The sequence below is a fragment of the Rhipicephalus sanguineus genome, chromosome 7 (genome assembly GCF_013339695.2).
Source record: "Rhipicephalus sanguineus isolate Rsan-2018 chromosome 7, BIME_Rsan_1.4, whole genome shotgun sequence".
Taxonomy (NCBI): Eukaryota; Metazoa; Arthropoda; class Arachnida; order Ixodida; family Ixodidae; genus Rhipicephalus; species Rhipicephalus sanguineus.
The window spans coordinates 100,202,246-100,346,424 of NC_051182.1; the positions used below are offsets into that span (position 1 = coordinate 100,202,246).

At 44.6% G+C, this 144,179-nt stretch overlaps 6 protein-coding genes across 10 annotated transcripts; 2 read left to right on the forward strand and 4 right to left on the reverse strand.

Moving 5' to 3' along the window:
• Window positions 1-2,705: 2,705 nt before the first annotated feature.
• On the reverse strand, window positions 2,706-6,288 carry LOC119400809 (E3 ubiquitin-protein ligase PPP1R11). The gene is made up of 2 exons (XM_037667748.2): window positions 6,158-6,288; window positions 2,706-3,428 (listed from the first exon to the last, which is right to left on the reverse strand). The coding sequence occupies exons 1-2, from the start codon at window positions 6,286-6,288 to the stop codon at window positions 3,158-3,160; spliced, it is 402 nt and encodes a 133-aa protein (XP_037523676.1). The 3' UTR covers window positions 2,706-3,157.
• An 8,025-nt stretch (window positions 6,289-14,313) lies between these two features.
• LOC119399666 (centromere protein X) lies at window positions 14,314-33,319 on the reverse strand. Its single transcript, XM_037666484.2, has 6 exons — window positions 33,134-33,319; window positions 29,482-29,533; window positions 28,132-28,185; window positions 26,282-26,313; window positions 19,730-19,786; window positions 14,314-14,502 (listed from the first exon to the last, which is right to left on the reverse strand). The coding sequence occupies exons 1-6, from the start codon at window positions 33,269-33,271 to the stop codon at window positions 14,485-14,487; spliced, it is 351 nt and encodes a 116-aa protein (XP_037522412.1). The 5' UTR covers window positions 33,272-33,319; the 3' UTR covers window positions 14,314-14,484.
• A 484-nt stretch (window positions 33,320-33,803) lies between these two features.
• On the forward strand, window positions 33,804-70,126 carry LOC119399667 (PRKCA-binding protein). Of its 5 annotated transcripts, none has more exons than XM_037666485.2 (12): window positions 33,805-34,009; window positions 35,533-35,647; window positions 44,219-44,330; window positions 45,508-45,636; window positions 47,462-47,531; window positions 48,863-48,952; window positions 51,381-51,497; window positions 53,601-53,734; window positions 55,422-55,514; window positions 58,074-58,269; window positions 61,920-62,265; window positions 65,848-70,126. In XM_037666485.2, exons 2-11 carry the CDS (start codon window positions 35,556-35,558, stop codon window positions 62,225-62,227), a joined length of 1,341 nt encoding a protein of 446 aa, XP_037522413.1. In that variant the 5' UTR covers window positions 33,805-34,009; window positions 35,533-35,555; the 3' UTR covers window positions 62,228-62,265; window positions 65,848-70,126. The 5 variants fall into 5 exon arrangements, with proteins under 5 accessions (XP_037522416.1, XP_037522417.1, XP_037522413.1 ...); XM_037666486.2 differs by lacking the exon at window positions 33,805-34,009 and adding an exon at window positions 34,221-34,360; XM_049417806.1 differs by lacking the exon at window positions 33,805-34,009 and adding an exon at window positions 34,221-34,360 and having other exon boundaries at window positions 47,465-47,531.
• Window positions 70,127-76,744: 6,618 nt separating this feature from the next.
• On the reverse strand, window positions 76,745-117,269 carry LOC119399668 (rac GTPase-activating protein 1-like). Its single transcript, XM_049417455.1, is given in 14 exon segments — window positions 76,745-76,916; window positions 83,964-84,070; window positions 85,932-86,170; window positions 97,092-97,152; window positions 97,154-97,201; window positions 98,688-98,760; window positions 100,618-100,793; window positions 103,753-103,988; window positions 107,029-107,230; window positions 111,720-111,882; window positions 112,172-112,293; window positions 113,582-113,642; window positions 114,751-114,895; window positions 117,179-117,269. Coding segments are annotated over 13 exon segments (1,677 nt in total). The 3' UTR covers window positions 76,745-76,916; window positions 83,964-84,010.
• Window positions 117,270-123,543: 6,274 nt separating this feature from the next.
• LOC119398872 (sulfotransferase 2B1) lies at window positions 123,544-126,303 on the forward strand. Its single transcript, XM_037665690.1, has 2 exons — window positions 123,544-124,156; window positions 126,272-126,303. Exons 1-2 carry the CDS (start codon window positions 123,544-123,546, stop codon window positions 126,301-126,303), a joined length of 645 nt encoding a protein of 214 aa, XP_037521618.1.
• A 778-nt stretch (window positions 126,304-127,081) lies between these two features.
• On the reverse strand, window positions 127,082-131,512 carry LOC119398873 (sulfotransferase 2B1-like). Its single transcript, XM_037665692.2, has 2 exons — window positions 130,855-131,512; window positions 127,082-127,107 (listed from the first exon to the last, which is right to left on the reverse strand). Exons 1-2 carry the CDS (start codon window positions 131,510-131,512, stop codon window positions 127,082-127,084), a joined length of 684 nt encoding a protein of 227 aa, XP_037521620.2.
• Between the last annotated feature and the right edge of the window lie 12,667 nt (window positions 131,513-144,179).

A 144,179-nucleotide genomic window follows, 5' to 3' on the forward strand; every position in this document is an offset into this window, starting at 1 on the left:
CCAACTTTTTAGGGGCGTCCACGTGCGTATGCCCATTAGTGCTCGCTTCGGAATTAGCGAGTTGGCCCTCAGCGCCAAAGCGTTTAACGAACGTGTGACGCCTGCCACTTGATTACTCGCGCACATCAGGCTTGCACGGCGAGAGGGTGGCAAACTACGAAAATAGGCGTGATCACGCCCACAGTCTAATGAGCCTGTGGATATTCCTTACACTTAAGCCCGATCTTCTGTGGTCATTACAAAACAACTAGTTTATTTATTTATTTATTTATTTATTTATTTATTTATTTATTTATTTATTCATTCATTCATTCATTCATTCATTAAAAATACTTGCAGGGTCCGAAGGCACTACAGAAAGAAGTGGGAAAAGCAATAGTGTAGCGCAAGGATTGGAACAGCGACGCTGGACAATGCTGAAGTCTATAGTCTGGTTGCTTCTAGGTTGTTGTTAGGCTTCAGTTAGGTGATGCTATGTTGTTTCTAGGTTACTTCTCAGAGCAGAGAGGTCCGAGTTAAACCACAAACAGTCACATACATGAACGGATGTCCAAACTCCAGAGACAAGAACTTGCGCTGAAGCCAAGCGTTCGCACTTCCCATATATCTACGGGCGCGTCGTCTTTGGCGTATTCCTTCCATCGCTTCGGGGTCTTCTCGCAGTCGCCGTTGCCTTTCCCGTTCCCTAGTATTCGCTCGTTGTCCGTACCGCTGGAGCATTCCGTGCAGATGCCTCAGCGATGGGAACAGCTGCTGGCCAGCGAGAACCTGGATGATCAGCTGAGTCTAATGACCGGGCCCGAGCGGCTGCTGCGAGCAGAGCCCTGGACTGAGGGCTCCCCCACCGCAAGTCAAGAACCTCCGCATACCCGGAGCTTCTCCGCAGAAATTCTGTTAATAAATGTTTTCACCACCACCACCACCACCACCACGTCAGCGAAGCTGTAAAGCGCGGCCACGATGTTTATGACTGGGTTCATCCCGACGGTTTATTAAAGCTATTCTTAATTACTCCTTACGCCTGTCTAGAAATCTTAATTGGTTTTAGCCGCCCGTCTGTTGCCTGCTTCGTTTTTATTGGACCTGCGGTGAGTATTGGTATTTGCCTAATTTCTGTGGCACATACCCATTCACGATGATGATAGTTTTTTGTACACATTTGTACACACGAAAGTTTTTACGGCCGCCTTAAACAGTGTCAATGTTAAAGAGAAAGTTACAATGCATCTTGTACGGTGATATTGAAAGCTTGCTCATCCGTTATGCTGTCGATGGAAGCGGAAGGTGGTTCCAGGAGGCACTTGCCCAAGGAACAAACGAGTCATTCCACTATCTGATGTGACAAGATGGTAGGCCGATCTTACAGCGATGATCTGTCCTGGCGATATGAACCGACGTGGATGAATTAGGGCGTCCTTCAAATAGCTGTTATAATGATTGATTTTATGAAAAACATTAAGGCGACGTGATTTTCGGCGCAACGAAAGGTCAAGCACGTCTCCGGACAACAGGACTTTCTTCAAAACAACCCACGCGCAGAATCGCTGACGCGCGTATCGCACACTACACGACGAACCACTGTGTCCGAAAATTCGGGAGAAAAATCAAAAGGCTCTACGGGACATCGTTCATCAGCGCCAGCTGTCGGTTGCGGCCGCGGCGCGTTTCCATTCCTCCATGGCGAAACGACCTTTGCTACGATGCAACGCTTCGATGTTTGATCTAATCATTTCATTCGCACAATCTGGAGAGGACGGACGGACTCGTGCTGTGAGCGTCCCTTTTATGACGGGGCTCTGACATGTGGGCCACAAAGCTCAATTTTCGTAACACACATGCGACAGCACAGAAGATTGTGGTATTGCGTAAAAACTAAGCTACAGGATTAACTTTTCTTGCCTTACAAATATAGCTTTTGCGATTTTTGACGACAAACATATTTCACGTTAGTCATTGGGGTCCCTCCGATTTGACATTTCTTCTGTATCGCGCGCTCCGGTAGCTAGCATGAGTTTTGATCATGACGAAAAAGTGTTGCGTCATAAATGCAAGACCGAATAGAGATTGGGATTCTTTATATATCTTGAATTATAAATCACTATTTAGTGTAAGATGATTCACGGTTTCCTACGGCACAATGTTTTGTAAGAGACATAACGACAAGCGGTTCTTTCAAAGCGGACTGTTAGTGAAGCATTTTTACATTTTACAGAAATAGCAGGAACCTTAGCTCATTCGCACATGTCTTTTGTGCTTAGAAAACCTTGTTCACACTTCGTAACCCGATGTATAGTTTTGTAGACAGAAGGTAGTCACTGTAGCTTAACAATCATCGACAGAAGGTAGTCACCGTAGCTTAACAATCATCGACACAATAACATCCTATTATGTTAAACAAATTCTTAAAGAAAGTAAGCCATCGCCTTAAGCTTTACTGGAGTTGCCAGTGTGCGATTTACGATACAAATGTGCAAAACACAATATTAATATTCTAATGTGTGACTTATTCGAGAGCGCGCATTAAGAGTGTTGGCTTAGCTGTTAACTCTGTTCCCAGCTTCAGCCGAAAGTTAAAAAAGATACCCTGGCGAGAAACAAACGTCCGGCGTTTCAAGTGAAAAAAAATATCCTTGCATTAAATCGAGCGTAAAAAGAACTGCAGAAGTATTGCAGACTTGCAAAATGTCATCTAAAACGTGTATTACATCAAAACATTTTCTCGCGCGCGCAGAGAATCAGTCTGCTTCATTGCAGTGGTGCCAGATGCGTGACTGAAGAGCTAACAAGATCGGAAAAATTTTATCGCATCGAATCGCTCTACGTCACGCCACCATTCGTGAACGTCTGTGCGAATCCACGAGACCTCACCGTGCACACAGCGCGCTCGTCTTGTGCCAGTGCAGCTAAAGGCTCGTCTCCACAAATTGCTGCACCCAGAGGGAGCTCCTGATGCTTCTTGGACGTGGCGACCTCTGTGATTCTCGCTGCAGGAGATGCCGCTTCAGTGGCCACTGCGACACAATTTCATTGCCTTCTTTCATAATGAATTTAAAGTCGCAATTCCTTTCCCAATAGAGTCGAGGCAAAGCACCTGGATACCCTTGTGCCATGTGCCGTTAGCTGACTGGGGAGCAAAGCGGTGTTGTTGAGGTGGCCGTTACGGACCCGAACCCGTGGGACGGGGCGCGCTTTGAGGTTTTTCTTCAGAGGGGTCTGCTTTCCCGGCAGGCGGATTGTCTTTGTGGCCATCCTTGCGAAATTTGCGGCCTTTTGGGAAGTGACCGCGGCAGTTTTCGCAATCCCCTTCTTCTTCATTTTCTTCGGAATCCTCCCCGAATTTCGTCGGCTTGACGTAGATGCAGCAACACTTGGAACTCATGCGGTTGAGGTTCTCGTTGTCGATGGTGTCATTCCTCCACGACACAGCCCTGCATGAGAGTGAAGCGGTGCCGCAAGGAACGTCATCAAACAGAAAACAGGCACAATGAGTTCAGTGTCTGAGTGCCGGTCTAAGTAGACAGCAGAAGAGTAAAACTTGTTGTTGGGCTAGTTGGTACATACTTACTGAAATACAAAAAAGACGCGTACCTTCAAGGAAGAATTTAAAACAGGACATACGCCATTTTCTGTCCTGTCTTAAATTGTTCGCCGATGCCACGCGTCTTCGTTGTATTTCAGGAAGACAACTGAAACAGTAAGTTCCGTATCTGACGATAGCGCATCTTTTAATAACGCTTTGTCCATTTTGGCTAGGCATTTTAGAGAATACACAGAGGAAGCGCTTCAACAGCGTCAAGGCAGAAATGCACGTAACAGCGCTGCAGTAAGTCTTATTACTGAAGAAAAGGAAATGAAGATCGGAGTTATATTAAATCTATCTCGCGTTGCAGCCGTACTCGCCTGCACCACGAAGGGACGGAACGAAATTCAAGACATTTATTTCGTACTTGGGCCACTGCGGCCTTTAAAAGACTTCCAATACTTCCACAAGTTCCGTGTTTTGTTCTTTTAGAATCTACCGTACTTATTTAACCATGAAAAATAATATTTCTCGGGAGACGCCATGAAAATTCATGACGTCACTTCAAACTGAGGCGGAAACTTCAAAAAGGCGTTGTCAATCGTTGTTCACGGATATGCCACCGCTGATCTAGCAAGGCCTTTGCTTAGTTGCTCTCTTCTATCGAACCATAACAGCTCGGCCATAACAGCTCTGCCGTGAAACTCGTCTAGCGCGTATCTGCCACAGAAGTTAGGCAAATCCCACTACTCAGCACACTGGTCCATTAAACATTCAGGGAACACACGAGCAGCTAACGCCGATTAGGGGCAGCGCGTTTCAGCGTCTCTTGTTAACCATCTGTGCCGAACTCTTGGGCGGTGACTGAGCGCGTGCCGATTCATGATGATGATAATTTTCTATCTACGACACACACAACAAACCTCGACCATATTTACTTCGCTAAAAGAAGGTGACAGTAGTGGGCTCGTACTTTGTGACATCACACAAGCATTACCACTATGGTAGTCGTTGGTGGTAGACACAAACAAAACTGTACCTAATGTCATAAACAAAGAAAGACGATCAACAGTGGTGAAAACGCGTGTCGCGTTCAGTCTTTTGTGAACTTCATTTATCACGAATTACAATCGCACCCAACGGCCCAGTCTTGTAAGCAGCGAGTTCCTACTTCATAATGAAGGAAAGGAATCGGCCATGAATCGTCATGTCATCCAAAACGGTCCTCCTAAGTATAAGAATGCCGAGTTAAGATTTCTCGAACTACGTTTGACACGAGTTACCAACTTGCGCAACAAAGTGTATTCATGGTGCAGAGAAAACCAACTTCAAACTAATGTTTTGAAAGCAACATTTGAACTGTTTTGTAACCCACACACGGCGTCTGCTACGTTGCATGCTGTCTTCTATCAAAGACGTGCACTTTTCTTACGGAGCTTAAAGAGGTACAGTTACGTTCGAAGTTGCAGAAAATCTGAAATTAGTTTTTAGACAATCAATGCATTGCAGGTTAGATGCGAGAAAAACCAGCGCAAACAAGACAAGGGCGAAGAAAGAGGCACATTCAAGCACACACCGTCGCCGGCGACGGTGTGAGCTTGAATGCTCGAATGTGCCTCTTTCTTCGTCCTTGTCTTATTTTCGCTGGTTTTTCTCGCATATAATCATAAAAAAACCCACCCAGCTTTTCACGTTTCTCAATGCATTGCACTAGTCACTGTGCATTACTTGAAGCACACGAATGCATGAGAATTTGACAATAAATTTGGTTACGCAATAATGCCGTCATCAAATTTTGCTGACGTCATGATAGGGTGCAGAGTTTCCTCATATATGTAATAAGAAGGCACGGTATACGATACTATGTAGTTGCCCCGAAAAAGTAAACAAGACCTCTTTATCTGATATTGTACGCTTTGCATCGCGACAGCTTTATTTGGACGCGTGTCAAAAAAAAGGGGGGAGGACTTCGCGTTTTAAGTATATCGCTAGTTTTCAATGGAAAATTACGCGAAGGATTGTACATCCGGGCGCAACACTGTTCATCTCATGGGGGACGGATTCAGGATTTTTCCGTTGGGGCTTCAGCTCATGGGATGTGGGGGGTCAGCATACGGGAGGACCGGGTAAGTCATCTTCTTGGAAGTATACAAGGAAAAAAAAAGTAAGAGCAGCTTCGCATTTTTGGTGCCAAGTCTGAAGCAACAGCGGAAATGGGGGGGGGGGGGGGCTTTCTTAGCATACCAGCCAAGGCTAGCCTAGAGATAGCCTATTAAGCCTAGATATATATAGCGACATGAGCACAGAGAGAGGCAGTTAAGCCTGGGAAAGCCAAGTTGTGGCTTTCTTCTCCTTCTCCTCCTCGTTTCCTTCCTCAAACGCGTTGCCTAGGCAACGCATGGTGACGTCATCGCTTGACGGAGTTCTGCGAACACCACCGGGCCAAGCTCAACCTTAAACGGCTCCACTGCAAGAAACAAAAAAAAAGGGGGGGGGGGGGGGGAGTGATCGAGACATTCGGACCTCACTTCTGGATCCGCCAGTGGTCTCAACGAACTTCTGCCCGATCGACTGCACGCATTGTCATTGAACTACTCGGTGCTATAATGAGAGACTTTACAAGAATTATTGCCTCACCCCCTGGATCCTTGCTTGGGCTTCTTCTTGGTGATCTTGAGCGGCTTCTCAGCCGGCGGCACCTGGTCAGGATTCAGCTGCTCGGTGGAGCTGCCCGACGAGGAAGCCGGCCTCGTAGTCGCGTCCCCCATGGGTGAAATTTAAACGATGCGCCTCCCCAGTCAGCGTGGGCACGCCGCCGCCGCTAAGCTAGCTGATGATGATGCTCCTGGTATGATTGGCACCTACCCACTCAGGGGGACCGGCCAAGAGTCGGGCGGATCATGTAGTCTGAAATTTTTAAGTGCTAATAGACGTTACAGTACATCAATTAAAATGAAGGTATTTTTATTAATGAATTCCAGTTTCAGGTTACACCGTGTTGCATACCCTCCCAAATGGCCAAAATGATTATTTCATTATGACAATTTAAAAATTATTAGCGGTTGATGTGTCGAATAAGACGATTTGATTCGCATATGAATTTCTCGACAGCATTGCACATATTCCCGTCCGAGTGCCCCAGCACAGAAGCCCCAAATGACAACATTATAGCTGAAGTAACTGGCAGAGCAAGGTGCCGCATTACAATTTCGATGGTTCGTTTTCTGAGAGAGAAAAAACGTCGGCATTCCAGCAAGAAATGTCCGATTGTTTCTACCTCATTGCAAAAGGAACATGTAGGAGAGATCGCCAGACCAGCTCTGTGCATGAATAAATTAAGAGTTGGGATCCTACATCGCAATGTTGTCATTGCTAGTTCTGTCTGCCTTGTCTTACACCATTTTCTGCTCCAAAGTACTGAAGGTGCTGAAAATCTGGTGATGAAGCGAGACTTGGAGTAAGCAATGATAAAGCGTGCTTTCTAAATCTGGCCGCAGCGACGAACGCCGTAACTGGAAGTAGATCACGGACTGGGCCGGCAAGGGCAGCCTTTGCCAAAGTATCCGCAACTTCATTCAATACTATTCCTTTATGCCCCGGAACCCAAATTACCGCAGGTTTCGCAAATGCTGTGGACCAAGTACGCGCAATAATCTCAGAGTATGTGATTCAGCTGGGGTTTTTAAGCAGAACACAATGATAATGAATCTGTTACTATAGCCACTGAAGTTGTGGAGGCGGGAAGTTTACGCAGGGCCAGAATGAGAGCTAAGAATTCAGCCAAAAATATTGGTGTATGATCAGGGAGTCTTACAGAAAAGGACCAGTCTAGTTGTGTGGAAAAAATACCAACACCGGCCTTTTCCTTACACTGCGAAGCATCAGTTGCTATCACAACAGTCGTGCTAATCTGGTTTAAGTGATCTTGAAAAAGTCCATTCAGTCCATTCCAAGGAAGTAACTTCGCGTTGTTAGGGGATATATCGTCATATGATATCGCCAATGAATTCAACCTATTATCATTACCATGATATCATTAAAGGGGCCCTGCAACACCTTTCTTAGTTATATTGGAATAGTTTCATTATTGACGTATGACTCTTCACGAGTCATATGCCGCAAAAATTTTTCGAATCCGTCAAGTCTAAGTGGTGTTACCAAATTATAGAGATCACGTTCCGCAGCTTTCTCCCTCAACTCAACGCAGCGAGCGCGCGGAGAGCTAGGCAGCGACTCGACGGAGGGAGCGCAGACGAGCGAGGCTCCGCCCAAGAGCGCCGGAGGAAATTTTTTCTTCATTTTTTTCTCTCTGACGTCTGGGCTCAACCACGTGGTCTGTGCCGCCACTTCCGGTCGGCTTGCGTCGTTCTCGTCGAGAGGAGCCGATGTGTATCGCGCGTGCTTGAAAACTGCGCGTCGGTTTGGTAATGTTGGGTGTGCACCTCGAACGCCGTAGTGTTTTCATCGCTCTGCCAACCATGGAAGCAAACCTGCGCGCTCGTTTGGAACGAATGACAGCTGAGATCGGTTTCGGCCCATACTCCGATACACCGCCTCGTAAGACGGCACTGGCAGACGACCCCGAAGCGCCGCCATTACCGGACGCCAGCATTGTTATCGGAGACATGCTGCACGGCTGCCTCGGTTGGTCGTGAGAACGTGCCGACGATGCAGTTCCCAGCTGACGAGGCAACACTCGAACGGCTGCCACTCTCAACGGCAACCGGCGATGGTCAAAAGCACAGAAATATTCACGTTTTCGGCACTGCGCATGGCGAAGAAAACGGAACCACGCAACTACGAGCAGACGAGCTGTCGGTGAGACCGGAAGTGCTAATATTAATGTTTGTTCGGTGTTTTTAACGCTATAACAGAATATAAACATACATATTATCTACTTATTGAACTCAAAATCAACAACGAAAGTAATAATGAGGGTGTTATCGTGACTATACATCAGCCAATGGTGGAACTGCCGACAATCGCGTCATATTTTGCGGACTAATACATCATTTGTCGAGAGAAGAGGGAGCGATTTTCAGCTGACTTTGAGAATTTATTGTAAATTCCAGGCCGTGCGCATCGCTATAATATTTGGCTCGCGTGTTCTCGGGAGCCTCGACTACCGATCGGCAGCGCTTTTTGAGCATGCTCGAAAAGTGTTGCAGGGCCCCTTTAAGGTTTATCTTTAATGGGTCCAATAGCCGCTGTGTAAGAATCACCTGTGGGGTGTGGAACCGAGGCCACGAGACATTAAAAAACAGTTCTGGCTGGCTTATAAATACATATTGGTCTCGTCTTATCGGCGATTCATAGAGCCTGAAGAATGTTTGAACTGTTAAATTTTGAATCTAGTGTTCAAATATGGGATTCGGGATTCCTTATATAGAACTGCATTTGCTGCAAATTTTCGTAACCCAAAGCACCAGCGAAGCGCTTGGCGTTCAAGCAAAACTAGCGGATTTAACTTCCATGCTGGTGCGCCGGAGAATAAGGCACATCCAAACTCCAGTATAGGGCGTATACGGTAAATCATTATCAATGTGTCTCTGCGCATGTCCCATTGATGATTGCTAATCCTTCTGAGTATTCCCATCGCACGTGATGCTTTAGTCGCCATATGTTCAATATGCATACGCCAGTTAAGCTTTCCATCATAAATAATTCCGAGGTACTTGACTGTTTGCACTTGGGGAATGTCTGCTTGATGAAATGAAAGGGATATATGTATGTTGTATAGCGTCTAAGCTTCTTCTTCTTCTTCCTCCCATCATAATGCACGGCGCAATGTCATTATATGCAACCAAGGAGAATCCATAGAGCACTTCCCAGAATGCCGCAGATATTAAAACCAAAGGCAACGATTTCTCAAAAGTCTTTTCGAAAACTTGCGCTGCAGCTTGCTGGTTTGGTGTTTCTCTCCATGGTGGCGTCGGCACTGGGTCACAGGGGCATACGTCTTGCCATATATTATTTCATAAAGGAATTGAAGATACTCCCAGCTATAAGTGTCCTTTTTAATTTTTTATTATTTATGTTTTAATTCACCACAGATTAGCCAAAAGAAATTTAACTTTTTTATTTCTAACATCCCATAAAGAAATCAAACTCACCACTTCACTATTTCGGTTTGTTTACAAATTATGTTTTCAGCATTTCTCTTTCCCTTTCTTTCTTCATTTCCTTTTTCGCCCAATTTATACTGCCACACGATTCATGGCCATGCTCCCGAAGTGGATTGAGCCATTTCGCCAGGACCTAAACAAGCAAAAGTACGCACCACCGGACTCATGGTTTGTCCCCCACAGTGGGTCGCATCATTTTGCTAAAAGGCAACAACAATATGCCTAAACAATGAGAACGTTATTACAAGTTGCTTTCTTGGCATAGCGTTAAATGAGAGAAGCAGTGTTGGCGCATAATGCGTTACAAGTAACGGCGTTGCCGGTAATATGCGTCACTTTTTTCCGTAATTTAGTAACGCACTCGTTACCATTTCGAAAATGTAACGCGTAACGTACTTATGTTAATGTTTTTTTCGGTAACGCAAGGTCCCACGTTACTCGTTACTTTCTATTACAATTATCCCGGGTGTTTTTGAGAAAACTTCTTGGCGCCGCTCTTGCAGAGACATTCGCAGAGACTGCTGCCGGCCCGCCAGGCGTTAAGAGTACCATCCAATGAATCCGTCGAGTGCCTACTTAGCGCACTGTGCGGACGTGTTCATTAAGCCAGTCAAGTTGTCGGATGACAGCTTTGAAATGAAGCTGCTGCTTAACTACTACAAGTGGTAGTTATTAGAAAGTTTTCCCTGCAATACTCTAGCGCTGGCTATGAACTTGAATTTTTTTTTTTCCATCGGCAACTGCGGGTATACATTTCTAATCATTCTAAAAAGATAGGGCGAGCAAATACGGACACAAGAAAGAAGTCAGGACACCACAAACGCCGGTTTATTCAGGACACCACAAACGCCGGCGTTTGTGGTGTCCTGACTTCTTTTTTGTGTTCGTGTTTGCACGCCCTGTCTTTTTAGAATGAATACTTACCAACCAGCTCAGCTCTGTTATTCTAAGATACATTTCTACTATTACTCAATTTTTGAGCAAAAGAGGCTGACCTTGAGCACCTTCACATAAACACTTGAACTTTTTGCGCGACTTATACAGGTTAAAAAAGAAAAATGTATATGAGTGCAAATATTTCTTCCCCGGAATAATCTGTTGAAGCATTTCTTTACGTCTAGAATACTTGAGCACCAGTCGTTTTATTAGCTCACCGTCAGATTTATCGTAAATTTGTTGACATTTGATCGACGTTTTCTTAGCGCACAGCGTTCATTATGGAATCTCATCTTGTGTTTAATGTCACACTGAGAAAAATGGCTTTATTATGCGCCCCTGAGTTAGAAGCCATCACGTTTAACTCTACAGGCATCTTCATCGGCGACTATAATATTACCGGGGTCCGGCACATCTGTGCAATGTATTCTCGTTAAATCACTTTTTCAGGTAAAATCGTTGTTTGGGCTAGAAGTATTGTGTGAAATATAACTTATGAGCTTTATCACATTGGTACTGTAGGTTCCTGCAGCGAAGACGCACTGATTCAAGTATCTGACCATGACGTAACGGTACAAGTAATGTGCGTTACTTTTTTAGGGGCGAAGCTCCTTAAGGCGGCACCCGTTCGTCCCTCGTAGTCGTAGTCGTAGTGCGTAACCAGTCTTACGCTTTGACCTCCAAGGTGGTGCCGGTGGGAGATTTTTCCTGCGCGTTGTTGAACAATAAAAAAATCGCAGCGGTAGCTAAAAGCCGACTTCTTCTGTCTCTCATTCCCATTAGCAGCTATTCTTTACCTCCAAGGTAGTGCCTGGTGAGATTTCTCCTGTGCGTGATTAAACAATAAAAATTTTGTTCAAAACGCCGTTGATTGATGAAATAAACCAACGAAAGACGCCAGATGTTTTGTAAAAGCAAAACGGAAGAACGCCAGATGTTTCTAAAGCAAAACGAAAAGACGCCAGCTGCTTAACGAAAGACGTCAGATGTTTTCTAAAGCAATGGTTTTCTAAACAATGAAAATTCACAGCGTACATGTAAAATTAAAGTGAGCTGCAAGTCGTCATAACTCATCGAACCTTTAGTATAAACGCGCCCGATCTCACGTCGGTGATGATGTACTGGGCAGAATTCACGGAAGATTCACGGTTTACCGATGAACCTCCGCAGCTTCGCCCACTCATCATCTTTCACTCCGTGGATATGCTGTGATTTTTTTTTTTTTTTTGGAGCTGACATGCAACGGTGGTCTAGTGGTTATGGTGCTCGACTGCTGACCCGAAGATCGCGGGATCGAATCCCGGCCGCGGCGGCCGCATTTTCGATGGAGGCGAAGTTGCATGCGGCCCGTGTACTTATATTTAGATGCACGTTAAACAACCCCAGGTGGTCGAAATTGCCGGAGCCCGCCACCACGAAGTTCCTCATAATCATATCGTGGTTCTGGGACATTAAACCCCAACAATTATTACAATGTTTTGGAGGTAACGAAGGGCGGTAACGCGTTCCTTTTCTGTTCGCTTAACGAGTAACGTATTTACTTACAGACTCGCGCAAGCATCTCAGGACAACGGAGAACCACATCAACTATATATCGTGAAGATGGCGTCGTCTGACGACGACTTCCTTCACGCTCACCTGTCCACGCGTGATGGAGGAGCTGGCTGTTCCGATTCTCTGGACGACCGTTCGGCTGCCAGTGACAAAACCTTCCATCTAGGCGACCGGTTCACCAGTTTTGCCGAACTCGAAAAGGCCATCGCCGCCTAGAGCTCAACCAACTTTGTGCAGCTATGGAAAAGGAATGCGCGTACCATCAATGCCATGAGGAGCCGGCAACATTGCAAACAAGAAGGGCGGGCATCTAAAATATCAGAGTGTGAAGTACTGCTGCATCGAATGGGGAAGAAGTTTACCTCCACTGCAACCGAACGAACGTCCTCGTAAGTGGCATGATTGTATTTATGTATGTCAACAGTGTACTTGGCGCAAGAACGAATACATCACTGTGAAAAATGAAAGCCTTTAATCGCCAACAAAGTCCATATCATGCAACAAAAGCGCTGTTGGTAGATTTGCAGTGAGCGCTTACAGTGTAGCACGCATGTGTAATGTGTTTCTTCATCTGCTTTCAAGTCCTGCCTGAATTTCAGTCGTCTCCTCAAATGCATCACAAATCTCCAACTGAAGCACAAGAATAAATCAGATATTTTTAGTGCTAACCATTTGCTTGTCTGGCTGTAGCTCGTTAGCAAGGTCTAACACCGTGTCCCAATGTGCCCCAGGACTGTGTCCCAGGCACGGTGAAGCACCACAACCGAGGCACTGTGCCCCAGGCACGGTGAAGCGACCACAACCGAGGCACTGATCATGTCTTGCCTTGTCGCCTACATCTTGGCTCATACCCACAAGGGGGATTGGCCACACTGTACTTTATAATGTAAATGGTTTACACAACGCTTGCTAAAAAATAAAAAAAAGAGAGAAATTAGATAAGAACTATAATAACATTCCTTTAAAAAAAATGAAAAAAAAGTGATAGGGGCAGAAGCTTTCGATAAACCATAATATATAAACAAATTAGCAAAAATAAAGAAGGGGGTCAAAGAATTGGATGTAACTGGTGGTACCACTAGCAGCGTATCCTTCCGGTTGCCTGAATGAATTTATGTAGCGTTGACAGAATAACACTGCGGCCCGCACCCAACTGACTGGCTCCAAACGAAAAAAGGGTGGGTGTATCAACTGCCAATCCGAGCATGCCAATCGGTCTCAATAATTATTCGGCGCAGTGAGGCGAAACGGCGGCATGTGAGAAGAAAGTGATCTATTGTTTCCGGTTCATTACAAACTGCACATAGGTTAGTTAATGAAAATCCTGATTTGTGGAGATAATTATTTAACCGAGGAACTCTACAGCGAAAGCTTGTTAGGGTCACCTCACATTGACGGGAAAGGCAGTTTGCGGTGTTCCATGTGAATTGCAAGTGCCGAAATTCTTCAGATTGTAGGAGCGATGTTTCGTTGATTTTTAAGATTAATAGGCGTCAAGCCGAGTTCCCACAACCGATGACGACGACGAACACCCATGATGATGAACATGTATAAAGAGGGTAGATGTGTCCAATGAACGCCCACACTAAATAAATATTATATATATTATCGGCGTTATATGTGTGTGTGTACATACATATACGGAACATGACGGCGACGGCAAAAACTCGCCGAGTGTGACCATACAATTGCTACCGCAATAAAACACCACACTTGCTGCGAGACGCCTGGTAGGCGAGAAAACGCGCAAAATGAAAGTGCGGGTGGCGACGCCACCCGCACCAGTCCAATGACGTCATAGATTCGAGGGCATGTACTAGCGCCCAAGCAGTTCCTAATGGGTAAAAATGAAATGTCACGTCTCCTGAGGGAGCCGGAGACTTGACATACGAAGTTTCAGAAAATTTTGTTGAGCCAATGTGGCCAAAATACGAAAACAAAAGACATCTTGAACTCCGTGACGTCAACGTCGGAGATTTCGGCGGGAAACTTAAAAGTGACACTTCTGACCACGGTGTAGCAAAATTAGTGTTTTTGCCATTTATTTTCTTATTTATTTATTTTTAAATCGCTGGTGGTTACCTTAGTTCCTAGAGTATAGTTTATCACCCTAAACTAAATCATTGTTTCACTTTAGTGACCCTTTGATGTCCCACATGGTAAAGAAGAAAAAGACCATTGCCAATAAATTGACTTTATTTCAGTAGTTCAGACCATCAACAAAAACTTATATACACTGTTCACTTTTGTACAAAAACAAATGCAGAAACAGCCCTCAAAACCTTAGCTGTATTTTTAACACACAAGGTGGCCATGGTGAATGGAAGCAGACCTGTGTTGGTGGGATCTTCAAGGAAAGTCAAGCACCTACAAGATGAAAAGTAGAAAAAGAAAAAAAAAGTCGAACCTTGCAGTATTTACAAATGTTGATGGCCAGGATTGTATCACACATAAAGCATCAGAAAAGTTAGAGGTCACTAGCTTTCTCGGAATGGAGCTAATGAAGACAATGAAGCTAATGACGATGTGTCTGTCACACGATTCAGCCACCCAGCCAAAGTTTAAGCACTTGCTCAACGCCCAGCCATCTTGAACTGGTAACTGCATTCATACTTGTGAACATTGTCAATCAAAAAGCAAATATTACGCATATCTGAGGCGCAACATCAATACGTAAGTATTAGGTGGCGTGTTCCTTTACTAGAAGATACACTGATACGTAATTCTAAAGACCCTAGTGTTTCTTAGGCTGCACTGAAACGGCGCAGAAACGGCCAGCAAAAAAAAAAAAAAACGGCTGGCAGAAAACTATCGTCTTTCGATGACATTTGCAGCGAAGCACGCAGATACACAGCCAACTTTTTTTCTCTGTATGTAGCCTATCCTTTTATTGCTCTTCCTAATTCTGCTGGCTGAGTTTTGCAGATAACTATGAATAGCAGAAGTAAATTAGTAATTCAGGTTTTTCTAATCAGTTCCCAGCTATTTCACATACAACTAGACACAGTACAAACACGCCATGTCATCTGAGCTGTTTTGCTTTTGCATTATTATTTCACACCTGCTGCTTGTTTCCTAAGAACCATGATTAAATGTCTAGAACCTTCAGTTAATGTAAAAGAAACTAAATTCTAAAATATAATGTCAGTACTCCATAAAATTGGAATACTGAAGCAATGCAGCGAAGCACCACACTTTCACCACCAAAAGTGTCACGTAAATTTAGAGCTATGCACGTCGTTTGTGCTTCCCTTAAAATGTACTGCATTTTCTAGCAGTGTTGCTGAAAACACTGCATGCATTAAAAAAGAATGCCTGAACATGTTTTTGTCATCTAAGATCAGCATGTACCTATAACCTCAAAGAAATCTGTTGATGAGCAGCATGAGTCTGTTGACACATGCAGTGGTGACTAAAGTTAGCAGAAAACTGGTTCACTGAATAGTGGCACATACGCAGTGTGACACAGCCTGACACACAGACTTGGTCTGAAGGTTACTTCAGCTGAGCAGCCTCATGCCTTACCATTAAACACTAGGTCACCTGGTCACTCAAGTTAGTGTGAGTCAGGGGAAAAAAAAGTTAACACAGAGAGAAATCAGTACTGTATTTTCTAGAATATAACCCACACAAAAAATACAGATAATTCAGAGCTAAAGTTGGGGTGTGGGCAATAAGCAAATTTAAATGCAAGGTGCCTTCACGACAGTGCTTCACAGCAATGCAAAGAATGTAGCTTCGTGGCAATATACAGGGATCTTTTTTTTTTAATTTTCCAATATGCACGGGTGGCTTATATGTGAGAAAATATGCTAGATACTGGAAGGTGCATGGAGTATCCCAAGAATGCGAAATGTAATGACACATGAAAAGTTGACAGGTTGGTCTGCACCACAGAAGCAAGTGCCCCTGATACGCGCTGAAGAACGTTTTGAATCTGAGCTAGTTGGTCTGGCAATATCTTTAGGCATGAAATGCAAACCGCAAGACGAACAGAAAGAACAGACACACAGAGCTCTACTGCACAATGTATTACCAACAAGCTTTAGCTGCCACATTTTTGCAAAAAACTTGGAAAATTATTGCTCTCATTACAACAGTGGTAAAGCTTTGAAACTTAGACACTGTTGCAACAAAATAACTTAGTTTGCCAAACACTGAAATCAATTTACTTTTAAAAGTCAGCTAAGCCTAACTTTCCAACTCATTCAACCACCCTTGTCTATTCCATCATTTTCGAGATTTTCTTTGGGCAGTGCTAATCTTGGAGATGGGGCTAAAGTCTCCATAGCCAAAGCCCCACTTCCCAGGAGAGAAAATGTACCACAACTCATTATATGTTTTCAACGACAGCTAGAGTAACAATAAAATGTGCTAACACTGGTCCATCAGTTCACAGACATAAAAATGAAAATGCAAAGAGCTGCAAGAACCAACTTTAAAGGGCCAGTAAACAACCCTGAGGTCCAAAAATTGTTATCAAGATAAATATGCGCACTTTTGCTATGTGAACATGCTGCCGCAAGAATTTTGCGAGCACGTGCTACAATAAGGAAGTTACAGGGGTTAGAACATCCGTTTCAGCCGGTTTCAAATTTTCGTGCGGCCTTGCCACCCTTCTCCGCCACAGGGAGGGGAAGGCGTAGCCCGTCGTTGTGACACCGCCCACTTCACCAACCTGACACGACGTCAACAACTGACGTCATCAGCGAGCTCAATCAGTCGCTATGCGTTTCCGCTTGCTGTGGCTCCTGGTCGTTAATTGTTTACATTGTCGCACGCGCTCCGTAACTCGACGGGCAGTTTTCGGCTCTTCGGTATTTTTAAACCTTTGTGACAGTTCACAATGCAGTGCTCAGGAACGCGTACTTGCTTTCCAAGACGACGAAAGGGCGCGAGAGAAAAGCGTGCAGAACCCCGTCCCGTCCGAGCTATTCCCCCTCTCTCCGCTCGATTTGCAGCCGACAACTGAACAACGCTTCCGCCCCTCCACGTGTTGCTCATGTCGAAGGCCAAGTGCGTGCAGGTGCCATGCAGTGTGAGGAATATACGCACGGCAACTCCGTGGCCGAAACCGTATCACCGCAGGGCCAAGAAACAAGGCGCAGTTTCGTAGCGGTGGGTGGGAACACGAACTGACGTCAACTTGTTGAGACCTGGTGTAGACGAATCGACGAGCTCAGTGGTACGTCAAGTTGCCCGTGGGCAAGTTTGCGTCATTGTGCGTACAAGTGGGATTGGTCAGGCGAAGGAAAGAGGCGCTGCAATTGTTTTTCGAAATGGAGGGTCTGCGCGGCACGCAGCGCTGTAATATTCGGAAAATGTGATCGCCGCGGTCTACTGTACGAATTGGCGAGCTTGTTTGGGGGGGGTGTAAAAAAAATTCGGAGCCTGTTTACTCACCCTTTAACCCCTTAAGTGCTTTATGTTTTTTGAAAATTTCCCAACAAAAAGTGCCTATTTTTTTATTGCTGATTTCGAATCTGATTGTACTAAAGAGCAGCTTGTCGATGTTGAAAAAATATTTGTACCACATACTTAGTCAAATCAAAACACGGAATAACAAAAGGGGGCCTGTTGCAGCTCCTGCACCAAAAGCGAGTTTCCTTTCTCAACTTTTTCCCGTTTTCTCCTCGCTTCCGAGAGCAAATGAAGCACTTTTGAAGAAACTGCTGAATATATTCCATAAGGTCATCTGGTGATGACAAGTTGAAAGTTTTGTCTGTAATGGCCAAGAATGGAAAGCGAGGAGGCTTCACAGGAGGATTGTCCGCATCAAGCAGGATCCACTGGCGAGCACTCGCGATGTTCGCTTCCGAGCTGTTTTCATCATCACCGGAGGAGATGCTCAATTCACCGCCTTCGCTGTCTTCACTTCCGGACACAAGATAAACATCTGTATCCGAATGATCATCACTCGAAGAAGATGACGAAAATGAAAAGCCTTTTTTTCATGTTGACGAGCCAGTTATGCATGGGTGGCCGCCACCGCAAGCCATCTTTTCATACAAAAACCGCGCTGTTTCCGCAGGAGCAAAATAAATTGTCAAGTAAATGCTGCCATCTGGTGGATTACACGCAATCTAAGCTGTAGAAGAGCGCCTCTTGTCCTGAACGGTAGAGGGGAGTACCTGTTCCGCTAGGACGAGCTCTGCTCGTCCAAAGCAGTTAAGGGGTTAAGCTATTAGTGATCCTACTGAATGCAGCACATACTCTTGCCAAAAACAATCTGCTAGCAAATTTTTCTAGTGGTCTCTCTTTCAAAGGATCGAACTGCCACCACTATAAAATGTAGTGCTCCATATCACAACACCTTTCACGTTTCTTTTTTGTGTAAAATGTAGTCATTACTAGAGACTGGATTTTAGGCAAATGCCTATTTTTTTCCTTGCGCTCCTATCGCACCATTTTGATATATGAGCATGAATCAGAGGTTAAGAAGGGCTTTCATTGTGTTTTTACAGTGCCTATAAATGCCTATTTTTGGCATTCGTGCCTAAATGCTTACAAATGCCTATTTTCAAAATTGGCGCTTATATGGCGCTATTTAGCCTCAAGTTTCGCTCCTGGGTGCTGTTTGAGACCGTTATTCATGTTACTGCGTAAGATTGAGTGTTGGGAACCGTGGGGCTCAATCTAGTCCTCTAGTTCAACTAACCAACAACTGCTAGCAGCAGTGAAGCGGGACACGCTGGTGAGCATTCGCCGCTGCGCTGACATTGCCCGAACGGTTGACGAATGCGAAACCGCGGAGAGCCGTCAGCGGAAAAGAGAGTGAAGAGCAAAAAAAAGAAAGAAAAATGTGATGTGCACGCAGCTTTTGTTTTGTTTGTAATTTACGTTTTAAGGTGTTAACTGCAGTAGCGTAGCCAGAAATCTGTTTCAGGGGGCGGGGGCGGTGGCGGGGGGACAACCATACTTTATACATGTTCGTGCATGCGTTTGCAAAACTGAAAAGTTTCGGGGAAGGGGGGGGGAGGTTGAACCCCCTGCCTGGCTACGCCAGTGGTTCACTGCCAGGGGAGAAACTGGCTGTATGCAATTCGACCCGGCCAATAGGAGGAATCCCTCCCTTCTGGTCTTTTAGCAATACGGTTGTCTGCTCCTGCCATGCTCTGCACTTCTCAGTAATGCCGGAAAAACACTCAGGAGTGTGTTGATTCGACAGTGGACACTTGACTCACTCTGCAGAACACGGGAGTGCGAACCGTGTGGGACAAAACACACTAGGTTCAAATGTTGGTGCCTCTGTGCCATCTTAAGCAATAACATTGTTTTCCTGTCGTTGATAGAGGTCGCGCACGTCTCGGTTTGAAATTATTTGCATTTATGTGAAAATTTATTGTGCCTGTATTTATGATTTTGGAAGCCTAAAACATTGTTTTGCCTGCCTATTTTTGGCGCCTAAAATGAGCTTTTTAGTGCTTAAAAATGCGGCCTCTAGTCGTTAAACATATTTACCGGCTGGACAAGTGTTCCGTTCTACAATATAACTTCAAGCCTGCTTTCAAACGGCTTCAAGCTAACTTAATGAATGACCTATGTCATGCGCCCTAATTTTACAAGCTAACTGTATGCAATTAAGAACACTCACCAACTGCGGAAGAATTTTCTCCAGGTGCTCTGTCGTCACAACACTGTCGCACTGGACCTGAAATTATGTCCAATTCACTTATCAGGGTGTCTACTGAGTTGACATTTCTAAATTCCCTGAGTTTTGCAGGTTTTCCCTGAGTGTTTTTGCTGAAATTCCCTGAGTGAAACAGAACTTTGTTTTATGTCAAGATGGGTAGAGACCATATCGCTCGATGATGTCACTCTCTAATACACATTTTAGAAAATGAAAACGACTTAATCCCATTTGAATAGTACATAGAACAGATAAACCTCAATATAGTGAAGTTGGTAAAAGCGGCAACTCACTTCGTTATATCGAAACTTCGTTAAACTGAAATTCGACCTTTCATGCAAGGCATAGTTACTGAAGGATTAATCTTAAACTGAAAAGGCCACAAGAATGCTCGACTAATATGGCAACATGAAAAAACTTTTTTTTATTTCTTGCGTGAAAAAAAATCAATTTTGTTGAGCCTGAGATGCAGCAGTCACAGTTAGATGCCCTGCCAGAGTGTCACATGTAAAGACGAAACAAATGCGGGTTTAATGCACTGTGGAATGGCGCTTGTTCTGCTGCTGCGGGTTGTTGTCAAATCCTCGCGCGTTGCCCAGAGCAATGCAACGCCTTTGCTATCATGTTGTCCAACCGAACTATTTGCTCTCCACGAACGCACAACATCGAAAACCATCCCACGTTAGAAAAAAAGAGTCAGTTTCACCGCGAGAGCAAAATAGTAAGTCCGATAGCAACAAAGAGGAATTTTATATGAATATAGGCTAGCAGCTCGCTCCTTCAGGAAACGCAGCCGCTGCACTAAGAGAAGTGCCCTATCTATGATCTATGGCTCAGGGGCGGAATCAGGTACATAATGGGGGGGGGGGGGTACAAAGGCTGAAGCCAACGCTCAGCAGTGCATTTTGGTGGGTCACGCATATTTACAACAGCCCAGAGGGGATTATGGCAGTGCCTAAGAAGCCTTCGTTGTAAATGTGCATAGGGAAGCAGGAAAGGGTAGAGCAATGAGAGGTAGAGAGGAGGGACAAGATTCTCTTTACCCCTTTTGGACAGTGGCAGGCAAAGCAACCTGACAAAGGGGGCAAACTCGACAAGCAAGCCTGACAAAGGAGGTGGACGACAGGCACTGAAGGGAGGGGGCGGGGGCTGGCTTGATGGGGGGGGGGGCGATCGCCGCTACTGCCCCCCCCCCCGGGATCTGCCACTGCTATGGCTTCAACGGAAGTTTTGCAATTAGAGCACAACACCTACAAAGGTATGAGCCGTATGTTGATCCCCACTAAAGATACCGCGGCGCACGCGACCACGCCCGCTGGTACAAAGTACGCACTTCCTCTCGGACTCACGCAGCCCCCTACCCCCCCTCCCAACCCACCGGCTCCTATCACCATGTGCCCATCGCGCGAACGAGACGGTCGGCTCGTTTCATCTCTGCTTAAGCCCCGTTCGTCGGCAGCGCTCGCGCGCTTTCACTCGCGCATGGATCATACGACGCGCGGGGTGATGTAATCGCGATTTGGACTTGATAGGGAAGATCATGGCGAAGGCAAAAAATTCGCGTCGGAGTGTCCATATAATTGATATCGCAAAAAAAAAAAGCAATACAGCTGCGGGCTAAGATAGCATGAAAGCACGGCAACAGCCTGAATTACGGCACATACGATTATGGTGGAAACGTTACTGCTTTCCGACATCGCGCGCCGAATCGAGCAATGGGACCCGTGCCGGTGTCGCGAATTTCGGTCGCCGCTATGCCATGGCTCTAAAAAGTTTTGTAATTCGGCTTTGTAGCAAACACCCACGTGGTGTGGCTGGTAATTGCCAGCTGCAGCCCCCCAAAATTTCAGTCGACTGCCTAAAACTTGTTTCAGCAGTGCCCTCATCGGGAAAAAAAGAAATAAAAAAGCTTTCACTTGCTGTGAGTTACGCTAGCTCTTGCCTGGAAATTTATTATATTCTTCACGGAGTCCTAAATAGCATCTTTGAAGCTCGGGATCAGAGCGAGTGAGCTCTCCGATAACAGCCAACAAGCGTCTTTTTTCTCGCCGATCGGGATGGCTTGCCAGATACGAGCCTTGTCGAAGACATCCGCTTCCTACGCGATCGCGATCGCTTGCAAGATAACTCAAGCTCGTTACATCTACTGCTACCGCTTCTACAACTAATCATGCTTGTTACTTGACACGCGGCGATAACAAAAACACCATATCGGGCGCTAACGCACAGCACGCGCGAGAAAGATTACAGAACTACACCGCGTACTCCCAGAACATCCTGACAACATTGCGCCATACGATGTGTCGTGGTTCGCGGTTCCCGCATGCCACGCATTAGCCGGATTCTCTCCCACTTCACCGCTCCGAAGGCGATGACAGCATCAAGGTGCGCCACTTCCCCGCAGCCGCAGCGGCCGTCTGATTTGAAAAATGCGTTCACAAAATATCGAGCAAGCACTACCGCGACTTTCGTCGCCTTTCAATAAAGATGCTGTGGATTTTCCCTGATAGGAGCACAATTTTCCTGAGTTTTCCCTGAGAATTTCCAGACTACCCATAATCCCTGAGAATTCCCGGTTTTCCCGGTCGGTAGACACCCTGCTTATTCACCAAAGAATGTCTGGCATATGAACACGCTTCAACCACTATGATGACTAATAGAGGTTTCTAGTTTAGGTTATCGCCCAAGTCTTTGGCGTACGTGGTGCATGTAAACAGCGCTGAACAACTATTGTAAGATCCATCTCGAAATGCAACCATTTCGGCAGGGTAGGGAACCAAAAATGTTATGTTCAGCATTTGAACACCACGAGGCGAGATGCTTTCCTAATGCAAGCTTTTATTCTACACTATTAAGTTTAAAGAAGAATTATGTTTTGCTCATCAAAAAACTTTTCACTGAACACACAATGGAGACAGTATAGTATTCTTCCAGCACATCGCTGATCTCATGAAACGCTGCAATAAAAGAAACTGTTTAGAGCAAAGTACATGCAAGGGCTAATTCATGAGAGAGTATTGTAACGAAAGATGCTGCTATAAATAATGCCATGCAATTGCTGTAGCAGTGCGATACATGGGAACACAACAGCGTAATGATATAGTAATCAACTGTTCAGAAGGCAACAAACGCAATGCAACATAAGGCCGGCAGAGGCAGTGAAGCATACTAAAAGGGTTTATCATTGACAAGCTACAGTGCTGATTAGACAAGGACAGAGGACCACACCCCGAAGGATTTTACTATACATGGAAGATTCTTATAGTTACCAATAATACTAGAGGAGTACAAAATACAAGACAGGATACCTGTGGTACTACAGATAGAATAATTGGCAATCAAAAAGTTCAGACCGATACCCTTAAATTTGTACCCCTAGGACAAGGATGTGTACTCGAAGCCAGCCAGAGCAGAAAAGGCTGCCAGAAAACAAAATAGTATCTGGCTTCAAAGTCATGCAGAAGAGTTATAAATCGCATCTGTTTTGCATAACCAGTGCTGGGCAGTATCGAAGATACATGTATCTTAGATACTATCTTAGATACTCTATGGGTATCTTGTATCTGTATCGCGATACGTCTCGAAAGACGAGTATCTGTATCTGTATTTCCGATACATTCGATAATGTATCGTGTATCTTAAGATACAAGATACTTCTATCGCAACACAACCACGCGAAACAATAATCGCTGGCCAAGCTCCGATTCTCACGCTGGTACTGGTGCCACTAAGCCATCTGAATAAGTCTAAGGGCAGTGACGGTGAGGGTAGAAGATCAGGAAGACAAGCACGCGGACGTCTACGCCCAGCCCACGTACCTTTTGTTCTCTCGATTTCTTTTCTTTTTAGTTGCGCCAATACCGCGACACTTGCTCTTAGCCACTGTCTTGCACCGCGTACTCCAGTGCGTGCGGCGTCTATCACGCAAATTCTGATGTTGTTACAGTGTCGTTATTAGGGAGTTTTAGTGCCGCCGCCCCAAAGCGGCTTGGGTACGTAAGCCCTTGCGTTCCTTTGTATTCTCCGTGGATGCGGCTGGGAGTACAAAGGAACGCAAGAGCGTGCGTAGGCAGGCCGCTTGGGGTCCCTGGCACTAAAACTCTCTATTGAAGATTCTCTTGCGTCTTGCTCCGTAACGAAATGTGATGCGTGCAAGAATGGGGTTGCTTTGCGTCGCGTGCATTTTACATATCAGCGATTTGAAGGATCTCGTGGATGTAAGTTTGACCTGCATGCAATGAATTAACTTATATGCAAATAAGATTCTAACAACTTTAGCACCACTGGTACTGATGCTAGATCTAATAGAGCAAGCGTTTACCTAAGAGAAAATATCTTGGCGTACCGTATTTTTCACTTTCATCTACATTTATTCAAAGAATTTATGAAATCATAATTTGATTATTAGCACAAGTGCTTTCTTAGCTGTCATTTTGAATCGCATACATTACCTAGGTCGCTGCACTGGTTTTCCGGTCTGGTCACTGCAGTATATCTTTTGTAACGCGCTCCCAAAATAAGATTTCTGCTTTATTTTTCTAACTGTCTGCTTTATTTCTACTATTGTTTACAGATTTACACATTGCCAAGGCGATTTTGAAAACAAATATATTATTATGTGGGCGTGCCTGGAATATACAGTACAAAATATTCTGCTTACCGCTCAAGAAAATAGCGAAATTGAGTTTTCGTTATAATAACGGAAATCATTAGGAGCCATCTTAAAGTTGCTAGGAAGGGGATTCGAGAAACGTTGTTTTACTGAATGTTCCGTTTTACTCATGAGCGTCCCAACGAGTCGTTTCAGGCAATTCTCCATAGGCACTGAATTTTCTATTGTCTCAACAGGTAAGTTGACGATACTTCATGCTGATAGCTAATAAGGGCGCCGTCTATATTGTGTTTCTGTACTCATTCAATGTGAATGTTTGATACACAACCACCTCTCTATTTTACTTATATTTGTTTTCTTGTCTTAGGCCTCCTTAAATATTTTTCGTATTACTAATCGCCATGTAATGGAAGCTATAAGCGGCAATAGCGCGAATAGCGGCGGTGTCCTGCGACGCTTTGTGCAACTATACAATACGTCTGAGACATTTCTGTGTTGCACATGTTCTCTCGTTGAAGAAAAATTGCTAAAATATTCTACGTTAGTGAGTATATCAACAAAGAATCCCTTACGCCAGCAGCTAAGTAGAACATGGAAATTCATTGCAGTTTTACGTCATCTACGTATACACTAGGGGTCTCAAACTCAGCTTATAGTCGGCGGGCCGCAGTCGCGAAATTTAGCTCCAAGGGCCGGGACAGTGATGACGGTGGGGTCGGAGAGAGTTTGAACAAAATGGCGTTGCCATTTGAAAGAAAGCCTTTCCAATATCTCATATATAGGTCATTTCTGAAGGGGATTTGGAGTCAGGATTCGAGAAACATCGATACCGATGTACACAACGAGTGAAATCTGGACGCGGATTGAAATATAGTCTTTGTTCCACGATTATGTCTCAGCACATGGTGACCACGTGTTCCTCACGAAAGAAATGCTTGAGACCAGTCATATGTCTGTGTAGCTCACGAACATACTTATTTAGAAAATAAAAACAAATGGGACGGAGACGGTCATGTGAGCCGGCCGGGCCGCTAGCGAACGCTCTCAAACCCCGTATACACCATGCGTCCCCCCCCCCCCCCCCCCCCCCCCCCCCCCCCCCCAAAAAAAAATGTCGCCACCAGCGTTGCTGCTGCTGTACATCTGTCCGGATATATGGTATTGTGCAAACTGTCTTTTACGGACAAGGTAAAAGTCCACACCGGCCGGTATTTGCGAAGGTTACTTGTTGACGGTATTGTGATTATATGGCAACCCGCTAGCTGGTCGGCAAGCTGAGCAGCGACTCCCATCAATTAAAAATGACAAGCAAGAACCGCTGTCAGCGAAGTGTATAAAGAGTTGTCCTGTGAAGAAGCTAAAACAAGCCCCAATAAGTTGTTTTGGAAGGAAACTAATGTACTTTGAGCAAGAAGGGCGAAACTTTTAAGATACTAACAGACATTTCATTCAAGTGAAACAAAATAGGTCAGCCCGGTTAGGAAATTTTCAAGCATACATTCTCGTGTATAGGCATTTGCTGCAACATTGTATGGATGTATATCAACAAATTTGAGAATGTATCGAAGTATCTTAAGATACAATTGCCAAGTATCGTATCGGATACAATTATTGCGGCAGTATCTTGTATCTGTATCTCCAATACTTTTTTCCTCAGTATCTTGTATCGTATCGCGATACAATTTCAAAGTATCTTTGCCCAGCCCTGTGCATAACTGTAGCATTTCTGGTTACAATGCAGAGACTAGTCAAGCACTGCCAAACTTATCCTCAGTTATAGGCAAAAATAACACGCATTATATAGCTTTTATTTATTGAAGCCAAGCGAACACCTGTGCCAAAATAGACATAGCGAGAACAGATTAGTTCATGAGAATGAAAAAGTGTAGACTTGAAGCTCACACCTTTGCTTGACCGGAGGCTCTGTGTACCGCTTCTGCATGGAAAAAAGCAAAGAGCATGTCAGCTATTAAGTGTTTCACACATATGATCATGACTGCATTTGAAATATCCTATAGCATACTCTACAAAGCACTTTGTGTTCATATTTTGGTAGTGAAATACAGTTTTCAATGTCACTCCTCCAATCGTGCATTCTTTGTAATTTAACATCATTCAACACAGAGCAGAAAACACCGACACAGAAAAGGAGCGCGCTACACCCAGCAAGACACCCCTCTGAAGTTTGTAATTTAAAATCCGTAAGAAGCAACAGGCACTATGAAACCTTTGCGTACTCCTAGTAGGAATAAATGGCAACCCTTATAAACAATGTTAGCTTTGAAATGTCGCTTTAAAAATATGTACACATATTGTAACGAATTAAGTTGCAAAGTGGTATTGCGGCTTGGGTGTTCACTTGGCGAGTGTGAGGACAGAAGCAAACGAAGAGGATTAAAGGCAGCTCATCTAGGGAATGGTGCTTCTGTTACAATGGAACAGTCAACAAGATCATGCACGCACACACACACACACACACACACACACAAATAATATATACATGTGTGAATTGCTAACAATGTACGCATGTATATGTAACACACACACAACCCACACACACACATACGAGTGTGTATGTGGATGGATGGGTAGGTAAGTGTAACACGTTTACATTTACATGCGCGCGTTGTTAGAAATGAAATTTTATTAAGAAAGAACACGAAAGAACCTCAATACTATTTTAATAAATAGCTATTCCACAAAAAGCTTCTTAAAGACACCTTAGAGCTCAGTGCCACCATTCAATTTCTTCCTATAATAACCTTAAGCTTAGCTTAAGCCAGATCAAGCCATGTGGGGAATGGCAAGACAAAAGTTTCTGCTTTATGGGCCTTTACAACATTTTTTGCAAAGTGGCATATGGCAACAGATGTAGAACATCTACTCTACCTTTGTAGCCTAATATAGTCAATTCGCACAATTTAGAAGTTGGATTTACATGTTTGCTAATGTTACAATCACATTTAGTGCTGTTAGAAAATCACCTGGTGTTTCTTGAATACTTACGTGCTTTTTTTTTTGTAAAACAAAAAAACATTATGATCTTTTTTATCAATTGTTCTGCTTCAAAAACGTAGTTAAATACACTAGTCTAACTGAAAATAGTGGGAAAAATTAATGAAAAAGCAATGAAGATTGTACACCTAAAAGGATCTTTCATGCAAAGAATATTAAAGCAGCACTTCACGTCCTCTCTATGCAAGAGCATACCCATTCAGGAAGTGGTGAAATATCCATGAAGACGTGGGCATGCCATAAGTGAAACCGTTCAGACTAATCACGAAAAGCTGAGACAGTGGAGGCTACCCAGGAGGTGACAATTAGTTGCCACTACTTTTGGTGTCTCTGTAGAAATGTTCAAGCAATTATTAAACATTTATCAACATTCTGCATGTAGGTATTGAATGAAACAATGCAAATATGCAAAGGTCATGAAAGCGACTAGCCATTTCTTGCAAATAATGAACCGAAATGTGGTTACAATGAGAGGTGAAAGAAGTTAATTGAACAATAGGGTTTTACATGATGAAACCATGAGTGCATGGGGAAATAGATTATTTTGACCTCATTGGTTACTATTTCTGTTTGGGTCTTATCGAAATTTGACTGTCATGGCTAGGATCGAAATGGCGAGCTTAAGCTCGCAAGTGCAAGGTCACTGTCAGTGAGATACAATGGCAGGTGAAATGAAAATGCTTATAGCTGATAACCACTTTAAGTGTGCTTCAAGGTGAGGTTAGAAAGCAATACTCACCCATTGTAAGCACACGGAAGAGCTCTGCAAGTAGCTTGACGGCATCGGCACTGACTGAGAGCATGGAGTGAGAAGAAACATTGTGACAGCAGTGCAAGAGATGGACAACACAGAACTGTGCATAAGGCACTGACTTCCACAGGCATCATAATGAACCTGAATCAATGTGCCCGATATTAAAACCTGCCGAGAAGGAATAATGACGTAATGTGCAAGAGCTTGTTTAGCATTAGAGTTAATAACAATGTTGCGTGAAGGATATTATGATTCTTTAATTAATTGATGCACTGTTTCACTACAGACGTTCAAACAATAGTTAGCCTTTTTTAGGCTTTCGAAGCTTGAAAAAACCCTTCAATGAGGCTACCCAAGGATCTGCAGTGTTTACGGTTGAAAATGTCACTCTTGCTGCTGTATAGTCATACTGCGATGTGGTTTCACAAATTTTACATTCTTTACTTATAAAAAAGAAGAAAGGACCACAAATGTGCTAGATCACTCTGAAGGTTGTTGTTACTGCTCACTCCTTAACATTCTCCAATGCGAAGCACAGATGTGTTCCAATACAGAGAACAGCTGCTCTGAAAAGCGGATAATAATTTAAAGCACGACAGACATGTAGATGCATTCGAAGGAGCTTCAGCTTCAATTAAGTGTGTCTCACTTCCTAATGCGCACAATTATGAGCAACTTATTCAATGAGGGCAATCATAAAAGAGCACAGCACAAAAAAAAATTAAGTGCAGGATCTTCAAAGAAAAGTATGCTGCCAAACTTTGACAAAGTAGATGCCAAAAGATTTAATTCCTAGATATCGAACTGTAAATTATGACGAGACTTGCGTAAGATGGACACTGTCGAAATTTGAAATATCATTCATTGACTGTTCATGGTCTAGCTTTTGATCACATGAGTGGTTTTTCTTTGTTCCAAGATTGCAGTGTCATTATTTGTGCATACATTTAAAAATTACTGCAGCGTGCACTAAGTCACGCAAGGCTGGGTCACAGCAGAGCTGCTGGGCCCGTTTCAGCTTCTCTTGTTACTCATCTGCACAGAACGCTTGGGCGGTAATTAAGCACGTGCCTGTTCATAGTGATGATAACTTTCCATCTACGACACATGGCAAACCTCGACCATAACAGCTCTGCTGTAAGAAGGTTCCGTGTTCAATGTGCGAGTAATTCATGTACCTGAAACTACCGCTTGACAACCGAACTCAGCTAGCAAGGGGTGCATGCAAAAATTTATTGCCAAGCAGAGGAAGGGTGCATTGCTGTCAAACAAAGTAAAGAAATGAGGAAGCAGCAAATATATATTCATGTTTAAGAAAATCAGCATGCGACTCACTTCTTATCTTGTCGTCTTCAAAGTTCAACTTCATCAGCTCCTGGATGGTTTTCTGCATTAGGATTCATAAATAGCCAGAAATTGGGTTAGTTTTAAGACATACTGCGAGGAAATTTAAAGTTCGCTTGAAGCAAAACATCATGCTTTCCTGATAATTGCTCAGCGTTGCATCCATAAATGAGGACTTGATCAATAGTTAAAAAATTTCTAGTAAAAGACCAAATGTTGTAGAATAGAGTTCTTTGGCAACAGAAAGTCATTGTTAACAATGGTGTACTTCCTAGCCTCTGTCCAGTGCCAGATGACCCTATCTTATAGCTGCTAACTTCCCAATTTGATTAATGAAATGAACTTCCAGTTTGATTCATTTCTCCTAGTTATAACTGTACCTCCAGTATAACTTAAATGAAAGCTAACTTATGCTTTCCGTCACTAGCATCTTGTAGGAAAATAGCAAGCTTAACATTGTTTCACAAGTTTTATCACCATCCATCTCTTCAAAACGACTTCATTTCACAGCCACAATACTTATCACACCATATCACTACAAAGTCAGAATTCAAACAGGAAATACCAAGACTTTCAGTCACTCCTTTTTCCCCAGAACATCCCCGTAATGAAACAACCTTCCCAATGACATTGTCGCTATCGATGATAAACACTTTTGCAAGGCTGTAGTTAACATTGTTTAACTAGGAAATTTCAGCATGTTATATTTATCATTTTGCTGTCAAGTCCTTCAGCACAAATTACCTAACATTGTATATACAGGAATTAATATCATGTTACCTTGTTTCTTTATATTAGCACTTACAGTCCTTTGCGCAAAGCATTACCTAACTTTACTGTGCATATAGGTATTACTAATGCATTGTTTTACTACACTACTGTATTACTTTCTTGCTGCGTAGCATTACTACCCAACGGTTGTAAGTCATTTCCCATTCATCACTCCCCTCGTACTGCCCTCAGGCCTTGAGGGTACAATAAATAAATAAAATAAAGAAACATAATATTTGCACCACACCATTTAATTCTGTGCCATGCTCTGTGCCTTCTCTCACATGGGACCCAATGTCTAGCTCTAATTTACTACTGGGGAACTGTCCTAATCATTTCATTGTCTGCCTAGCTCTAGCAACCTGTTAATTTCAACTAGAATCTTGGCTAGGCCTGTTTGCTCTATAAACAAACACTGCCGCCTTCCAGTCTTCCAACACGCACACGTTTCAGTTTGTCTTTCATTGCATGGTCCTTCACTTTTTCTCAACCTTGTTTGTCAACCTTCTAGTTTTTGCCTTGTACATAAGCACCAGCAGAATGTAATGACCGTAGTTTTCTTCGCACATACACTCAAACCTCATTATAACAAAGTCGCATCTGCCACGAAAATAACTTCGTTATATCCGAAAATTCGTTATACATGTTTATTTGTAACACTGTAGCTATTACAAGACTATTCTTCATTTACTTCGTTATAACCGATAATTCGTTATATCCGTGTTCGTTATAACGACGTTTGAGTGTATCCCGGTAAGCTGCCAGTCATGACTTGGTAGTGCATGCTGTGTGTGATTCAACCATTTTTTATGCTGGGGTCCCCGGTTGGTAATGGGCCTGGAGGATTATGTAATGCCCATGATTTGGCTGCACCACGAGAGTGAGCCAGGTGAGTGTGTCGCTGATGTCACCTGGAGCCCTATCTTGCACTTTTTGACAGGCAAGAAATGCCTGAGGACCTAAGTGGACAAAGCAAAATACACTCCACTCGAAAGTTAATGCATAAGTATCGGTGCTATGTGGTGTCAGGCATTCCTTCATTTTTAGCCGTAGCACCTGCCACAATGTTTATTCAAAAAAAGAAATAGAGTATCACCTATTTAGGTCATGCAGGCTTTGATGACTGTGTCACAAACTTGAATCAAAGAGAATGCCATTACTGAGCAGCATAATCATACAAAGCCCTTACATTATCTAAAGAAGTAACACTTTTGTTGGGACGTGAGTACGTGCGGTAAAGAAAAACAACCGTACCGTGTGAATCCCAACCCTCAACTCGCTTCTTTATTATTTTCTCTTCACTCTCCTCGCCCTCCTCTTCCCCGTGTGGTGAGGAAGTTGAGTAGGCGAGGGAAGAACCGGTTAGGAGAGGAGAACTGCTGCTCCTCCTTCGCCTGGCCTGTTCGAGGCCACCAAACCTTCTTAGTCCTGTTCATTAATAACCATACTGCAGTTTTGGCATGTGAAACACCTCAAATTATTCTCTTCCTGGCCCTCTTCCATTATGTGTCTGTGACAGTCCTACACCTCCCAATGCAGTGCATTCAGCCACTGAGCATTCCGTATGCAGTGTACGTCTCAGGCAGTCAGAGACAGTCGAATGCACGCAATTTTAATCCTCTCAGAACTCCTTCATGTCCTCTTGCTGAATATATTCATTAAGTATGGCCATTTCTTTTGGCAATTCATGGTGATATGCATGCTGATAAACAAATACACTATGATGTTCAATGTGTTGCTGATAACCAAATACACTTTGACCCTTTGTGGTTCGAAACCTTTACCAACCTTCCATCCCATCCAGTGTGAAACTAAAGCAAACAAAACACAAGTAAAAGAAGTTTACTCACTCATTTAGAGATGAACGCATAATGGAATGAGGTTGAATTAACCATGAAACAATTTGTTGAGCAGTGCCCGACCACAAGCTGCTGCGGTTGTGTAGCGTTGCTGGTAGTGACCCGATAACGGACCGCAAATGGTTGATGTTCAATGTGCTGATGACAACCAAACACACTTTGACGTTCACTGTGCTGCTTGCCATCAAGTTATTACAGTTATTGATGAACCACGCTGGAGAGAACACCTCACATATATAAAGTACATTATGGCAAAGGAAATTGATGAAAAACGAAGCAATCATCCAAACAGGCAAGTTTCCGTGCATAAGAGTGACCAGGGTATAGTGAAAACGAGTGTACCCTCGCACGCTTTGCGATTCGAGCACGAGGTCAATGGCATCAAATGATCGAAACATATCACAAATATTTCCAGGAAGCACTGCAGAAAGTGACCATGCAAGCATTATCACAGGCTGAACTCCTGTCTCAACAGCGAAGCTGTTTAAGCCGACTGTTAAAACTTTGGCGTCCGCAGAAAACCGCCTCGGTGGGTATGCGCCACAAGAATTGGGCAAGCCCCACTACCGAGTACAGCAGGTGCGTGCGTTAAACGAAAACTCGAAGAGGATGGCAACTTTGGTGCTCGGCAAAGTGGATCACGTGAAATAGAGAGAGAGAAAAGAGAAAGGAAGTGATAGAAAGAAAGAGAAATAGAAAAATAGTGATAAATAAAGGGAATGAAGATATAAAAGATAGAAAGACGGAGGAGGGCACAGAAAGAGTGAGAAAGAGACACAAACAAGATATAGAAAAAACAGTGCAAGGCAAAAAGAGAAAAAAAGATAGAAATAGAGAGCAACAGGAAGAGAAAAGGAAACAGGAGAAAAAGATAGCTTTCGTGTCCTCGTTTGTTTGTGCCTCCAAGTTTTCAAAGAAATGCCTGCGGGCCGCAGACCGATGAAAACAAACTGCGCAGAGTGTTTTTGAACAAATTACACGGGAACACTTGAGGATGAACAAACACCGCCTACCGCTTTGAACGTCGCCGTGCGCGTGATGCTGTCATCGAGTTCCACTTCAGCGTTGTCGTCCAACAGTTCAACGAGTTCGTCGTCCACTTGGTCCTTCGAGGTTTGCTTCGAAGAGCCCGCTTTCGCATTGGCTGCCATGTTTTCGTTCTTCGCCTAATAGTCACGTGACACTAAAGTACATATGAATGATAGAGCTCACGTAAGGAATGAACGGCTGAAGGTAAATACTTACGGCTTCCTCCATGATTATGGTGCTATCATTTAAAAATTACTGCTTTATGACAACCTAAAGGGCGTATAATAAGATAATACTGTTATGGACTGTAATATTCTGTTTCCCATGCAAAAGATCTTCAAGATCATCTTACTATTGCCTCTGAAAAAAAGTGAATGAGAACTAGGAAGTGGTGTAATCGGACGAAAAGACAATTTGCCGCCGGCAGGGACCAAACCTGCAACCTTCGGATAACGCGCTCGAAATCATCGGGCGTTTTATTCGAAGTCCGAAGGTTTTAGGTTCGGTCCCTGCCGGCGGTAAGTTGTCTTTTCGTCAAGAGCTCTCCAAATTCTCTTCCATTCAAGGGTACAAACAATAAGGTTTCGGTTTTGCTTTCACCCTAGAGAGATGAAATGAGCAGTTACGCCCTCCTGTGCCCTCAATACTAACTGCTGCGTGCTGCGCGGGTAGGAGCGTGGCGGTGCCGTTCGTTCCATGCCGCAGGTTGCTGCTGCGCGAATGGTGCGGTACCCGTGAAAACGTCCATCACTCGCGGTTTCTTCTCGTCTCTTAACATCGCCGGCGCCTTCTCGGAGCCCCGAAGTCATCGCAAACATGCTGGATCTCGAAGAGAACTGCTACTTCGAGGAGGACAAAATGTACGTTAACGATCGAGTAGTACGGCGCCGTATGCTTGCGACGCGACCGTTTCCGCTCTGCGGCGTGTCACTTGGCATGCAGCTGCCGCTTTTCTAATCGAGGCAGCTGGCTTCGCGTGTGGCCTGTGGCTGCTCTATCTCGAATGCTCTTTCTTGCTTCTTTATTGCTTTTAGCGCGCCTCGCACGCAAAGTTCAGATGCCAGCGGCGATGCTACGACCGCTGTCAGGCGCGCGTGTTGTTGCATGATGCTGGCGCGCCACACGCGATATATGTGTCGAGTTGGCACCTCGCCTGCTGCGCACAACGTTACTTCCGTGGTTCTTTTAGACCCTGAATCGCCCGCACTCAGGTAGTATATATTTCGTTTCGAAGTCTAGTGGGGTGCCCGTTATCACGCAGTTGATAGTTGTCAAAACCTTGCCGATTGTTGTTGCGCGTTCTGAAGTTTATATGCCCGCGCGTCATGCAGCGCAACTGCGTACTTGTTAAACACCGGCTCTCAGGTAACCCACTTTTCTGCCTGGACGTAGACTAGTGTGTTTGACAATTAATAAAAAAAAAATGCGTTTGGGTGGCTGTAGCTAAAGTCTTCTTTTCGGCACTGCTCACATGCACTGTTGGGAAGCCGACTGTTCAGACTTCCTAGTTTACCTTTTATTATTCACGGCATTTGTCGAAGCTTTCGAGCCTTCAGCACTGCGCAGCTTTTCTTGAAATAGCGTTGTGATTTTGCCATTATTTCGCATGTCACAAACTGTGCCGAATGACCTGTTTCGATTAGGAAAAATGATGCCAAACGAGTGTTTCATAATTGGCCCTATTTGCATCGTCACAGCTAGTCCATGCATATCATACGAAGACAAGGTTCATGAAAATTGTGTTTTGCTTGTCTTGAAACAGTCAGGTATCTCGCATGACAAATCTCGTTACTAGACACTACTGCTCGTGTAGGTCACATCCATCTGCTGCATTTGGCGTAAAATCAGAGCGCTGCTAATTACATGTAACACTAGCTTGTCTGTGATGGCATGCATCGTTTGGCAGCCATTATTGGGTGCTGTAATCAGATCTGATTTTCAATCTGTAATAGATGCATGCTTGTTTCTTTTCTTCAAGAGCGTGCTGTCATGTAAACGATGTCGAACACTGCTCCTGAGGATTACCTCAGGAGCAGTGTTCGACATCGTTTACATGTCCTTAAAGGACATGTCCTCATGTCCTTTAATTGTATAAGACTTTCAACCGGACTGCGCTGCATAGCTTTCTCGCATCTCTATGGTTGATCGACTCCCCCTCCTGCGTTAGTTTTTCATTTAGCTGTAGTGCATGCCCTGTTTTGGATCCATTCTTGCTAATTTCTGATTTGTGTTCCCCGATTGTTTGCTCCAGAGGGTAATGTAAAACGCGCGTGCTTCCTTGTTACGTGCATGGATATGTTTTTGCGTCCTCGCCCTCCACCCATCCCTCCACCCTACCTCTTCTGTTTCGTTATGTTTTTTTCTCTCGTTTTGCGGGCCCTAGTGGCGGCGCGGCGGGCGCATGCTATGTCTGATGTGGCGGGTGGCTACCAGCTTGTGCCCCAAGAGGACCCAGACGACTCGCCGGATACCTTCTACTTCTCAATGGAGGACCGCATGTATGTGTGCTCGTGACACCTTTTACCTTGAGTGTGATAGAAACATCTGTTTTGTTATGCTTGTCTCTTGTCTTTGCTGAGGTTCGCTCTCTGAGGTTGCGGAACTTGCTTTGGGACGCTTGCCTACCGTTTGTTTCTTGCTGCTTGCTTCCCTTGCTTTGCATGGTTCGAAATGTTGCTCACTCTCACATCGTATATTGCTTTGCATGTAATGCTTTGTTTCGGCTGTCAGCACAGTATTATATACACTGGCAATTCAGTTGGCATGATTAAGAAAGCGCTGCTGTATGTTAAACACAGGAATGTACTTGCACTCTTTTCTGCACTGAGAAACTGCAAAGGCATGCCCCACCTTCCGTACATTGGTGTTACCCCAGCCGTGTACGTGTGTCGACATTGAAGCAATGTTTATTACTATATAAGCGATGACAAAATCTATTCCTGCTCTAACATGCATTGTTTCAACATTCTTATCCATTGTTTATATAAAGTTTTGCACACATCACTGTCGAGGCTTGTCTCACAGCCATATGAAAGGACGGGTCCAACTCTTGGAAGTCACTTAGCTTCTTCTTTGGTTCGGTTTGTCTAATGGGGAGTTAGGTTCCGCTTGCGATCACTTCATGGCTCTTCACCGTCCTTTTCTTCTGTCCAATTCCTGAATAACATTCAGTGCATGTCGCTATGTAGATTAGTGTGCTAATAACCTTCAAGCAGACGTCCTTGTAAAAACGCTAGTCTCCAGCTTGTGCCTAATCAGTCATTTCCATCTGCTGATATCGGCTTACCATGGCTTGAACTCATTCCTCTGATTACCCATTTTTGTAAATGCTCGAATGGTTCAGGAGCTGGTTCCAAAGCTTTCGTGCTTCGCTGTTTTCACGACTAACTTTGATGTGGTGCTGCAGCATCACATCGAGCAGAAAAAGTTGTAGTGCTTCTCTGCTTTTTTACTCGGTTCAAAGGTGAGCAGTGGACAAGCTCTGATGTTTGTGGCAAATAATTAAGGTAGAAACATGTGGTGCGCAGTTTTTTTTTTTTTTTTTTCAAAAAAGCACAATGGCTTGTAAACTCTTGACTAAGATTGTACCTAGGTGTTCAAGACTCCATTTGAGCAATTTTCAGGTAAACAAGATGCATCCCAAAAGCATGACACTCCAGAACTGTCTTACGCCGACATCTTTTGCAGTGCTAGCAAACTTTGCCTATGGTGGTGGTTGCACATTTGTTTGATGTATTCATCTGGGAGTCAATTTTTTAAGTATGTGGAGGCCTATATTCACATATTAGAATGTTGTCCTTCTGTAAGGGATGAAGCGGGGTCACTGACAAGAACCAAAACAATGAAATTTCCAGGTTCAGTGTAGAGGTTCTTCGTCCACACTCACAGTATTATAAGAAGATTCTTAGGCTGATATTCAATTATGTATTAATTGTCTATGTAGTTAATGAACTTTTGCCATTTCTAAGGGTGTCTTCACATTGGTAAAGAGTGTTCCAGTGGACTTTCTGCTAAACGGTTCACCTGCTTGTCCGAGATGTGATTTGCACAGCACCTGTGGCGCTTCCTCTTTTCAAGAACACCACTAATATAAAGAACAGAATAATTCTTCTCATTGTGCCAGTGTGCAACAGTTTATTGAGGCACACTGAATTTGTTCAGTGGCCTTGTATATTAAAAAGTCTTACCAGATACATTTGACAGGAAATCAATATGTGGCCTGTATGGTATGTAGAGCTTAATGATAGAGACAAGGGTGAAAGACGACGTCGCTAAAACATTGCAGGCATGTCACTTTGAGCTCTCATTCTGTAAAGAAAATTTACGCGTGAAACGTGCACGAATGGCACAGCAGTTTATATTTCTCATAATAAAACGGAAAGAGGGCATTTTCGTAGAAATATTGGTAGACGTACAGAAAGGGCATTGTTATTGCAGAAACCGAGAAATGCCAGTTATATTAGGCATATAGTTTGTGAAACAGGTCACACGTTGTGATAATGGCTCAGCTTGCATATGACCCACCTCACTTTCTTACATGATGTGTTCCTAAGAGCTGTGTGAATTGATTCGTGTGTCTGATGATAAACTTGGCTCCATAAAACTTAATGTTATTTGCGTGTTCTACTTTCCTGTCCATGTTGTTATGGCACAAAAAAAACTACAGCATGAACGTTGAACAAGGCTGTTTAGTAGCCTTGTTGCTGATGAGGTACCTGTGCCGTAAAACGCACGGTATATGACAAATTTAAATCAAGTAATGAAGATACTGTGTACTGCAATGCATAAAAATATAAACGATAAGAACCATTTCTTGATTTGACGTCGACATGTATGGCCAAAAGCGTGGATGTCATCTGTGACAGGGCCCTTAAAAGATAGGCTACTTACATTGCACCAGACATCTCGCTCCTCAAAAAACTAAATTTGTGACTTATAAAACATGCATTTGATTGATGCTCAAATACAGTTGTGTTGTATGGAGCCCATACAGGCATTGTGACAATAACAAACTAGAATCTGTGCAAAAGAAGACAGTGCATTTTGTTTGTAGGAGATATGAATAGGATTTCTCGCCATCTAATTTTCTTTTCCAGCTCAGTCTCACTACTCTTGTTGCACATTGTCAGCTTTAATGTATATGCGTAATATAATGTACTCATTGTCAATTCACCTCGCTTCAGTTTGATAGACAGTTATCCGACATTTTTCCAAACCTTCGTTTACAAGGAACCCCACCACGCCCTAAACATTGCACATTTTGTGACAGTAACATTAAGCTTGCTCTTGGCTGGTGATGGCCAATGTACAGCACTCACAGATTAAAACAAAACACAATTTAGCGCTAAGTAGTCCACATACTTCTGTTTTCACCGTCTTCAGTTCACGTCATATTGGAATAATTTTGACTTACATTCGCAGCAAAGCTAACATTACTTTTAGCAGGCAGATTTTTAGCACTGTGATATGCTTATCTCGTGCAGTTATGCATACCAGTCATTATACTGAAAGTATTGATGTTATCTTTCGATCGGTGAGGACTGTGCATAAAAGTGTCAACATCAGAAAGAAGCCGAGCACACATTCTGATTTATTATCAGCTCACCGGACTAGGGAAGATATTTGTCATAAGATGCCAGCAGCTGGCATTTCGTGTAGCATGGTCGACTGCACTCGTGAGGCATTCTGTCAAGTGACCCAGGGCAAAAGCGAGAAAATTTTATCGCACTTCAGGGCCTAGGAGAGGTCATTTCTCGCTATTTGAAAAATATCACATTACTTTGGTAATAGCTTCATAACCACTCTAATTAAATAGTATACGAGGTCTGTTAGAAAAGCACCCGTCCTTATTATTTTTTTTTTTTGCGAACACCCAATAGATATGAAACAAGCGCGCTTGCATCAGCTCATCTTGAACCTTCGTGCGCATGCGTGAATTTTTTCCTGCCTGCAATAGCGTCAGTTGCTGGGGTGCAGCGTTTGAGTGAGTTAGTGCACGGTGCTCTCGTCGGTTTTTTTATTGCAAGGAAAATGACGGAGCGACTGGAGCAACGCTACTGCATAAAATTTTGCCAGAAACTGGGGGACAGCCAAGTGGAAACTATTTGGAAGATTCAGACAGCTTTCAGTGATGATGCTATGAGCAGCTCACAGATTAGGGAGTGGTACAACCAGTTTAAAGACGGCTGCACATCGATGGAGAGCGAGCCACACTCCGGTCGGCCATCAACATGCCGAAATGACCAGGTCATTGCTGAAGTGAATGTTGTGGTGATGCGGGACCATCGTGTGACTATCCGAGAAATTGCGAAAGATGTGGGCATCAGCACTTTTTCTGCACATTCCATTATGACTGAAGATTTGGCCATGAAGAGAGTTGCAGCGAAGTTCGTGCCAAAGCTGCTCACGATGGAGCAAGAGCAACTTTGTGTTGAAGTCTCACAGGACATGCTGAATTCTACAAACAGTGATCCCGACTTCGTGAACACCATAATCAATGATGACGAGTCTTGGGTGTACGGGTACGACCCGGAAACCAAATCCCAGTCATCACAGTGGAAGCATTCCACGTCACCAAGACCAAAGAAGGCCTGCTAAGTGCGCAGCAATGTCAAAGTGATGCTGACTGCTTTCTTTGACTCCCTGATCAGTGTGGTACACCACGAGTTCGCACCACAGGGTCAAACAATCACCAAAGAGGGATGTCCTCCATCACCTACGTGATGCTGTGCGCGGTGCAAGAGACCGGAGTTGTGGTCAACAGGATATTAGCGCATCCATCACGGCAATGCTCCTGCACATTCGTCACACTTGATTCAGACTTTTTTTGGCGAAAAACCAGACTCCTGTAGTTCAACAGCCTCCTTACTCTCCTGATATGGCCCCCTGCAAGTTCTGGCTGTTTCCCAAAACCAAGAGGTCATTGAAGGAGCGCGATTTCAGACAAGAGAAGGACATTATGGCTGCAACGACAGCTGAGCCAAACTTCCGACAATTGCAGCACTGCTGAGAGAAGTGTGTGAAGTCCCAAGAAGTTGAAGGTGATTAGGTTTACAACGCTCCAGTTATGCCAGTTCTTTTTTCTGCGGCCAAAAGTATTGCATACTTTTCTAACAGACCTCGTATTTAGTGAATGTAAGAGGGCAAGAGACAAGGACTGACGAAGATAGCACACACAGCGCTTATCTTTGTCACTCATTGTCTGTTGCGCTGTTCTTACATTCATTTTGTGCTACCAACATGCCCAAGTTTCCGCACTTCATAGTATGTTTAGCTTGTTCAACTCATTAGTGCAAGAAATCAAATATAATATTTTTCATAACATCCACTATTTTTAGCAACACGGTTTCTAGAAAATTGCATTCATCTTGGATGCTCTATCCTTAAAAATTGTCAGTACTGTTCGCACAAAAATCTTTTATATATGCATCTTTCATTTCTATCCTCTCTAGTGTGAAAGATCTGTTTTTTGACGACTCATGAAATTATTGATGCAAGCTCTGCTATAACATTATTTTTACTCCTAACTTACTCCTAAGTTTAAACACCTTCACTTCTGAATAGTTATTCAAAATCTTAGCATTATGGCTGAGCATGAGGAAATTGTTGTGATAATTTATTTTTGACTTGTGCACTTTCTCGATTATATCTATGGTCAGTTGTCTCAGTCTATAATTTTTTTGTGTTTTGGTCATGAAAACTCTGGCTAGACACTCATATCCCAGCCTTGATAACGATGTGTAGCAATACTCATGCCTCAAGATTTGGGTGCTCGTTAAAGATACCCAAGTATGGTACTTAAATTTAAAGCCCTCCAATTCAGAGTATTCCCTTAGCCAGGTCTATCTTGGGGATGTATAAGTGCAGAGTTATTGCTTTCATCTAGCTGAAGTGCTCTTTATACATGACTACAACAGCTGTCGATGCAATTTACAGCTGCTTAGAAGAGACTAATGATGTGCGCGTATATGAAAGAGAAAGCTCGAGCATTCAGACCTATCAGCAGATAGAAGCTCCTCAGCTAGAAGGTTGTCTTGGTGAATTGGCTCTCGAAAGCGTTCAAGATGGAGGAGCTAATGGATACGATGACTGCTTGGAAGCTGTGGTAATGCCTGGATTTTGTCTAAGTTGGTTTACATGTAGGGGCTGGTATTACCTAATATTAAAATTAAGTAGTATTGTTGATGCCCAAATGTGCTATTTAATTGCAGATTCTGTTAAACAACATTGTAATTGCATCCAATGCAGAGAATAACAGTTTTTGAGAACGCAGCACTGTATGGTAAGGTGTCTGTACTATCGGCGTCGAATGAAATGCGAACAGTAGCAAGTATTCGCGATTGTATACTGCACGCCATCCAGTCATCACCATGGACAGGCGCGCATATGCGCAGTGCTGCCAAAGTCGATGCGTGCGCCTGTCCATGGGGATGACTGGACGGCATGCACTATACCATTGCGAATGCTTGCCACTGTTAATGTTTAACTTGACGCCGATAGTACCAGAATTAAGAGATCGCGAATTTGCCATCCGAACGTTAAAAAGTGAGGCTTGTGAGGTCGTGCGGGCAAAACGCCCCAACAACTGTGTGGGTGAGTTGGCATTGCCATTAATGAATTTTTCCAATTTATTCACTCCAGTGGCAAGGGCCACCCTTGTGTTGGCTTCTTTTTGAGTCATAGCTTGAAGGATAGGACGAGAGATGTGCGGCATACTTTATCGACAAAGGCAATGTCAACTGCTATTGTGGGCGATCAGGAATGTTTGGGGATGGGCGAATAGTAAATTTGAGGTTCGAAGTGAATAGTGATTTGGCTGAGTAATTTTCACTTGACTAGTACATATCACGTATCAGAAAGAAAACTAAGCATTTTTGTCGTGACCCAACTTACTTGCACGATATTTTTAAGCATTAGAACTAGGCTTGTACGAATGCGGCATTTTTGGTTCAGAAGCAAAGTGGAAGCAACTTTGAATAGTAGTAGCAAGCCTTGAAGAGTAGTATGGTTCAAGTTTTAAGTGGTAAAATATGTTAAGCTTTAAAATTCACTGTACTTGTCACATGTAAGCCTGTGTAATGTGCTTTTGAACAAAAAAAAAAAAAAATTGGGGCACAGTAAAAATATACATTTAATCTTCTAGTGTGGCTGCGAATTTCCCCTGGATAGGTGGTTTGAAAGCATAGCAGCCCCATGCTGCAGTGAAACCACCTTTTCAAAGGGGGTTACATGCGGTAAAATATACATGTATTAATTCGTGTCGAAGCAAATTCGAATGCCGTAATATTCGTTTGAATATTTGAAGCGGTCGAACATTCACTAACACCTAGAAATGTTGTTCGACATAAAGTATGTTGTATCATGAGACGAGTTTGACCTTGTAGAAGCTTGCCACAGCCCGCAGTACGATGAGATTGGTGGTGGCATGCCAACTAGAACATGCAAGTTAATCATTTTTATTGCATTAGCAATGGGAACCTAAGATTATAAAAATTATCCGTTGTGTTGATCTGAAGCCAGCGGCATCCGTGCAGCTGTGAATGGGCAGTAGAACGAAAAAGTGGTGAAAGAAAGGGTGAGGTCTGTACTTGTGAGTAAATAAGCGAAAGCAGAAATATTCAGGTAATGGTATCCGGACTCTGTCACTGCCAGCGAGGCCCTATGCTTTAATCACTACACCACATGTGTGTGTGTGTGTGTCAGGAGGCAGAATAGAGTACCTTAAAGAATACCTTTCCTGTGTGCAAGAAAGCATGTTCAGAGACTTGACACCTTGTCCACAGCACTGTTGCGGTCCTTCATGCATGACATTATGTGGAGACACTTGGTACGTTTTCACAATGCTGACTTCTCGCTGTCGGTTTCGTCTCGTGTGTGCACCATCAAGGCGCTTGCGCCTGCACCACCATTGGGTCGATCTCACACCAGTGTCTCATACCACTTTTGATCGCAATCAGGGCTGATACGGATTGGATTGCTTGATCGTGGATAACAATGGGCACTGCTGCACTGTGAAAACTAATCCAGGTCCAATTTGGTACAGATGCAGTTATCTGGGAGCCAGATCATCTTTGTCCGGATCGGCCCTGATCGGGATAACAGGTGCCCATGTGACACTGGTATTATAGTCTAGAGTTGCTTGACCTGCCATTGCTCTGTGCTTCAACCCCTGACGTTATGCTAATGCGGTTATCTCACATTTATTGCTTAACCAAATCTGAGCATTTTATAAGTGACTTGTCATGTAAGACGTGGCTAATGCACCAAGCATCTCAAAGTGCAGGCTTGCACTTGGAAAATTCCTTGGGGTGTGTTCTAGCACATCTTGAGGCACGTGCTTATGTCCACATAGAGCATTGGACTTCGGTGTCGGGCTGACTGGGTTTTATACCAACCATCGGATATATTTAAGAGTGCATTGTCTATACACGTGTCAAGGTGATCTTACTTGCCAGAAATATGCAAATTTCAAAATGGTGAAAATAGCCAAAGGAGGCTTGTCACTATGATATTCAGCATGCTTTTATTTTCTTTGTTTAATCTACGCATAATAGCTAAAGCTAGTGTGCACCATTGCAATACATTCAGTATATTTTTTTCACATGAAACTGTTGAAGTGGATGCAAATCATCATTGGTGGGCATAAACATGGACTTTTTTGCATGTGCATCATACTGTTATGCCTAGCACAAGGCTGTGGGATTCTGATGGAGGCAGAAGGTTAAAATGATCATGTACAGAGATGTAGGCATTCATCCCAGGTGTCACAACAAATGTGTGAAACCCAAGCTATTCACATAATAATTCTGCTAACTGTGTTTGCATTTGTCTATCCTTTAATGCTGAAGTCCATCCATGTAGGACCAATAAGCCATATAGTTATCTGCTGTGTGCTGCCTTCTATGTGCGGGAGCCGTTGCCAAACCAAAAAAAAAAAAGAGGGATAAAGTACAGGTTTTCTGAGTGTCTAGGTGTATGCCTGAATTGCTTGTCATCTGTGGTTAGAAAGTTATAACCAGCACGTTCTGCATCATTCAGCTGCTTATTTATTTATGTACTGTGCAATCCAGGGGCATGACAGTGACCTCTGGCAGCGTGGTCATCCAGAAGGATGACAGCAACCTCATCGGCATCAGCATCGGAGGAGGTGCCCCCCTCTGCCCCTGCCTATATGTCGTGCAGGTGAGAAGTTGTGTACAGTTGTGACCACCCCATGTGGTTATCATAAAAGTAATGTTTGTTACACTTTTTTCATCCCATGGTCTCCTCACATTACTGCATATAATTGCAAAGTAAAACAGGTATTTGCAGTGTAGGCAGGCCACACACCCAGCATTTTCATGGATATGGCAATCATTTACCGTCTGTAGACCAGCCGCAGCAGAGCATTGGACCCTATGAAAGGCTTAGTTTCAGATGGTGTAGGTAGCGAGGAGCATTCAAGCAAAATTTCACATTTTAACTGTGAGGGTGTTGGGCAGAGTTGGTAAACATAGAGGTTCTTGATACGGACAGAGAAACTGAATTTGTGCAGCTATTACCACTCGCTGCAAGTGACACGTGGCAGGGATGTGATGTAGAATGCATGGCTGGTCAGCATGACCTCAGAGACGATGGGGCACTAAACCATCTCGGAGGCAGCATGCCTGAATTAAGTCATAGTAATAACCACTAGGTGCATGCACCGTTTGCTTAAGTGCTGTACGAAAGCTACCGTCAAAGAAATTATACCATTATCCACCTTGCAGCATTGCCATGTTTGCTTCAGTGTTGCAATGCAATGAATTGCAATTGCAATGAATTTTGCCAAAGTGAAATTTCATCGCAGTTCACATTTAAAATGTCTTAGCGGAGACACATAAGAAACATAAAAGGTAGGTGTTTTGAAGGAGATCCACAATATAACAACATTTACGAAAACACCGGCTTGCCTTTTGTAGCAGGCAGATGGCTGAGAGCATATTGAAATATACGCTGCACTCATGACTTCGTTATGAACCAGAGAAATACACGGGACTTGTGTTGACTCTCAACTGGCTTTTATTCCGAAAACCACAAATTAAAGTATGTAACGAAAAAAACCAGTGTGTGTAGCTTCAGAGTACACTATCAAGAGCAATGTCATGACTGACGGCATTCTTGTATTCACTCTTAAGTACTGCAGATAACTGAAACTTAAGCAGCAGCTACCTTTCCCCTTCTATACTCTCTCATCCTCACCTCTGGCCTGTCACTCATGACTCAGGCCGTTTGTCTCGTGACTCATGATTTGGCTCATGACTCAGGCCGTTTTTTTGCAAGACATTTCATGGGCCAAATAAGGGAAATCAACCCACCTGACATTCCATATTGTGTGCAGGTGTTTGACAACACACCGGCTGCCCGTGATGGCACGCTGCAGTCTGGCGACGAGATTGTGGGCGTCAACGGAACTGCCGTCAAGGGCAAGACCAAGGTCGAGGTTGCCAAGATGATCCAGAGTGTCAAGGCAAGCTCGGGGCAGCACCGTTAGAGTAGATGGGATGCAATTCGCATTGATTTGCGGAGCTCAGTTGAACAATGCGCAGTGCTTCACCTGTATTCATGATTCAGAAACATGAGGTCCAGTAGTATTGTTTCCTGTGACAAATGCTGTACACACGTCCAAGCACACTCGCGCTATCCGCACTTCATGACGTAACAGCTCAGAGATGTGCATGTCTGAGTTTACTGCTAGGTTTCAGGTAACCTCTAGTAAAGCCAACAGCCAATGAAGCCCAGGAAAGCATAAGAAATGTTATTTGTTATCTTTAGCTGTGGAGTAGTAATCAGTAACTATGAAATACTACACTAGTAGTAGGAATTGAAGGTGATGAAAAAACAACTTGACACTGGTGGTCACCGTATCCGCAACCGCCCGATCCATTCCCCTTTTTAAGTTTAAAGCAGGAGGCATCAGCATTAAAATTTCCTGTAGTATAATAGAAAGAGGCTGCACTTAGCTCTTTCTGGATCGTAGGGAGCCATCAGTTTATTCTTTAATGCATAAATTTTGTTTTTAAACTGCACTGCAGCTCTGTGCAGGGTCTCCAAAAGCCATTCTTCTTGCAGTTATCACATTGCATCAGAATCAAAGACTATAACGTGGAATTGTAGTGAATTGCATCCAATACTGCGTCTTACATGGTTATGTATTGAATCCAAACAATTCGGCATTGAAAACACTGTTTTAATGAATATGTCTTGCAGTAATGAATTCTTACATGTAGTTCTGTGGCTACACCTTCTTACACTTCAGCTGCCAGCAATATTTGTAGTAGTATTAAAACGAATCCAACACATTGTAGTGTGTAAATTTGCCAGTGCGTCACCTTCTTCAAACTTAACTGCAAAAGTCCACTGGAGTAAGATTTCTCCAGCCTTTCGAGGTTTCCACGAGGAACTGCTTGATTCACAAGAATACTTTCATTCATTACAATATCTTTTATGTAATATTCATGGTGTTATTGTATTTGTAGAAATTAATTTCATTAACTATTTTTAAGAAAATTCTGTCAGAACCAAGTCGGGTCTTTGTTAATATGCATGCAACCGCATCAGTCGGTTGAGGCTGAAGGCAGTTTTCTTCTTATAACAGTGCTTAACCAATATTAGCCAATGTTATTGTCACTTATTATCATTTAACAAACATTTGCTTACATTTGCAAATGGTAAGTCAGCCCTAAGATTCATTTCGCCATGTCTAGCCAGCACTGACCAATGCATACCATTCATTTGGGGAACACCAGCCATCATTTAGCCAACATCTGGCAGCAGTAGTGATGGTTTTTGCCTGTAGTAATACCATTAGCAATTATTTTTAACCAGCACTGGCCATCACTTGCCCAACGCTAACCAATGTGTGAGTAAAGACACAGCCCAGGACAAAAGCCGTTTACAGATTGTTGGGAGGTTTTCGAAGATGCACTTCCGCATATAAAATGTCACATTTTGAGGAAAAAAAAACCACAGTTGAACACGCTTCAAGACTTCTACGATTCCACTACGTGTACAGCTTTTGCACCTTGCCCACTGAACACGGAACCGAGTACGGTAACTTGATCAGTTGTAATGATGCGAAACAGTACGTGTATTCTGCAGTGATCAAACTGGTCTTGTGCGCTCCCTGCCCATCCTTGCCCTACACTCTTCACTCCTCCCCTTCCTCCATTTGTCTTTTTCTTGCTTTTTTTGTCAACTCCTACGGGTATTGCGGTCACCTCCTTGGGGGTCTTTTTTTTTCTCTCTCCCTTCCTCCTTCCCTCTTTCTTCTCTCCCCCGCACATTTACTGCAGCAGAAAGAAGTGACGATCAACTACAACAAGCTCCACGCGGACCCGAAGCAGGGCAAGACGCTCGACATTGGTGAGTTGACAAAGTGGGTGACAAGTGCGTGAATTAGTGTGATGCATACATTTTGAAATTAAAAGGAGGCTTCACCTAGGGACCAGCTCTCTATTGAACTGTTCGGAATAATATGAAATGCACAAATGCCTTTCACCAGACATTCACCCAAGCAATATACCTTAGTTGAGAGAAGAAACCAAATAGTACCACATGTATATGCACATGTTTGTATTAAAAACGATAGTCTTTTTTACTGAAATATGTAATTGAAAAAAAAATTATGAAGTTTGAAAACACTAAAAGCACTTAGTGTACATATCTGTAACTTTGCCCTAGGAGTGGATGTCACAGTTGTGAAAATTACAGTTCTGAAATGTAACGTGAATTTATAAATTACTTTTGAACAAGTCACATTTGCAGATTAGTGGTATATTATGGAGGGGTATATAACTCATCAATTTTGTTCACTCTAGATAAATTATTAGTTAAGGCTTACACAGTTATCAGACATATGTGTCCAGTCTGGAGGGGATCAAAAAGCAGGTAGTTCACTATAAAGATAATTCTGTGAGAGATCTAGTTTGTAAGCTTCACTGTACCGTGATTATTTCCGTACCTAGTACGCTTTATTACTTGACATAGTTATGCTACAGCGATGGTTACTGCAGCACAACTGTGTCATGTTGCAGTGAGCGGAAAACAACGAGAAAGCCAATTTTTTCTTAGTTCATGTATGCTGTCATTCAACAAAAAGAAAAAAATAGTGTGGTCATGGAGGTGTTGCTATTAACCACCCCTAAAAATTCTACAAGATGTACTCGATGTACATCTTATAGACGTAATATTATGTGAAATTACTTGTTTGGGCACTTTCATTTTCTGGCACCTAACATTGTGTTGCAGTAGCAAGCACGAGCAGTGCAGTATGGCTGCTGGACGCACAGTGTTCATCAGTGTTCATCAATCAATCAATCAATCAATCAATCAATCAATCAATCAATCAATCAATCAATCAATCAATCAATCAATCAATCAATCAATCAGTCAGTCAGTCAATCAATCAATCAATCAATCAGTTTGGTAGCAAATATTGGTAGCAAATAGGCTTGGATGTTTTTAGACATTTCCCAAGTAATAATTAACTTGTGAGACTTAATGTTTGATAAAAAAAACTTCGACATCCTCAATTTTAAAATGTTCATGCTAAAGTCCTTAGATTTTAACTTTGTCTTTTAACTGCAACACGCCTGACCAAAGTCAGCTCTGTATAGCGAAGGGTGGGGGGTATTTACACAAAGGTTTCCAAGATTAGCTTTCCTGCTAAGCAACAATATTCTTGTTGATTGCAGTGCTGAAAAAGGCCAAGCACCGCATTGTGGAGAACATGAGTTCCACCACCGCAGATGCTCTCGGTCTTAGTCGGGCCATCCTATGCAACGGTGAGTAAACAATATAGGAACAGTAATTCGTTCGTTCTGTTCATTCATTCATTCATTCATTCATTCATTCATTCATTCATTCATTCATTCATTCATTTAAGGAAATGTCCAAGAAGAGCACTAGGCTGTAGTATGGGTGCACTTTTGTTGCACAAGGAACAGAAAAAAGAAAATGCCTCAGAGTACATAGATTTAAAGGTTGGACATGTTCGTGCTTTTTTTGAAAGTTGGAATACAGTAACAATGGAGGGCCTTTAAAGGGGCCCTGCAACACATTTCCAAGTAACCATAGAATGGCTTCACTGAAGGAGTTTGTTGCCTCACGAATTGACCGCCATAAAAATTTGTAGAATCCGCCAAGTATGAGCGGAGTTGCAGAGGTTTGTCGCACACTGTTATTGCTTTCTCTCTTCTCTCGTCCTGATGAGTGCGCTGGAAGCTAAGCAGGGAGGGATCGCATAGGAGAAAGATGTTTCAAGCACGCGTCATCACCTTGAGCACTTTATCTTTTTTTTTTCTTGGAACGCACGGCTTACTTTTGATGTAATTGCGAGTGCGCGCACGGGCACATGGCAGCCTCCCGCGGCGGTCACGGTAACTATGCGGCTTTCGATACTCAAATCAGCCAATGGCCATGAATTTGGGTATATGGCACTGTCATTTGGGTATATGGCATCATTTGTAGCAAGAAGAGGGAACAATTTCTAGCTGACTTTGAGAATTAATTGTGAATTCCAGGCTGAGTGCTGCGCTATGTTTTGCTTCCGTGTTCTCAGGAGCCTCGACTTCTGATTGACAGTGTTTTCTGACCATGGTGAAAAACTTGCTGGACCCCTTTAAAAAGAACGAAAATTCATAGTTGTTTGGATAACCGCTAACAAAATGAGACTACTGTATTCCGTTTGTGGGAACGCAAAGGTCATTTCATGTGCTGAGCCGTTTCAACAAAGCCTTCACTTGACATTACTGGACTGTGGACTAGTGGCTGTACTGTGCTGTTCCAGATGCTGGGCACTTTGAAAAACTTGAATTATTATAAATGTATCATCCCGATAGTGATTGGTAGTGTGTATTCGCCACTTCTAATATAAAATGTAGTAGGCACAAGCTTAAATTCTTACAATAAATGCAATTCACTTGGACTCACTGACGAAATGTATATCTTGACTAGATATTACTCCCATTCGCTCACTGAAATTATACTGAGCCAGACTCACTTCAACCCAGACTTGCCGAAACTTCTACTAGTAATTCAAAATCAGTCACTGTCATGGGTCACTGTCAGTGAGTTGACTTACGATATAATTTTGTTAACCTATGGCCAGAACCACATTTGTAATCGGTGATTGTTGCGAGTGTCTTGCCTATTTACCTGAAGCTCTTTGCCTTCTTATAGAAGCCAATTTGAGCAGGCATTGGTAGGGTTGTCTGTTGTCTCACAACTTGGTGGATTAGTCTTTCCAATTTATAAATTAGTACCAGTTACTTTTATCGGTTCTTCGCTTTGTGTAAGCTTAGTGACAATGCGTTTGTTAAATAGCATTTTATTTTCATGAACTCATGGATGCATTGCTTTTTTGGGTTTACTTTGTACTTTGTACAAAGTGACAAGCATACTATTCAGGCATGCACTGCAAACATATTCAAGCTTGCGTTTAGCATCTCCTGTTACTGAGGTTCTTGAACATGGTGTTGGCGCATTCTGTTGAGGGGCGTGGAAATGAACTGTAGGATGTAAAATGTGTGTGCATTACTGAGAACGTTGCACGAAACAGTTGACATGGCGTCCGTGGCATTTTACTCATGAACAGAAGGTTGTGGGTTTGATTCCCAGCTTTGGCAGCTGCATTCTGTTGAGGGAAGAATGCAAGACTGCTTGTTTAACATTGTTCTGGGCTTACGTTAAGGAATCGCAGGTGGTCAAAATTATTACAGAGCCTGTTGTACAGTCTCTGGATGTTAAACACCCACTATTCAGTTCAGCTGTGCCTAGTGCTGGCTACTAGGTCCTTGAGTGTCATGCTGCTATGCTGAATTCTGACAGTAACTGGCAAATTTATTTTTTATTGCTAAAACACTGCAGGCAGTATTTTCAGAGCATTTATTTAGACAAAATATGAACCACTGTTCGGGAAAAATGAAGCCTCCCAACAAGTGTATAAGAAGACTACACGCAAGTCAAAGAAGTATCGTCAACAATCTGGTGGTTAAACCTGCCCGTTTTTGCCCAGATGTGCCAACGAATCCAGCTCATCAAATAACATGGAAGGTTTCAAGTAACGTTACATCCATAAATTGCCCTTATTCTATATTTTTTATTGTGAACGAAGGAAAAGGAATCAATTGTTTTGTTCAACACAAATTTAAGAGCGTAAGTAAGCGAGTGCAAACCATATACAAATTATTCTCTACGGTGGCGCTCATGCAGACAGCCTGGTGAAGAAGCTGGAGGAGCTGTCGAGGAACGAGCAAATATACAAGGGCCTCATGGAGCACACCCATCACATGCTCAAGGCCTTCTTCGACATGTGCCACGTTTATCGCAGTGAGTGATGCTGCGATATCGTGCTCGCTAACCGTCATCCACATTACGGGCTCCCACATGCAGTAGAAGCTCGGTGATACGAATCTCAAGGGAGTCGAAATAACTTGCGTATGTCTTTCTGAGACACACGCAACCGCACCATTGAGGGACGTCGCAGCTAGCTGCCCTGAACGCGCACATTAAAGATTTCTGTGAGGCCAACTGAAAACTCAGTGCCAAAGTCTAGGGATGGGCGAATAGTAAATTTGAGGTTCTAAGCGAATCCGAAGCGAATAGTGATTTGGTCGAATAATTTCGAATCGAATAGTTTGAATAGTAATTACAGCATATTATTAAGAAAAATGAGCATTTTCGTCATGACCCTTGCACAATGTTTTTAAGAATTGAAACTACCTAGGTATGAGTGAATGTCACTTTTTTGGTTTGAAATGAAGTGGAAGAAACCTTGAACAGTATAAAAATTTGAATAGCAGTAGGGTGCAAGTTATAAGTGGTACAGTAAGTTACAATTTAAAAATTACTAGACTTAGCGCATATAAGCCCATATAACACGCTTTTAAATTGAAAATACATGTACATTTAACCTTGAAGTGTGGCTTCGCGGCAGTGCAGATTTCCCCTGGATGGGTGGTTTCACGGCACAGCAAACAGACACTGCAGTGAAACCACCTTTACAGGGAGTTATGTGCAATCAAATATATACATATATTCATTCATTGCGAATACTTCAAAATTTCAAATAATCTAAATTCGTATCGAAGCGAATTCAAATACTTTAATATTCGTTCGAATATTCGAAACACCCGAATATTCGCCCATCCCTACCAAAGTCTCTTCGACCATAATCATAAGTGAAGAACTACAGGAACATGGAAACGCTTCGTGCCTTTTTACGACTTTATTGACTTTAATCTACCGTTGTGTTAACCATGTACCTTTGGAGGTGAATAGTCGCTATTGATGATCATGTTCATAGTGACTGCAGATGATCACGTCTATAGCAACCGTCGTAGTGACCGTGGTTTCGTGCACGGCGGTTGTGGCAAGAGGTACTAACGTTTTCAGCGCGTGTGCGCTGGTCACGCAAGTGCCTTCAGAACTACGTCGTTGCTATCAATGATCGCGTCATCCGCGGTTTTGTCCGCCGTGGTTGCGGCAAGCAACATCGCTTTGACTCGGTGAGTGTTGGATGCCCGTGCACTTTTGGAGTTCCATTGTTGCCATTCACGATCGCGTCGATAACGACCGCAGTTTTGTCCACAGCGGTTGTGGCATACTATGACCATTGTTGTAATTGTATGTTGGCTGCGCACATACTTCCCAACTTCCGGAGCACGCTGCTCTCGGCTGTCGCTAAACAATTTTGGTACCAAAGTACATACCACCTGTTGTAACATGGGAAAGTGTTCAGAACATCCGAATTTTGGCCCACTGAACACAGTGTAATTCAGCCAGGAGATTTTACAAATTCATATCAGACTGAAATTCGTTTCAGCCAAGTTCATATCACTGAGATTTAGCTGTAGTTGGTTTGCTATATCCAATATCCGGGCGCATATTTGAATACATATTTTTCTTATGTTTTGTATCCTGATTTGATATGATCTTAAAGTGATCTATTAAAGCTAGATCTTTTAATTATGTTCTGTGTACCAACCTGATATGCTGTTAAACTGATGTATAAATTGGTCTCCTGCCTGTAAGTTTGTCCATCTGATTGTTGCATGTATCCATGCAAGCATGTTGCTATGGATCCAGATGCTTACAAACATGTTTCCATATGACCATATTGTGTTTAATAAAGTTCAGTTCAATATTTGATATAATCATTATGTTTGCTATGGGGCTAGCTGTTACACTCAGTAATGATACATGTGCGTCCTTTAAACTATGCTGAAATCTCTGCAGGGAGGTCAGTACCACCTTTATAAATATGCCCCCACTTGTTGATGTTGAATTTTGCATTTACTTTGGCACTTCTTCTTAGGCCGTCAATCTCGGCCCGCACTGTATAGAAATAAATAAATAAAATCGGTATATAAAACCTTCATTCACTCTCCCTAGTAGTGGAACACTAAAGTTTATCTTGTTGGCTTGTTGCAGCATTTGGTGACGTTTTTGCCGAGATCGGAGTTCGTGAGCCCCAGCCAAGGGCCAGTGAAGCCTTCACTCGCTTTGGCGAGGCTCACCGAAGCATTGAGAAGTATGGCATCAAACTGCTCAAGACTGTGCGACCCGTGAGTGCTATGCCGACAGTTGTGTTTATGTCCCAATTTGTTGCTGAAGAAATCAGTCCATAGCTGCCTCTTTAGAAAGGTGCAGTAAGGTAAAGGCTATAAAAATACAACAGACATATGAAGTGAACTGTGTTCTTGAATTGGACCATAAGGACAATCGAGAAACTAGAAGCTGAAAAGAACACAACTCGCTGTTAGCGACTCAAACCAGCACGACCTCTCTGCAACATGTGTGGTGCCCATCTAATCGCACTAGGACAGCGACTACAGTAGAACCCCGCTGATACGTTTTTGAAGGGACCGTAGGAAATAAACGTAAGAGACGGGAAACGTAAGAGCCGAAAAACAGGAAAAACGGCAAAATATTTAGTGGTACAGAATTTTATTTCAATTCTTACGAGCAGCACGAAAATTGGCGCGCTCAGCCGCGATCTAGTCGATGGATAGAAACGCGGAGCTTAGGACGGCCTCATCCACAGAAATGTAATCAACGTATGTGATTTTTTTTTAACACCAACAGCTGTAGACATGAAAGAACTAGCACACGCAATCACGACCGGCGCGGCGAGACCGACCGCGAACCGCACGCACGACCATGCGAGCTCCAACCAGCTGGAACTCCTCCCGTTCTCCGACATATAACGATGATGATGAGTCTACGCCAACGCGATGGCAGAAGTGAATGCCAATCTCGAAGGCCTTGCTTTCGCAAGCAAATACGTCATACACGCCATGTTTGTGCAATACAAATTTCAAAGGCTATTGTTTTGTCAATAGTAAATGCCAATCTCGAAGGCCTTGCTTTCGCGAGCAGTTACGTCATAGACGCCATCTTTGCAATTTGAATCTCGAAGGCCATGCTTTTGTTTGCATCAATTGAAAGATTCTGTTGCTTGCGCCTCTCATGCGGCTAATATTACGGTCAAACGAGGCCAAGCTGCGTGAAAATGCATCATGGCCGCTCTCTTTGGTAGTCACTCGGTCGGCTCCGAGCGCACTTCGCGACGTATCATACGGGAACGGTCCGACAGTTACGACGTAACAGCGGGGTTCCCAATACATTGTATCCTATGGGAGCTATGCCGGGACCGGCGGAAAACGACGTAACAGCCGGGAAAACGCAGCAGTGAGGAACGTAACAGCGGGGTTCCACTGTATTTCACTATCGGCTTGATTACGTCAGAACCGTAAATGGCACACATCTGTCATTTTCTGCTGTCTGTCCGTGTCTACAAAATCCCCTAGCGCCACCTAGGGAGCAGTGGTGCATTTTGAAGCAGTAAAATAAAACCGCTGGTGAGTGGCGGAAGAAACTAATGGATAAGAAGATTGTGCCCAGGGAGAAAATAAATAAATATAACAAAATAAATATTCTTGGCAGGGCTGGTTTTCAGTCTAGGCTTGCACCCCTATGCTTGCAAAAAAGTGAAAACATCTGAACCATATGAATGCGTTGTACCTGCAGTGCAAAACAAATGTAAAAAGAGAACACTTTGTGTGAAGGCTTCGTTCATTTTCATGGGGGTGGAACAAAAATCCTCTGCAGGACAACTTGTAGAGCTGGCATTGAGAATTGTACACATAGAAAATTCCAGCTTTGTTGAAATTTTGTGTCAGACATTTTCTTGCATTATGTGTGTGTTGTTATTATCTCAGTCATCCTTGGTCATTTTTCATTCTTCCACAGATGCTGAGTGACCTGAACACGTACCTGAACAAGGCCGTACCCGACACCAAATTGACCATCAAGAAGTATGCAGATGCGAAGTTTGAATACCTGGTCAGTGGCTCACACAAGTTCACCTCCACTTTACTGCTATGAAATACCGTATGTCTTGTGTATAATGTGTGCTCGCAATTACTACATTTAAGAAAGCAAAAATGAATATGGGTCTATATGTTGAACATTCAGCAGTGGTGCATTGTCTCAATATCCTTGGCAAAACTTTTGAACTTCTTACAGTAACTCAGTGTTGCTTGCAGACTGCCTTATTCTGTGTTGCATAGTGTAGCATCCAATGGGGTAAATGAAAAAAAATTGACTACTACATGTTTGTAGCACAAAAGTTCAAGGAAATCCACACGGATTTCTCAGAACAAAAGCTTCTTAGTTGATGAAAAATTCACCCTGGACGGGGGATTCAACCCTTGACAAACGCCTGTCAGGGGCTGTCGTTTTGCCAATTGAGCCAACCAGGATGCTAGAAATTGGCAGCGCGAGTGTGAATTAGTTGACAACACGAAAACTCGAGGGCTAATGAGTCTAGTTCTCGACTTATGTGCCCTTGTAATTAAAAAGACACTAAATAGAAAAACGATTTTTTTTATGTTAGTCAATTACTCTTTCACAATTCCAATATCACCATGCTTGCTGCGAGAAAACGCTTGATAAGCAAGGAAACGTGCAAAATAAAAATGCGGGCGGCAATGCCCCCTTACAATTCCCGCACCAAATGCCGTGATGTCATAGATTATGATGGCGTCCGCTAGGTCCTATGTATACAGTCAAATCCCGCGACAACGAAATTGGACGCGCGAAGAAGTTCGTTGTCGCGGAATTTCGTTGCAGCGAAATTTCATATATAGGCCACAAAAGTTAGGATGATCTGATCATCATGATTCATCCTTTGGTCCCGGCAAGCGCATGCATTGTCCTTTGCATTGAACTCTCGCTAACTCGGACGTACTTTGCCGCACACCGAGTGAATGTATTTTCTCACGTATAACACGCACAAAATATGCAGAAAATTTAGCGCTAAACTTGAGGTGCGGGTTATACGCGAATTTCGGTGCACAAGTTGGCTTCGCGGTAATGCAAGGAAGGCGGCTTTGTGTCAATACGCGAGTTATACACGTGGGTTATACACGAGCAAATACCATATGCAGGCTACCCCCAAAGTGTGCCGAGCGCGTAGCACCGCAAAGGAGCATGCCAAAGTTGGCTAGAGGCTAACTGGAAACGAAGTGACGAAGTGCCGAAGCTCCGCACTACCACAGTCATAAGCGAGCGAAAGGAAAGCCGAAACGCTTCGTGCCGTTTTACGACTTTGTTGCCTTTAATCTTTCTTCCGGGGTGTTAGCTGCGTGCTTGAGCGTATTCGCTATGGATGATCGCGACAATAGCGACCGCGGTTTTCTGCGCAACGGTTGCGGCGGTTCCGGCAAAGGGTAGTTCCGTTTTCAATCTGTGCGCGCTAGTCGTGCGCGTGCCTTCAGAACTGCGTCGTTGCTTTCTGTGATCGCGTCTATTGTGGTTTTGACCGCAGCACTGCTTTGAGTCAGTGCGCGTATGTTGTATGCGCGCGTACTTTCGTGGTCGCCCATGATCGCGTCGACACGGCTTCATTTGTGTTCGCAGCGGTTGCGGCAGAATGTAGTTACGCTTGGACTAGGTGCACGCTGGCCACGCATGTGCCTTCAAAACGCCGTGGATATCATTCACGATCGCAGGGCTTGTGACGACGAGCAGCAGTTTTGTTTTGAGTGCTGCGTCAAAACAATAGCAGAAGTTCTTGAAGAACGATTCATGCGTGGCCCGCACACGCATCAAACCCGCCGGCAGTATCATGGCGGATGGACGATCTGTCGCTGAACGTCTCAATGGTGAAAAATTTACCGGGATGTGCGTGTGGTGGCAGAAAGCATAACTCCGATGAAAACACGAGTCTTGCGATGCGGCCGCACGGCTCTGGCAACGAGAAATGGTCGAGTTTCTAGCGGAATTTCACGGCAATTCTAGGCAAGCTCCTTTTCCTTTTGTGGTGGCACTCGCGAAAACTTCGTTCAAGCGGAAATACCTAAAAAAAGTTTTCGTTGTGACGAGACGTTTTTCGCATTGTTTTCTATGGGCAGCTGACGGAGAATAGAAAATTATTCGTTGTGGCGGAAATTTCGTTGTAGCGGTATTCGATATAGCGGGATTTGACTGTAGTTCCTAATCAGGGTAAAAATGAAGTACATTGTCCTCTGAGAGGGCCATACACATAAAATACCAAATTTCAGTGAATTTCGTTGAGCCAATGTCACCAAAATACAACAAAATACACTTCAAAATCTGTGACGTCACACACGGAGATTTTGCGAAATTAAAAATGAAATATTGAGCTTGATTTTCTCCTCTATTAGTAAACTTATGATGGTGAAATTAATGACATTAGCATTCTCAGAGTACATTTTATCAGTCTAAACCGATTTGTTGTTTCACTTTAGCGTCCCTCTAAGTGACGAGCCTAGCATGCTGTGACGATAACTCTTTGGGGGGCTTGTTTCAGTGCTGAACATGAGGTTGAAGTTGTGCGGAGTTATTGATTCGTCCTTTTCCTCTCGTCACGCTGTCCAGTCGTACTGCTTGAAGGTCAAGGAGATGGACGACGAAGAGTACGCCTACCAGGCGCTGCAGGAACCACTCTACCGGGTGGAGACGGGCAACTACGAGTACCGCCTGATCCTGCGCTGTCGTCAGGACGCCCGCGTGCGCTTTGCCAAGCTGCGCTCCGATGTGCTCGTCAAACTCGAGCTGCTCGACCAGAAGCATGGTAAGAGAAATGCCCCGATTTATTCTTCGAAATTTGGTAGAGGTATTCAGGGGTGACATTGCGCTAACACCTTGCTTTCCTAGTGTTTGCTTGCCGTATTGTGATTTGCTGGGCAGGGCACCCCACCCCATTTTGCTGACGTTTGCCGACAGAAAAGTGGCGATCAAGGAATTGTGAGAGGGGCAGGTGCACATTTGGAAAAAAAGAGATGGTTGTGCTATGCTACTCCAGAACCACAGAATTCATCTCGGGTTTGTTTTTTTCTAAGTGACTCAGAAGAATATTTTTTTAGCAAGTTGGTTCATACGTGAGAACAGAAGAGTCCTGTTTGTCTCTAGTTTTGTCCTTGTTTCTTTAGCGGTTCTCGTTTCCGTTTTGTAGTTTGAGGAGGCTGCGCAGTTTTTTGTGTTCAGCTACCGAGCTTTGACAAGAAACCCTGCCATTCTTGCTGAGCCTGCACTACATTCACGGCAAGAGCCTGGGAGCCTGGGAGTCTTGATAGTACCAGCCAAAACAGTGCTGTTTCTTCAGCATGAATAATTCCAATTGTGCAAGAAGTGAATTTGTTAGTGTTACGACAGCTGCAATTACTGGGCAGCATTCTGTGTGTGGTGGCGAACATTCTTGATTACATGATTGTACAGGAGTATATAATTTGTGTGTGATTTCGGAGAGATGTTGCTAGGCTTGTGCGAATACCACATTTCTGGTCCGAAGCAAACTAAGAGTGTACGGCAATTAGTATTGAATGATGTCAAAGCGAATTCAACTAGCAGCAACATTTGAATAGTGCAGTCGAACCTCGATATATCGAACGGCACGGCGATCGCGAAATAGTTCGATATATCCAGAATTCGATATAAAAAATCACGTAAAAAATGCGTCAAGAACTTGTGGAAAACAACCAACGAACCAATCGTGGTGCAGTAAATACTCACTTGAAGATTCAAACAAAGCATTTATTGTGTTGGCTTAAAATACTGAAAAAGAGTAGCCTGCTTTTTGTTGGCAATGGCGTGTTTGACGACTGCGTCCTCAACATAGTCCAGGCGATCCACAAGTGAAAGGCCGGTGCCTTCAATCGCGCTGCAGTGGCGGCGCGCAAGGGCCAAAGCGGCTACGACCTCAGCTGATGTCGGGAGCGGGGCACCATCAGTGCTTGCGGGATCCACCTCGGCAGCGTCTTCATTCGGCTGCTCAGCGGTAGCTTCGGCGACGATCTCTACATCCGTTAGCTCCGCCGTTGTACCAGTGCTGTCGTCACCTCCAACGAAGTCTTCGATGCACATGCTTTGCGGCTCCGCACCAACAAAGCTCTCCAGCTTGCTCCACGTTTCGGCGAGCTCGCTTTCTTCATCTGCGCATGCCAACCCAGCTTCCTCGGATTCTTCCACTGATGCTTCGTCAGTGCGTCCACCAAAGCCCGCATGCCGAAAGCAGTTGGCTATCGTCGACTGCTTGACGTTTTCCCACGACGCCTTGAGCATTTGGATGGCGCCCAAATGATCGATCTTCAGATCTTGGCCCATCCGGAGTCTTACAAGCAAAATGTCGATCAGCCGATGCTTGTAGATAGACTTAAATGTGCGGATAATGCCCTGGTCCAACGGTTGGAGCTTCGAAGTGGTGTTGGGCGGCAGAAATACCACTTCGATGTTGCTCAGCTGGGCATCGGTGTGGTGTGCCGTGCAGTTATCGACGATAAGGCATACCTTCCGTCCCTGACGCACCAGGTCCGAATCCCACGCCTTCAGCCACTTGAGGAAAATATCCCTCGTCATCCACGACTTCTTATTCCAGGCATAAGTCACCGGAATATTGGGGCAGTTCCGCATGCACCTCGGGGTTTTAAATTTGCCAATTACAAGTGGCCGCAGCTTCGTGCTCCCATCCATATTGGCAGCCAATAGGACCGTCACACGGGCCTTGCCTTGCTTGCCCCCGTGGCACTTGTCCCCGCGAGTGTCCAGCGTTTGCCGCGGAAGCATTTGCCAGAACAGGCCCGTCTCGTCAACATTAAAGATTTGGCTCGGCTCATACTTGGCGAGAACTTTGGGCCACTCATGATCAAGCCACTTCTGAATTTCTTGATCATTGGCGTCCTCACTCTCTCCCGACACAGTCTTCCCGACAATGTTGAAACGAGTCTTAAAACGTTGTAGCCAACCGCTACTCGCACTGAAATTCTCGACGTCGAGAATGAATGCAAAGTTCTTTGCCTTCTGTTGCAACATCGGCCCCGATACAGGAATATTTCAGGCCCTTGCGTCCATGAACCACTTGTGGAGAGACTTCTCAACATCTTCAAAAGCAGCTTTGCGTACACGCCGCGCGCCCGAGTGCTGACTCTTCTCGGCCTTGGCCTTTATGTCGGCTTTGTTTTTGAGCAGAGTACTCAATGTGCTCCTTGGTATGCCTAACCCGTCCGCGACGCTCGACTTCTTCTCACCATTCTCAACGCGCTGGATTGCTTCCAGTTTTGCTGCAAAAGTCAGGGTCGTCCGTTTCTTCGCGTCTGCAGCCATCGCTACACACACCACAACGCGCGGCAGGCCTAACACACGAGCACAACAACGACCGATGCGACGGATGCCTGGCGATACTATCAAGGAGGAGCTGGTGCAACAAGTGCAGTGCGTCGTTGCTGCAAGGCTGCGGCGTGCGTATGCCGCTACGTTCAAGTGGCGCACTCGGCGCCATCGATGTGTGCAGCAGTCGTAAACGCCCACCGCGCTACCGCTATTTTCGAGAATTGCGGGAAAGCTCGCCGCCTGTCAACGGAGTGCGGCGGGAAAGCTCGCCACCTGTCAACGGAGCGCGGGCGGTTTGGGGTGGCCGAGTTCGATATATCCATTATACGTCAAACTTCGTTCGAAATAAAAAATTAAAAATGCATGCGATTTCCCACGTGATATAGGAACCGTTCGATATAGGCAATAATTCGATATGTCCGTGTTCGATATATCGAGGTTTGACTGTAGTAGGGTGCAAGTTTGTAAGCAGCAGAATATGTTCGCCTTTAAAATTTGCCATACATAGCCCGTATAAGCCCATATAATTATAAACTCAAAAGGAAATTAATGGGGGTGCGGGTAGTCTGCACACTTATCCTTGAAGTGTCGCTTCACAGCTTTGCAAATTTCACCTTAACAGGTGGTTTAGTGCCATGGCAGTCCTACATTGCTGTGAAACCACTTTTTCAGGCAGGTTACATCTGGCAAAATACGTCCATTCGTTCCTTACGAATACCTCAAGATTTCAGAAATTTTAAATTTGTGACCAAGCGAATTCGAATACTGTAATATTCGTTCAAATATTCGATGCTCTCAAATATTCATGCAGGCCTTGATGTTACAAATGTTTTGTGTAGACAGTTATTCTTTATGCCTGGTTTCAATGGATCTAAGTGTGACTGTATTGTTGTAAAAGCTGTTGCTTCTGTATGACATTTCGCTGCTTGGAAAAACGGAAAAACAACACACACAAGAAAGACGTGGAAATGACGATGTGGGCGGCTTGTGTTTCCATCTTGGGTGTGTCCTCTTTCCTAGTGGCGAAATGTCATACGGTAAGCAATACCAACTAGGCCAAGAAGAAGTTGTCCTCAAGTACTGTTCGTTCACTCTCTCTCTCTCTCTCCATGTCCACAGTGCAGGACATAGTGTTCCAGCTTCAGCGGCTGGTGTCCGCGCTGTCCCAGTACCACAGCGACTGCCACGGGGTCATGAAGGGCAGCTGCATCTTCCCCATTGAGGTGGACCTGTCACGCTCCACGTTCCACTACCCGGACCCTTCTGTCAGCCCCTACCAGGACGAGGAGGAAGAAGACGAAGAGGATGATGAACTGCTCTCGGCCGGCTCGGGGCCATCCACAGCCGATGGCAACAGCGCAAGTGCCTCAAGCTCGACCACCTTGGTTGCCGCCGCTGTTGAGAAGTCCCTGCTGCTCAACGACTAGTCGGGGGCTACTCCGGTCCTTGCCTTGTCTTGGCCACGGTGAGCTTCTTGGCATCCTTGCCAGTTCAGAAGAGCTACGAATTGGGACAGTCGGCACCCAACACGGTGTTCTAGTTGTTATGGTGTTCGACTGCTGACCTGAAGGTACAGGATCGAATCTCGGCCGCGACAGCCGCATTTTCAGTGGAGGCAAAAATGCTTGAGGCCCGCGTACTTGGATTTAGGTGCATGTTAATGAACCCCGGGTTTTCAAAAATTTCCGGAGCCCTCCACTGTGGTGTGCCTTATGATCATATTGTGATTTTGGGACATAAAACCCCAGCAATTATTATTATTATTACTATTGGGACAGCTGGTAACCGTTTATTAAGATGCCTCATCAAACATGAAAAGCGACCATCGACGGCAGCAGTGCAAAAAGTCATATAGTCACAGATGACGTCGCAGATCTCCAAAATTTCAGACGCTGTTTAGACCAATTTCACCATTTCCTTCAGGGTTAAGGGGGGGATGTGGGGCTAAAAACACGATTTTTGAAAAAAATATGCATTTTGAAATTTGAGTATGGATGGTTAATTAAAGAACATGATCACAAAGTTTGGTTGTCATCTGCACAGCTGGAAAGAATAAAAAAACTCTTTTTACGAGAGGGTGGCGCGAATTGGCTGTGGAGAGCGTCTCTGAAATGCTCCGTTCAAGACGCAGCTGCAAAGCGGGCAAGAAGCCAAACGCGAAGTGAATGCCCATGTTAGATTGTTTGTTTTTCGCACTTTTATGTCACAGAAAACCTTCTGTCGAGAGTATATCATAGGGCAAAACAAATAAATTAAAAAGGCACATTTTGAGCCGTGCGCCGACAGCAGAGTCGCTGGAAAACTGGAACTGAAGCTCAAATTGGCGGAAATGTATCACGTGACCATTCGCCGCTGCTTTCACGCCAATTTTGAGTTACATCTGCTGTGTTTGTGTGTTACTCGAGTTATATGTTCATTTGCCTGGGAGTTGATCGCGATCAGCGCGTGGTCCGTCTTGTGACCAACACGTGTTGTCAGCAACGTTCACAGCTCGAAAGTTGCGGCAAATTGAAGACGATTGCATGAAATTGTCACATAGCAGTGTCATGTTGAAATGAATAGCATGTTGTGAAACCCTTCAACTCATTTTTCTCAGTTCGTAATTTTGAGGGGAATGAGACTGTTAGAAAAACTATCATTTTCAAACTACTTCGCCAAAAGCTGCTTACAAGGTTATGTCTAAGCTGAAATTTTGTCAGGAACAAGATAAGGTACTCTTCTGATCCCTAAGTAGTTTCTAACACACAAAAAAAGTTCACTAGTCTGGCATAGAGTGACAAGGAAAAAACACGAGGGCGGTCTGATAAGTACTTAGCCTCACCGCGAGAGCGCAACTCTATCGCATGAGACATATACTGACGTTAAGTACGCTCTCTTAGAGGGGCACATGCGAAGGTCCACTCGAATCGGGCTCGCGGTTTTGTTTTGGCTGCTTGAGGAAGCAGGTGATTTACGTGTGTCTGTTAAAATGGAAAAAGAGCAATATCGGTCGGCGATTCGATTCTTGTTTTTGGAAGGGAAATCGCGCAGCGAAATGAAAGAGCGACTGGGTGCCGTCTACGGTGAGTCTTCTCCTTCGATGGCAACCATAAAAAATTGGTTCAACGAGTTTAAACGTGGTCACCCGTCAGTTTTTGATGAGCCTTGCCCAGGGGCCCCGCAAACGGCTACCACGGCCGATAACGTGGCAAAAATCCACGACCTCGTATTGGCAGACCGCAGACTGAAGGTGCGCGAGATAGTTGAGGCAGTAGGCATCTCAAAAGACCACGTGGGTCATATCCTGCATGAAATTTTGGGCATGAGAAAGCTGTCGGCACGATGGGTGCCGCGTTTGCTCACTCCGGACAACAAGCGCGTCCGTGAGACCACTTCAGAGCAGTGTTTGAAGCTGTTTAAGCGTAATCCGAAGGAGTTCCTGCGTCGTTTTGTGACCGTCGACGAAACATGGATCCACTGGTACACACCAGAGACCAAAGAACAGTCGAAACAGTGGACTGCACCCGAAGAACCTGCTCGAAGAAGGTGAAGACTGTCGCGTCGGCTGGAAAGGTGATGGCCACCATTTTCTGGGATTCTCAAGGTGTGATCTTCGTCGACTACCTTGAGAAGGGCAAAACGGTGACAGGACCCTACTATGCTGAATTGCGAACAAAACGGCCACATTTGGTGAAGAAAAACATGCTCTTCCACCATGACAAGCGCCAGCTCACACCTGCGCCGTCGCCACGGCCAGTCGAACTGGGCTACGAAGTGGTGCCCCATCCAGCGTATTCTCCAGATTTGGCCCCAAGTGATTTCTTCTTGTTTCATAACTTGAAAAAGTCACTCGCCGGACAAAAATTTGAGTCGAATGAAGACGTTATCACCGCCACAGAAGCCTACTTTGCAGCTCAGGAGAAAACTTATTTTTCTGACGGGATCAAGAAGTTGGAGGATCACTGGGTCTAGTGTATAGAGTTGAAAGGGGACTATGTTGAGAAATAAATCGACACCATTGCAAAATTATCGTTTTTCTTTTGAAGGCTAAGTACTTATCGGACCGCCCTCGTAATGTTCGTTTTTAGAGCGATGGCATTTTTACAGAAACGTCATAAAAAATACGTGACTGGCCTTGTCCTACACTACGGACCTTCTATAGGATTAAAATGATAAATAGCTCATACATTTTTTATTATTTTTGAAATCATAGTTTTTACTAAGTTAGCATACATGATTGATCATTATAACAGTTTTAGTTTTTTGTATTCATGCTACAGGTCTGAAAATTGGAATATATCCTAATGTGAAGAAGTTGAGCCTTCCCTGAAATTTTCATCAAAATTAGTGCAGCAGTTCAAAAGTTGACATTTAGCCCCGCGTCCCCCCTTAAATTAAAGGGAGCTAACGGTATAATCACATTTCGTTGTAAATGGCAGATCCTGCAGTGGAGCTGTAAGGGGCACACCTGGTTGATTTTGCGGTGTCTGTCTCCAAACAGAAAACAAAAAAAACAACCCACGTAACCACCTTAGAGCGAGCAACGACGTCACGCAATTCATGTCATCATTACTTCGCAGATCACCAAAATTTATGACGTCACATAATGATGTCAACGTCACATGAGATACGTGAAGCTTCAGTGGAGAGGCACGCGTTTCATACGCGTTTCGACACATCAGTCAAGTCTAGGTGCTGCGCTGACACGGTCGTGCATGGCAAGTCTAGGTGAACCGACTGAGGAACAGCTTATGAAAAACGCCGACGAGAGCAGAAACGGGAGTGCACTCTCATTTGACTCGAACAAATTTTCTTCTCATTTTAATTCATGTACTAGAATACAGCTTGAAGCGAAGGTTCTGAGTATTTCTTTGGAATTACAACTAATCCCATGTGGGTGCACATGCACGTGTGCAGTTTCGCAAGTCTGCTATTTCATTAAAAAAATACAAAACGTCGTGTGAGCATATTGCATATAGACTAACATGACGATTGTCAGCATATAATGTGCGGTATATGACAATAATGAATGTGACATCAGAGGCATTTTATGTTTCAAATACTGCAGGTTCCGGCAGTCACCATCTTGGCCCAGTTGACCGTGGCACTGTGAAGCTGAAGGTTTAAGTGACTAGTCATTTTTTTCTTGCAGCCTTCTGCGCTGCCTAGTCGGGACTTTCTAAAACGGGTGTCTGAGGAGGTGTTTGTTATAAATTTTCATCGCTGCAGCGAATTCTCAACTGGTGCAGTGATGTCTGATGCATTCCACAGCCACACAGGCCTACCCTCCTGCTTTTGCATCCTGCGCAGAGTCATTCCAGCGGCAATTAAACATCTGTCGGGTTTACCATATGTTTGCCTCTTACGCATTTTTGAATTTCTTTGTATGTATATTGAGGATCTTGACGTTTAAAGAAACAGAAATTCATTTATATTTAGAATATTTTCTTGGCCTTTTGGCTTATATCCCCATAGACTTGCAGGCAAAGCTCATGTGATGTACATATTTTTATGTGTCCGTCTAGTCATATTTTCTGAAGTGACGTGTGTGCTACATGGTGTTGAAATCCTGACACAGTATTCGAGGAATAGCAACAATGAGCATTTGTACATCTAAATTGTATACGGAGTGAAGACGATGTGCCAGCAACAAGTTTTTATATTATTTTGTGTTTTTGTCATGAACGCACATGTATGACTGGAATCTGTTGAACTGCAACGTACTATTACGCACAGCATTGAACACCGGTGTAAAGCTTTCCAGGTTGCAACTTACAATAGTTCTAACTTCTCGTGCTGCATGGAACTTGATCGCATTAGTGACTTGCACGACACGCTTACTTAACGAACGAATTGAGCATTCTTTTATTACGCGTGTTTTGCGATACGAGATGCTCGAATTTATTTAGCCTTCCAAATATTTTGTGTTCTTTGTCTCACCGGGTCATTTAGAGTTTTTCAAGGCTTTGTTTTTTTGCTCTTTGCATGTAGTACTTTTGCTTAACTACATTTGAGCCTCAATATAACGAATGTAGATGTAATAATTTAAATGTAAGATGTTCCCAAGTATTATGGGCATCTGAAAAATAAAATGCTTATACCAAGTAGTATTGAGCATAAAGTCGTTTTTTTGTTGGATGCAACTTCGTTATATAGGGACTCAACTGTATCGATCTCGTGCCCGCTTGTCTTTCGAAGGTGGCTGATTTCTAGGGGTGTGCAAATAGAGAATTTTCCTACTGAATCGAATGCAAACTGAATAATATTTGAATAGTTTTCGAATTGTAAGGCAGCGTTTTTTAAGACAGCACTAGAAATTTACGTTTTACTTCAAACAAATATTCTCAGACTTTCACAAACAGACATTACGATTACTTTAACCGCGAAAAAATGCCGCAATTAGTAAATTGAGGTAACCTCTTACACAGCGGTGGCTAGAGCCTTCATGATATTTTGTAACTGCAGGATTAAATACAGTGATTACTTCAGTATTCAAGGTGGTGCTTTATCACCAGCTTTTTCACAAGACTGAGGCATCAAAATTAAACAATGTTTTATAAATCAATGTTATCATGAATTTTATGATGATACTGAGTTGAGGACACACTCACTTTGGCAACACTAAACTATTGAGAAAAAACGGCTTCATCCGATCACTAAATGGGTTATGAACCACCCCTCAAGCTTGGTGAGAAGGTAGGTTCTATTTCAAATCATTTTTGCAAAATCCTGCAAGGTGGCAGAATCCATATGGATTTCTCAAAAAGAAAGCTCCTTAGTTGCCAAAAAATTCATCCTGGTTCGGGGATCGAACCGGGGACTAACGCCTTTCCAGGGGCCGTTGCTCCACTGAGCTAACCAGGAAGCCAGCAGTTGCCAGCGCAAGGGCGAATACATCGACAACTGGAAGCACATGGACACATATTGCTGGAAATCAGTTCTGCGGAATTCTGCAAGATGGCGGAATGGTTAAGAAGAAAGGGAAATTGACAACCACTCGTTCGTAGCACGAAGTCACAAGGAAATTCTTACGGATTTCTCAAAAAGAACGCTTTTTAGTTGCCGAAAAATTCGTCCTGGTCAATGGATCAAACCCAGGACCAACGCCCTTCCGGGACGGTCGCTCTACCAGCAATATGTTTCCATGTGCTTTGAGCTGTCGATGAATTCGCCCTCGCACTGCCAATTGCTAGCTTCCTGGTTAGCTCACTTGGTAGAGCGACTGCCCCGGAAAGGCGTTGGTCCCGGGTTCAATCACTGACCAGGACAAATTTTTCTGCGACTAGGAAGCTTTGTTTCTATCCGTGTGGATTTCCTTGTGACTTTGTGCTACAAATGTGTGGCTGTCAGTTTCCCTTTCTTAAAATACGTCCTGCAGAATGTAGGTGCTGCTCTGAACAGCTCAGCCAAGTCTTGCAGTCGTGCGTGGCAAGAAGCGTTTATAAGTGGAGTGCGAAGTTGGAACTTTCTCAAGCATGCTCTCTTCATTAGAGGCCTGTGCTCACTTTCTTCGGTGGACAGGGCACCTGCTGTATGTCTGCATACAGCAGATTGCTGCCATTGGCCAGTAGCTGGCATAAACCTAGAGTGCCATTTGGATCCGATGCGCTTCTTGCAGGAGTGCCTCAATGTGCCGAAGCCGTGCTCCATAGTATGCTAACATTACACAGTGAGCCACACTAATACACAGGAATCATAACGGGAGAGAGTGATCGCGTTTCATCACGTGCTCAAGGCCATGACGCGTGCTGACGTAACGTCCTGCTCCTGTGCCATCCGTCCCTGTTTAACTTCCAGCGCGATCGTCAGGACTAGGTGCACGACATATCCGTGTAACTCCGCTTGTTCTTGACAGATTCGAGAAATGTCTGTGGCAATCAATTCGCGAGGCAGTAAAATCTGATATCGAAGTCATTCGATGAGTACTTGGAAAAGTGGTTCATGAGACTTTTGAAATAGCATCGATAGTCCCGTAAGAGCTTGGGCAGCATGCATTTTGGTGCTTCAGTAATTGAAACAAGAAAAATGACCCCTCACTGTTCTAGAATTTTATTTGTTTCGGTTTTTTCCATAGGTGCTGATTATTCAAAAAGTATTAGATGAATTCTCGGCATTTCGAATGTGCATTATTCGATTGGAGTACCGAATTTAATAGACCGCTATTCAATTCATTACTATTTGAAAAATTTTCTAATATTCGCACACCCCTGCTGATTTCCTTTTCTTTATTTTTCTGTTTTTAATAACTTTGCCTACATGATTCTTTTTTGTTCTTTGGTTACGAAAGAATGTCAACACACTTGCACTGCACTATTTTCAATCTCTTGTTTGTCATCGTGCAAGATTGTCGAAGCCTCATGAAGGGATGGTGGCACCTCCTGCGTTCGTTCTTGCAACACGTTTTCTTCCAGATTGTGATTCTTGCTGGTGGTTCAGAGCAGAAACGGCGTTAGTGTGTGTTTGAAGTCTTCCTGCAATGGTGTGTCTGTATCAATGCACCCCCTGTCTATCTCAAGACGTCATTGTAAATCTTTTTTAACGCTCTAGCACCTATGCACATCCGACAGAAACAGAAATTTCATATTTTTTTCTAGCAAAGATTTATTTACAAGAACAGTCCAGATCTGCCAGAATCCCCTGAATATTTTTGTGATTTAATGATGTCTGATATGAAAAAAACCCTTGGAGGCACATAGCAGTATGAAACACTTACTGGTGTATTGAAGTACACTTGCATTAATGTGACAGTACAGCCAACAGTTAGTGAAGTTTATGGCACATTAGAAGATATTTTTTGTGACACTTAAAAATGTGCTCTATAGTGGCAAACTATGCCAGAATTCGCTATGACATTTATTGATGTTGACGTGATTGGCAAAAGTAATATTCTAACACAGCCACCACTGAAATACTTCCTCTATTAGCTCTGTACTAGAGCTGGCCTCCTCTCTTGAGCGTCTTTCCTTTGGACATGTGATGCCTTAAAATGTGCTTGCCCTGTCCCCATCCTTCTTGTGTGGCTTCTAAGTGCATTGGTGGCATTCAGTATGTGCAAGCATTTAGAATTAGCTCACTGCTCATGCGAATTCATGACACAGCGTTTGATACATTCGACTGCTGTGCTTCAGTATTGTGTGGTAGTGTTTTGATCTGCCCAGCAGGGGAGAAACAATAAATTTTTGTCTTAATTTGAAAGTGATGTGTAAAAATACTAAAGAGCTACATCGATATATACAGCACAGTTGTTGTAGATTGTGGATGCTAATCACATAAGAAAGTGAAATGTGCATGAAGATATATAAGTAGATTGCACATTTTTGTGATGGTTGAATTGATAATGACAGATTCTGATAGTTTGCGGCCACTTGTTTAATCGGTGGAGACTGGAAACAACAATAACTTGCAATGAAAGCCTTGCACGTTATTTCTTGAGCTGGCTAAAGGTCCACGAGAATTAATTCGCTGATTCTTAGAAATAAAATGGGCCAGTGCTTAACAAGCCTCAAAGTGAGTAGACCTTGTGCAAAATAAAAGGGACAATATTTTAGATAAGGCATAAATATACCTGCCTTCACATGGAAACACTTTACATCTTTTCACACCTTATTTCATATGTACTGGCTTTTAACTTGAAAACACATTTTTTGCAAAACACCAACACAATTTTTGTGTGTGCTTGTAAACACTTGTACGATTCTTTTTCAATATATGTTGCACATAGCTTATGCATTATTTTCACTTTGGTGAAGATGCTAAGGTAAACTGCTCTAAAGAAGAGGCTTTAGCTGGATGCTAGTGCGATTGTCAAATGGTTTTGTAGATAAGCAGTTTTAAAAATGTGAATGTGAAATTGTTTAGTGTGTTAAAGAAAATGTACCATTTCAGAACACGTTCACTGGCATGGCTCAATTAATGCAAGCAAATTTCTAAAGTAACTAGTGCTTAAATGAGAGACCTTGTATTTAATGTTATCGGCACTATTCTCCTGGAGTCATATATGGCATGGGCTTCGCACTTTAAAAGTTAAATTTGACCTTTTTGAGTTACCCGACGTCTTGCTACTTGCTTAGTCTACCCTCTCAGAATAAATTCCTGAAATCAACTCATTTGTTCTCACATTTAAAGCGGGTAATTTTTTAATAAGCCACTCATTTCTTATGTAACAAATATATACGGCAGGCTTTTGTTGTGTTAGTGAATGCCTAGTTATTTCTCTCTAATGTCATTGTTATTGCCACTTGACAGGCAACAATCTTTTGTTTGTATAGCCAGCATTGTCTCATTACAAATCTCAAAGATTAAAGGGGTTTGTTGCTTTGGCACATAGGCAATGCAAACAAGTTTCTCGGAAGGGGAAGTGGAGAAGTGCGTGTTGGAAATAAAGACAAACATGGCAATTTCTGTCATGACAACTGTTACATAAGTGCGTATTGGAAATAAAGACAAACATGGCAATTTCTGTCATGACAACTGTTGCATATACGTGCATGCACACCCATGTAACCAACATTTTCATTTCATAAAAAACTTGGCAAAAAATGCCACTAATGAAGTGCTCCATCACTTTATTGCTTCCAAGGAAATGACAGCCCACCTTTTAGTGTTTCATGTTATGTATTCTATGGCCGTTTTTCTTGAGTGCATAATGCATCCTGCAGTTTTATAGCCGTGTTACATAAATAACTAAGCATTATAGTCTAATAATTATTACATTGAATAGATGCCTTGCTTGGTCTGGCCTTTGCTAGAGCAGCATGCTGCTAGAAAGCATCAGGATGTGGGTTTCAGGCTGTCACAGCTGTACAGAAATGTTTGTTGTTTATTGGGTCTGTTATATTTGGATTTACAAGAAAACGTGCTTGTTTCGAGGATTCTGTTGACTAAAAAACCAGTCACTGGAATCCAACATAACATTGATTGCGCAGTGTCCATTAAAATCAAGTTTCACATGAACTTAACCAGTTCTGTACGTTGCTTTCATGTTGAATGAATGGTTATGGACTGTAAATATTACGGCTTGAAAACTGAATGCAATGCATTATGCCCTTTTGAAGTTGCTGTTTTCATAGCTTTTGTGTTATGCTTATGTGCAATTCATTTTTGATGCAAATGCTTTTCCATTAAATAGCCTCTCTGTGTTTCATATTTGTACATCTTTCACGCAATGTCATTGTTGCATTTGTGGATAGCATTTTTTTATATTTATAATTGCAGACTCCTTTGGGGCATCTGTGCATGTGCACAGTCCAAAGCTGAACTAAAGTATGTTCAATACAACTATGTGATGTCTTGAATTACTGCAGGACATTTCAGCGTATCCTTATGTTTTCTCTGAAAAGCCATTCCACTCATGTATGCTATATGATCTGATACTGTTTTGCTGTGTGCACTGTTTGCAAGTGAATTGCCATAAAAATAAACTAGTCTGATGTTACTTTGGGCCTTCTGTGTACAATGAATTAATACACGTAAGAAGCACCTGTTTGAAACTTTTTATATTATTACGAAAAACATTAATGAAACTATTTCATTGTCAGATATACGGAATAAATCTAGGATCTCTTGTTGGTGGCATGCAAGTTTTAACTAATGTGAGTTTTAACACACATGACATATAATGAAACTTTTTCTCTTGTGTGATACCTCATCATGATCACTTTTAACGGTACAATAATAATCCTGATGATACTTTATAGATGCGCAAGTGCTAGGGTTAGAAATCAGTGTAGCAATATTCTAAATAAGTCACGAAGATAGCATTATTTTAGCCGTATTTTGCTAAATATTCACTTTTGTCATGTTGGAAACTGCATCAAGAAAAATTTCAGCATGAAATTATGTATTGAACACACTTATCTGCCGTATGAACAGTTTATGATTGTGAAGCAGCAAACATGATCTGTATCTGCTAATGAGGCTCTGCGGGCGTCACTGTTTGTACATGATTGCTTTCACATGATCCACATAATTAATCTTATCTCGCCTTAACAATGCTGCAGTACTTTAGTAAATTGAGGTTCTTGCTTTTTGAAGATTCACTACTATTTCTTTGTTTGGTTAAGAAAATGCAAGTCCATTCTGTAAATTGAACAAACTGTATGTGGACAGAGAACATGCACAGATGTGCAACAGTCCCTTGATATAGAGTGCTCGCAGAAGGAAACTCATCAATTTAGGGTTCAGTAGTGCACCCAGTTTCGTTTCTACAATCAAGCCTGTGTCGCATCGATGTAATATTGCCACCTACACTTCAGAGCCAACATACCTTTATAGCCAGAGTGACGACGTGGTTATCTCAAGCAGTTGCGAATACCAGTTCTTATACAGAAAGCTTTCATGTAAGCTTTCATACCGTAAACACTGTACATCGCTCACGGAATGAAATGCATCAATTTAGGGTCAAGTTAATGCAGATAGTTATGTTTATATGCTGTTTTTAGTTGTCACATTGGTGTAATGTTGGCTGTTACACTCGTATTACTGCCAGCACCACTTTTACTGGTCATATTTGTAGCAACACAGTCGGTCATTTTCAGCCTTCGCACATAGCTGTTATACCTAAAATTCTAATGTGTTTCATTCCATGGGCACTGTGCAGTGAAATCTCGTTGGCACAAACCCGCTTAATAAGCTTTTCGGCGCGATACTTTTTTTTTCTGTTCCGAGCCGACACATCATAGAAATAATGCATTCCCACAGCTAATACTATCTTATTTCCGCCTGGGCTTGGCTAATACGATCGCCAAAACGTCTGAAAGCCTCGCGTGGTTTCGATTTTAACGCCACGCGGCACTGGCAATAAAGCATTGTATAACCCCCTAAACAGCTGTAGTGGTGGCTTTCAACAGCCTTTTCCGACACTTTTTGCAGGACCAGAATGAAGAGTCCATTTTATTTTTTTTTATAAAGATTGAAAAGGAGAAAGCGTAGGGCTAACTGAAGCGCTATTTCAACGTTGCCAAATAAAAGCGTGCTTGCTGTGGCTCGTGCAGCGTTAAGCGACGCTTATCTGCGACGTACATGTGTTATGCGTTTTCAATACTGTCTGCAATTGTTTCAATGATTGCTTCACAGCAGTACTATATTAAAGGGGCCCTGCAACACTTTTCGAGCATGCTCAAAAAGCGCTGCCGATCGGTAGTCGAGGCTCCCGAGAACACGCGAGCCAAATATTATAGCGATGCGCACGGCCTGGAATTTACAATAAATTCTCAAAGTCAGCTGAAAATCGCTCCCTCTTCTCTCGACAAATGATGTATTAGTCCGCAAAATATGACGCGATTGTCGGCAGTTCCACCATTGGCTGATGTTATAATCACGATAACACCCTCATTATTACTTTCGTTGTTAATTTTGAGTTCAATAAGTAGATAATATGTATGTTTATATTATGTTATCGCGTTAAAAACACCGAACAAACATTAATATTAGCACTTCCGGTCTCACCGACAGCTCGTCTGCTCGTAGTTGCGTGGTTCCGTTTTCTTCGCCATGCGCAGTGCCGAAAACGTGAATATTTCTGTGCTTTTGACCATCGCCGAGTGCCGTTGAGAGTGGCAGCCGTTCGAGTGTTGCCTCGTCAGCTGAGAACTGCATCGTCGGCACGTTCTCACGACCGACCGAGGCACGGGCGCAGCGTGTCTCCGATAACAATGCTGGCGTCCGGTAATGGCGGCGCTTCGGGGTCGTCTGCCAGTGCCGTCTTACGAGGCGGTGTATCGGAGTATGGGCCGAAACCGATCTCAGCTGTCATTCGTTCCAAACGAGCGCGCACGTTTGCTTCCATGGTTGGCAGAGCGATGAAAACACTACGGCGTTCGAGGTGCACACCCAACATTACCAAACCGACGCGCAGTTTTCAAGCACGCGCGATACACAGCGCGATCGACTCCGCTCGACGAGAACGACGCAAGCCGACCGGAAGTGGCGGCACAGACCACGTGGTTGCGCCGAGACGCCAGAGAGAAAAAATGAAAAAAATGCCGCCGGCGCTGACGTCGCCTCCTCGCACCTCCGCCCTCCCCTCACGCCGCGCGCAGCTATCCGCGCGCTCGCTGCGTTGAGTTGAGAGAGAAAGCTGCGGAACGTGATCCCTATAATTTGGTAACACCACTTAGACTTGACGGATTCGAAAAATTTTTGCGGCATATGGCTCGTGAAGAGTCATACGTCAATAATGGGACTATTCCAATATAACAAAGAAAGGTGTTGCAGGGCCCCTTTAAGTGCATTTGACTGAAACTTTACTCATGGCCGTCAACGAAGCTCTCTCCAAACTGCAGACCAGTTTCAGTGAAAGCTTCGGCAGCATCTTTTTTCAGCTTTTCACGTTGCTGTAACTCTGGGATACGCCCAAAACAAGAAGGGTAAATGAGAGAGTGACATTGCATTGTCATGCGTAATGTCTAACATGAGCGTAATGCGGAACAAGCAGCATGTCTGTGGCAGGTTGCTTTTTCGTTCACTTTGAGTTTCCTTTGGCTAATTTAAAATACGCCAAGTTAAAGGGACACTAAAGAGCAAAACGATTTTTCTCGCATTAGTAGTCTTCCACGATACCAAAAAACACCACGCTTGCTGCGAGAAGATGCTTAATAAGCGAGAAAACGCGCAAAAAGAACATACAGGTGGCGACGCCACCTTGGAATTCCCGCACCATTTGCCGTGACGTCACATATTTTTGACGGCGCCTGCTTGGGCCTACGCAGTTCCTAATCGGTTAAATTGCAGTACATTGTCCTCTGAGGGGGCCAGAGACTTGACATAACGAGTTTTTGGAAATTTCGTCGAGCCAGTGGCGCCAAAATACGTTAAATGCTCTTTGAAATCTTTTACGTCACGAATTACAAAGTTCGGCGCGAAATTTAAAAATGAGACTTTGAACTTGGTTTTCTCATCTAATAATAAACCTTTGGTGGTCAAATAAACTACACAAGAGTTTTCCGACCACACTCTGTCAATCTAAACCAATTCATTGTTTCTCTTTAGTGTCCTTTTAAAAACATTTAATGTCTCTTATACTCTATCTTTAGTGCCTGCTCTCTTTTGAGAGATTGGCATGCACACATTTTCAGCACATGTTCCCATGACTGCTAACACAGCGTCTAAAGCGAGGTCTTCACGATTTTGCTGCAATCTGCTGGAAGTCAAATTCCAATATACAAGCTGCCAGATATGGTGAAATATATTGTTTAGATATTTTTGCTGCGTGAACATGGTCATGTGTGCTTTTTACAAAACGGTGAATATAGCAAAGGTGTTTTATTGCGATAGCAATTATATGGACAGTCTCGACGGGTTTTTGCCATCGCCGTCATGTCCTTCCCGTATGAAGTCCAAATTGATAAGATCCCCCCACGCAGTGTATGTTCTACCGCGCGCGCGCGCGAGGGCGACGAACGCGGCCGAAGCAGATATCAAACGAGCCGGCCCATTTCCCTCGCTCGGAGGGTGCATGCGATAGCATCACCCCGCTCGGGAGGCCTGCCGTGAAAGGAAACAGACGGGAAACTCCCCGCCCGTCTTTAACGGCATGAAAAGACGCGAGGGGGGGGGGGGTGTCGCGCGAGCAGCAACTTTGAACTTTGAATCTGAGGGCGCGGTCGCAATCGCTGGCGCGCGCGCTATCTCGACAGCCATCATAGCGGGTGGCTCGTATACCCTTATACGTGCTGCGCTCTCAACGTGAAGTGACTATGCGGAGAGCATCTCTCCCTGGAGCGGCCGTATTCTCTTACACCAGCGTTTTGTAGTTACGCGAGATCGGATACAAAACAGTTAGCTGCCAGCCTCACTTCATACAACACTACAATTTGTTGCTATTTCATTCATTGCTTCGCCCTTGTGGTGAAACTGACCTCTTTTGTACTAGACGAGACTGTTGTAATATTTTACTGCAAAAGGGTCTAAGATCAAACCAAGAAACCAACAGACCCCCAAAAAAGCTGCACTGCAACGCTTCAGATGTGCAGAAGAAGGGTTTTTCGCAACACAAATTTATTAAAATAGCACACTGTACAGTCATTGTCAAAGTGCATAAATAAATAAAAAGGAGAGAACTGAAGACGTCCCAGCATGCCGCAACGTCGTGCCAGGACGAGAGATCAGCAGGGGATTCCTCATACCAGGTCAGGCCGTCTGAAAGTTGCAGAAGGTCACACTGACAAGAATGCTTGACAATTTTAGTTGGGGAGATCCGGTCACAGTAAAATGTTGAAGCATTACAGCTCGGTGCAGGCTTCACTTGAGTGCATCAAAACCTCTTCTAATGTTTTAGGTTACTATATATTCTAATTGAATCATGTGCAAGACACAAAAGGCAGAGCACATTCTGGAACGTATGCAAGCACCAGCGACTGTGCTGGAATATACTGCGGCTCGTGTGAATTGCAGATGTGTTAAATCTGCCGATCATGCTTTGAGAACTTAGCTCGTCGATGTCGTTGCATTGCGAGCTCTTTGTTAGCTTAGCTGTACACAAGTTTTCCAAATAAAGAGTACAATCTTCTCATTTGGCTGCTGCGTTATTCGCCGCCAGAACCATGTGACAATAAATATGCGGGGCAGGCCAAACTTCGCAAGTGGCCACTAAAAAATTTTTTTTAGAAGCAGCCAGCGCTGAAATAGCTTTTTCTTCAAAACAAGCATATTAATTTATTTATTTTTTTTGGGAGGTGATCTTTGTCAAAAATTGCATTAAAAGTGGTAGTCACGCCAGCCGTATTAAGTGACTAATGCGTGGCTTAACTCAGTAAAGCTTTGGCATTTGTGCAGCCAACGCCTCCTCTAGAAAGATGCCTGCCGCGTGAGCCAAAAACCTCCTGCCCTACCCTTTCCCTCCTTCACCGTTTCTAATGAGGGCAGTAGCTGGCGATCCTGGCGGTGGCCGCTTGCAACACACATTTGCGCATGCGCACATTACACCCCTCGACGTCACACAACGTCAGCCCCATCGAAAACAATAGGGGAGAACGTGGCGCCATCTCTCGATAAGCGACTACAACTCAAGGCAGGACGGCTACAATGGGATAGCCAGCGACGCCGCAGGCATGTTTCTAGAGGAGGCGTTGGTGCAGCTAAAGGTTGGAGCTATGCAATGAACTAGGATAAATATTATGCGGTAAATATCAAGGAGGTAACGTTAAAAAACAAAAAAGACGGGGAAAAAGTGCCAATTTAGACTGAACTTGTTTGCAAAATCAGCTGTGAATTCAAAAATATTCCATCAATTTCTTTTATTCTAGTTGACTGCACAGACATATATGTTGTAAACTATTATACAAAATTTCAATTCGAAGTACACGCAGAAAAAAATTACGAAAGTTTGCGTCACATGACTTGGAGCAAATTGTTATTTTGAAATACGCAAAAAAAGATTTCAGAGCTTCCAAGAGGTGTGCATCCCCCTTGCGGAAGTTTTTAGAGATTTAAAAACAATTAGAAACACGGTTATATTTATTGTCATCCTCATATGTAACAGTCAAAATAAAATTTATAAAGAATTTTCAATATCATTAATCTAGACGAAACAACCCTTTCAAAAAAAAAAAAGAAAAACAGTGCGGTTACGGTTTCGCTATACGAGCATGGGGTATGGAAAACGTGCTGTAACTTGCAAACGATAGGAGGATAATTTTTGTTGCAACGTATTTTTACATGTTGCGCGCACAAAAACAAAAAAACTAGAAATCGATATCTCGTGAAAAAAATTCGACTATTGAAGGTGGCCTACTACCTTAACCTAGAACGGGCAAAGCATGCATGAAACAGTATTAAAAAAAATTTCAAAAGGCCATTTCTAACAAAGCTGCAAGAGACTTTAAAAACACTTAAAAATGAACGCAGTGGCTAAAAAATATGTTGATGCTGCAAGAAATTTCTGAAGCACTATATCTGCGAGGTTTTCAGAATTCAAGAGTGTGGAAAGGTAAAAGAAGTTTGAAAACCAAACTTTTGATCATATTGCAATTGGTCGTCTTGAATGATGCACCTGAGAGAACACCCAATACACTAGCTGTAAATTCTCAGTCCTGCAACACACAATCTTGCAGTGCATATCTAATTGAAAGTACTATACTTAAAAGCACGCGCAACAAGTTTTCATTGTCACTGTTTTTGCCGCACTCATAGGCATGAGCAAGGAGCATATATTCAGGAGGTTAAATGACATTCGCTCTGCTTTCCCAGTAAAGTCGAACGGAGAATATATCGCGGCACAACTGCAACCAGTGTTATACCATCCCCTGCACGATACAGCTGAATTGCTTTGTGTTATGAAGGGTGTGTATTCCTAAGCCCGTTTCACAAGCGATAAACAATAAAAGTTACGTCTACCATCTCATTCAATAAATTATTCTTTTAGCAAGTACGCTTTTTGCGTCGTAGTAGCTCTTGGCAACATGTATTTCACAGCTGTCTACAAAAATCTAGCCTTCTAAACTCGACACTTATCTCGTGGATTTTGGGTACATGGAGAATTTTTATTTCCTTGAGAGAAACAAGATATGCACACTTTTACTTAAATTTTCTTTTTGTGCTGTTCAGAAAATTCTTGTATCCAAACTGTAGCACAAAACTCGAAACTGGCGGAGAAAAACACGCGCATTTTCAACGGAAGCAAAAAAAAAAAAAAGTGGAAGTGACACATTTCTAGGATTTTGTGACGTCTGTACCTGGCAAATTCTCTCGATGGCAGCAACGGCATCGTGCCGTAACTGAATGAGAAATAGGTGAAAAAGAAACATATCTGACGAAAAAAGCTAGTTACCAAAAAGGACTCCCGGTTCTCTACAGAGGAGACCCACTCGAATGTTTTGGTTAATAGCACTATCGCACTACAAAGCGCGTGGCTTTCCAGGAAAGTTGAACACCGCCCATTAGAAACACATGGGCCGCACTGTAGAGTATTAAACACTCAGGGAAGCCACGCTATATGTAGTGCGACACTGCAATTTTACCAGAATGTCCCAGTGGGTCTCTTCTGTATAGAATCGGGAGTCCTTTTTGGTAACTAGCTTTCTACGTGAGATATGGTTTTTTCCCGCCTGTTTCCTATTCACTCACGGCAGGACTCCTGCCACCGAGAGATGGCGCTACGTGCACGTCCCCAAATCCTGGTCGTGAAAATTGTTTACACCGCAATAATTTTCAAAGGCTCCGTGGTGAGCGATTACAGCAACATTCAGTAATAACTGTCACTAAAACGCCCCGTTTCTTCACACAACAGAATGAAATCTCAAAAACTTGCAGTGCACGCAACACCATCGAAATTCGCGAGTGCCGTGTCCACTCTGCAAAAGGAAGGGACACTCTGGACACAGCACCTGCTGCAACAAAAAGTCATTTTCTCTTCATCCCCTAGCAACACTAATGGACTGCCCACAAGTGCCCCTGCAGCAAACAGACATAGCCCTCTCCCAAAATATTTTCTCTCTCGTTAACGTGTAATTTCAAATAGATTTTCAGATTTCAAATAGATTCCCCGTGTGTTCAAGAATCACGTCTCCAATAATACCAACGTAGCACAATCTAGTGGACAAATGACCTTGAACCAGAAAGACCCATTTGTGATGTCATTGTGCTCCATGTGATGAAGAATATGCACAGTTTTAGAGACGCTGACAAAAAAAAGCTGTTTAGCTGCACATTTCAGCCTGCTTATGTAGAATGGACATAAGTGCGATAATGATTTCTGGGGCTTTACATGCCAAAATCACAATAGGATCATAACGCACGCCGTAGTGACAGGCCTCTAGCATTTCGCCTCCATCGAAATGAGGCTGCCATGACCGGGATGAAATCCACGACTTTCGGATTAGCACCACTGCACCACCGCGGTGGGAGAACACCAATGTAACTAACTGTCACACACAACAAACTAAATCTAAAATTAGTAGGCTGCTCTTAAAGAAGAGGCGTGGTATGTTACGGAAAATGCACAGCAACACTGCGCCACACCAGTTCACACCACCATAGAACTTGAGCAAGTTTTGAAAATATACATTTCAAATTTCAGATGCACTGATATACTGGTGCTATGGTGTTAGTGCAAAATTTCAAAAGTTTAACTTTCACACTCACTTTGACAGTAATGTATAATATACTAAATACAGCTTTGAAATAATTAGTGTACGTTATTGTAGCGGTAATTTTAAGCGTCTTATTATTTAACCCCTTGATACGCTTTGCACACATTGTGTACGCAACTTGTTTTTGCTAGATATGTGTCGACTAGTGGCTAAGAAAGAGCAAGATATATTGAGGTTCGGATGACTTGTACCTCCTGCGTAATAAATGTGTCTTCATTTAACTTCATTTTGTAATGTACTGTTGCATATGATCACTTTGCTGAAGTTACTATTTGACGAGTTGTCTGACGTGCTTCTTTCCGTGAGCCACGTCAAAATTATAATTTTTCTTTGTTCGAAATAAGAGCACAGGGTAAGGCAAAATTTGAAAAAAAAAGCTTTTTTTCATTGCAATTTGGGCACATTTTTCACATTTCTGCTGTTCTTAAAAGGTATTTTTCTGTTGCTCAAAAACCAGTTTTTCTAGAAGCAAGTCGCGAGCGAACGCACATCCCAGGACAAGCCCATCGTATGCGCTCCGTGCTTACGGTCCATTTTTCTGAAAAAAACTTGGTGTACGAAAGCCAAAATGCTTGTTTGGAGCCAGCTGTATATAAGCAGTTGTCACATAACTTCTAAGGCAGTCCGAAGACGCTGTGTACCTTTTTATTCGCACTTATTCTTAGGAGCGTGTCTATTCAAACACTTTCAGCTCCTAGCTTCATTACACCTTGTGTCTGTCGTGCCTGTCGATAAGTTGAGATGCTGCGGGTAAAGAAGCTCTTCAGCAAGTGTAAATTTCGTGCCAACCAATACAGCTCTCTTGTAAATGAGAATAAATGTCGGCGACATACTGAGGTGCTGCACGCTGAACCAGCAAGCTTTTCATCGTTGAACCTCGCAGCCTTCTCAACGTCCTTCGAGGCGAATCGCGTGCAAGGTGACAACGGGTAGGATCCAATGGCCACTAATATTGTTTGTGGTGCAATTGGACCGAACTGCACGTGCAAACTGCGCGCTGCAATTGTTGAGCTAATAGGAATTGCGTCGCAGAGTCCTTGCTGTCTTTGTTTAGGCTTCATAGTTTTATGGACTGCGACATTGGATGTAGTTCTTTCGTTTAATGATGGAAGTAACGTGAAAGCCAAAATTCTGAAATAATTAGAATTGAAGGTTAGCCGAAATACAGTCAATTTGCTGGAAAAAGTTGACCACAATCAACGATACATTGCGGACAGAGCAGTATGACAGCTCACAAAAGAAGCAAGGCAAGCAATACGATAGGCTCGAAAGGGAAAAATTGACTTCGGCAATGATTACCAAGCTCGTAGCTACTAAATGAAACAGTTCAACAGTGTTTGTGGCAAAGTATGTTCGCTTTTCAGCTGTTTTCGAACTTTAAACTCGATTATCTCAAAAATGTTTTTTATCACTTAGGTACCATTATTTCCTACGTATTCCAAGATAACCAACCATTTTTTTTCTTGTTTTCTACATAAATGCATAGAACTACTGAAGCAGAAGTGAAGTTATACACACGGAAAATTTGGGGAAAAATGATATATCAATTATGTGGATACCCCTTTTAGTCACTGAGAAAACGGTACCTCAAAATGGCCCTGTGCCCTTAAGCGAAAACGAAATGTCACTATATTTTCACTATATTTCTAGCCCGAGATTCAAATATATTTATGCAAAAACGGAAGATGAGTGGCTTCAGAGTAAATAGATATTTAATTAAAATTAAGATTAATTACTATAAAACGCAGAAATCAATCTATTGTCTTTATTTTTGTTGCAATAGAATACAAAGTGCCCTGAAACAATGTGTAAACTTGATCTATTTACAGACAATTCTTCAGAGGTCGCACCAGGGTTGCCACTGACTTTCGAGTAAATGTCGCCAAACAACGAGCAGAAAGTCGCCAAAAGTCGCCATTTTTTTAGACATTTCGCCAAAAAAGTCGCCATTCTAGATGTGTGCGGCATATCCTAGTAATAGGAATTTTCACTGATGTATAGCCCCGTAGAATACAGTGCCATTCAAAGCCCTTAAAGTATCTTGACATTTCTCAATGCCAGGCGCATCGCCCCTTCACCATGAGAGTGCTTGGTGCACCTGGTTCTCCGACTAGCCGCAAGATGTGCGCGGAGGCGCAAGTATGAAAGGATAAAACGCTCATGATATCCTTCCATCCCTGTCTGCTCGTTTCAAAGGTAAAAGTGTGGCAAACCTTGGGCGAAAGCCGCGAAGGCGTTGTTTGTAGACAGCTTTACATCCCCTCATATGAAAAAAAGAATTAACAGGTTTATTGAAAGTAGTAAGACAGAATTCTTACAGGTATCGTTCATTAGTGTGTCTTATACATTTCAGTGTGAACTAATATGATACCGGACGCCACTGTCCCTTCCATATATAATCACTTATATCTACCCGCGTCAATCCAGTGCGTTATAATTGAACAGGTAGACATTGTAAAATGTTATATAGCAATTGTTTGATTGCACACGCTCACCGAGAACAGTAGAAAATGCCTAAGCAAATAATTTTTTATTGCACGAACACCCGCGTATCCGCCCATCTTCGCTATACGAGCTCGATTAGGGGATACTGCAGCGTGAATAGGTCGCCAAGCTATTCAGAATAGTTGGAGCTTTGGCGGAACAAATGGCCGGAACACACGACCAACCCGTCATCTAGCCCCTTCAGAAGCGAAACTTTAGCGAAGCTCTGAAGCACCTATATGAATCTAGATGAATTGAGGAAATACACACGAGTTACAGGACGGACATACAGAACGGCGCGTAATGTGCACCTCAAAACCCAGAAAAATACAGAGAATAGTGCCGCTCATTCGTTCGGAAGGCACTGAGCTTAGGATGCATAACACAGTGGAGACCTAAGCTTAAAATCGCCAAAAATTCGCCATGTCGCCATTCATAATTTTAGGTCGCCACAGGCCTCTCAAATTCGCCAATTTGGCGAAAAGTAGCCACCATTGGCAACCCTGGGTCGCACCTGAGGGTTAAACATTTTCAAGTCATAACCCTGTACGAATTCTATTTAGATGTAAAATGAACGAAATTGAATGACCAAATTTAGGCAATGGGAGCTCACCAAACACCGGTTTCTCAGTGCCAAGGGCTTTCTTTTTTTCCACTGCGCTAGACGTTCAATAGCTGATTCCAGTAGTCTGCTGGCAGCGACAGCAACGTCTCCATCACCTGAATGAAGTGGAATGCAAAATAATGCAATATTTGCTGAAGCCACATGCGATACAATTCGTTTTTTTCCAACAAAAATATTCTCCCACCAAAAATTATCTGAGCAAGTCCTTTCACGCACGGATGGCATACAACGCTGTAATATTTTGTGCTACGGAATGCGAGAAAGAAAACAAACTGATTGAGCTTTTTCTATGCCTAGCTAATTTCTTTATATTCTCTAAGAAAAAATAGTTTTGTTTGGGCGTGCATAAAACGAAAAATTTGAAATTTAGTTCGCTAAATTTCCACTTGTCTGAACGCGAGCCTATGCAGCGGGTGGTGCCAGTATGTTTTTTTTTTTTGCTGGGGGGAGGGGTTACTCACAACAGGAGAGTTCCTTTGGGGGGGGGGGGGGAGTAGTAGGGGCAGGCAAAATTTGGGGGGGGGGCGAAGGGGGGTCAAAATGGAGTCAATAGCAGTAGAATTTGCAATGAATAATTGTTTCCTCTAAGGTGATTTAATGTTTCATTTTACGGTCCCTTTAAAACTGTTAGCTTTAATTACAACCGCATCAGAGGAAGGAAGGAGATTTTAGTCTTCGGATGTTTGTAGAAAGAAAGAACATAAATGTGCGATGGTTTTGCGTGATGAAATGCAGTCTTTGTGAAGGTGGTCGACTTAAAACAGGACGCTGATAAATGTTCATGCTGTAGTACAGAATGACGTAAAAGTTGGCTGAGCTTTAACTCCGGTAAACCTGGTTATGACGAGGAAAATGTATGTTTGGCTTGGTTTTGCAAAGGCTATATGTACACACGTGACGATTGCAGTAGCTTCGATCTTGGCACGCGTTCGCGCTTGGTAAGCTTCTCTACAACGTACTCATCTGGCCTCCATTTGCTTGGGTGTTTCAGCAGGTAACTTTGCTTTTGCTTGGCATTTCGCAGCCTGCTGTCTAGCTGTATCTATTTGACGACTGAACTCAGCCTGTCACTTGCTAATGTGCATGCACAGATGGCGGCAGCCGATGCGTCATCCATGCACTGATGAAGCACTGACCAAGCACCGATGACCAAGCACTGGTGAAGCAGCCATTAATCTTTCGCCTAGTCACGTAGTACCACAGCGAAGACTAAGCGCAGCTGCCGCGCCCCTTCAAAGCAGATCACGTGGCGCGACTTGGAGCGAGAGAGACGCAGGGACGAAAGAGCAGCTGTGGCTGTAGCGTCCGAGGAGGCCAAGAGCGTTCTCTTATTTCTCTTGCTCACGCCGCGAGTCATGCAGCTCTTTTGCCAAGGCTACCAGACGCGCTTGGGTCGCTCAAATTACGTGGTTACATTCTGACGTCATGGCATTACATCGTCGCTTGGTCATAGGTGGACCGACCCTGGAGGCACGTGAGGCGCAGAAAGCATCCAATGCCTCCGGTCCCGGAGGAAGTGTGAAATCATGCTACGTTTTTTTATATATATAAATAAAAAAATAATTACCATTGCTTGGTGCAGAAAGTTTTCGGGGCTGGGAGATTACAATCGATTGAGAATGAAAAGTACAAGACGGTGGCTTCCGCCTTCCAGTCGTCTTAGGCGAATGCCAGGGGCGTAGCCAGAAATTTTTTTCGGGGATGTTCGTGCGGGCTTTTGTATGTGTTCGTGTATTTCTACACATGCAAAATTGAAAATTTTCGGGGGGGGGGAGTGGTTTCAACCCTCTCCCCGCCTGGCTACGCCCCTTGCAAATGCAAAAGGACCCCGTGAGTTTCTTTTCATGGTGGTGCTAGCGCTGTTTTTCGGGAGATTTACGGCATTGCTCGGCAAACCACGAGAGTCGGCAGGCATGCGTATGTACTTGCACATATTAATAAGTTCTTGTCCCGGACCTGGTTCTGCTGCTCCATCTCAAGTAGGAGGTTGGGCACCGAGGCCATGTCGTTGACCGAGCACCCAACCACGGTGGGTGCAAAGACGCGTGCCAGGTTAGACAGAGGCATCTTGGCCTCGGGGTGAGCGGCGACCGTCTGCAGGTGCAGCACCAGGGCAGCCAGGGTGTCCCGGTTGGCCGGAGGAAGCTGCGTCACCGCCTGCCACATGGCCCACACCCGGTCCTCGTGCTCAAGCTCTGCACGACCGAGAAAACCAAAAAGAAAAAAAAAATCTGGTGGCATTTAGCTGCACGATTGTGATAATTCTAACTTTTGCCGCAAGGGCCACATGTGGCCTGGGAGCACTAGTGAACTATTAATCAAAGAGTCATCAACGAGTCGTGATTTGCAGGTATATAGCGGTAAAAAGGCCCAAAAACGGTCGCTGTAGCATTATTTGCTTTAATACAGACGTACACTAAGTGATGAAGACATAAAATTAAGCCACACTTTTTAAATTTCTTAGCAAAAGCAAATGTTCCAATTCTGAGATGTCCTATGATGACCACATCTAAGGACTTACCTGGTGAGCGTTGATGAACGGGGATGATGAACGCATTGACAAACGACCGAGGAATCATGACGGAGGTGATGAATGCGTCGAACATGATAAAGGCCTCATGAACGATTACGATGATTGAACGCGTTGAACATGGTGCTTAATGCGTTGTTGATGATGAGCAACGACGATGAACGAGTTTCACCGTGTAAAACTCATGCATGTGTTATCGCTCGGTGCAGGCCATGCCTGAATGTACAGGAATCTTCAATGATTCCAAATGTTCCACTCAGATGGCACACACAATGCGTACAGTAGTACATTCTGAAACTTGCGTGGGCACCAGCGTTATTAGCGTTGTGTACAATGACGCATGTATAAAAGCAGACGCTGTTCATCGAAGATCGGATTACCATCAAGCAATGACACTGCCCGCCGCTATCACTGTGCTGAGGGTGTTCCAATGCTGAGCATAGGTCTGCCAGATAAAGAGTTCAGCCTTTACAGGTTTGACTGCTGCGTTCTTCACTGCTACAACAACAAGACGATATATATGCACTCGAGTTATGGTGATGGATAGAGAAATGGGGCTGTGGGTAACGCAGTGTAACAAACGAGTGACGTGATAATTGAAGGTGTCGGCAGAGACTGCTGCCAAACTATCATCGAGTACAAGGGCCTGGAGGCACCCGCTCTCGACTTCATCACAAAGACCCCTCACAAGAGGACATGTAATGCATCTCTTTTACTGCATCAACACTGAATATGACAAATCAGTTCTGCGAAAATCCACAAGGCCGAGGAGGGTTCATGAAAGCAAAAAAAGAAAAAAAAAATGTCATGCACACACTGTCAAGCAGACAAGTGTTGAACACATATGACGAGCCTAGAATCCTGCCTACACAGTATCGAAGTGATCAGCGACACACACACATCTGGAATTTCGTACAAAAGCCTGCATTCCCGTCCTCTGGAAGAAGTCTCACTGTTAGCCAGATTGTCAAAGTCACACACGCAAATGCCCGTATGTAAGATGATAGACATTTAAGCCATCAGTAAGCATTTGTGCACAAATTTTTCCAATACTGTAATAAAGTTTTGTTCATTGCTTGATTGATTGAACCGCCTGCAACACCTGATTATGGAACGAGACTTTGATAAATCATCCAATGTGGAGCGCTCATACAGTACTGCCACTGTAAGTGTAACGTGCATCGAACAAGGAAGAGAAGAAAGGAAGCCGTGGACTCATTATGTGAGCTCAACTAGGCGCAGTAACACACAAAATGAAACGCTAAAATTTAGGGCTAAGTGATGCTCGTACTTTCATTTCCAGTGCCTAGATTTAGTGTCGCACCGGCGTAATTTTGACTAACACTTACATCAGAGACGTTAGCGGCCGGATTTGCAGCGACATGACACTTATCACGAGCAATTTCTTATAGCAATCGTTATGGTAAAAAAAATCACAGCATATCCACGGAGTGAATGATGATGAGTGGGCGAAGCTGCGGAGGTTCATCGGTAAACCGCGAATATTCCGTGAATTCTGCCCAGTACATCATCACCGACGTGAGATCGGGCGCGTTTATACTAAAGGTTCGATGAGAGTTATGACGACTTGCAGCTCACTTTAATTTTACATGTACGCTGTGAATTTCCATTGTTTAGAAAACCATTGCTTTAGAAAACAGCTGGCGTCTTTCGTTAAGCAGCTGGCGTCTTTTCGTTTTGCTTTAGAAACATCTGGCGTTCTTTCGTTTTGCTTTTAGAAAACATCTGGCGTCTTTCGTTGGTTTATTTCATCAATCAACGGCGTTTTGAACAAAATTTTTATTGTTTAATCACGCACAGGAGAAATCTCACCAGGCACTACCTTGGAGGTAAGCAATGGCTGCTAACTGGAATGAGAGACAGAAGAAGTCGGCTTTTAGCTAACACTTACACTTCTACTTCTACTAACCTTTCCTACTGGAACATGCCAATGGCTGCTAATCGGGAATGAGAGACAGAAGAATTCGGCTTTTAGTTAACGCGCACGCTGCGAATTTTTTATTGTTCAACAACGCACAGGAAAAATCTCCCACCGGCACCACCTTGGAGGTCAAGATCTGGTACTAGCGTTACGACTGGTTACGCACTACTACTACGACTACGAGGGACGAACGGGTGCCGCCTTAAGGAGCTTCGCCCCTAAAAAGTACAATCTCATTTAAATTTACGTGTACTGTACCTTAGCTTCGGTGTAGGAGGAGAGAGGAAGGAAAGAAAGGTCATTTTCAAATGCTAGCTGATGCAAAAAGGGAGAGTCTATAGACTATTTTACGGAGGGGTTTCGGTGCCGCCATGCCGGTCTGTTAACCTTGCCGTGTTTTATCTAAACAAATAAGCGAACAGTGTTACGGTAGGCGTACATGAAATCTGTTGGGTTGGTGCATTCGGCGTTTCTTAACTTTATCAGTTCGCGTCAGGGGATAAAAAAATAAGAAAACATTCGTTTAACAGCCCATGATGGTGGCGCCCATATGCCTTACGTAACATAGTCAGGGATGCTTTCATCCTGAAAGCCATGGCAAAGCAAAACTTCAATTTTTAAGGCAGAGTCCTTGGATGCTTCATCAAACGCGAAAATTGACCGTCGGCATCGTCAACACGCGATGCAAAACATCATGTGAAGACGTCACCATGCGACGTCATCATGACGTCGCAGATCGCCAACATTTGTGACAATATCAGGACCCCACTATGACGTCACTGACTGGGCGTAGGAAAAGAATGCATGTGATGTAACCATAGGTCGGCAAATAAATTGGAGCTCACTCAGACTTACTCAAGAAATATATTTTGCTCTGAGGGCTCACTCGAACTCAGACTCACCAAAATTTTCCTCAGTCAGACTCACTCAGACTCAATCTCACCAACATATTCAGCCGGACTCACTCAGACTCACGGCTCAGCTGAGTTTGAGTGAGCCTGAGTGAGTCGACTCGCGAGTCCGTTGGCGTAAATTTAGCTTTTTCGATCATGGTGTCGATCCTCTTTAACGCCAATATCTCACATAATCGGTGCTCTACAATACGCCCTTTGATCTTGTACCTTCAAATACGAGTTATCATATATCATCATATATCGATCTAGTAAGGACATTTTTATGAAATACGCAATTCAGAAGAAATATTTTTATCAAGAACTTCCCATGAAAGAGTTTGCGGGGGGATGTCATGGCACCCCTTCCCCTAACTCACGCCTCTCAATAAAGAAACTTCGGCAGATCCCACTTACCGTGGGAGTCGATGTTATGCGAAGCATGCGGCGAGTAGATGACTGTGGCGTAACTTTTTTACTGAGCGACACGTTACAAAATGACGCTAAAGATTTCTATAAATTTTATACGCACACATATATATATATTGAAGAGCCGCATATGTGTTATATAATCAGTTGTTTACGGTTGGGTAACGCTGCCAATGGCAACGTGGGTATTACCAACACCAGAAGCGGTAAGCTGATATGTAGTGCATATACGTGTCCCGAGAACGCGCGCACGTTTCACGAACCCGTGTGCATGTGTACAAGAAGTTCTTGACAGTTCATGAACAAGGGCATCATCACCGTGATCTGTGAGCACCAGCAACTGGTCACGACATGTTATAGGATCCGGTCGTGATCGTGGTGACGAGGGGTCCATGTGTGGTGAAGTATGTGGTATAGTAGAGCTGTTGGAATTCGTGTGTGCATCGGTCATTTCGTCGACAAATTGTCTGTCGACAGAGCCGGCGACATGTCGGAACCTAAAGCCACCCTTCGCGTTGGAGAGGTATAGGCCGTCGAGGCTGGTAGACCTGGATAGTGCTACGTAGACCAACATCAGTGGATGGTGTTTGTCGTATTCGTAGACTACCTGGGCGTATGTGGCCTATGTAGCCTAGTCTACAAAGCGGCTGTCAATCAATCTGGCATCATCCTCGGTCAGCATGAGGCCATCGCCCAGTCTCGTAAGAAATGAAGAGGACACTGCGTCGTTCTGGTGGACGAAGTGCACTTTACGTTGCGGTGATGTGGATATCATATATAACTTTCAATAATATATTCCTCCGGGGTCGAGCAATGCTTCAATATAGCTTGCTGAATCATAGGAATACAAACGTAATGTTTATTTGACTGCTATAAAAGCGGAGCCAACACTGGAACTACAGACGTTAATCTGATATGACGCCTCTATCGTAGGGGTACACATCGTAGGAGTATCATGTAGTGTTTATTGCTTTCTTGTAAAATTAGATAGCCAGCACCACAACCACAATTGACGTTGCACCGCTTTACGTCTGCATAGGCTGTTTTTCGAAACGAGTTTATAGACCTGGCGTGGCTCTGTGGTAGAATATCTGATTGCCACGCAGAATTCTTGGGTTCGATTCCTGCTGGGATCCTAATTTTCATTCTTCCCATTCGTTGAGTCAACGCTGCCGATGTTGGTTTTCCTTGACGCTCTAGCATTTAAGTTACCAATGTCTGTTCTCGCCGGTCCTGGGTAGATATAAACTGTCAATCACCTGTGGCGCATACCCGTACACCGCGGCCCGTGGTAAACGGGTATGTGCCACACGTGTCTAGTGGAAAGGGTTTGACGACGTACGCGACAGGATTTTAACGTCATTCATGTCATGACCTGGCAATCATATTCGTTAAATCCTCTTACCCTCCCATGCAAATTTTGGTCTACACCAAGTTAAGGAGGCGATCATGAGAGCACCCAGACGTAGGCGGCTAGATAGATAGATAGATAGATAGATAGATACGTAGATAGAAACGCTCAAAGTGCCAGAGGTTCGCTAAGAAATGCTTCGCATTTAATAAATAGTGAGGTGGCGCATGGATAGTGTGCCGAGATATGCGCGAATACAGTTGAGTATAAACGTAAGCCGACATAAGGCTGATAGTAATGCTGAAGATGAGTAGGTAGGACCGTAAGTCGGCAACAAAAGGTGCCGCTCATTTGGACTCACTGAATAAATATATTTTGCACTTAAAGCTTACTCGGACTCAGACTCACCAATATTTTCCTAAACTGGACTCACTCGGACTCACTAAAATTTTCTTCAACCGGACTCACTCGGACTCAGACTCACGGCCCGATCTGAGTCTGAGCGAGTCTGAGTTAGTGAACTCATGAGCAAGTTTGCCGACCTATGGATGTAACGTGACATCACATGATGACATCACGTGACATCGTCGCTTGGTTAAAGGTGGGCCGACATTTGGCAGCAGCGGTTGCGGTCGCGAACAAGTCGCTAATCTACTGCTACTTTCGTCACAGGACAGCATATGCGGAACTGTCTACGAGCCGAAGCAAGGAAAGGATATCGCCTCTGCACGTATCGCCAGTATCGCCTCTGCACGTATCGCCTCTGCACGTATCGCCAGCGGACCGTTTCGTCACGACAGTGATTGGTGTGCTGCGCCTGCCCTCTACCGGCCAAGTTCCCGCATATAAGCAAGCATCGCTGGAACCGAGTCACATTTGGCAGCAGCGGTTGCGGTCGCGAACAAGTCGCTAATCTACTGCTACTTTCGTCACAGGACAGCATATGCGGAACTGTCTACGAGCCCGAAGCAAGGAAAGGATATCGCCTCTGCACGTATCGCCAGCGGACCGTTTCGTCACGACAGTGATTGGTGTGCTGCGCCTGCCCTCTACCGGCCAAGTTCCCGCATATAAGCAGCATCGCTGGAACCGAGTCACATTTGGCAGCAGCGGTTGCGGTCGCGAACAAGTCGCTAATCTACTGCTACTTTCGTCACAGGACAGCATATGCGGAACTGTCTACGAGCCGAAGCAAGGAAAGGATATCGCCTCTGCACGTATCGCCAGCGGACCGTTTCGTCACGACAGTGATTGGTGTGCTGCGCCTGCCCTCTACCGGCCAAGTTCCCGCATATAAGCAAGCATCGCTGGAACCGAGTCACATTTGGCAGCAGCGGTTGCGGTCGCGAACAAGTCGCTAATCTACTGCTACTTTCGTCACAGGACAGCATATGCGGAACTGTCTACGAGCCGAAGCAAGGAAAGGATATCGCCTCTGCACGTATCGCCAGTATCGCCTCTGCACGTATCGCCTCTGCACGTATCGCCAGCGGACCGTTTCGTCACGACAGTGATTGGTGTGCTGCGCCTGCCCTCTACCGGCCAAGTTCCCGCATATAAGCAAGCATCGCTGGAACCGAGTCACATTTGGCAGCAGCGGTTGCGGTCGCGAACAAGTCGCTAATCTACTGCTACTTTCGTCACAGGTTGGTCTTATTTCTCCACCCAACCATACTTTTAATTTATTTTTTTTTGTTCTGTGAATACCGTTGCCGCTGCTGCCCAATCGTGTGCTGTTGTACACAATGCCGACGAATGCTGAGTTGGCAAAAGAAATAGAGTGTTTACGCGCTGAGGTCGCTGCGATGCGTGACAGCCTTAGTATGTTCAACGAGCTTGTCGAGAATGTCAAGAAGCAGAATTCCGACCTCGCTACTGAAAACAAGGCTTTGAAAGATGAAAATAAGCAATTGCACGAAGGGTTTCTGAACTTGAACAGTACTCCCGACTAAATAATGTAGAGATAAAAGGTGTCCCTGCAACAAAAGGTGAAAGCTGTCTGGCAGTTATTCAGTCCATGGGTGATGCTGTAGGATGCAAAATGCACCTGAGGATGTTGATACTGTGCATCGTGTGCCAGCCAAAAAAGACACCAACATTATCGCGCGCTTCTGCTCGCGAGAAAAAAGACTGAGTTCTTGAAAAAAGTACGCAAGGCTCGCTTGACGACTGCGGCCCTTGGGTTTTCCCAAAACAATCAGAAGCCCTTATATGCAAATGATCATCTCACCCAAGAAAGGAAACGGCTGTTTGCACAGGCACTTGAACTGAAAAAAAGCAAAAGGCTGGAAACATCTCTGGACTGACCACTGCGTGATTAAGGCCAGAAGGACGGACGACAGCCGCGTCTACCGTATCTCTAGTGCGGGTGACCTTGCTGTTTTCGCCTAGCCTACTAGTGTTGCTATTTACAGCTTCGTATTTTAAAGCTGCACAACAATGTTTTCTTGTCAAGCTCTGAAAAAACATTTCAATGATAAAAACTCAAAACTATCACTGATACACTTGAATAGTTCGTAGTCTACGTAAAAACTACAACAGTCTCATTGCGTTTCTTTCTTTAATTATCACAATTTCTCATTATTTGTTTATCTGAGACGTGGTTGTCGCCGGACGATAGAAACTTGTATGCGCTATCAGGGTACAATGCAGAGTACTTCTATCGTGCTACACCACGGGCGGTGGATCCGCCATTTTTATTAAATCGTCATTGTCATACAAACGCCGCAGTGACCTTTCGTTTTCTAATATGTTCTGTGAATCTGTATGGTTAGAATTTGACAAGAATGTTTTCTCAGTCGATGGCCGGAACACTGTATTAGGGTGCATTTATCGTTCGCCAGCATCTTCACAGTCTGAGTTCTGTTTTCAGTTTGATAAGTTGTTGCACATTATTACGAACGAAAACAAAAATATCATCATCTGCGGAGACATCAACGTAAACATTATCGACCCTAGGAATCAGTCATGTTCTGATTATCTCGGGTGTTTACATGGCTACGGCCTTGAATCTTTAATAACCACTCCTACCAGATGTGACATGGCAGGATCTAATACAATAATTGACCACATATTAACCAATTTTGCTACGGACAACACAGAAGGAGTCATTGAGCACAGCATAACAGATCATTACCCTATATTCGTGACTTTAGGCACAGAAAATTACAAGTGTAAGGAACACAAAGAGAGGATATGTTTTGATTCTCAAAAATTCGTATCTATGGTACAATCAACAGATTGGACCGTCGTAATAAGTGAATCCTGCGCTGAAAAGGCTTATGAGCTATTTTTGACTACAGTTACACAATGCATCAATGAATGCACGTCTGTACATATCATAGCTCGTCACTTTAGTAATCCCAGAAAACCTTGGGTTACAAGGGCGCTACTTCGATGTATCTTAAAGAAAAACCAGCTTCACAAAAGAGTGACTTGTGAGCCATTTAACTCTGAACTTAGAGTTCGTTTCAAGAAATATTCCAACACGCTTGCAGCCGCACTTAAATGTGCAAAACGAGAATACTTCCAGAAAAAAATTTTGGATAATGGTAATGATACGAGGCGCAACTGGCAGGTCATAAACGAATTCTTAAATAATAAATGTCGTGAGCAGATAACGAAAATTAAAACTGATTCAGCGACATACAGCCATCCAACTGATATCGCCAATGCGTTCAGTGAGTATTTTAGCAGTACCTCTGAACCTCTGACAAATCCCCTATTACCAACATTACCTCGCCAGCCTTATTCTTTCTTCTTGCGACCTACGAGTGCAGAAGTTCTTCATGTTATAACTTCGCTCAGGTCCACAGGACCTGGCCTTGACTCTGTCCGCCCATCTCACATCAAGTTAGTTTCTAGTGAGCTATCTCCTATCATTGCAGATATCGTTAACAAGATGTTTAAAGCAGGCATATTTCCCGATTGCCTAAAAGTTGGTAGAATAACACCTGTTCACAAAAAGGCGATCGCAGAACTTCTGAGTAATTATAGGCCCATTTGTATTATTCCATTTTTCAGCAAAATAGTCGAGCGTCTTATGCATACAAGATTAATATCCTACCTGACGAAGTTTAATCTGTTGACATCTAAACAGTATGGCTTTCGGCCTGGCTATTCCACTGAGCTTGCGCTCCTAACCCTCACCGATAAAATAAAAGGGGCAATCGACCGAGGCTTCGTAGTTGGTGGCGTATTCATTGATTTAACGAAAGCTTTTGACACAATTAACCACAACATTCTTATACATAAACTTGAATCGTATGGAATAACTGGCCCTCCACTTCAACTTATCTCTAGTTATCTGTGCAATCGCACTCAAGTTGTTCAGATTGACGGTAATGTTTCAGCAGCTAAGAAAGTCAATCAAGGTGTTCCTCAGGGCTCGATCCTTGGCCCGCTGCTCTTTTTGCTCTTTATTAACGATCTGCCCAATGTTTTGACCGCTACAGACTGTATCTTATATGCAGATGACACGACCATTTTTACTTATGCTAATAATGTCGATGAGCTACAACGAAACCTTAACGTGGATCTACATAATATAAGTTCCTGGTGTCGAATGAACATGTTAAGAATTAATCCATCAAAAACCGTTTTTGTAGTCTTTCATTCCTTCCCGACTGTACTTTCAAATTCTATATCTGTGCGTCTGGACGATAATTTAATTCCAATGTCTGACAGTACAAAGTTTCTCGGTGTAATTCTTGACCGACATATGAAATTCAATCTTCATGCGCAATCACTCAATCGCAAGATAACCTTTGGAATACGCGCCATAATCAAAACTCGTTCATATTTTCAGCCACACATAATCCACTCCCTTTATCACGCGCACTATTCACAGCCATCTATCTTATTGCATATCAGCCTGGGGTAACACATATTTCACCCATCTCAATCAACTACAACGCCTACAAAATCAAGCACTTCGACTCATGACTTTCAGCCATTTCTTAACCAATGCAACGCCACTTTATCAGAATCTAAATATACATCCTCTTTATCACCTCTTCAGCTGAAGTTATCAGTTGTGATGTATAGGCTTTTTCGCAGGAATGTGCATATAGATGGCATTGTCGTGGAAAGCCTTGTAAATTATAATACCACTAGGTTTTCTAGCTTGATAACCGTCTTCTGCCTAAAATTCGCACAAACTACGGTAAGTTCACTACCACATTTGCGGGAATCAAGCTGTGGAATTCCCTTCCTCACGTAATAAAATCATCAACCACGGAACATGCATTCAAAAACCAAGTAAAGAATTATTTTTTTGCAACAATTGTCTTCATCTTAGCAACTGCTTTTTAATGTAGCGATAACAATTGCTACATGTTATATTGTTCTTATGTCTTGTATTGGAACTTGCGATTGTTTGTTCTTTAGAGTTTCCTTTTTTGCCTCGCTAAACATATATGTACTTTTCACTTTCGTTTTTTCGCATTGTGCATTTTTTTTCTCACCGAAGATACCGTAACCACTGAATAATGTATATTTTGTTTCTTCTCCCGTTAACATCTTGTATGGGAGCCCCCCTGACAGTTTCTAACTTTGGGGCTCCTTGTGTATTACCAATCTTGTACACACTTTCCTGTAACTGACGTCGTTATTGAATAAACTTGAACTTGAAACTTGATCACAGAGGCAGTGCAAAACTAGGCGAGGTGCAGAAAGCTTGCAAAGCCTCCGATCCAGGAGGTAGTGCAAAACCACGTTAGATGCAGAAAGCTTTCGGAGGGGGGTGGGGGAGGACCAACGCATCGACTGAGAACTAAAAGAAGATGGCTTTCGCCTTCGAGTCGTCTTAGGCGAAGGCGTGAGGGGCTCTGTGAGTTTTTTTTATCTCCTTGGATTACGAACAAATCTGAAAATTTATTTCCAGAGCACTCCTTGGATGCCACCTAGGGTACTTGCATAATCGAAATTTCTGATGGGGCCTGTCTAAGTCTCGCCTGAAGGATGAAAGCGTCACCTGTTGCGCTGACGAAAGTGTGCCACAGCGACTTGGTGACGAGGCTCTCACGAAGCGACCGCTAAGAAGTCCTTGAGAACTCCGCAGACGGCATAGATGTCAGCCTTGGACTGAAACAAAGGAAAGAAAAAGATTGATGAACAGCTAGTCACGCAACCCAATCCATGAAACAAGAAACTAAGCGAGTAAGAAATGGTGCTCACAAAGTCACGTGCAAGTTAGGATCTCGTTGCCAGCACTGGAATAGCCGGAAATTGTTTTCGAGGGGTGGGGGTCGTGTGGGCCACACATGTGTGCACATATACACACACGCACAGAAAATGTAAAAATATGGGGGGAGGTTTGAACACCTCGGGCAAACCACCCCGTGGGCTACGTCACTGGTTATCAGCTATTTGCTGACACACACACACACGCGCACCCCCCCCCCTCCCACACACACACACACACCAAGAAAACTTACCAGTATTTGCCCGTGTAAATTAAATAGTGCGCATCCCCAAGAACAGAAGCTTATTGGGAGACAGTAAAACAGCCCATGTCCTTACACACTTCGCTGAAACGATGAATGCAGTGATACCTACTGCATGAAACCCATTATGCTCACATAACCTTCGGGCTGTACGGCAACGGCGCGGGCACGTCGAAATTCAGTGCTGCGAAAACTTTTGCATTTGGCTGTGTGTATCCACAAATTCTATCTAGAAGTAGCACGATGAAAAGGATGAAGGTCCCATTTGTTTTACACTCTCACGATAGCTAGCCAATCGTGTTCAATATTCACATTGAAGGATTGGACTGAGGTCCGCATACGATATGTCATCGTATATGTATTAGCCTACTAGCCCTTCGAAGCACGCAGGACATGTTGATGTACCCAGAATCGAGTGCTGTATGCATTGGAAGACAGTGGAGGACAATCGCAATTTCACAGTCACTCTCACGTGACAGAAGGCCACTGAAACCGATTAATGTTGACCGCTAAGGTTAGACACAAAGCGTGGCTAAAGCCAGATGCTTGCATCTTTAGACGTCACTTATTCGAGCACTGCACGAGAACAATTTGCAACATTGCAATGCTACAATTAACAGCAGTATTTTAAGGCGGTGATAAGACTGTTGCTTGATGCGGTAGGCATTTTCAGCCATTTATTCGTTTACATAATGCACAGCACGTGATGCTAGCATGATGTGGCAGAGTGAATAACTTGATTACACAAAATACACGACCAAATATCGGTCAAGATATGGCCATGGTAAAACATACGATTCGTTGCTGCAGTGGACAGTACAATAGAGATGATTTATTAGAAGGGTTATGCAAGCTGCGACTAAGACATCTTGAGTGCATGCCAATGTGTATATTTTTGCACGCATGCATCATAAGAGTACTGTTATGTATTATTATCGAGGCTATGTGTTTTCCAAAACATTGCATGTTTACAGCCACTTAAACGACAGTTAAACATGCCTTTATTCTTGTGCTGAGGAAGTCTACCAGTATGTCTTGTCTTTTAGTAAATCCAGTGATTAATAATGCAGTTTGCATTACATAACGACACATTATGAAAGTCCTTTAAGACCACACCAACTTACCAAGTTCGGGACACCCTTGCCTTGCTGGAAGCGTTCCCTTATTTCACGCACCTCACGTTCCGAACCAGATACCCTGGATAAGAAAAAATGCGATCAGATTTATCTGGCGTTTTCGACGCATATAGATGAAACGAGCGATAGAAAAGCAGCAAACTAGCCATGAATCACTGCTTCAAAAATGTGGCCAAGCCATTACACACACGAGTAATCTGAATGGAGAGTGAGTTTGTTATGTTAGCGATTTGATCAGCTCTACTTTGAATGCCATGTTACATTGCAGGCCAATTATTCTGCAGAAAAGGCCTTGTTGAATAATCGACTCCTCACCTCTGACTAGGTCATCTGTGCCACTCCCCAATGCACTGAACGCCACGGCACTTAGTATTGCCACGTGCACTAATTTAATTTGATGCGATTGAGTTTACCCTAAAGACTTAACCACTGCTCGGTGTCTACTCCATGCCGCAATGTATGGGAACTTCGATTGTTTTAGAGTATTCTGATAAGATTGCACTCACGACACGAGTTTATCCAGGGACTAAAGTGAGCCAGCGATAATGCTGCAATTTTGTATCATTCATGTATAAAAGATGAGTCGTTGTGTTGACGATCAGATTATGATAACGGATGTCGTGCTCGCAGCTTTTCCTGCACTTAGTTACTTCTTTACCCAATACAAGGTTTCATCTTTACCACTTGCATTTTGCTTTCTTCATGGTCACAACCATGTGACAGTATATATACAGTGTGAAACATCAAAACTGCCATGCTATTAGATAGAATGCTTTATACAGACGTCCCATTTCATTACTCACCATTCCCTTTACCTCAATCAAACATAAGACAGGCTCATCACAATAAGTTTAACATTATTCCGGGGGTGGTTGAAAAATCCCGATTTGCCTCCAAATGTAAAGTCTTCAGATGTTTTGTGCTCAGTTTGAAAGATATTTTAAAATGTAAACAATGCATCGTCTAACAATGTATGCTAAAACAATGCATCCTGCAAGACAAGCGTGTACCTCGCAATTTATAAACGTGTTCAAAGAAGTGTTTATTTGCCAGTGCATTGTACTGTTTAGTATATTAGTATATTCAGTCTATGGATCTACAGCTAACCAACGGTTGTGGACCCTGATGCATTTTACATCATTTACTCCTTTCAAAAAGAAAGTGTGGGGGGAAGCGGTGGTATGAAATGAATATGAATGTTGCCACGTTAAAGGGACAACACGTGCTTGAGAATGCCCGATATCCCAATAGTACTATTAAGCGTCAGTGCTAGCCTGACAACATAATGACTCATCGGTGTAATTCACTGTAGTACTCTGTACATAACTCCCAAGAAAATTATCATTGCACTACACTGTTTCAAGAGTGAATAAAATGCAACTTGAGCATTTATACGCGATTCTTCGAAAGAAATTTCACATTACCTTGACAATGACACTCGTATTCACTGCCAAGTTTTACGCTTGTCCGTCTCTGCACTGCCTGCTCACTCGCGTTTCCGCCGCATATTGTTCTCGCGAGGTGCCGTATTGGCTTTACTCGCTCTCAACATGCCCTAACTGCAAGCAACCGAAAATTCCTCATTCATGGACAAACGTTTATGCATTTGCAATGAGATTTACGCAGATGAACCATAGCACCGGCTGTAAAGAGTGGCGATAGCAATGGCCTAATGCAGCATCGCAAATTGCAGCATCGGGACGAACGATTTTAACTGCACTGGAGGTACCAGGACACCTTAAACAAGATCCTCTTCAAGTAAATTTTCTTGGCATGAAAGAAGCGCAACTTTAGTTTCTGGAATGGTAATGTAACAGTCTATGTTAGCAATATAGTATTTGCCTTTAGAGCCCTTCCTAAAGAAATAAGGTAGGTGGCAACACAATCTCATCTTGTGTAGACAAGAACGAATGCTGACCGGTAGATGCCCACACAATCCAGGCCTCTGCGTTCCACCTCCTGAATGCAGTGGACCACGAGTGCGGGCACCATGGGAGCTGTGGACGGTGCGTGGTCCGAGATGAGGGGGCCTCGACGGTTGCCGGCTCCGCCGCGCTTGGGAGTATCGCACACCGGGATGCAGGGCAGTGGCACCTGATGCAAAACGATTGCTTTTGTGCATATAGCAACACCGCGCAACGACAATAGTATGCAAGTTCAGGAGTTGAAAACTAACGCATTACTTAGAAGACCTGCTCTCCGCTGAAACTATGCCAGTTTACATCATGGGGGTGCCCACACCCCCTGTAAAGGCGCTTTCACCGTATGGCACCTGTGCGTTCTGCGGACGTAGTTGGCTTAATCGCCACCGAGCAAGAGTTGGCGGTGTACTCCCACGGTGGCACCAGTGCCGCCGTCACTGGAGCGAGGTTACCCTGGGTCATCAGGAGTGGTATTCCTTTTTGTGGCTTGGCACGACTGATGGATGGTCGTCTCTCGCAGGAAGTCCGTAGGGACGAGTCCGCGGCTCGTTCCCGCGGACTCCCGTCACGAGTCGAACAATGACGACGCCGCATACGCAGTACATTGTATGTGTTAAGTTGTTTGTGTGTGTTATATTGACATTCAATTGGGTTATTTGTCTTTTACCTCAGTTATTTGTAAGATTCGGCTTGCAGGCCCAACGTTGTGTAAAAGCAGCTTATAAATGCGCATGTGTTCAGTGCACTACGGCGCGTACTGTGTCCAATTTTCCGTGAGGCGTTCTCTCGAGACCCCACAACTTGTTTCAAAAACATCTTTTACATCAACCAGCTTTTGGGAAAGAGTTGTCCATTAGCCATCATATGCATCGTCTAGTGTTGACAATTGCGACAAAGCTCGAATACCTTCTGGTCGCATCAACACCTGCTTCGACTATTGTTCCAATAAACAAAGAGGAATGAAACCATGTCCCTGCCTCCATCACGGCCATCCCAACACCAAGAAAAATATTCAAGGGGTTTTGCGTACCGGAAGAGATTATGAGGCGCGGCATCATGAGGGGAGCTGAGATTTGTTTGACACCAAGGTTTTTTTTCAATTGTATGGAAATATAAATACCTATGTGAGCATTTTTGTTCATTTTGCCCCTCCATCAAAATGTGGCAACAGTGTCTGGAAATATAACCCTTGTCCTCATGCTCAGCAGCTCAGCACCACAGCCGGGATGCCACGACGGTAAGCGAGGCTGCTGTAATGTAGAACTTCATTGCCATTTGGCACAAACAGATTCGTTGTTTTCGAAAATGCGTTTTAAATGTACATTCATAATACCATTAATAGCAAGGATACTATTTACTTCATCATAAATGATTATTCGTTATATGAGTATTAGTTATACCGAGGCTGCCTAAAATATCCCAGTGAGAAATTGTACTGTTAGAACACGGAAACGAATTGTCGCATCTGGACAATTGCTTTTTCTTTTACAATTTGTTCCCCTTTTGGGCAGCTTTGGTGTTTCTTCTTCTCCGTCAGTGGCATAATTTTCTGCTCATTAAGTGTTTCTTCTAGTGCGTATGCCGAAAGGCACGAACAGCCCGTGCAGGACAAAAGGAGAAATTTAAAATGTGGTGGCTTTTACAAAGAAGAGTGTTGCTAGCTATTAGTTGTTCACCTGGCAAGCGTTATATCGCTATGTTGCTGCCAAGCGTAGATTGAAAAAAAGAAAGAAAAGTGTCATCAGTCTACATGCACCCAATGTAGCCGATTATGAGGAAGCACAGGAATTGCGAGGCGTGGTCTCGCAAGTGCCAATCATGCATATCGGTATCCTGCAAGCCTTGTGGATACCTTGGCTCTATAAATGCTGCAGTGAAATACACTTTTTCAGAAAAAGTTGCGGTGGCTTAGCTCGGCTACGCCAGGATATACGTAGCGTTAGCAAAGGTTCAGCTGATTATTCTTAGCTTTCCAGATTGTCTAGGATTATTAGCCGTCTTCTGTTCATTCTTCGTACGCTGAACCGCTAATTGCCAGGCAACTACTTCGGGATCCGATGAGATAAGCTTCTCGGCTCTTCTGCGCCGTTGAGCAGCATTTGCGCTCTCCTTCTCCATGGCGTTACCCACCTGCAAACGCTAGTCAGAGGGGCTATCAAGCGGCTCCAACGCAGTGTGAGACGGCGATTGCACAGCGAAGGCGAATAGCTGCGCGCGCTCCGGCACCAGTGTGTCTGCCGCGGCTACGACGCCACTCCCCCGAACGCGCAGACCAGCAGCGGCGAGCCGCGCGCGGCGGTGGCGGAGTGCGCGTGAGATGCCGGCTCCGGTGAGCCAGCTGTGTGACATCACTGATCCTCGCGCATGCGCAGCACGGCTCATGAGGATCCACGCGAAATCGGCTCCGGCTAGGCAAGTGTAGCTAACGCTACAAAAACAAACTTTACTGCTGATCTTCACGTCGGGTGCACAGGGGTGATGGAAAGAAATGCGAACAGTGAGGCATTTATGTTATCTGCTGTTTCGCATTTCTTTTCAAGCGGTTGTAACCTGGATGGTATTAAAATGTCGCTATTGTCACCCATGATACAATCAAGGACCACTCTGGCATCATTTTATCGCCATCAAGGTCAGATCGCGAGGGAGACAGCGCACCACACTGCTCGCGTTTCTTCCCCCCCCCCCCCCCCCTGTACATTATGTCGCACACTGTATTATACGTACTTATCCACACGATGCGTCACGACACCGCGCTATGACACTGTTTTACCGCACTACGACAATGTGTCATTTCAAGGACGGTATCACACTTGTCTTGTCATGCAATACAGTCCTGTACAAACATACAAGTTCTGTTTTACGACTCACATACGGAAGTCACGTGCCATAAAATATAAATTACAATCTTGTGAGAGACGCAAGAGAAGATGGAGGCTAGTAGAGATGAAAAATCCTTGAACAGGGGGTGTTGTTGTAGCCAACGTTTCGACAAATGGTCTAGTCTTCTCAAGTGAGCAATTGCTTCAAGCAATTGCTTCAATTTCTTGAAGAAGACAAGCTCACTTGTTGACGTGTTGGCTCCAGCGACAACCCCTGTTCAAGGATTTTTCGCCTCGTAAGAGAGCACCGACCTGGTTCTTGCACTCCGGGTGGCAGATGGCATTGCAGCGGCTGCACCTGTAGACTGTCCTGTAGAACTTGATGCGCTTGCCGCAGGGACCGCACGTCTCGGTCTTGATCACCGTCTTGGGGCAGAAGGTGTGCTGTCGGGAGAGCAGCTTCTCGGCCGAGTTGCTCCGCCTCGGCATGGCGGCACTGGCTGCTGCCATCACGCGCCTCTGAGCAACCGGTGTGTTCGGTGCAGATCCTTCGATGCCCCAGCCGCAAGAAAAAGGAAAATGCAGCATGATGAGCAATCATCCACTGCCACTCTGGTGCTGCGCAACCATCCAGCGTAGCAACATTGGCAGCTACGAGCAAAAAAAAACCCTGCTCATGGAACATCTACACCATAGAATTTCATTCATGATAGCACACTAGAGGGGAATCTGGTGCCTGTGTCTGGGAGCTGCAACGCATGACGCTTCAGCCAGCATGGGATTAATGGGTAGTCATGGATTTCCCTAAGCTTCGCTCTTTCAGCTCCGTGTGGTCTGAAGCCGCTTTGTCGCAAGACTAAGTTCAACAAAAGTTCAGCAGTCCCACTTCATCACCTTGACCTTCTTAGTCTCGCCAATTCAAATCAGCTCACGAGGTTCACTTCGAGCTGCTCTTTCATTCGAAACAAAAACCAAAACGCCACAATAAACAAAGCCACAAGTGCGTTTGAAGCCGCAAGCACGAAGACTAGGCAAATCGACGTACTACCCACCATTCCCATAATAGCTGAACGATCGCATCGCCACATCTCCCTCTAGTAAATATTGTAGGAAACTATGATCTAGATCACGCCCCAATACATGCCGCATTTTCTTAGGTATAGCCCACACACACACACACAAAAAAGAGAAAATGCGGAGGTAATGTCTGTGTGCATGCCGTGCGCGACTTTGGGTGTGCATGGAAGCTTCACAGCAATGCTTCACGGCAACGCAAGGAAAGCAGCAGTGAAGGTGATCGCTGCACTTGAAGGTGTTTTGGGACGGGGGAGCGACAATGGTGACCAAATCTTAGTGAAAGTAAAGTTTATTCAATCTTCGAGCATAATTGGTGCGTTCATTCCTATCAAGGTGTAAAACGCATTTGCATGATTGAAATGTGCGAATAATCAGCAGAGACCATTTTAAAAATTTCTTCCGGAAGTTTAGTTGGGACTACGAGTTATACGCAGGGGTCGGTTATATGCGAGAAACGCTACGTGCAGCACCATTTTATAGACTAATAGGACATCCGTTAGACATACAGCTTTGGCACTGAAGATGTTCCAAGGATCTTGGCCCACACATGAATCACTGTCCTCCTGGTGGACAGCGATCAGTTTCCTTGGGAAAATTTTAGATTAGAGCCTCAACTAGCCTGTGACTACAGGCTCGACCAGATTTTAGGGGCGAAGCTCCTTAAGGCGGCACCCGTTCGTCCCTCGTAGTCGTAGTAGTCGTAGTGCGTAACCAGTCTTACGCTTTGACCTCCAAGGTGGTGCCGGTGGGAGATTTTTCCTGTGCGTTGTTGAACAATAAAAAATTCGCAGCGTGCGCGTTAACTAAAAGCCGAATTCTTCTGTCTCTCATTCCCCATTAGCAGCCATTGGCATGTTCCAGTAGGAAACGTTAGTAGAAGTAGAAGTGTAAGTGTTAGCTAAAAGCCGACTTTTTCTGTCTCTCATTCCCATTAGCAGCCATTGTTTACCTCCAAGGTAGTGCCTGGTGAGATTTATCCTGTGCGTGATTAAACGATAAAAATTTTGTTCAAAACACCGTTGATTGATGAAATAAACCAACGAAAGACGCCAGATGTTTTGTAAAAGCAAAACGAAAGAACGCCAGATGTTTCTAAAGCAAAACGAAAAGACGCCAGCTGCTTAACGAAAGACGCCAGATGTTTTCTAAAGCAATGGTTTTCTAAACAATGAAAATTCACAGCGTACATGTAAAATAAAGTGAGCTGCAAGTCGTCATAACTCATCGAACCTTTAGTACAAACGCGCCCGATCTCACGTCGGTGATGATGTACTGGGCAGAATTCACGGAAGATTCACGGTTTACCGATGAACCTCCGCAGCTTCGCCCACTCATCATCATTCACTCCGTGGATATGCTGTGATTTTTTTGTGTACTTTCATTAGCGATCACGCGATCACGAAAAGGTGGTTACGTTTGAGTGCTCAATATCTCATTGCCAGTCAACTGATTTTCACTGTGTAGCTTCCAACCGAACAACGAGACTATGAGGGATACTGCATTAGATATGCTTAGGGTTACTTAGTTTCGAAGCCATCAAAGCTGGCAATAGAATCAGACCTGCAAGGCAACAGGTCTTGTCGGAAGGATCACACTGAGAGTTTCATAGCAGGAAATAAGAAACAAGTGGAACAGAACGAATAAGAATACAAGATAATAAGGGTCTGCAATGTAAAATAACACGCTTGTTTTCAATATCTGTCACGATGTTGCTCAAAAATAATTTTTCAATTTACTTGCATGCTGAATGCTGGTGGTGGCGAACATACATGGTCAACAAAACTTCAGGCATGCTTGCACGTGTCTTAATGTTGATGTACAGCATAAACACAAACCAAGTTAAATATTGACACGTGTACTTGGTCTGTTTCTTTACGAGCACGTTTCACTGAATAAAATGATTGCACATGTTATAGTTTGGCGCAAGCTTCGCCCGATTGTACAGGAGCATTCTTGGGTGCTTCCGAACGTTCTGAGAATGCACGTGCAGCATTTACAGTTGGGTAGAGTATGGAACTCACACGAGCACGAGCGATAACACGAATATGCGATGGCGTATGTAAAAAGCCCCTGCGTTTCATGAAAGATCAAACTATCACCAACCGTGATGTGTGGTGGCCGCTACTGCACTGAGTGTGCTTTTTTTTTGCTAAGCATAGGCTTGCCCAGTAAAGAGTAATCGTAAGCTTATTGACTGCTGCATTCTTCAACATCAAAACTATGTGACAATACACAGCAAGCAGAAGCATATCAATGTCAGTAGAATAGCATCATATCAAAATGTTAAACTGGTCGTTACGTCAAATGTAACTAGAATAATCGCTGAAAAGAATCAAGCAAGAGCTACCACATAAGGCTCAGGCGCTGAGGTGCCGCATTTGCATTCAAGCAATGCGAAGTGCATGGCTGGAGAGGTAAATTTTGTATTACCGATTCCAATGAGATTTTTGAATGAATGAACAAGCCGGAACTAAACGATGCATGCCATGTGGCTGTCAAAATATTACCAACCACTAGAGTATTTCGGCGTCATCGTGGGTGTCGAAGAAGCGGGTGTCGGTGGTGGTGGTGGCGGCGGTGTCGGCATGGCCGGCACAGAGGGTGTCGGTGGCTGCGCGACAACCCGTGTAGTGGCCACTAGGTCCTGGCCATCAGTGATGGTTACAGTTGTGTGCACCTCACTTACACGAGGCTGACCCCCCTCATCGTTTATCTGGAATGCAAGAACAGGTTCCTACCAAATCAAACGTACTTCAGCGACATTACTTGTTTGGCAAATCAATTCATATGTAGGTGGAAGGTACTGTAGTGAACGCATCTGCTCTAATGCCAGGAGGAGGCAATCACCACAAGTATAAAAAATAAGGGCATGCAAAGGACATGTGTGTACCCGGTTGTCTGTTCTGCGGCTCACGTGTCAGCTGTCTTCCTTTTGAACTCTACAAGACAGTCGAATAAACATGAACACACACAAAAAAACGAGCTACAACAGTTTGCAGCATCTTTCGTTGCTTTCCTGTTTTGTCATTCTGAGCAATGTTTTCATTGATGTGACCAGGTATGGTGCATAAAGAGGCTTGTTGAAGTGCGAATAAACTCAGTTGTAAGCACGGAAAGCAAAAGGCGGGAACCGAACGCGAACTTGAAGTACTTTTCTTTAAGAAAGCCGCAGACAAGTGCGCGAGCAAGCCTGCAGTTTTATTAACCGACACCGATTTCGATTTTCCAGATGTTTTTTGTTAGCCTTGTCGTTTTGCCCTCACATGCTATTCCCACGCTTTTTGTTAGTCATTTTTTCATCTTTGACGCTCTCTTATTTATCACACGACTAAGGCAGTTCTTGTTTTCACATTGTGAGGTATGTCACCTTGGCGCAGGGTTCTTTTGAAGTACATTGTTCAGAGTATTTGGTCTTGTTACGACTGCATGTTTTGTGCTAAGTACATAAGCCAGCCGTCGGTTTTAATAACTTACGCATATATCGATTCTTTAGATGATTTCTTTTTAGTCGTTCCATCCTCACGTGCATTTTCCGCGTTTTCGTTTGTCACATGTTCATATAGCTACCCGCGCACTTTTGCTTGTCACCAGGACCGGATTGTTACACCCTGCGCCTGTTCGGTTTTGCTTTCTGAAGCCAGGTTTTTGTAGTATAATTTCGGTGTTATCAGTCTTGCCAACGCTTGTTTAGTTTGCTTTGTGTAACATGGGTGCGCATCAGCGCTAGCATTTTGTCCTGTTTGTAGACATGCGACTATTACGGCGAAAGCCTCAGATTCCTAAACAAACGGCAAAATTTAACGGCGTCTCGCGTCGGCGGCGTCAAGACAAGTGATGCAAAAAATCACCATGACGTGATGACGTCACCTTATGACGTCATAGTACCGTCGTGACATCACTGTGACGTCATCATACGTTACTATGACATCACGGTGACGTCACCGATGACGTCATCACTTGGTCAGAGGTGTAGCCATCACAAAGACAGTGCAAAACCAGTTGAGGTGCCTCCGATCCTGGAGGCAATGTAAAACCACGTTAGGTGCGGAGCTTTGGGTGTGTTGCTGGGCAGGATCAATGCATCAGGTGAGAAGAAAAAAAAAAAAGATGGCTTTCGCCTTCGAGTCGTCTTATATGCATAAGGGACCCTGTGAATGTTTTGTCCACAGCATCTTGTTTGCTTTCCTGTTATTTTGTCATTCTTGCCAATGTTATGGGTGATATGGCCAGGTATTGTGCATAAAGAAGCTCGTTGAAGTGCAAATAAACTCATTTGTAAGTCGGCGCTCGTTTCTGTATATCTGTCTTCTATCATCGTCTAAGTCACGCAGTATTAGTCCAAGGATGTAGTGCCCCAGAGCATTCTTCCTGCAGTGTTGTCTTCTCTTCTAAAGGAACAATACAGTGGTTTCTTTTCTGATTTTATTGTTTATGCGACAGATGCCACTATTGTCTCCTCGCAACTTTCTTGCTCAGCCTGCAGACACAATGACTGCAATCGGCCTCTGTCCCCGCCTTTGCATATCGGCAGCCTGTCGTATGACCGTCTACCTGGCCTGCGTTGCTCGGACTCCTCAGGCCCCATGTCTGAGCCTCCCTCATGGACTTTACACACGCGCAGGCATAGGTTGACAGCAAATGCAATGCCACGGTAGCTTTCGGACATGGCTACGTTGCAAATTTCGATTTCGAAGGACCCAAAAGATCATTTCTCAATTAACTCTTTCCCTACCGTGAAAAATGAAGGAAATTGCACGAAATTGACCAGAATTATTTTTTCGCTCAATTTGTAGAGATTTCTTTTTTTTTCGGAATATAACTGTACCATTATTTCAATCTAATGGAGTTCCCTTATTTCACTGACTGAGTAAAAAAGATAGCACGAAGATGGCTTCACCGCATGGCAATACAATGAAAGATGACAATAAAATGAAAGCCGAGACACAAATGGCCCAACATGCGCAAGTGTGGCCATCTAGCGTCAATATTAATGGGAACTAACCGACAATAATGCCAAGGAAAGTATAAGGGATGTTTTTTGTAGTAATTAAGATATAAATGTGAAGAAAGTAAAGTGGACGAAACGATAACTTGCCGCTGGCAGGGACCGAACCTGCGACCTTCGAAGAACGCGTCCGATGCTCTACCACTGAGCTACGGCGGCGGTCATCCTCCCGTCTACTTTCTGGGGTATATATGTGCGTTTAAAACTAGGAGTGTTAGCGCCTATCGCAGCCATGGCGGCGAGTGTGGAACACTTTTTCTGCCTATTGGTGTCACGTAGCACGTGAACTTTTACGAGCTAGCAGCTGACCAATAATCGCTCGCATACTACCTGAAGGCATCAAGTCTGCCAGGACGAGACCCTTGCTATGAATGAAGGAAAGAAGATGGCTTTTCAAGGGCTCGTTTTTCTTTTCTTAGACACAATATTAATGAGAACAGACAATAATGCCAAGGAAAGTATAAGGGATGTTATTTGTAGTAATTAGGATGTAAATGTGAAGAAAGTAAAGTGGACGAAAAGATAACTTGCCGCCTGCAGGGACCAATAACTTTCCGCTGGCAGGGACCGGCAGCGGAAAGTTATTGGTCGGTTGGGTTTCGGTTTCGATGTTGCGCTTTTTTTGCTTATTTAAAATTATTCTCCAATTTGCCTAGTATTTCTGCTATCGGGCCGTTCAGAGGAGCGTCTCAGGAAAATAAAAGCACCATTACTTTGACATGGCCAAAAAATCGCCGGAGTTGGCCTTTAAGCATTCATAAATGAATAACTAATTCTTTTATGCGGCAAAATTACGATACGAGTATTAGGCATGTCGTAGTGATGGGCTTTCGACCATCTGATGTTCTTTAACCTGGACTACAGCGCACAGTACACGGGCCTCTAGCATTTCACCTACACTGAAATGCGACCACCGCGGCCGGAACAGAGCCTGCGACCTGAAGGTAATACTTTGTGACATGCATTACAACAGACTGTCAATAAATGCACGAAATTTGCACAATTTTATGGCAAGGTTATAGACTCAGTTTATAGCAAGTTAAAGTGTCAGAACACTCTGTAGTGTATTTTGTACCAAATATTCCGGTTACAGCATAGTTTTTATCTAATTATTGTACATTTACTTGTGCCATATTTCTTCATTAAATGAAGTTAATGGCCAACTCAAATTACATGCAATCGTTATTTGCTGACGGCAAGCAATATTATAAAATAAAAACATCTTGAAATTTCTCCCGAAACGCCACTCGTCCAGGATCTCGTAAACACTGCACTGCCTTCAAGGTCACCACGCGTAGCACAACATTTCAACCAGAAGTGATATATAAAAGCTTAAGGCAACAATGATGTTTAATTCGCCATGAGCTCAGTGTTCATGATCTCTTTACTGTCACTAGCGCACATAAATGGCAAGAAGTTTGAGGACGCTTGAGTTTCGCTTTCAGGAGTAGAACGCGATTGTGCAATCGGACCGTGTTCGTATCGCCATCCCAATCGCTAGCCTCGCTTCGCTTCTCGGTGGACACCTCAACCATGCCGCAAGAAAGAGGAACGTCTGTGGGCCTGTAAATTGGCCCCTTCAAACTACCGTCGAATGCCTACTTCGAGTAGAGTGGCGATGTGCCCACTATGCCAGAATTCTTCCTTTTGTGAATTGGCGAAGTGCCCACCACGTGCCCATAAGGCGACGCGCGAACCTACGCGGCTGCACACTTTGTTGATGCTGTTGCTGTTAATGATGATTAAAAACGCATGTGAACTTTGTAATTGGTGGGCCTTTAAACCAGCCACTTGTTGCGCAATGCATGCTATCCTACGCGTCTGCCATGCAATACTACGTACAAGCATTGACGAGATTTGTGCAGTGTATGACATAAGTTTTTTTCCGAAACAGTTTCAAGCAGTGGCCTAGCTGTGTGGTAGAACACCTGCCTGCCATGCACAAGTCCTGGATTCGAAAACCACTCGAACCGAACATTTTTATTGTTTATTTGAATCTCTTTTCACTTTCGCTCACGGACCAAGTTGATTTTTCGCTCACAACGAACGACACCCATGCTGACACCCCGACACCGGAATTCCAGTGAAACAAACTCTTTAACGCTATCGCGTTCAAGGAAAGTTGCATCTCCAAACGAGGATGCTGTGTTGCAAAGCAGTAAACAAATGAATAATTGAACAAAGTATAAAGACCAACCTTTGATTTCTTTCCAAGCGGCGACAGGCCGTCGAAGAAGTTGTGCCGACGCTTGCCCTGCGAGCCGGGCGTGTCGAAGCAGCCAGCCGAGTCCTCACTGGCATCCAGGTCGTCTCTGGAAGGGGACAGCACTGAGCCGACGGACTCGTCGATGATGCTCATCCTGGAAATGAAAAAAAAATTAGACCCTTGAACAACTGCAGCGAAGTCTTATGTGACCTTCATGGTTCCTCTAGGTAGTATGCAAGTGTGGAGGACTCTGCTTGAATCAACACCCTTAAGACTAGTAACAAGCCAGTAACACGCTGAAGAGGTATACTGGAAGAGTAATTTTAATGCAGGCATATTCATCTCGCGCAGCTATGCTAGCCTCCATGAAAAGAGTGGCTATATCCACCCCTGGATACGACAGACTATTACAGTGCGCGTACTTGAGGTATTGCTTAACTGACCTGACCGGGTGATCCGGGGATCCGTTGCGAGTAGGCATGATAGCCGAGAGTTTCTCGGCCGTCTCGTCACAAATCTCGCCGTTCTTGGCGAGGAGGTCGCGCACCTGCTCGAGTTGGCGGCTCTGAAGAATAACGAGCAAAGCGAATGTTAACATGCAGTCAACGACCTGACGGTGAACAGGTAACCCCTTAAATGGACTCCGCAACACTTTTACAAATAATCATCGAATGACATCACTACCGGGATTTATGGCCTCACGAATCTATAGCCACAATTTTTTTTCAAGTTCGTCAAGTAAGAGCAATGTTACAGGGATTTTTCGGATATGATTTAAGCATTTCCTTTTTTCTTTACTCCCAACGAGGCCGCTGAAAGCTACACAGTAAGGGGAGGGGGGGTTGATGACAATGGGGCAATATTGACGTTAGCGTATGTCATAACCTCAGGAAATTTTTCTTCTTTTTCTCTTTGAACGCGTCGACAGCTCACTTTTGGTGCGGTGACGAGCGCGCTGCTGTGAAATTATAGCACACTACTAACTGCGGGGCTGGAACATGGTGGCATCCCACGGCGGCGACGGCAACCATGCAGCACACGAATACTTATATCAGCCAATGGCCGTGTCCTCCCCTCCTCAGAAATATGGGGCCTGTTGACGGAGTAATTCGTTTATAGAAGAGCGAGCGATTTCTAGCTCTCTTTGAAACGTAATTGTTAATTTCCTGCCATGTGAAGCGCTACAATATTTGGCTCGCATGTTCGCAGGAGTCTTGACTACCAATGGGCAGCATTTTCTGACCATGGTCAAAAAGTGTGGCAGGGCCCCTTTAAAGGCCTTTGACCTACTCAGTCGCTCTTAACCGAAACTTTCTTTCCCACTCTCAACAACTCCACTTCTGCATGTATTTTAACGTTGTAGAACACAGAAATGTGTCATATATAGTTACCACTGAATGCAAAACATGCTGGCAGTACACATCCATAAATGAAAGTTGGAACTGCCCGCAGAAGGAGATTTCGGAGGCTCAGTTTTAAAAAGAAAATCAAGGATTATTTAGCACTAGTTTTAGTGAGAAGCGTTTGCCATTAGAAGAGTTACGAGACACTACTCCTAGAGAGCACTTACACCTTTCAAAATGTTTTTCTGTCCACAATAATCTTCGTCTGACTGGCTCGGATTTCCTTTCTCAAAAACTGCGCGATCTGTATTTTTCTATCAAGAATGTTACGTCGCAGCAATAGCCTGCATAATGTTCGTGATCTGGAAGTACCGGGCACATTGTGTTAATGAAAGGAAAAGCACGCAATACAGAGACGGTTACTGCTGCGGGACAGAAAAAGTGTGCAGTGCCTTTTTAGAGCATTGCGCCTTGCGTACACAATTCAAACGTTTTCCTGCCAAGCTTTACCTTATGCCGAGCCTCTTCTTCGCATCTTTCTCTGCGCAGCAACTCTTTGCGCAGGATTTCCCTGCGGCAAGCAGAGAGTTAAGCGGTTAGGTATCAGAAGCCAGAGTCACTGCAATAATATCGTATTCGCAAAATACTGCTGAGTATGTGTACATGTCACATTTATTCCGCGTTTTTCTTTTTCGTACGCGACTGTGCTTCAAAATGTGAATGTGGTCTGCGATTTAATTTTTTAGGTTAACATGAACCCTCTAATTCATGCTGTACCACAACATCTCATCTTTGTAATATATCTACAACGAGCCATATCGGCTATGGTTCCAGATGTATGTTCTCTAAGAAATATTGTACTACATCTTTTCAGTTCAAAACAATACAAAATCGGCAAATGAAACAAGTTGGGACTAATCAAGAGGTGTTCATTTTCCGCAGCTTTGCTGAGGCGTCAGCACAATTGCAGCCGACATGCTCTCATCTTTGGCAAATGAAAATGCAGCAGTGTGCGATGCAACGCACGCAGCAAGTCGCAAGTGGTGCTCTAAATACATGTTAGCATTTAGATAGCATGGTCAGGCTTTCGCATCGAAAAAGTGCAGATGGTATGTACAGTTGAAACTAGATTTAACATAGTGATGACTACCTTCGAGTTATTTAGTTGAATGAGGAAGTTAGTAAAACCGAGAAATTCATTTTTCGCTCCTTCGAAACCTAAAATCGTAACGTAGTGACACCCAAAAGCTACTGCGGCATCTTATTTGCCACTAACACACACCTGCGCATGTCAAAAGTCCACGAGGGCAGCATAAGAAATGACTGTTCCGACAAGAATAGTTTATTTCATATATTTTTCAACAGTTGGCTGTATTTCTGGAGGGCTGTCAGCCTGTCGCGGCGGCTCGCCAGCGCGAGCGTGGCCGCGCATCGACGGCACGCGACGTCAAAAGTGTTTGCAGCGGATGCAGGAGCACGTTTTCCTGTCCCGTTACTTCCCTTTCTCCACCTCCCCTTTACAACCCACTCTGGCCCTTCCACAAAGGCGCAGAGACGTGCCCCACCCCCTGATTAGCTCATCTAAAATCTTGTGTACGAGATCTTAGATGAGCTACAGAACTACAGGTTATGCAACACTATTCAGCAGCAGCAGCCCTAACTGGCAAGAAAATGCTTACTTAGTGTGGGCAAGCTTTCGCTCGAGCTCCACGTTGGTTTCCGTCAGCGACGCAATCTGCTTCTTGAGCTCGGCGTTTTCGAGGACGGCGGCATGCCACTGCTTGCGGCACGCTTCCTGGTTACGCACAAATTCCAAAATTAACTCTGAAAAATTCAAAACGAAATTGGTTTCAATAAAGCAAGTTATTCAAACACCGATGACAAAACTACTGCCACTAGTGCAAAAAAAAAAAATCAGTGGTAAAGGTACACGAATCAACTGTAAGTCTAACACTAGTATCATAAAGTTTTTAATTTATGCTAGTTTCGGGGATGGAGAGCATCAATAAATTTCTCGGAAGAAGATACGACCACATATTTATTTTCCCAGCTACTTGTCCGGATTGACTGCCCAAAATTCTGTACGTTGAATTTACCTTACTATGCAAGTTGACACAGTATCTAAACAAGACTACGGAGAGATCATATCTGGGGTTTAACGTCCCATAGACTGCGGACAGAATAAACAAGGCTGTGTGTGTGGGAATGAGCATAGACCTTGAGCCCACCAAGAGGAATGCGCTAATAATAATGCCTCTGGTTCTATGTGCCAAAAGCACGATATGAATATGAGGCTCGCCGTAGTGGAGGGCTTCGGAAATTTTGACCATTCGGTGTTCTTCAACGTGCACCGACATTGCACAGTACGCGGGCCTCTAGCATTTCGCCTTACAAGCAATGCACGAGAAGCCATGCGAGAACATGTGAGAGTAAAGTGATCGGCACATAGAAAGCTAAAATGACGGCTATTGCAAAAAGAGAAATAAGCTCTTCTTTAACATACAAACAAGTTTATGCGGTTAGAATGAGCAGTTCAGCACATTGTGAGGTTTCGTAGCGGCGAACACGTCCCAAGCCTTCAATTCGCAAACAACACACACACACAAAAAAACAAGCGTAGGATCTCGACAAATATAAGCATGTTATTCATGCGTACCACACACACACTTGTGAACTAGAGGATGGGGAGGAGGTTAATGACCTCCACTCTGTACTTAAAGGGGCCCTGCAACACTTGTCTGAGTTATAATGGAATTGTCTCACTATTAGCGCATGACGCTTCACGAACCACATGCCGCAAAAATTTTTGGAATCCGTCAAGTACGAGCGGAGTCACAGGGATTTGACGCACGCTTTAAGCACTTTCTCCTCTCGTACCAGCGAGAGCGCTGAAATATACGCATGGAGGGGGATGACAAGGGGGCAAGAAGATGCTTCCCTTCGTCAGCGCGCGTCATGACCATGAGCACTTTCTTTTTTCTTAGAACGCGCTGCTTACTTTCAGTGCGATCGCACGCGCGGGAAGGTGGCGGCACCTCGCGGTGGCGACGGTAAGTATGCAGCCCACAAAGTCTCAAGTCAGCAACCAGAAGTGGACTTCGGTATATGGCGCAGCAATTTGGGTATGTGACATTTGTAGAGAGGAGAGGGAGTGATTTCCAGCCGATTTTGAGAATTAATTGGAAATGGCAGGCCGCGTGCAGTGGTATAATATTTGACTCGCGTGTTCTTGGAAACCTGGGCTACCGATCGGCAGCGTTTTCCGACCATGCACAAAGTGTTGCAAGGCCCCTAAAATCAGTTTTTTTTTCTTTGTAGCGTCCACTGTACTGCAGATACTTCAGATGACATGACACTGACTTGTCGAATATCAGCGAAGTTCAAGATGAAACTTGAAATACGAGCGCGCATAGGGACGCAAGAAATCAGGGACAAGTGCTTACTACCAACTGAAGGTTAATTGGAAAGCAATGACATATATAGACAGATTGATAAACTCTTTGGGACAACATGCGAGGACACAAACGATAAAAAACACAAGTGATTAAATAACTGCCACACCTTGCCAAAGCCTGCACTGCCTTGTTGAAAATAGCTAACTCCTGCGGCATGTGCTGCGTTCAAGTTGAACAGTGTCAATTTGCAGTTCCATAAGCTCAGCACTGGTCAAGAAGAAATGACATAAAAACGCAGTTCTACATGCAGTAGTGGTAAATAATTATAGTCATAGAAACGGCTGAATCTGTGTCATGGTATATATGCAGCCATGCTCAATATGAATCAACGCGGGAGCGCATGGCATCACGATATCCAAGCTCACCCATGTCTTCCGCTAGCGCTTATTTCCACAACTAAACGCTGTTACAACACCCACGTGCCTAACACCCACTGCACAGTGGAGAAAGTGGGACCTACTATGGCAGGCTCTGGGGTTCAGTAAGACAGTCTGTTGTGCTAGCTGTTCCTGCATTTTAACGAAGAGAAATCAGCGCAAATAAAGATTGACACAAAGACGAGGCAGACAAGGACAGGTACAAGGACAGCATCTGTCGGGTTATCAGACAGCGCTCTGAGGTTATCGGCTCGAAGAAACAAACTCCCACTCACCTTCGGCTGCGGTGTCCGTGAACACGCTGTGCCTTCGACAGAAGTCATCAAACTGAGCGACCAGAGAAAGCCGAGAGTTGGCTGGTGACATGATCACGGCCCTTGAGAACGAGAGAAGAAGGGTCCAGGATTTTAGGTCATAGACTGCCCGTAGCCGAGAGCAATGCGTTATCGGTAAACTGCGACTACAGCCATGGCATAGCCAGATGGGGGGGGGCTCACCCTAGCCACCAGAAGTTCTTACATTACAAACCCAAGCACATAGACGAAGGCTGCGCCCCGCCACCCCCCCATGAATAGACTTCTGGTTACGCCCCTCTGCCACAGTTTACCGCACCTTAGGTTTAATGCTTCGTAGAAGGGGAAACGCGGGCTCCTATCAGCCTCTCAAATAGTCCAGTACGACAACAGCCAAATATAGTTCGACGAAAAGAAAAGGGGAAACGAAACGTCACTCTGGGTAGCGGACGAAACCAAATTCACATCAGTGTCGCTCATAGAGACGACTTAAACGCTTGACGCAGAATGAACGCACCTCTGCACTCGGGAGTCCCTCGAAGGAACGGGCCGGTGTGAAGCGATGCTTAAAAGCTAGAGGCGCTGGAACAAGCAGGTCGCCGCGGCCGTTGTTTATATCAACCGCCGCATCGCGTGCTCGAGCTGGCAGCAGATTGGTTCAGTTAAAGGCCACTGTGTGGCGGGACGAGAAGCGCGATTCAAAGCGAAAGAAGAAACATTTGCAGTATAAATTTAATAAGAGAAAAGAATGGCGTAGCCGGATTCGCTGCAGGCATGAGTTCATCCTAATTGATACTGTAACGTCTATTAGCACTTAAAATTTTCAGACTTTATGATCCGCCCGACTCTTGGCCGATCCCCCCGAGTGGGTAGGTGCCATCATCCCAGGAGTATCATCATCATCATCATCATCATCATCATGAGTAAATGCCATGCAGCCCGTTGTGGCCAAAACGTAGTTTTTGTGACTCGTAGAAAGCCGTCGTTGTGGTGCGAAAATGACAAATACGTGTGCTTTTTTTTCGGCTTTTACTGCTGCTGTGCTACAGGGGAAATATTAAAGCACAATTGCTTCCAAAGATATGGTGTTTACGACGAATTTCTGGCCCCCAAATAGAGGCAGCCAGCAAAAGCATGGCTTCCGAAACGTGTCTTTGTTATCCGCGATAAGCACCGGCAGTGCGACAGCTGCCGGAGCGAACCGCGGAGGCCACGCTCTAAAAAAACAAAAAAAAAAAACATCGAGTAAAATGCGCGTATTTTTGTCTCGCACAATATGCTTCAACGCGAAATAAAAATGCGATAGCGTTGAAGAGCTAATTTTGCAGAAATTCCGGTGTCGGCGGCGTCGGCGTCTTTGGTTGTGAGTGGAAAAGCAGCTTCGGCCGTGAGCGAAAGTTCGAGGTAGATGCAAATAAAGATAGATGCCGGAGGGCGTTTTCACTTTGACTTTCCTCGCGGCACATTTAGGTCTACACCGAGAACCGAAGACAGGCTAGTGATTGGGAAGGCGATAGTGTGTGTGTGTGCGTGTGTGTGTACAGTGTGTGTGTGTGTGTGTGTGTGTGTGTGTGTGTGTGTGTGTGTGTGTGTGTGTGTGTGTGTGTGCGTGCGTACTTGCGTGCGGATATCGCTATCGCGTTCAACTCTTAGAGGCGAGCTTACGGGCGCCCCAATTTTTTATTTCTACTTTCTTTCGGAGGAATCCCGCACGCCTCATAGCTGTAAGAATATTACAACAATTGCGTGCTCGAAGACCAGTTTCGGTCTTGCCAACTCTCTTGTGCTGAAATCGTCATGAGGATATTAGATTTCACTGTTTGCACTGTGTAAGCGACTTCGGACGGTAACTGTGTAACGCATATATACTTCATTTATTTATCAAAATCAACAGAGACGATTGTAGGAACGCCTTCACTAGTACGATGCATGTTAGCTTAAACTGTAGCTACATTCATGGTAGCGAGGCAAGAAAGGCAGCGTGCAGTGAAGTTCCCTTCATTGCGTCTGTGTTTCTTTAGATGCGAAGTATCTTAAGGCGGAGCTCAATCCGGTGGTGGTGGTGGTGTGCGGCGTGACCACTCTTACTGCGCATGCGCTTACCCTCTCCACACACATCCTCTCCACTTTTCCTCTCCCCTTCCCCTCTCCACTATCCCTCTCCCCCTTCTCCTCTCCCCCTTTCCACTCTTCCTCTTAAACGCGGGCTAGACATGCCGAAATTCTCTCCTGCGCAACGCCGCGATGAGCTCGAGCGCATGCGCGTCCCCTCCCGTTCTCTCTCCTCTCCTACGCTGCCCCCTCTCGCCCGCTTGTCGACCGCGTTCCCCGCTCGCCCTGTGAGAATTAACGGCCAGGCTAGATGGAAGATACGACGCGCGTAGCGTCCCTCTTCGCGTTCCACGACGCGAGGTCGGTAGCATGCCCAACGAACGCCAACGGAACGCGATCGTGCAAGTGCTCCGGCTTCGCATCGCCTCATGGTCCCCTTTAGCGGGAGATGGTGTAATTTTTTGTGCTTGCTGAATTTCAACCAAAGTAGTAACCAACTCGTGCAAAGTTCAGTTATGTAGCCAAATAGCCACTGCCTATCTCCTGAAGAAGTGTCCAAGTGTTCTGCTATGTCTTCACAAAGCAGGTGGACAGATTTTATGAAAATAGTTTTTTAAGGTAACTGCATACACTGAGTAACTTTGGCAGCTGGCCTAGAAATAGCGGTGGAAAAAACACACTCGCCTGGTGTTGTATGACCATACAAACGAAAATTTAATTTTGGGTCCAAACTGGCCCTTTTGACAATGTTGAACTCGAGATTCACGATTACTTATTCGTTAAGCGGCGCCCATGGCGCGTTTATATCTCGACAAGACGAATGCATTCTTCATAACGGGCGCCGTATATGTGTACCTCGCTAAGAGAGAGAGAGAGAAAAAAAAGAACACAATACAAAAAAATCGCAGCATATCCACGGAGTCGGAGTGAATGATGATGAGTGGGCGAAGCTGCGGAGGTTCATCGGTAAACCGTGAATCTTCCGTGAATTCTGCCCAGTACATCATCACCGACGTGAGATCGGGCGCGTTTATACTAAAGGTTCGATGAGTTATGACGACTTGCAGCTCACTTTAATTTTACATGTACGCTGTAGATTTTCATTGTTTAGAAAACCATTGCTTCAGAAAACATCTGGCGTCTTTCGTTAAGCAGCTGGCGTCTTTTCGTTTTGCTTTAGAAACATCTGGCGTTCTTTCGTTTTGATTTTAGAAAACATCTGGCGTCTTTCGTTGGTTTATTTCATCAATCAACGGTGTTTTGAACTAAATTTTTAGTGTTTAATCACGCACAGGAGAAATCTCACCAGGCACTACCTTGGAGGTAAACAATGGCTGCTAATGGGAATGAGAGACAGAAGAAGTCGGCTTTTAGCTAACACTTACACTTCTACTTCTACTAACGTTTCCTACTGGAACATGCCAATGGCTGCTAATGGGGAATGAAAGACAGAAGAATTCGGCTTTTAGTTAACGCGCACGCTGCGAATTTTTTATTGTTCAACAACGCACAGGAAAAATCTCCCACCGGCACCACCTTGGAGGTCAAGATCTGGTACTAGCGTTACGACTGGTTACGCACTACTACGACTACGAGGGACGAACGGGTGCCGCCTTAAGGAGCTTCGCCCCTAAAAAAAATCACGCCATACCCACGAAGTGAATGATGAGGAGCTGGCTCGGAGATAATCGGGTAAACCGTGAATGCTCCATACAATTCCTCTACTGTCATATAAGGACGTCGCAAGCTTTTATAGCATAGCAATTGTGGTCAGGCTGTTGTCGAACCACAAGCGGTCGCAGACCTTGCAGCTGTGGCCGAACGTGTGGTCGAGGAAATCGAGAAAATGTGGTTTTGCCTGCGTTATTGTCATCATCAAGGCGCTCGAAGAACAAGAAGAAGAAGACTTTTCTTTCGCGCGAGCGTAGCTTGCTACAGTTGGCTATGCTATATGTGGTTTTGCCTGCGTTAAAGGCCAACTCCGGCGATTTTTTCACCATGTCAGGGTAATGGTGCTTTTATGTTCCTGAGACACTCTTGACACGCGCCCGATAGCAGAAATGCTCAGCAAATTCGAAAATAATTTTTAATAAGCAAGAAGGCGCAATACCGAAACCGAAACCCGACCGAGTGTACTGCCTCCGTATGACGTAGTAGTTGTTACGAACCGGAAGTCGTGCAAGGCATGCCGGTCACGCCGGCGCGGAGTATGAAAACTATGACAGCCGGGACGAGCAGGCGCACAGTGGAGAGGTGAGCACGCCGCACATCAACTGTAATGTCTGCGACTGACAGTGCCGCGTCTGATACTGACAGTTAGCGGTGCCCTCGGCTGCGTCACTTCCGTCGCCTTAACAATATTGACGTCACAGACGCAATGTTGCCAATAATTGTGGGAAACCGGGAGGGCGTTTGCAGACAAGCTTTACAATTCATTTGCAAACAATCTGCGCGTGTCTCAAGCCTGTAATTTGGCATAAATGACGGCAACTTGCAAAGGAACGTACCCTGCGAATTTCATTGAGATCCATCGACCTCGAAAAATCGCCGGAGTTGGCCTTTAAGTCATCAGTGCCTGTGTCTGTACCTTTTCTTGTGTCTATCCGTTCTCGTCTCTACGCGCTGTTATCGCCTCGGTAAGAGGAAGAATACTTCTCTTTCGCGCGAGCGTGCGCATGCTACAGTTGGCTATGCTCTTTGTGGTTTTGCCTGCGTTAATATCATCATCAAGGCGCTCGAAGAAGGAGAGGAAGAAGACTTCTGTTTGGCGCGAGCTGTGCCTGTAGCGGTTGCCTATGGAACTAAGGTTACGCTTACGACGCGGGACATTGCCCCAGCTTAAGAACCTGGCGAGCCAGTTCCTAAAAAGTCACAGTTTCGCCGCAAGGGCGAAGCAATGAACGCGATAACAAGAAATTGAAATGTCACACGAAGAACCACAAGCAGCTCAATACTTGCAGCGCGCCGCTGAAGCACAAAGAAGGACGCCCTAAATGAACGCACAGGCATGCACAGGGCAAGCGTCAAAATAACAACTGTCACAGTTGTGACGCCTATGTGCTTGAGCAACACGCTGCAAGTGTCGACAATGGAGAATCGACGCTTGCTTGCTTGCTTGACCCTTAATCCTTGGCTTTTTCCTACCACGGGGGATTGGCCTTGAAACTGGCGGTTAATTTAAGTGGCGAAATTTAGAATTTAGACGCGCTTAGATATTTCTTCTTTTAAACTGCTGCGCCTACAGTGACCCTCTGCGTCTCCATCCACACGGGGGCGTCTGATGCAAGGTGTGCCCGGTGTGCTTTTTTTTTTCCTTCCACATCACGAGTGGGTACAGAAAAGGGCCACTTTGTCGTTCGCATCTCAAGGGCAGTTTTCAAATTGAAAGAAAATTAGGAGTGTTGTGTGATAGAAAACACGCTCACGCTCCTCCGAGATTTGCTCACCACCAGCGGTGCATGATGTATATAAATAGCTCGCCGTTGTTTCGCCGGCGCATACCTGGCGTATGGTTGTGAAAAAAAAAAAAAAAAACCTGGCGTATGGTTGAGTTGTCTAACGCAGCGCGCTGGGGAGCGAGGGGTTGCTGGTTCGAGTCCGCGGTCGGGTACTTCAAAATTTTTTCTTCTGCTTTATTTTTCTTTGTGCCTTTTATATATATATATATATATATATATATATATATATATATATATATATATATATATATATATATATATATATATATATATATATACATACATATACATATCCGGGGCATTACGGCGACGGCAAAAATCAGCCGAGAGTGTACATATAATTGCTATCGCAGTAATAGTTTGCACAGCGCAATTGGGACGAGGTCAGAGGAGAGGACAGAACACAGGCACTGAGTGGTGACGAATGCTCACCAGGTGACAGAAATATACATTGTCAAAAAACGAATGCATGTTTTACTTCGACACTGTATCACTCAGTTTTCCAGAAAAATGGCATTAAGCCTCTAAATATTACGACCGCGCATCACCATTACGGTACTTACCTGTTTATGAACTACATTAACTACGCTGATGCTCGCAGACTTCTGAGAATATCGAATTACCTAACTCCTGCCGCGCGCCTCCTTTACCTGCATGTCACCTGAACTTATTTATTTACTTATTTATGGGTATACCCTCAAGGCCCAGAGGGTGTTACGAGGGGGTGGGTACAATATGAACGTGACGAAAATAATAACAACAGTGAAGGAAATACAAGAAATAACAATAGCTAAAACAAGAAAAAGAAAGTGATAAACACCTTCAGGCACCGACTGGATGCAGCAGACGATTCAACCCATTCTTCACGGAGCTGCAAGCGCGAGCTCCTACCGAGAGTTTGGGAGCAAGTTCATCTTTCTCGAAGTCGTCGGCAAGCCGCCGGAAGTAGCGTCCACGTCGCCACCGCGACATCTCACGACGCACTTGCGGCCCGGACAGGTCGCCATCTCGTCCGAGGCGAAATACGTCTACGTGGCCCGAAACCCCTGGGACGTGTGCGCCTCGCTGTACGACCCTCAACGGGAACTTTGTGGAGCCCTCGACGGACAAACGTTCGACGACTTCGTGTCCCTGTTTTTACAAGGGCTAATGGGACCCGGCGACTACTTCGAGCACGTGCGCGCGGGCTACCTGAGAAAAGACGAGCCGAACGTCTTCTTCGTGACGATCGAGGAAATGATGGGAGGCCACGCAGGCGTCGTCTGGCGTCTCGCGGACTTTCTGGGCAGAGAATACGGCGATGCGCTGCGTCAAAACTCGGAATTGCTAAGTGAAGTCGTCAGCAAGTGCAGCTCTGATTACATGAAGAGCATCTTGACAGCTTCCAAACAGATCGTTAACGAAGTTCTGCCGGCTAAAGCGGAAAATGCGCGCACGGGAGACTTGCAGGGTAGTGGAGATCCACAGAGCGAAGTGCATTTTCTTAGGAAAGCTAAAGCTGGCCGCTGGAGAGGAATGTTCAGTAAGCGCAGTTTGGAGCAGACATTGAAGGTGATAGATTCGTTACCGGAACCCCAATATGTGCTGACGTGGTCGATGCCTCAAGTTAAACTGCAATTTGGTTAATTTGTTTAGCTGTATGATAACGTAGCGCAGATAAGGTTTACTGCAGAGTATGTGCACTTCAAAAATTGTCAGTAATGTATGGAGATGTTCACAAAATCCTAATATTGTAAGGGATTGTGGAATAAATCTCTGCAGATTAAGGCATCCTGTATTTTTGAGTGCTGGTTATGAGATGGTTAACTCTTTTTTATTTCGACGTGAAAAGATGGGAACGTAAGCTGTGAGAGCGAGCTACCCCAACATAATGAAATTGATGTTGAATTGACAAATAAACAAGGAAACAGAAAGAAATTGAAGCAGCCACACTGACTTAACGTCGCGAAGACTTATTGAACAGCTGAGCTGGTGGTATCCCATTGCTGTTTCACTGCTTGACTTTGCTCATAACATTTAGTGGCCCTGAGGTGAGTAGTGGGGCTTGCCCAATTTCTGTGGCATATACCCGCTAGGCAAGTAATAGACAGCTTCATTTTCTATTGGACCGTAGGTTATTACCGGAGTTGCCCAATATTTTTCGGCACAAACCCGCCAGGAGCTGTTTGGCACTAGCCCGCTAGGCTTGTTACAGACAGCTCCTTCATTTTTAGTGGAGCGAATGTTAGTGATGGGGCTTCTCAATTTCTCTGTCACATACACGCTAGAAGCTGCGTTTAGCTCCGCAGAAATTTTCTTTCTTTTCTTTTCCGTGCTTCGCGTGCGTAACTTGAATTCCGCAGGAAATTAAAAGTCCAGGAAAGGGGCAAAATGGAACAAATCCTAGAAGCGGCGAAGGCGAAGGCGGTGGCGGCGTGCATGAAGGGCAGAACAAATGTGAACGTTTTCAACGCACGCGAGCGCGGTTTTCCGGCCGGTCTCGCGTTTTCGCATTTTTTTCCGCTTGTCAAGTGTGAACGTGCCCGAATACAGACAGCGCAAGCGGCACCGAGCAACAGCGAATAATGCATCGAAAGACCATGATTCCGAAGGAGACGTCACCGTCTACAGTTGCTCACGCCGGAGAAACAGGTGTACAGTCGTCTACAGTATAAACGTGAAAACTGCTTCACTGGTAATCCGTCTCCATATGAATGTTGCGGCCGCATGAATTTGAGAACCAATTTTTTGCAGCAGAGATATTATGCCCGCTGTTTGTCTGATTGGCGATGTAGACAAGAAATTATCATCATCATGCGGGCGCGGCCACGTCAAGTTAGGCATAGCTGTTGCTAGTTAAGCCATAGTTAAATCATAGCCAAGCCTGATTAAGACTAGTTGAACCTAATCAGCTAAGCATCAGCTATTTGATTAGGCCGAAGCCGATTCAGCCCTGATTACGTTGAGTTGAGATTCTGGTGTGCCAAGTCATGCCGAGCGTGGCAAGATGAGCTGAGGCAAGCAAAATTAAGACTAATTAAGACTGAACCTAGTCAGTCCTAATTCGACTAAATAGCTAATGAAATCTAGGCTGACCTGGGATGGAAGGTAATCGAGACCAAGCCTCGAATAAGCGAATTAGGCCAAATTGAGCTAATCAGCATAGCTATGCTAATTAACACATAATTAATGCATAATTAGGTGTTAATTAAGTTGAAGCCTCGATTATGAAAATTTGGCCAGTTAAGCTATGTAGCCTAGTTAAGCAAAAACGGTCATTATGGTAATTAGGCTGTTTGGCGCTGCCATTACCAAGTGATTCCCAATCAAACGCGATCAATACTAGCCAACACATGTGATTTCAAATGTTCTCACGTGAACACTTCGTGCATCGGTGTGCGGATGCACGTGCGCCCAGTCAAGTCAGCACCAGCCGAGTGCCGGCCAGCTCTGCTCTGCCCCAGCCTTGCACAACTCAGTGCAAGCGGCGCAATTTTTTTATTTATTAAGATCATCACGCTCTTCTATACGTATGTTTCTCGTGCGGTGGATGTTCAGATGCGTTTTGTCGTTCTGCTGCATACAGACAATGAGATCAGGGACCAGCGCACCTATTGAGCTATTTCAAATAGGACTACGTAAGAATTGCAGGTGTACGTTTTCAGCGCACGCGGCTCAAATGTTTCCGCCATTTCCAGCGCGGCGGATGATACAGGGACTTCAAACGTACAGCTGTACCGGAGTTATGTTGCGATTCCATTAGGTCACATATACTCGCACAGTTAATCATGAACTCTTCTCAGTTTCGCATAGCTTATGATCCGAAGCGTGTGCTTTTGGATAGTGCGCGTAGCTCGCAAAGTGACATGGAAGGCGTATGGTTCACATAGAACCTAGTCTAGCTGCAGAAGAAGTCAAATTATTTATATACGATCGTTTCCCGGCGATCTGGCGCAACAAAATCATGCGTAGAGTATAAATTTGTAGGCCTTTGGGAAGTACAAGGGAATATGTTGAATACGATATCCTTTCCTTGCAATACATCTTTTGTGATGGCTTCTTATCGGGCATAAATTAAAGTTGTTAAAAGGTTGTTTCATGCCTGTTTGCGTTACACAAAGCTCTCGGACTGCTTTATTAGTGGGCTGAAATAATATTATCTGGGGTTTTACGTCCCTAAACCACGATATAGTTATGAGAGACGCCGTAGTGGAGGGCTCCGGAAATTTCGACCACCTGGGGCTCTTTAACGCGCACCTAAATCTAAGTACACGGACGTAAAACATTTTTGCCTTCATCGAAAATGCAGCCGGCGCGGCCGGGATTCGATCCCGCAGACTTCGGGTCAGCAGCCGAGCGCCATAGCCACTAGACCACCTTGGCTTTTTTTTATTGGCTAGGCCACTGTGACGGGGCGGTGCGCTGAAAAGTAGAATGTGCAAAGATATTGAGACGGGGCAAGGGACGAGAGTGGTGAGTCTTTAATGTTTTACAGAGGAGCGGTTACAACCTCGCTAGTTTTGTCACGTCGTCGTGCGCAGTTTTCTTTTATTGATAGTTCCATAGACGGCTTCTGGCATTGCAGGAGGTTAATAAACGTTAACGTTTAACATACCTTGTACCTACTCACAGCCATCGCGGTCAGGATCATGCCCCTGAGTGAGTTCGTAGCGTCACTCACTGGCCTGGATGGCGTTGAAATAGTTTATGTGAAAGCGCGAACGTCGCGCCACTTGAGTTAGAGTCTACGCTGCTTTCGAAGCGAAGCGCGATCAATTTTACGGCCTATTCGCAAAAGTTAGCGTAGTGTAAACAGACTTGAGTTGTAGAAAAATTCACACTCCACTCCCAATTGTAGTCATGTGGACCTCTGCATAAAAAATGTTTGCCGACAAAATAAAATTGAATACTTCACTGACCAGCGGCTTAGTGAAGACGGCTAGCGTAGATTGGGCGAGTTGGATACACATTAAATCTTGTCAGGCGTACCATCGACTCCGAATGAAAGGCCAGCAGTGGTGCGCGTGGTACAGTTCGCACCCGTATGATTAGAGATAGATACGCTCTTGCGGTTTGCCGCTAGTGAGCCAGATTCATGCTTTCGATCGTGCAGTGCTGCCGAATCGGGTGTGCGGGCCTGTCAATGGTGATGACAGGACGGTGCGCACTATACAGTTCTTAATGATTGGGTAACGCGCTGCGCTGTTGGAGTTTTATTTGACACCGGTAGTACAGCTTGCTAAACAGTAGAAAAAAATCGGCGAATGTGTACAGGAAGAGGAGAAAGAGAGCTCTTTCCAACCATTCTTTTGGCCCCTTTGGCTGGCTATTGCTATTTTTTACTGCGCTGTAACAAGACTGAATATTTTAAGGTGAAAACGTTACATTCCTTATCAAGCGCGAAAATTGACAGTCGGCGTCACGCGTCGGCAGCGTCGACACGAGTGATACAAAAGGTCATTACGTGGTGACGTCATGACATCACAGACCGCCAAAATTTGTGACATCATGACGTGACGTCACGTGGTGACGTCATCACATGACATCGTCACATTGCAGTGGCTCCGTGATCGGTGGGCCGATCACGGAGCCACTGCAAAATTAGGTGGTGCTCTGTAGAAAGCTTGCACTGCCTCCAGGATCGGAGGTATTGCAAAACCACGTTACGTCCAGAAAGCATTCGGAGGGGGCGGGGAACGAACAGTACGTAGACTGAAGAAAAAGGAGATGGCTTTCCCCTTCGTGTCATCTTAAGCAAATTCATGAGGGACCCTGTGAGTCTTTTTCGTACAGTGATCGCACCACGCCCTATCAAGAGTCGACCGTTGAGAGTGATTTGCGCTATTTTATTGCAAGCTCACCTTATTACGACTTTCGATGCGAAAACTTGGTATTTGTCTACGTTAGTATGATTACACTAATTATGTTCAGCATACTTTCAGACAACCATGAATGAGTCAGTAAATGTCGATTTATTCACGTACGGATCAAAATATGTTGGAAAAAAGAACTACGCACAACCTACGAAAATTTCACAACACCGTCGTGCATCCCCTTTTGATTCGTGTTCTCAACCTTTTTATTTCTTGTTTAAATTCCAAGTACTTACGATGCGCTTACACATCAGCTGCTGAAAACTTGGATTTAATCAAAGATGGTTGCTTGTAACGACCATTTAATTTATTTGAATGACATCACACGTCGTTTGTTGTGTACTTAAAACTCCCAACAACGGAATTGAACCGAAGGAGCGGGCTTGGCAACCGCACACGCGCAGCACGCCCTATACATACATTGCGCTATAACGCAGACGGAAGCCGAAGCCAGAACACAGAATTTATAATGATTGAAAACGGACCGGAAAGTCATTTTGAGTGCGCCACGGCCACAGAACAGTCGCGAAAAGAAATCGTCGACATGCAGATGTACGCGTTGATGGCTAGCAGACGACAGCACGAGCAATCGACACTGAACGCGCTCCAGACGGCAACTGCGCTCGATCTCGCTGGGCATTTCGCTTGAACATTCAGTACTAATTGCTTTATGAACTTGCCCACTAATGTTTTAATAACTCGACCAGGACATACAGGCCGGTAGCTTCGAGCAGCCTTCACGTAGCGAGCGAGCGCGCGAAGTGCGGCACCCGAGTCACCCAAGTCCCCTCACTGACGTCACACGCGAGGGGGCGCCACTCAGAGATCTCGAGGCGAATAACCTGTCATCGCTTAGTCTCACCTGACGCTGAGGGCAAAGCATCAGGTGTCCTTTGTCACTCCTATTAAGATCAATTGCTTGTTTTGGTGCTGCTACGGCTACAGAGGCAGTGCTTGGTCCGTATAGGTGGCCGGATGTCAGCAGAGCAGATGGCGCCAGAATATTAGCGCCGGTGATGCGTTGATGACCGGAAACGCCTTGAATGCCTATAATAATTGTTTACTGCGCCAACAATATGCTGTTCCCCTCAAGAATGGTATGTTATGGCAGCTGAAAATGCGTTGACTGAATCTCCGGAGCGCTATATATAGGTCTAAGATCCAGTATTTTCCGAAAGAAGCAAGGTTAGTAGCGCTAAATGTGTTTGGTGCGGTCAGAGAAGAACTCGGCGAAAGCGCCCGTATGAACGCTGTTAGGAAAAGAACCTCATTCCTCACAAACGCCAGCGAGCGCACACTGTACAAGTGCATTTCTGAACATCAAAGAAACAGCGAGGTGGCGTTGCCGAACAGATTTTAACTGTTGGGGCAAGTAACGACAAAGCAGGCGAGGCGACGCCAAACAGATGACGAGTAGACGATGCGACGCGGACGAACACGTCTTGAGAGAGAGAGAGAGAGAGAGAGAAATGTAATGCGGAAAGGCAGGAAGGTTAACCACAAAAGATATCTGGTTTGCTACCCTGCACTGGGGAAGGGGTAAGGGGAGACAGAAATGTAAGAAAGAGAGGAATGGGATAGGGAGGGATGGAAGCGCACACACACACACACACACACACACACACACACACACACGCACACACACACACACACACGCACACACGCACGCACGCACGCACACACACATGGGAGTCTTGAGGGGCTTTCGCCTTCCCTGTAGGCTAACAAGCCTATGCAGCTTCGACAATGCTGCAAGGTACCACTGAGATGAAGTAGGGTTTGCATTTAGCGATAGCCGCTGGCTGAACAAGAAGCAGACAAATTTACAGGAGACATTAACGTGCAAACATTTATTTCGTGGATGGACGACCTGTACAATATGAAAATCGTTTGGTGCATTAGTTTTGCATGTTAGTGATAATTTCAGAAGGACATATACAGCGCATTCAGCTTTATCTGCGTTGTATGAGGGCTCAACTAAGCAAGGTAACCAAAATCACAGCTTAACGTGTGGCATCGAGCACGTCAGTGTATATATCGTTCCACAACTCTTGTACATATTGGCGTTCTGGTAGCGAATCAATTGCCTTTAACGTCTGCTCCAAACTGTGCTTACTGAACGTGCCTCTCCAGCGGCCAACTTTAGCCTTCCTTAAAAAATGAACCTCGCTCTTTGGAGCGCCACTGGCCTGCAAGGCTCCCGTGCGCGCGCTTTCCGCGATAGCCGGTCGCAGTTCCTTTAAGTCCTGCCGTGGAGCGGTCAAGATGTTCCTCATGTAATCAGAGCTAGACTTACTGACGATCTCGCTTAGCGATTCCGAGTTTTGACGAAGCGCCTGGCCGTACTCTGTACCGAGAAAGTCTGCGAGGCGCAGGACAACGTCTTCGAGATCTGCCGCCATTGCTTCGTACGTAACGAAGAAGACGTTCGGCTCGTCTTTTCTCAGGTAGCCCGCTCGCACGTGCTCAAAGTAATCACCGTGCCCCGCTAGCCCTTGCAAAAATAGAGACACAAAGTCGTCGAACGTTTGCCGGTCGGAGAGTCCACGAATTTCTCGTTGAAGCTCGTACAGCGAGGCGCAGGCGTCCCAAGGATTACGGGCCACATAGACGCATTTCGCCTCGGACGAGATGGCGAGCTTTCCGGGTCGTATGTGCGTCGTGAGATGCCGCGGTGATGATGTGGATGCTACTTCAGCCGGCTTGCCGACGGCTTCGAGAAAGGTGAAGCTGCTCTCAAACTCTCGGTAGGAGCTCGCGCTTCGTCCTCCGTGAAGAATGAGTTGAATCATCTGCTGCATCCAGTGGGTGCCAGAGGCAGGATAAGTCATCTGGACTATGTCGCCCCTGCCCGGCGTAAATCTTAGGGCTTCGCGAACCTTGTCGGGATCGAGGTAAGAACTGTAGTAGTCGCCATCGATCATTTGAGTTAGGCTGCCGTTCTTTCGGGCCATTGTAAGCGTCCACCGATGAATCTGCCGAAGAATGATGAACGTAAGAGCATAGCTAGCTCAGTTGAATATCAGATAGAATAGGAACGTTCGCACCAAACCTGACTTTATTTTTGTAAGTTCAGGCGACATGCAGGTGCACGAGGCGCGCGGTAGGACAGGGGCCATTCGATATTCTTAGAAGTCTGTGAGAAGCATTGCAGTTGATATAGGTAATAGGCAGATTGCAGTGGTGATGCATTGTCATATTGTTTATTGGATTAGTGCGACGTTTGTGGAAATCTTGTGGATTCATGGGCAATGTAAAGAAGCAATCGTTTTTTGATCAAGTATATTGCTGTCGCCTGGGGAGCACTTGTCAAACTTAGTATTATTTTGCTTTTCCTTAGCGAAGCATGGACATTGGACACCCGCTGTTAAGCTATAGTCATGGCGTGCGCATGGGAGGCGGGGGCAGGGGGGGGCGGCCGTCCCCCCAAGAAACCTAAGAGGGGAGGGGACTCAAAATATGCCCCATAGTCACCTAATATGACCCCTCTTGTCACCTAAGAGGGGGGCGGGCGCAAAATCTGCCTCGTACATTGACTTGGGGGGGGGGGGGAGCTGCGATGAACCTCCCCCCCCCCCTGATGGTGAACCCTGCGCACGCCTATGCATATAATCGTCTCAGACATATACACGCGAAGTCGTCATCACGTCAGCATAAACAATCGGCACTCTCACGTTTTCCTACATTGTGGACCTATGTGGAAGCTTAAGTCAAATTTGTGCTTGTTTTTAATTACGCGATAAGCGAGGGCTCGCTTTAGTTTTACCAATAATCATCGGTTAAACTAAAAAAATTACTCAGCGTGTACAGTTCTCTACATAATTTTTGTTTTGAAATTTTTTTAGGTGCACTGGAAAAGCGCAGCTAAACACTTCCACGTCTCTGAGCAAAAGGCAATGTATATTAGCTAGCTTTAGGTCATGACTCGCCAAGACAAGAGAAAGAGCCCCTTGAAACCGATTCTGTAAATCTGATAAACGAGTCAAATAAATGTGTGGTATATATAGTGTTATCGTTAGAAGCCGCATAAGCCTTGCGAACGGTAAAATTATTATCCACACAACGATCAGACCAGAAGTGAATGGACGAAACCGAAACTATTGTTCGAGTCAACAAATGCGCTATTATGTTCACAACTATAAGACGCGTAGAATTTCCAATGAAGAACGTTGAAATAAATATGTGACGCTGAAGCTTATACATCATAATAAAGCGAATTTTAACCAAAGGAACGCTTCATGCTTACAGGATTGAAGAGAGGGATGCGTGGTAGCTTGCCTCAGTTGGAAAGAAATGAACTGTACGAATGTGCTACAGGTTCTGGTGTGTATGAGTGTCTGTTATGCATGCACCTAGTTGAGGTTCGTTAAAAGGTCGCATTTGTGGCGTTTTTGGGGACGTCACGACGCCGGATGTCAGGAAATGCCGCGGGAAACACCTGTTTTAACGCGACAGCGTTAAAGAGCTCGTATCGCAGAAATTCCGCCGTCGGCGCCGGCGCCGGCACCGTTGGTTGTGAGCGAAAAATCATCATCTTGTCCGTGACCGAAAAATCGAAAAAGCTGCAAATAAAATAAATAATAAAAATGTTGGGTCCGAGTAAGAATCGAACCCAGGCCGTCTGCGTGGCAAGCAGGTGTTCTACCACACAGCCACGCCTCTTTTTTTTTCGATCATGGTATTTAATAGAATGCGTATGAAAATAGTACACAGTATCACAACAGTCTATAACACAGAGTTACACTACTACAGTCACTTAGCGACAATGAGAGTACAAGCCCTGCCACAAAACAGCCAGCCACGCCTCTGCTTGGAGCTGCACTGAAAGTAACTTTGATGCTTCCCAAAAATACGCGTCCTGCATACAGGTGTCACAGTACGAGATGTAATATGGCAGTAATATTGCGTGGTACAAGTGTTCATTGCCATCGGGCGTCACACCACGTCAATATCCTAACGACTTGGTGGTTTAAAGGCAGCCACCCATTACAAAAGGCACACACATTACTGCGCGTATTCCTTTAAGACCCCGTAGTGGGTGCATCGCAGCTTCGAAAAAGGTTCTCGCGCATAATTGATCCTGGATTAAAGCATGCTACCCATTACATAAGGCACACACCTTATTGCGCGCATTCTGTTAAACACTCGTAGTGTTCGAAGTGCGCACTAGGGGCAGGATATTGCTATCGCGTTCAGCTCTTAAAGGCGAAGCTTAAGCGTCCCCCAATTTTTGATGCAGCCGAATGCCTATTTCGAACAATACGTGGAAAGACTAGTAAAAAAAAGAATGAAGTGCAGGGTGGGGCGATAATAAAATCTGTACGTTCTGATTACGTGGTACGCGTAGTCAACACGTCTCTGTAGTCCTGTTGTTTGCGTAACAACCTAAGTCTTGGGAGTGCGACCTACAGCTATTTTACCACGAAAGTAGATTATGGTGTGGGAAACACGCCCATCGCCAGGCCGCTATCCTAGCGCCACGTGGCGATGCGCCAGTGCCAGCGCCAGTGGCGATGCGCGTGGGCCACTCGCAAGCTCCAAAAGCGGTAGCCGTGGCACTGCCCGGAGATTTGGTGACGGACCGCTGTGCGCGAGTGAGGGGCCCGACCCGCGTGGGCGAAGGTTAGGGGCACTGCGTGTGGCCGCGCTATTGTATCGTGTATGTTTTTGCAAGGTTGTGAGTCAGTGTGAATAAATGTTTCCTTTGGGAGTTCAACCGACGAGCATCATTTCCTTGGCAGCACGACAGCGCGAACCCCACATCTGGCGCCCCACGTTGGGCGCCAGATGAAGGGTTCGCGCTGTCCTGCTGCCAAGGAAGTGATGCTGGCCGGTTGAACTAAAATTATACGTTGAATAACACCAACAAAACTATGCGACAGCTACTCGGTACAACAACGTGGGCACACGCACTCACCCCTATCCTTGGCCCTGGCGGGGCACACCCTTCCCGCGCACAAAGCGTTCCGTGACCGACTGTCCGTGCCGCGCACGGCTGCCACATTTAAAGCCCGTGGGTGAGCCACGCGCATCCCTGGTGCTTAGCACGTGTCACGCCAGCGTCGCGATGGGCGAGATTCCCACAATGGCGAGGTACACCAAGAATTCACTGACGTATTCCGTCACGTACATGACGTAATATGACGTCACGCATATGCGTCGGACTGTAAAGTGCACACTAACGAATGATAAAGAAAAAAGAAACAGCTCTGTCACCGGGAATCGAACCCACGAACACTCGGACTTCAATTATAGGTACCCGGCGGTACTCACCACGCTACCGACGCACATGCACGTGAATCCACAAACGCGCCTTATACAGTGAAACATCGGTGATACGAATCGCACGGGAGCACCAAAAATATTCGTATCATCCGAAATTCGTATCACCAGAAAGCATGGAAGATTAGCATGCGACAAAAGAAAGCTGGCGCACATTTTCATTTATTGTGTTTCAGGGTCCCAGCACTGTCAGGAAGAACCCTGAATGATTGTCAGTTAGGTTTTTAGATGTCGGTAACCATACCAGCACTCGTAATCATTATTAACTTCGTGGATATGACATGATTTTTTTTTTTAGATTTGCGGCCGTGCCCGCACAAGTGCGATCTCAACGGTCGCGCATGTTGATGTTGTGAGGTCTGACTCCTTCGCCAAGACCGTCCTCGCTTTCTTTCGGTCCTTGTCCACCTTTCATAGGATGTCTGATGCACGAGGCAGGCACATGTAAACACAGTACAACGACAGCAGCCCGCGTCGACGCGTTAAAAAAAAAGCATGGTGCTAATGTCCTCTGTAATCTAAACGCGAAGGCACACGGAGGCGCATAAGAGTCTCAAAGATTCGCGCACACAATCTCTGAGGTCGTGACGCGTCTCTGAAAGTTTATTCGGACCGTAAGAAAAGTGTTTTTCCTACACCGTGATTCTGACGATTTGGCGGTGCGGCGCGCATGCCCACGCTTGCGTTCCCGCACGCGCACGTGCTTGGCACGTCTTCCGCGACAGCGCGGACAGCACCTCTTCGTACCTGTGCGCTAGCGTACGTTCGTATAAAACATCGCTGGGTGAAGATCGGTTCGCAACAACCGTACTCCATTACATTGCAGGCCAATGTGCCTTGGCCGGGACCAACGAAAAATTCGTATCGCCTCGAAATTCGTATGAACCGTGATCGTATCACCGAGGTTTCACTGTATCTATCACACCGTCTCTCTCGCACGGTGCTCTTGCTTGGCGGGGCGGGGCTGTGCCGCCGTGTGAGAGCGGTGAAGTGAAGTACTGCGTCATGACATTAACGAGCGCCGATAAGCAGCTTTTCGGTGACGACGCAGTTAGGGCGTCTCGATGCCAGCGAGGAACGCTGGCAGCGCTAGCATCGAGGAGTCGCTCTACACGCAATTACATGTTTTGCCTTTCACGTCATGTTAGCATGTGATGGTTCGTTGTCGAAGTAGTGCATCTTTATCATGCACCAACGACGTTTCTCCGCCGCCTACTGCTTCGAGTGCGACGGCTGCACTAAGCGCATCAGAAAGGCAACGACGTTGACGGGCGAATGTCGCGCCTTGGTAGAGCCAGACACACGCTAGCTGCAAGCGCGAAGCCTTCATACGTTCACGGCTTAAGCTGCGAACATCTGCCTCCCGTTTTCCTGAAGCGCAGTGTGGTAGTGTACACAGGAGTACTTAATCATCCTGCATGGGGAGCGCGGATTTGGTTCAAAAGAAAGAACGCACCAGAGAAAAGGCGCTAATAATTTCTCTTGAGTCGATCCAAAGTCGTGCGGCCCTATTTATTTCATTGAACTATAATTCACACGCCAGCGTCACCCTCATTAAATCATCTCTTGAACTTCCCCCTTTAATAGTAAGACGCAGAATTTCCCCACTCGCCCTATTCCATAAATTATAGCACAACGTTTGCCACCTGCATGGTACACTCTTACTTCCACCCGCTCGAAATTCTCGCCGCTTGTTCAGTTCCGGCAGCGTTCAACGCCTTCACGGTTCGACCCTTGTTTTTAAGAAATCATTTCTTCCTGCAGCCATCGAGGACTGGAATTGCCTTGCTGAAGCTATTGCCCTTTAGACAAATTCAGAAAAATTCAAGCAGGCTTTAAGTACGCTCTTTGTTATATAAATTTAATTATATATTTTTATAAAGTAAAATATCTGTTTAATATGTTGTGTACACCACTATGACTTGTGTCTTGTAGTCCGGATTATTATTATAATTAATTTTTATTAAACTCCCTCCCATCCTTGTGTTCTACGCTTCTTCTCAGCGAACATTGGTATTGAAATGTTTTCTCTTTCGTGCTCTGTATTTGCTGTTACGCTATTAGGTTTCGTTATAAGCACTTGCGTCATTTCAATTAGGCGTCATTTCAACTCTGTAGTCCCCCCCCCCCCCTTTATGTAATGCTCTGTTTAGGATCCTTAAGGGCCAATAAAAGATGATGATGATGAGCACAGGCGTCGGTTACCCTATTACTGGAGAGCGCACAAATTGCCGTTTCTCTCAATTGACGACGCTTTGAAGGAGTGCATATCGAGTAGCAATGTTTAATGTGTGCATGTTTATGCCATCGTTGCACGGGATTAAAGATGTGGCGTGTTCAGGCATACGGTAACAACTTCCGTAACAACGGTTAAATCATGATAAATCATGGGCGTTATTCGTCGGGAAGATGTGTCAGGCGTCAACGTGGTTGCATCTACAGAAAACGGTGCTATCGCTGCCAAACACCAGTAGACATTGTGCGAGATATCGCATATCAGTGCACAATAAACGATCGACTACTTCTGTGAAGACACGTTTGACTTTCGTGTTATACCGATTCCTGTGACAGAGGGGGCAGCCACGTTTTTTCTGTGACGTGCTCCCGGTGTCCTTACTGAAAGACTGTTATAGTACTGCAATATCAATGATATGAACACTTCAGGCGCATTGTTGCCGTCGCCGTCGCCGTGATGTTCCGTATGAAGTCCAACTGATAACGTCGCCTCGCGCGTCGTATGATCAATGTGCGAGTGAAAGTGCCCGGACACAGCCGACACACAGCGCTCAAGTAGAGATAATACGAGTCGGCCGTCTCCTTCGCGCGAAAGGCGCATGAAGATAGAAGTCGGGTGTCGGGGAAAGAGGCTTTGCAGGTCCGGCGAGAAATGCGTACTTTGACCAACCCGCCTTGGTCGCCGCAGGTGCGCACGCCGCGTCCTGCATCTTTATAGGCGATCAGCAGATGGCTCATTACTTTGTAGGTGTTGTGCTTTCATCGTAATGGTTGCGTCGAATCTATAGATAGAGCGAAGGCCACTTCGCTCGCGGCAACGGCCGCGTTTCCTAAAGTAGTGATCTGGCAGCCTTACTCCGTATAACATTCCATTTTTTGATATGGCATTTATTAATTCGCCCTGCCTGCGAAGCAGTGACAACTTGGAGACAAGGGCCCAGAAACACCGATAGTTACAGCGTGTGGCCATGGCGGCGGCAGGATTTTGTCTTGGGATTTCAAACCCGTGGTGCATCGGGTGGGGGATGGGGGAGCGCTACTGGGGCTTGGGTGTGGGGGGAGGATGAAGTCCTTTTACACCGTCCCGCCGATACCCATGAGTCTGGCTCCAATGCGTGAGCTATTAGTGCCAATTTCCTGCACCGCCGGACACTCGTCTCTGTTTTTCTAACGGGTGGACAAGCACACCGGTGGAGTCGGCCCTTATCTAGAGAAGGTGGTCTTCCGTTCCGCTCGCTTCTATCTTTATTTCCACAGACATTAAAAGTAAACAAAAATAGACATTCTTTAACGTGGTCTTTTATTTATTTCATTTTTGTGACTTCGAGAACGCAGTTTGAGTTCTATTTATTTTTTTTAATCGCCCTGTTCTGTTACTCCTTGTGTTAATGTGAGGAAGTTGCGAGTTGTATATCCTATTCCTCCAGAAGCTTAGGAATACCCGGCGCACTATTTGTGCGCCTGTTGCACCTCCTAGCATACATCGCTCCTCGCTCCTCGCATACATCGTCTTGTATGTCATTGAGGAAAATGCGTGTCATGGTTTTCATGTTAACTCCGATTATTTATGTTCGTCACACAGTACCGTCGCGCAATACCAACTTCGGGGTCGATCAAGCTAGCGAAACGGCCGCCAGCGCACCATGAGCGTGGCACGTAAGTCATGCTGTACATGACATGCGTGTCATGATTTTCATGTTAACTCGTGTTATTTATGTTCTTCACACAGTCGCTGGGCAAGGTACCAATTTTGGTGTATATCAAGCAAGCGAAACGGCCGCCAGCGCACCATGAGCGTGGCACGCAAGTCATGCTGTACATGACATGCGTGTCATAATTTTCATGTTAACTCCTGTTATTTATATTCGTCACACAGTCACGTCAGAAGATACCAATTTCGGGGTGGATGAAGCTAGCGAAACGGCCGCCAGCGCACCATGAACGTGGCACGTAAGTCATGCTGTACATGACATGTGTGTCATGATTTTCATGTTAACTCGTGTGTTATTTATGTTCGTCACACAGTCACGTCGCGCAATACCAATTTCGGAGTAGATCAAGCTAGCGAAACGGCCGCCAGCGCACCATAAGCGTGGCACGTAAGTCATGCTGTACATGACATGCGTGTCATGAATTTCATGTTAACTGGTGTTATTTATGTTCGTCACACAGTCACGTCGCAAGATACCAATTTTGGTGTATATCAAGCTAGCTAAACGGCCGCCATCGCACAATGAGCGTGGCATGTAAATCATGCTATACATGACATGCGTGTCATGATTTTCATGTTATGACTTGTCATTGATGTTCGTCATACAGTCATGGTACGCCATAGCAATTTTGGTGTACGTTCGATTAACCAAGCGACCAGGAGAGCACAAAGTCGTAGGCGGCTAGATAGATAGATAGATAGATAGATAGATAGATAGATAGATAGATAGATAGATAGATAGATAGATAGATAGATAGATAGATAGATAGATACGCTCAAAGTCGCAGCTAAGAAATGCCTCGCATTTAAAAAACAGAAATATTAAGAAAAATAAGGCGTTGTGTGTAACTACAGTTCGCGTTGCCGAAGATAATAAAATGGAAATGATTATTAAAGTACCAAATGACAAGAAAAAAATAAAAGGAATAAAGAATATAAAAATTACTATCAATAATCAATTATAATAAAATAATAAAAACAACGAATAGTCCATACGTTAAAGGGACACTAAAGAGAAACAATGAATTGGTTTAGATTGATAAAGTGTGCTCGGAGAACTCTTGTGTAGTTTATTTCACCACCATAGGTTTATTATTAGAGGAGAAAACCAAGTTCAACATTTCATTTTTAGATTTCGCGCCGAACTTTGTAATTTGTGACGTAAGAGATTTCAAAGAGCATTTAACGTATTTTGGCGCCACTGGCTCGACGAAATTTCCACAAACTCGTTATGTCACATCTCTGGTCCCCTCAGAGGACAAGGTACTTCGATTTAACCGATTAGGAACTACGTAGGCCCCAGCCGGTGCCGTCAAAAATATGTGACGTCACGGCAAGTGGTGTGGGAATTCCAAGGTGGCGTCGCCACCTGTATTTTCTTTTTGCGCGTTTTCTCGCTTATTAAGCGTCTTCTCGTAGCAAGCGTGGTGTTTTTGGTATCGTGGAAGACTACTTTACTAATGCGAGAAAAATCGTTTCGCTCTTTAGTGTCCCTTTAACATGCTCAACTGTGTACATGCCTTTCTCAAGTTCTTTGCCTCAGTATACATCCCCAATGAAAACACGCGTACATCTGCACCCAGATTAGTCATTAGGGATTACGATAATTACCGGTATTTTTCTTAACTTAATAATGTAGTTGTGCTCCTTCATACGTGTGTTTGTTGCCCTGAGGGTGACCAACTGCTGTTTGCCGTTTTACTGTGCGCAGACAGCAAAGCCAGGAACCGGAACACATGTGGCGGCATAGTTGAAATGGAGGCACATACGAAATGCAAGCAAACGCCGTGCAGTGTACGTAGTTCCGGTTTTGCTGCCGTTTCCTGCGCGTCAGGCGTTCGCGCTGAGCACAGCGGCATGTGTAGGTTCAAAGGAACGATGGAGCTGCTGGCACAAAATAGCAGACCTCGGTGATCGTTCAATCAGAAGCGTTGAAAGCAGGCTCCGTACGCGAGACTAACGGCCCCAAGGCTCAACGAAAGATCCATGTAAATGATATTCACATTAAGCGAAGGTTTTACTAGGCACTGTCGAAAAAGCAGAAAATGAATGGCGCGGTGCGCCCATGGCGTGACATTGAAAGACTTCGCGTGACGTGGAATAGAAGGCCCAATAAAATGCTTCGCAATCAACAGGGAATGGCCATAACTCACCTTCTTCAAAGCATTAAGTCCTTCGGAAACTGCAATTCCTCTACAAAAATTTGCTTTTTCGATATTTATGCTATACTTTTCGATAGTTACGCTATATAATAATTGCACGTCTTTGAATGTCATTTGACTTATTCTTCCGGCGCTTTGAACTATCGATGAGCGTTGCAAGACCTAAAAATGAGAATAAGGATCTTAGAATTGCGTATCCAGGACTTGCTACGGTTGGGTTTATTGGTTTTGCGTAAGGGCGCTGTAGATGCTTAGGAATATACGTTTGTCCTCTGCAAACGTAAACAGTAATAACAGTAATAATAGCAATTGCAGGGATTTTACGTCACAATAGCACGATATGATTGAGTGACTCCGCAGTGGAGGGCTCCGGAAATTTCGACCACCTGGAGTTGCTTAACGTGCACCTAAACATCTGAGCCCAAGGGTTTGCTCTAGCGTTTGCTTTCATATAAATGCGGCCCCTACGGCCTGGATCCAATCCCGCAAACTTCGGGTCAGCAGTCGAGCAGCATAACCTCTAGAACAACGTGGCGGGTAAAGCCAAACGGTAGTGAACCACGCTCGCATCATTACGATAAACGTTAGGGAGAGCTTTGGGTGGTTTAGATACGCACGATACTTTCCCAAAATGGCAATCGTAACGCTAACTTAAAGAGTGGTTAGCGTTTGACGCATGCGCAGTTGCGAGAACTCAAGGTTATTCTGTGCGGAAAGATCCGTGTACCCTATTCGAAAACTGTCTAAAGGGGCATTCACTGTTAAAGTTATACGTGCCTTGTAGTTTCGCTTTTTATTTGGTGTTATATATGCGTTTCTAATAGAACCAACTTGATATTGCTATGCACACTGCATGCATGTACATACCAAGTAGGCGTAAACCTTCTTATGCGTAATTGTAGCCCACTAGCGCTTGTACCCGCTCTAGTAACTTAGTACCTAATTGACTAATCGTCTGAATTAGTACCGTTCACTAGCTAACAATGTAGTGAAATTTACTAACCAGGATTTTTCTACCTTTACTTACTTAGATGCTAGTGCTTTTTGTGACCAGTAAACTGTTACTATTAAGTTAGTGATTTTGCCGAACTTTTTTTAAAGAGGGTAGTAGTTCGTTTAAAAACCGTTATGACATTTTGTGGCGAAATTTATCCTTTCATTTAAAAGTTGCCGGTGAGATCCCATGATGTCGTGAATCCGCTGCTAGATTTGAAATGCGCTTGCATATAACTGATTGGTCAAAAGCGAGATCCCATGACCTGCCGGCTCAATCAATAGACCCACCAGGCTGTAAAAAGACAGGACACACCGGGCCCTGCTGTTTTTAGCGAATGTTTTTAGTGCGATAGCAGTTGTATGGACACTCTCGGCGGATTTTTGCCGACGCCGTTGCCGCCATGTTCCGGATGTGTATATATATGTATATATATAAAAAGGCACAAAGAAAAATAAAGGAGAAGACAAAATTCCAAAGCACCCGAACGGGGATTCAAACGACAGCCCCCTCGCTCCCCAGGGCGCTGCGTTAGACAACTCAATTATGCTCCATGCACGCGCCGGAGTAATAACAGCGAGCTATTTATATACACCATTTACCGCTAATGGTACGCAGATCTCGGAGGAGCTTGAGCGTGTTTTCTATCATGCAACGCTCCTACATGTTTTTCTATTTGAAAACTGCCCTTGAGACGAGCACGAAAAAGTGACCCCTTTCTGTATCCACTCGTGATGTGGAACGAAAAAAAAGAACACCAGGCATCCTTGCATCAGGCACTCCCGTGTGGCAGGAGACGCAGGGCCACTCCACCCGCCACAGTTTAAAAGAAAAAACCACTGCCATATCCACGAATTGAATGATGTTAGAGGAGCTTGCTCGGAGATGATCGGATAACCCGCGAATCCTTCGTACACATTACCCTACCATTATATATAGACGTGACAACGTTGTTATATATACATTAGCCCTCTTCGTTTCGGCCTCCCGGGCTCTCACCGCAGGGTCTTGGCGGCGAGCCCGAGCTGCTGCTGCGTTAGGAGCCCGTCGCGCTGCTGCCCTGGCTGGGGTGTTCATGCTGCGGAGCGGCAACGAAGAGTGTTCACTTAGTGAGCTCCCGGCGAAGAGAAAGGAAGCGCACCAAACGAGAGGCGCGGCCCTCGGGCAGTCACTGAACTAGCGCATGCGCCGAGCGTGGTGTGTGCCCGCTAAAAGTTTCCATCCATCCATCCATCCATCCATCCATCCATCCATCCATCCATCCATCCATCCATCCATCCATCCATCCATCCATCCATCCAAGAATGCTCACTAGATGGAGCGGCGGCGCTCCATCTAGTGAGCATTCTTGAAATCACCGAAGAGAGCACAGCTGCGCTCCTGGCGGTAGTACCAATGAGAAGTAGTGTACACGGCGGCGGTTACGGACAAGGCGCGAGCATGAGGAGCAAGCTCCTAAAAAAGAAAAAGAAATATCTAAGAGTGTCTGATTCTTCATCGCAGCGCATTGCTCGCAGCGCACTGCTCAAGCACGAAGACGTAACAACTGTGACAGTTGGTAGCTCACGCTGGTCCTGTGTATACCTGTGCGTTCTTTTCGGGAGTCCTTATTTGTGCTTCAGCGGCACGCTAAAAGTACCTAGCTGCTTGCCGTTCTTCGTGTGACATTCCAATTTCTTGCTATTGCCTTTATTGCTTCGCCCTTGCGGCGAAACTGTGACTTCTTTTTTCGAGCTTTTACTTCCGGTTTCCGGAATATTAGTCTTCTAGAAATAGAAATCAATGGTTCTGGTTCAAGGTAAAAATTACATTAGATACATAATTATGATATTGCATAATAACTTATGATATCGGAGCATAACTGTAGTTACGATATGGGTCAGTGAACTGTCAGAATAATTAGTCCAAGTTAATTAATCATTGAGTTCAATAAAAACTTGGGAGCAGCTGGGATCGTGTCGGCACCTGGCGGAGGAGATCTCAACCACGCGCTACTTTCTACGTGGCCTCTGGGATCGGATTCATCAGCGCGTGAAGCGCAAACACGAGGAAGCACCAGGGCACACAAACGGCCACGTTCGAACGCCGCTACCAGGCACTTAAGTCAAGGATTAGCGTCGCCTCCAGGAAACGAAGGCGACTAATCACACAGAAGTTTCTTAAGCCGCAATTTCAGTGCTGATACGGACCACTCATGACGTATCACTTATAGTTCTCTCTCTTTATTTTGTAGCATT

What these genes read in the sequence shown, in the direction of transcription:
- LOC119398872 (XM_037665690.1), top strand. Translation starts at nt 123,544, where the DNA reads ATGCAGCAGACGATTCAACCCATTCTTCACGGAGCTGCAAGCGCGAGC. An exon ending in GCGCACGGGAGACTTGCAGG is followed by an intron (nt 124,157 to 126,271) that starts GTAGTGGAGATC and finishes TGCTGCATACAG; the next exon opens with ACAATGAGATCAGGGACCAG.
- LOC119398873 (XM_037665692.2), bottom strand. Translation starts at nt 131,512, where the DNA reads ATGGCCCGAAAGAACGGCAGCCTAACTCAAATGATCGATGGCGACTAC. An exon ending in ATCGCTAAGCGAGATCGTCA is followed by an intron (nt 127,108 to 130,854) that starts GTAAGTCTAGCT and finishes TCTACTTTTCAG; the next exon opens with CGCACCGCCCCGTCACAGTG.
- LOC119400809 (XM_037667748.2), bottom strand. Translation starts at nt 6,288, where the DNA reads ATGGGGGACGCGACTACGAGGCCGGCTTCCTCGTCGGGCAGCTCCACC. An exon ending in CCCAAGCAAGGATCCAGGGG is followed by an intron (nt 3,429 to 6,157) that starts GTGAGGCAATAA and finishes ACTCTCATGCAG; the next exon opens with GGCTGTGTCGTGGAGGAATG.
- LOC119399667 (XM_037666485.2), top strand. Translation starts at nt 35,556, where the DNA reads ATGTCTGATGTGGCGGGTGGCTACCAGCTTGTGCCCCAAGAGGACCCA. An exon ending in CCTGCCTATATGTCGTGCAG is followed by an intron (nt 44,331 to 45,507) that starts GTGAGAAGTTGT and finishes TATTGTGTGCAG; the next exon opens with GTGTTTGACAACACACCGGC. An exon ending in AGATGATCCAGAGTGTCAAG is followed by an intron (nt 45,637 to 47,461) that starts GCAAGCTCGGGG and finishes CATTTACTGCAG; the next exon opens with CAGAAAGAAGTGACGATCAA.
- LOC119399666 (XM_037666484.2), bottom strand. Translation starts at nt 33,271, where the DNA reads ATGGCAGCCAATGCGAAAGCGGGCTCTTCGAAGCAAACCTCGAAGGAC. An exon ending in CTTCCGTGTGCTTACAATGG is followed by an intron (nt 26,314 to 28,131) that starts GTGAGTATTGCT and finishes TTTTCCATGCAG; the next exon opens with AAGCGGTACACAGAGCCTCC. An exon ending in GAGCCTCCGGTCAAGCAAAG is followed by an intron (nt 19,787 to 26,281) that starts GTGTGAGCTTCA and finishes ACATAATTTCAG; the next exon opens with GTCCAGTGCGACAGTGTTGT.